This window comes from Gossypium raimondii, chromosome 10, assembly GCF_025698545.1.
Source record: "Gossypium raimondii isolate GPD5lz chromosome 10, ASM2569854v1, whole genome shotgun sequence".
In the NCBI taxonomy this organism is placed as follows: domain Eukaryota; kingdom Viridiplantae; phylum Streptophyta; class Magnoliopsida; order Malvales; family Malvaceae; genus Gossypium; species Gossypium raimondii.
Window position 1 is genome coordinate 19,500,524 of NC_068574.1, and position 144,179 is coordinate 19,644,702.

Sequence of the window (144,179 nt, forward strand, 5' to 3'; positions counted from 1 at the left end):
GATTTCCCATTAAATACTTATTAAATGATGACGCTTTACATTATCGTCATTAATGGACACCACTAACACTCTCATGATTGCTTCGTCACCTATATAGTAAAAGTTATTTTATCATTGGTGACGATATAAAGACAAAATATTATATAATTTAGTGAGATTATTAGTTGTCATTGAATATTAATTATAAAGTAACTTTATATATTATTGTTACCATATTCTCAACAATATGTGACGAAAAATAATACCTTATTGTCACCCTCAATCTTTAGTGACATACCTAACATGAAAAACGTTGTGAGGACGAATTTTGTATCGCCAAATACAGATAGTGGCATAAATGTATATTTTAAATGCCACTAATAAGTAAATTTGTTGTAGTGAAAGAAATTTTGTAAGTGCATACATTTTGTTCATGTGACATCACTCGCCCGTATTATTCGTCGGTGCGAGTGAGGGGCATTACACTTCATTTGAATGTCATTGATCCATATTTATACCTTCTCATTGATTTTGGGGCATTTGGAGCCATTGGAAGCATTGGTTTCACACTTGATACAATCTGTGAATCTATGTATCGAGACATAAGAGAGATGTCTTGTGTAAGAAAACGTGACCATTAGAGCAAGGTATCTCGAGACAACATGAATGATGTCTCGAGACATCAAGAGCATTTCTCAAGACTTAGAAGGTTTTGTCTCGAGACATTTCACCATTGAAGCAAAACTTTAGCTTTGATGTTTTATTTCTCGAGACAATCATGCCTATATCTTGAGACATGGCTAAATATCTCGAAACTTTTCAAAGAAGGTTTCAAAACTTTACTCCCTTCTCAAGCATACTATATGTCTCAAGACATTGCTAAACAAATGTAGTATTTAAGGCTTAGAAACATTTTTAAAGAATTTAGGGTACTAAAAAACTTTTTTAATTTGTGTAAGTCATTTAGAAACATAATTTTTTTTTTTGAGTTTGTAACACATTGAAAGTAATTTTAAAATAATTACAGCAAAATTTGAAATTTTGATTAAAGAATTTTAAAATTTATTTTATTATACCAAATTATTTTGGCGAGTTGAAAAACTATTCAACTTATTTGTAACATATATTATCAATTAACGCTTTTTAACAATCTTCCATTTTGGATGAAGACATAAAATACTTTACTATTTTATTGGAGAATATTCTTAAGTCATCTTCTGGTGTCACGGGCCGTTGTTCAAAGCCTGTGACCATTGCACAAATTGCATCCCATGAAGATCTATTGATTAGATAGACTCATTTAACTCATAAGAATTGGTTCGATTCAAAGAACTTATAGAGGAGCCTGACTATTTGAAGCCTAGGTGGCCTAATGAAGCAGATATGGAAATTTTGGCTACCTTGGTAAAAAAGGAAATTAATCTTAGAAGATTGAGGGGAATAAAATCTTATAAGATTTGATTTGATTGTGTAATCTTGTAAATATCTTAATTGTAGTGATGGACTTCATATCATCCGACGATGTAAATTTAGCTAGATCGTTAAATTTGGGGGAACTCAACTATAAATAGAGAGTTTTCCCTCAACTGTAAATCATCCATTGTATCCATTATTCTTTGAGAGAAAGAATATATTGAGAGCATTTACTCAAACACCTATCATGCATTGTTTTTCTGTGACTATTATGTTCTTTTGAGTGTTCTTTTGAGCATTATTTTGGCTCGAGTTGCTTCCGTTATAATTTGGTGCCTTGGAGAAATTTTGCGAGAGTCCCCACTCACTTTGCGAGAGTTAGACTAACTTAGGCGCATTTGAAACGAAAGAATCGCCTAAAATTGCACAGATTACGAAACTAAAAGTCTAGCCTCGTGACACTAGAAAATATTTGGTGATGAATTGTTGACAAAATACAATATAGCAAGCAAGGCTTTGTTTGTTGACTCTTGAATCACTATTTTAGAATCTATAGCCTTTTTAATACAATTTAATCAGATTATATAAAAAATTTCCAATTAATTTGGTACTCTTTATATATTGTATAGTAAGTAGACTTTCTGTGTTAGGATTATAAACATGGGATACTTTTTATTTGAATTTTGAATATTTATTTAAAATAGAAAATATATTTTATTAAAGTTTGAATTATTTTTGCACACATGTAATCTTTTCCATTACATCAATATCTATTAAATACATTATTCTATGTAAAGAACTATCTAAATCATATTCTTTTATTAAAATGCTAAAAGAATGATATTTTCTTATTTGAGGGAGTATCTTTTCAATATATTTAAGCATTCATTTGGATATTGATTTTTATTTTAAAGTAATTATTTTAACGATATTTATTTCCTAAAAATTTTTAGGATTGATATTCATATAAAAATAAATAAAATAATAATTAATATTTTATTTTACTTAAATCATACATAATAATTTATCTATATTGTGACCTATGAATATATATTATACTGAGAAATGAAATACAACATTAAATGAATAACTTAAATTTTATTAACAACAATTTAATTATACATTAATTTAAGGATGAGTATTTGGTACATTGGTGTATTTCACAAGCAGTTTTAAAAATCGACATGTGTTTTTTAATATTTATTTATTTTAATAATTTATTATACCCCATAGGATACTTGTCAACCCTTTAACCCTATTTGTGGAGTCTAAAACTTTAAATATAAAAATAAGAAAAATTATTTGGTACATTTCAATAAAATTTTTAAACTCCACAAGCAAAGTTAGAAATGTCATATATTCTATAGGGATATTGTAAAATATTAAAAATAAATATTTAAAAAAGTAACACGTCATTTTTAAACTTACTTGTGAAATAAAAATACATTGTTAATGTACCAAATATTCACTTAAAAATAAATGTAAACAATTCAATAATAGAAAAACAATAAGTTATATTAAAAATTTTACTTTAATAAAAACTTTAATGTTAATGGTAATAAAATAAATAAAATAATTAATAGAGATGATAATATAATAGTTGATTGACTGATATCCAAGTAAATTTCCGAAGGATTTATGTAATAAATAAACAATCAATTAACTGTGGATGGATAATTTAGGATTAACTACATAGACAATCACCTAATTATAAAAAAAAGATTCAGTTTAAGTATCAAAATAAAAAGTTTGCAATTTAAGAACTCACGTCACATAGTTCGGTATTTTGATTACTCCCATTAAAATCACATATGCCAAATAACGTGTCAGTTAAAAGAAATAGTATAATAACAAATTTAGCCCTCAACTTTTACATATTATATCAATTTACTCATAATTTTAAAAATTAAACCTCAAAATTTACAAATGTTCTCAATTTGATATTAATTCTAAAAAAATCAAAGAAATATATAAAATACATAAATATTTTCAAAAATATATAATAAATTTAAAATATATATAAAGAAAAGTATTTGATGCCAAGAAATAATAATATATACAATTTAAAAATATATAAAATAATTAAATATTTTTAAAAAATATGATAATAAATTTAAAATTTATGTTTATATTAATGTTTAAAAAATAATTATATTCATACTAAATAAAACAAAAACCCTTCCCCATCCCCTCCCCCATCCTACCACCAGCCCCCTCTCTCTCCCCTACCGGACCTCTCCCTCTCCCATTGAGCCTCCCCACCACAGGAAATGGGAATTGATTCCACATCCACGAACACCAAAATCATCAAAACACTTGTTAAATTGGTAAGCTCAATAAGATTAGCTGGTGTAAGGTTAACACAGATGGCGCAAGGATGCTAGAGTTCGGGCATGTATCATCTAGTGGTATTATTAGGGATGATACGAGACAGTGGAGGATGGGATTTACCCGAAAGATTGGTATATGCCCGATTGTAAAAGCTGACCTGTGGGGAGCTTATGATGGTCTATGACAAGCTTGGAGTATGGGTATTAGGAAGGTGATCCTCGAGAGGGACAACATAGATGCTACCCAAATGCTACAAAACTCTACGTCAGATGTCCCCTGATATTTAGTGGCTCGAGATGTTAACCAATTGATTTAGAACCAATGGGAAGTGAAGATACAACATGTCGACAGGGAAGGCAATAGGGTTGCGGATGCTTTGGCTAAACAAGCCCTGAGATGGGAGCTAGGTTTTTACAAATTCTTGCAACCAACTGATAATGTTTTGGGGTTGATTCATGATTATTTTAGAGTGATTGACTAGAACTGAATGAGTCGTTTGTAATAGTTTGTACTACCTTTATTTACCAAAAAAAAAAAAAAAGAGATGCCTTAAGCTAATGCAATGGGCTTTTTACTAACAAAAACCTTCCAGTAATTGTCAACTTAGTAGATATATCTTTTTCTCCAATTTTAATCTTTAAATGCAGCAACAACAGAGGTAGAGGGAGAGGGACGGGGACAGGGATGGGACAGTGGGGGGAGGTCCGGCAAGGGATGGGGAGAGGGACGGGGGTATTTTTTATTTAATATTAATATAACTATATTTATTTAATATAAATATAAAAATTAAATTTATTGTTATATTTTTAAAATTTTATATATTTCTTTGAATTTTTGGAATTAGGATTAAATTGAGACCGTTTGTAAATTTTGAGGGCTAATTTTTAAAATTATGACTAAATTAATATAATATATAAAAGTTGAGGGCTAAATTTGTTACTATATCGATTTTTTTTAATTGCCATGTCACCTTCTGTTTGTGATTTTAATGAGAATGATCAAAATGACCGAATTATGTAACATGGGTGAATTAATAGCAAACTTTTATTTTAGGTGTCTAAAAAATTGATTATTAGGTGTGGTTTACCCAATAATTTATCAATGTAAATATAAAACATTAGTAGAAAGATTAGTTCATATTTAATGTATAAAAACTATCAATTTAAGGTAGTTTACTTTAATAAGATCGTTAATGTTAATAGTAATAAAAATAATAAATTTTTTATTTTAATGTAACAAATTTTCTTTTTACTTTAATGAATTTAATGTTAATAGTAATATAATTAATATTTATTTTAATAAAAAAGGATTGAATAATTAGTTGTAAAATGATTAATATATCCTTCATTATTTGTAATTTTAGAGTTGATTATGTTATATTTAAAAATAATATAAAGATAAAAGATGAATTACATAATATTTTTACCAATTTAATGGATGCGTTATAATCTAAATTTAATATTATATATGTAGGTTTGTCAATTTTCACTCTAATCATCCAGTTGAGCTTTAGCTCAATTGACACTATTGTTGTAACAATAAAGAAGATGTCAATTCAAATGCGTTTACATGTATTTTTCTCCTATTTAAGGATTTGAAGGTTATAAGTAGTAGCAAGGAATTATATGAAAAAATCACTCTAAATAATTGTGAATCATACAATTTATAAATGTTATATTCTTTGGCAGACCATAAACTATATTTTATGGTTCTAAATAGAACTATTTAACTAATACAAGTTCTACGGTACACTCACATTATGGGTGAATAAAAAATTATGTAAATAATATATTTATAAAAATTGTATATTAAAATTATTGATGCATGGTACCAAAGAAGATAGAGGAGGAGAGGGGTGGTGCTAAAGGAGGCCGATTCATCCATTCTAAGATCGAGAGTCAAAAAATAAAAAACTTAGGATGAATGCTTAGTGTATTAGATTTTTTTTTTTGAGAGGAGAAGAGTCCACCTACTATGTTGCCCTTTAGGGTATTTATAGGTAAGCGAGAGTTCCTATCCAATTATGCTACTTAATGGGATTTGGGTGGCCCAATTACAGGTCTAATTGGGTCTAAATTGAAATGGAGATATAACAAAAATCGAATGAGATATTGGTTAAAATAATTTTTTATACAATGCTTAGAACACCTATAATTCCTTTATAACCCTTAAATATGATGAATAAAAGCACTTCAATGTGTTGGAACTCACATCCTCCTGTACTAGTAACAATGCTGATACCAATAAGTTATTTTATAAAAAAAATCATGATCATATTAATATTGTTATTTTGTAGAAATAAAAATATTTTAATAATTTTTTAATGGAGTTGGCCTTAATCCATCTTAATATAAGTAGAATAGTTTTAAATGAATAAATCCCGTCAAATTGACGGTTATGGTTTGTAAAGGAATCACCTTAATCGATGGATCACAATAACTACACAAATCAGTCTAAAAGAAAATTTCAGGTCCATGTTCATATTATTATTGCAGAAAATTGAAATATCTTTACTTCTTTCCACCAATCATGCTTTCGGGAGAAGTAGTGGTCTCCACCTTAAGCCTTCCATCGCCATCTCCGAGTACATTCAAATCCTCAAACAATCTGTAGGGCGGAATATAAGGTTTCTGTGCCAGCATAGGCGTCGCCCAAGAATTAGAGTGCTGCAAGGGTCCGCTTCCCTCCATAGGATTTGTTGAGGCAGCGTTGGGTTTTTGGGTTGAATGCATGTTATTCGCAGAGGAAAGGTGATTTCCGCCGGTCAAATAACCGGGTGTAGCGGCCCATTGCGGAAGGGGATACCCAGATGAGTATTGAGGTTGTAACAATGATTGGGGCTGTTGTTGGCCCAGAAACAGTGAATTTGACTGGTTTTGAGTTAGAGATTCTGCCTGAAACTGGCTTCGGAATTGAAGATGAGGCTGGGCCCAAGGAACAATATAACTATCATATGGCAGAGATCCCTTATTTTCAGGGTACGGATATCCCTCGAAAAAAGGTGCCTGAACTTGATGGTTCATATTTGCAGACGGTGAAGAATAAGGGGCATGGGATGGGGAAGCTGATGATGATGTTGACAAAGTGAGGCTTAGAAGATCAATCAAGTCTTGCTCTTTTGTGTTATTAACTTGTGCATCTAAATCTGATGGCAATGCTAATGCAATGCAAAGTTCATCAGTGGCTGAGAGAGTTGGGTCGTAGGAAGTTGTCAGTACGGTATCCTTGATTGGCAAAAGAGATTCATTTGTTCCAGCAGATGTGCTTTGAGAAGAGCTCGACTCTGCTCTCGAATGCCTGAAACTCGTATCAAAATGTTTACCACTCAACAACTGCACATATTCAACTATGACACCTATTCTATTGGATGGAATAGAGATTATAAGAATATGAAACCTTCTAGTTAGCTGTGCAAAATCTTCTTCCTCTTCTTCGTCTTCATCAATCAGGTTTCTTGTCACGATAGCAACACTTGCAGGTGGACTGATATTAGATGCCGGGCTTGAACTCTTCACTTCGTTTGATTTCTCAACCGTACTTGCTTCACTTGGCTTGGAGCTCACACTAGTAGTAACTTTCATTGTCAACGGCGAACCTGAACATATGGCATCATGTTTTGCAATTAAGCTTTGCACAACATCATTTAGCTCAAGTCCCCGTGCTAAAAGTTCCTCATCCCTGCCGCATATATCCAGGAAACATAGGCCAATTATAAACAAATAACAGACAAGATTTAAATCATAAAATATCATTCAAAACTAACCCAGTAGTTGTAAGCATATGCATCAGCTTTTTTTGGTTGGAACTACATTGGTTGACAAGATCAACTATCACTTCATCTTTCACTGCCTGCAAATACAAAACAAAAAATAATAAAAAAGGTTGATGTTTGTTTTTTTTTTTTAAATATATATTTTTGTTCTTACCGTAGGGTCTCTAGGGTTTACAGCATGCAGCATGTCAGCTAAGAGATCCATAACATCCTTTAAGGAGTCCAAGCTAGAGAAAGTAAGAAAATCAAAGGAAAATTTCAGACAAATAAACACCTATAGAATAACACTGGAACTACATAAACAAAGAACTAGTGGTTTAAATGACTTGGTCTATATATAGTGATAGTCACTTCTATAGAGATGAATTCTAGTATCCCTTTCCTCTATCAGTAGACCAGGGTTTTTGGTGTAAAAAATAAAGAAACTATATGATCAAAAATAAAGTGAAAGCAAGCATATAAACGCTTACCTTAAGCATTCAGTGTCTGTAGGTTCGTCGAACCTTCTAGAAGAATTGCTTGGCATTCCGTGACGAGGATGATGCTTAGGCGGTGGTGTAAGGATAGGGACTGCATTTGGTGAACGCTCGGGAAATGATATGCCTGAACGCTGTCATTTGTACACATAATTCTAGACAATTGTGGATATAATAAATACTATAAGGTTTATGTATGTATAACATGGTTATATAGTTTTTGGTGTTATGCTTACCCTGAGCTCCTGATATGCCCAATGGTACTGAGGATGTTCACCCTTACGACCTCCAAATGCCTCCTGCCATGAGTCCAACAACCCCAAGATTTTTTCCCTCACTGTTATATCTGCCTGCACAAACTTATTTTTCGGATTCCCATTCAGTTTAGAATTGATTATATCGTATATAATATCTTCGATATAAATATAACATTCAAATTATATTAGTTTTATACGAATAGGATTGTGACCCCTTAAACCCTAACGGGTCTCAATTATATTTTGCCTACTAATTGAATAGGTAAAATGATACGATTTTACCTTCCTTTTCACAATTTTGACCATCTCCCCCAATATATTTCTCTCATCAATATGATAATGTACATGGTCACCACAATTCTTCACCATGGTCTCCAAAAGCTGCAAAATTAATTAGTCCACAAATACACCAGGGTCAGAACTCTTTATAATAACCTTTGCTATAGCAACATTTCACTATAACATGGTCAAATTTATAGTAGAATCGATTTTTTATGTTTTATTTTAAATGTCTATAATAATAATATTTATAGTTATTAAATACATTCTTTATTAAATTATCTCTCTATAATAGCATATTGTATAAAATTTTAAGTAAAATTATATTAATTATAATTTACTAAATAAAATGATCTTGATTAAAATATTATTTCAATAAATATTTAAATTTCACATGAAAAAATCTATTAACCATATTTTATTAAAGAAAATAATCTTCCATGAGTGGAGTTAAATATATCAATTCAATAAACTGTTAAATTCCTTTTCTACTATGAATTTGGAACATCATATGCTTAAAAATTAATTACTTGAATTTAATGACTCATGATAAATCAATTAATTAATTAATTTAATTTGACAACTCATATTTTTTGAAAGGTAGATATAATTGAACTTGTTGGATTTATGAATTTCATAATTAGTCATGTGAAAGAATGTAAAATAAAATATGCATAAAACAATAATGCATAAACCTCAATTCATCTTTGAATTTTTTATTTGATTCTCACTTTATTTATTTTTAAAACATAATTCTCACTTTTTTTATTTGATTGAAATTCATTATATGAATTCTATGGTAAATTACAACAATTATCCTCTATAACAACATCTTGTTATAAGTGTATAACAACTGTCTCTTTGTAAGAGTAAAATACTTGGCAAACAAATGCAACTGTTATAGAGAGGATTGATTGTACTACACATGGAACACCCTTCCCAAAAATAAATTTTTATGTTATTTAGACTCTATTTGGTTTTGAGAAAATTTTTATTTTCATTTTTAAAAAAATAATTTTCATTTTCTAGTTTTTGAAAATTGAAAAATGTGTTTGTTATATAGAAATAAAATTGTTTTCAATAATAAAACATGTATGGTAATTATTTTTTACAATAAAACATCAGAAATAAAAAAAAGTCTATATTTATATAGATTTGAATTAGAGTACTAGATTTGATATATGAAAAATGGAGAGAATATTTTGTCTTTACATAAGTTTGAACCAAACCAATTCATTCAAAATAAAAACTCTATTTTCTAATTTTCATGTATTTTCATTTTATTTTCTAAAAATCATATTTAAAATTTTCAACCAAACACGTTTTAATTCAATGTTTTCTATTTTCCAATTAAAATGACAGAAACCAAACAAAACCTTAATTTCCATTAATTACCGTCAAAGCAAGTAATTGCACTCTAGAATTCTTGTGTTGCAACCTTCTTTTCACTGCCTTTACAATATCCTTTCTTTGCCTGCAAATCCACATCCAACCCATATTAGTAAGCTTGCAAAATTTTATATTAGTACCTTTTAAACCTTAAAAAATAATAAAGCAAATAAAAATATTACTCGAGGTAAAATGATGATAAAAGATACAACTAATGAATTCAATAAAAACATTTTTAAAAATAATAATGAAATAAACAAAACCACAAATTAAAGACTTTTGTGCCTATCGTTAACATTTTCCTCGTAATACTAGATGGTAATGATTGAGAAAATTACATATATCATCATTTCTTCAATTACCTTTATTTACATGAAATCCAAAAGAATAGAAAAATCAATCAACTTCATATGGAATAAAAAAAAACCCCATGATTCAATCCTATTAAATTCTAAAATATATAAAATTTAAGTTTCTATGTAGTACTCTCCGGATACAAATTTATACCTAATCACACAATAGTTACTCATTAACAACCTAATTAAAAGTCTTTAAAATATTGCAAATAACGAAGTTTTTAATATGTGGTTTTATGTAAATCTATGCCAAAACATTTAAAAGAAAAATCAACAAATATTAAAACATTTTACCAGTGATTAGAATTAAGAGAATCGCAAATATAAATGTTAAGAGTCCAATCAGGAGCGTTTAAAAGTTCACTCGTTGCCTTATCAACTGCCACTGTTGCTGCTGAGGATGAAACTTGTGGCATTATTAACATCTTTCCTCTTTTCTCTTTAAGAATTTTGTTTACTTCCCTAGAAAAATTCCACCAAAAGGAACAACAACCTCAAATTTTTCCCCAGAAAAAGAGCGCGCGCACACACACACCACACCTTGTACTTACCTTTTGTTTGAAAGCCTAGGAAAAAAAAAAGGCCCTAAAGGAAAATATATAAAGTGAATTTCTTTCTTCGTCTTCTTTGCTTTCTTTGTAATTAATTATCAATGAAACAATTTATTTCCTTTTTTATTAAATTTTTTATTCGTATATGGTGCACAATTTAGCAAATTAGAAAGACGAGTGCTTGAATTAATATAATGCCCGTCCTGACATGACACCAATTTTACTTTACTAAAAAAAAACTCATTTTCCCCACTTTTCTATAAATGGCTATAAATTTATTAAGAAATGAAATTATTTTTCCTCACTTTTCTATAACTTTTGGTTGAAAAGTTATCCTCGTGTTATAAATTAACACTTTATAAATGTATAGAAAAAGTCAAATATTTTGATTTTATTTTGGTTAACTTCGGATTTTAGATTAAGAATAATAAAATTTCTTTTGAATTTTACTATTACAAAAAAATCACAAGTACAATATAAGTATAAATACATATTCGAGCAATTATAATATAAAATCAAATCAGTATAAAGCATAACATACAAAGAATCGAAAAAAAAATCAGATAAAACTAGAAAAAATTTGAACAAAACCCATACATAGCAAACACACATAATAGTAAGCATGAACCTAAGTAAATTTGAAGCTACCTAAGTAAATTTGAAGCTATCTTCTCATGGTCTATACAAAATCTATTCACGAGATCAGAAGCTTTCTTGGTTTAGCCTTGTTTTCTAGACAATTCATCAAAGGATTTTACTTATGATAAAGAACTTTTTGAAATTGTGAGGGCTCTTAACCATTGAAGCTAGCGAGTATTGTTGTTGAACCTTTTTTGTTTTGTACTCTAACCATGAAGCTTTAAGATACTTTCATGTTCAATAGAAGCTTAGTCATAAACATGCTCCTTGGATTGGATTCCTACAAACCTTCCATATCATGATAAAGCATAAATTTGGAGCAACTAACGTGGTGAGTAGTGTTTTAAGTCGAAGGTATGCACTACTTAGAGCTTTACAAGCTCAATCTTTGGTTTTGAGGAGATTGTTAGCCTCTACACAAATGGTGAGAACTTCGAAGAATCTTTGGTTTTGAGGATATTATTAGCCTCTACACAAATGACGAGGACATAGAAGAAATAAAGAAAGCCTATCGAAGTGGAGCTTTAAATGGGTGTTTCATACATAATGGTTACCTCTTTATAGGCAACTTGTTTGCATGCCTAAATTCTCATCAAGGAATGCAATCTTGATAGAAGTTCAAACCAAAAAATCATTTTAATTTCTTAAAAGAGTTGGATAAAATTCTTGCAAGATCAAATTATTGGAAGATTATGCCACTACACTAAAACAGGTCTTTAGTGGCGTTTTTTTAGGCCTTTAGCGGCGCTTTTTAACGCCACTAAAGGTATTTGCGGCTCTTCCAGAAGCGCCGCAAAAAAGGCCGCTAACAAAAACGTCGCAAACGTTTGCAGCGTTTACAAACAAAAACGCCGCTAAAGACCATGTTCTTTAGCGGCGCTTAGAAAAAAATGCCTCTAAAGACCATGTTCTTTAGCGGCGCTTAGAAAAAAACGCCGCTAAAGACCATGTTCTTTAGTGGCGCTTAGAAAAAAACGCCACTATTTTTGGGATTTTTTATATTAAATTTTTATTTTTCACCCTCCAGTAGCAACAAATCAAAAGGAACGATTTAAACCAACCAAAAGCAATAAATTTATATAATATTTCAAATTAAGCGAATAAAATAATATTAATATCAATAAATAAAAGTGAATTCATAGTATTTTTGCAAAATGTTAAATGTTAAAATGATAAAATATTTATGTCATACACTATGAAGGCGGAAGTTCTGATTGAAACATCTTCATCACAACTTTGAAGTTGTTGTTGGAGTTTGTCGTACTTTTGGCTGCTTTCTGCTTCTCTAGCTGCGACACGCTTCCCTCATTGCCGCCTCTGCTTTAAGTTGTAGTGGAGTTCTTCATATTTCCTTTGAACCTCAAGCTGTGGTCGCTTGCATCTCGACCATCTGGTCTTTCAACCTCTGAACTTGACTTGAGCTGACTCCCGAAGCCATGTATTGGAGGGGCTGGATCCAAAATATTAGGTTGGGCTAACAAAAGATCCTTGAAATCGAACCCGACCATACCTTTCGGGACCCAAAACTTCATAATAATCCGGTTATCAATGTCTTCAAGATGAACAGAACTATCACTAGAAGCAATCACTTGTACTCGCCTTTTTATCCTTTAGTTTTCCTAATAAATAAATAACATAGTTAGGAGCATAATATTATATATTAAAAACATATGCAACATAACAATAGTCGCATTACAAGCAATGAATTAAACCATTAGAAAATAAACACTAAAATAACTAAAATAAGTCAAATATTATTAAGTAAGCGTACCATTATTTCACCGACTTGAGTCATGGGAGATCCATCTTTCTTCCTATGTGTAATTTCAAAAGTTGAAGGTGTCCAACTTTTGACCGGACGACGTTCCTACAATATGGTAGTATAAATATTATTTAACAGAAAGTTATACATATTCGACAATATTAAAAAAATTAAAAATACCTCCGCCTCAGCTACACATGCAAAACTTCTCGACCTGGCTGTGTGGGTGAATTTTTGTTTCTGCCTATTGCTTTTTCTAACTTGTTCACGATCCTACGTTATGAAATTTTTAGTACGTAAATAGAAAATACTATAAACCAAAATAATTACAATAGTTTGGAAGTACGTCATACCTCGCCTTTCTTCGAATGCCAAAATCTAACCGCATCTTTCCATTGGTACCTCAACATACCCGGCGGGACATTTTGCAATTTCTCATCTAGGGTTGTTTTTGTTTTATAATAATTTTTCTTCAAAGTACTTTTATTGTCTCTCCATCTTTTTCCCAATGCCTTCTTTACGTAAGCATCCGAGACCTCTAAAGCAAACCTCGCCTACAAAAAACAAAAAACACAAGTTAATAAAGTAAATATAAATGAAACTATTTCCCAAGCATTACAGATGGCATTAACATTTTGTTATCTTAATATTATCGAGGGCTTGGTTTTTGTTGCTTTCGGGCATTTGATGCCATGACTCGTAGTTGATAGGTAACATATTCGGATTTCGTGCTAAAATGCCCATGTATCCTGCTAAAAGTCGAGCTTCTGATCCAACAGGCTGACCAAAACTGTTTCGTCCAACTTTGACACGCTCGACTGGATCTAACTCGTATAACTCTCTAAGTAGCGTACGTCCTCGACCTCTGCGCGTCCCACTATTTTCAGCTACAAATGGTATATTATAATATAAGAATTTGAAAAATAAATCAACTATAACAGAAACACGCATGTAAATTAAACATAAAATTACTTTGAACTTCTGTAGGATCCTCAGCTGTAATCGGAACATTCGAAGATCCAATTGCTGTCTGCTGTTCAGTACTATTTGTCTCTGTCGAGTTAGGATCATTCCTCGTAATGCTTCCCCTTAGAATTTTTCTTCTAGGCATTTTATCTGCAATATACATAAAATAGTTGACAACTTAATAACTAATTACAACAATATCAGCACATATAAAACAGTTCAAATATATAATAAGACCAAGATTTAAATTATAATATATTACATATAAATAAACAATCGTAAAATCTTCGTAAATATCTTCATCGGTATCCTGACGAACGCATTGAAATTGTACACTAGTACTAGGGATATTGTCATTTAAGTTTTGTTCTGGAAAGGGCAAAGTTTCTGATCTGTCGTCGATGTTATATCTACTTCCACTGCCCATGTCAAACAAGTCTCTAGGGATGTTACGGAGTACAACGTACCAACCCTCATCAGTTGGATCTTTTGAGTAAAAAACTTGTTTGACTTGAGATGAGAATACATACGGCTCATCTATCAGTTGTTGTCATGTGTGAATCAATCGGTCAAAATTCACCATTGTAAAACCAAATTGATCTTGCTTAATTCCACGAGCTGTATTAACATCGGCCCAATCACCTTGAAATAAGACAACTTTCCATTTGCCGTAGTAATCCAACTCAATTATGTCAGTAAGATGTCCGAAATATTCCACATTTCCCTCGACAGGATTATTGTCCCTAGTACTAGCATAACTTGTAATTGCAGAATTGACAACTATTCCACAATTTTGCGTTCTCCTCGACCTCTCGCGATATTTTGTATGAAATCTGAATCCGTTGATGAGGAACGCACTATATCTTTTAACCACTCGATTTGGACCTTGGGAGAGCCATTTAACTTCGTCGTTTACGTTCTTCCCACTCCAAACCTATTGAGCGGAAAGTGGCGAGTAATTAAAAATGTTATGAGAAAACATTATTATTTGTAGCGGAAGCTCCAAGCGCATACCGTTTGGCTTAACCATTCATAAAAGATTCGTAAACATCTTATTGATATCTCGATGTTGTGTTCTTCGGGAGCGCAAACGAGATCTCAATATTTGTTTGTACTCACTATGTTAAAAAAATGTTCACCTTGTTAGAAGATAAATAGTTATTAGTTTGATAAATATTTATCAAATTTGTAGAACTTACTTCTGTAAAGGTTCCAATGATTCGTGGTGAAACAGAACATATCGATGTGCTTGTACCCATGATAAATGATCTAATTCTGCAATTTCAACTTTGCCGATTGGTTCTCCAAAACTTTGGAACAAATAAGTATCGGCTAAGTTATGGTCCGTGAGTCCAGCATTCCTATTTGGTCTGTTTAACCTTGTTTCAACATCTTCCAAATATCTTGAGCAGAAGGTCATACATTCCTCTGCCAAGTAGCCTTCAGCAATCGATCCTTTTGGATATAAACATTGCGCGAAGAAGACTTTAATTTGGATAGGAACCTAAACACAATATACAACATTTCTTAATTATTGAAACTAAAGGCATAGAGGTGAATGAAGGAAAATTTTAAAAATTTTAATTAACACCTTTCTATGGGATACATCCATCGATAGAAAACGGGTCCGCCAAGAATTGCTTCGTTCGGGAGATGGATTATCAAGTGAACTATAATGGTGAAGAAGGAAGGTGGGAAGATTTTCTCCATGTTGCATAAAGTCAAAGCGGCTCGATCCTGTACCTTCTGAAGCTCTTGAACATCCAAAACTTTACCACAAATGGCTTTCATTATGTTGGATAGTTCAATTATACAAGACGTCACCTTCTTGGACATACAACATCGTAGAGCCACTGATAGTAAATCTTGCATCAAGATGTAATAGCCATGTGATTTTTTGCGAATATAATCTTCGATCTTTAACACTAACACATCAAGATATATTTGATGCATACACATCTGGAACCTTTATATCCTTCAACACTGTGCAGAACACTTCTTTTTCCGTCTTCGACATTGAAAAAATAGAAGGCGACAACCGATATTTCGCATTCGGAAGTGGATTAGGATGAAGATCAGGTCGGATTCCCATTTGGAGTAAATCAAGTCGACTCTGAAGATTGTCTTTTGATTTTCCGTCGACATTCAAAATTGTACCCACAATGTTCTCGCAAACATTTTTCTCAATGTGCATAACATCAAGATTGTGTCATAAAAGGTGATGCTCCCAATAAGGCAACTCAAAAAAATAATTCTTTTTTTCCACAAGTCCGCCTCATTAGGATCGTCCTCTTCATTAGAGTCATCATCAGCTTCATCATTTGATCTTCTATTTCTTTGCGTGTTTGGCGGTTGGTTCATCTTCCCATAAATGAAATTCATATCTTCCAACATGAACAAGATTTCAAAGCCACTGGTCTGCGAAGGAGCTTCTCTAAAATCTTCAGTACCATCAAATACAGAACTCTGAAATCTAAATCTATGATTTTTCGGTAACCACCGACGATGCCCCATGTAAGAGAACTTCTTCCCATTGTACAACCATTGCAAACATGTTTGTGCAGCACAACAAGGACACGCATAACGACCCTTGGTACTTCAACCGAATAAATTGGCATAAGCGGGAAAGTCATTAACGGTCCACATCAAAGCTGCACGTAAATTAAAGTTCTCATTTCTCAGCACATCGTATGTCTTGACACCAGCCCACAATGGTTTTAACTCTTCAATAAGTGGCTGTAAATAAATGTCGATATCATTCCCGGGCCCTTTCTCTCCAGGGATAATCATAGATAAGATAAGGGAAGATTGCTTCATGCAAATCCACGGAGGCAGATTGTAAGGAACAAGCACTACTGGCCAAGTACTGTACGCAGTGCTCATGATCTTGAAAGGATTAAATCCATCAGATGCTAGCCCAAGCCTCACACTCCTAGGATCGCTTGCAAAGCCTGAAAATTTATTGTCAAATGATTTCCAAGCTAAAGAATCTGCCGGATACCTTAATAATCCATCACCGGTTCGTCCATCATGGTGCCACGTCATAGACTCCGCAATCTTCGACGACATGAAAAGCCTTTGAAGCCTCGGTATTAGCGAAAAATACCGTAAAATCTTGACTGGCTTCTTTCTTGACTGTGCATCATTTTCATCGTCGTTCCCACCTTCTGCGTTTTTACTTATCCAACGAGAGTGGCCGCATACATGACAGCACTGTTGATTTCTCCGATCACCCCAATACAACATGCAGTCATTTGGGCAACTATGGATTTTGTTGTACCCAATGCCTAAATCTTTTATCAATTTCTTCATATCTTTGCATGACTGAGGGATTTTTTGCAAAAGGAAACATTTCTCTCAAGAACTCTAACAGCATTGTCAAAGAGTTTCCGGTCCACCCTCCCAAACATTTTAATTGAAAAAGACGAACACAGAAAGACATTTTTGAAAATTTTGATCCCTCATACAGTTCGTCGTTCATGTCATTAAGTAGCGCGTAGAACTTCGCCGCTTCTTCTCGGCTCTTCATGATGTACACTACTTCCCAGTTCGGTAAAAGCATTTCTCTCAATATTACAATCATCAGAAGCCACAAAGTCCACTGGGAACGACTGGACACCATGATTGTGCATATTAAATGCATCCCGCAACATACCTTCCATGTCATCCCCTCTATCAGACTGGTGGTAAGTAGTACTGTCATAAGATACATCCATCCTTGAAGAGGAAGTACTAGGCGGGCATTCTCCATGAAAAAGCCATTGTTTATAACCCCGAACAAACCCATCAACAATTAGATGCTCGTATACAACTTCACGATAATGCCAGTTTATGTTGACACACTTCTTACACGGGCAAAGAATCATGTTCTCCTGGCTTGCATATTGAAATGCAAAATTTAGAAAAGTCGTACTCCATTTCGATAACCGTAAACACCCTTGACAAATTCATCCAAGACCGGTCCATTTCTTATTTCTTGATGTCGATTTTCACGAAATTACAATGGTAAGTTGTTCAATGGTAACTACAAATGAGTTTTTGAAATATATATCATATGATATATATTTATGTATTAAGTCAATTATGTAAGTTATGTACGTGTATAAGTTATGTAAGTTATGTATTAAGTAAGCTATTTAAGTTGTGTATTATGTAAGTTATGTAAGTTATCAAAGTAATGTATGTTATGTAAGTTGTAAGTTATTATGTATTATGTAGGTTATGTAAGTTATGTAAGTTTTGTATTATTTAAGTTGTGTAAGTTATGTATGCTATGTAAGTAATGTGTATTATGTAAGTTTATATAAGTTATTATGTAACTAATGTATTATGTAAGTTTATTTGAGAATTTTATATAAGTCATGTATTATGTAAGTTAACATGTAAGTTATGTATTATGTAAGTTTAATAAGTATATGTGTGATAGTTATATAAGTTTATTGAATATTAATAAGTTATGTAAGTTCTTGTAAATACAAAATTTGATTATGTAAGTAAATATTAATAGTTAGTCACTTTTATGTATCTTATTTATAATAAATATTGAAATTATAATATATTTTAACAAGTTATGTAAGTAATGTAATATATACTTAAATTTTAGTAAGTAATATATATTTTAGTAATGTATTTAAAATTTAAACAAATTTTAGTAAGTAATGTATTTAAGTAATATATTCAAGTAAATTTTAGTAAAAATATGTTTTAGTAAGTAATGTAAGTCATGTAAAATATACTTAAAATATATATTTAAGTAATGTAAGATATAAATTTTAAAAATTATTACTTAAGAATATATATATTATTAATAAGTTAAATTAAATTGTAAAATATATTTAAAAATATAATAAATATTGAAATTATAATATATTTTAACAAGTTATGTAAGTAATGTAATATATACTTAAATTTTAGTAAGTAATATATATTTAAGTAATGTATTTAAAATTTAAACAAATTTTAGTAAGTAATGTATTTAAGTAAATTATTTAAGTAATATATTCAAGTAATATATTAAAGTAAATTTTAGTAAAAATATGTTTTAGTAAGTAATATGTAAGTCATGTAGAATATACTTAAAATATATATTTAAGTAATGTAAGATATCAATTTTAAAAATTATTACTTAACAATATATATATTATCAATAAGTTAAATTAAATTGTAAAATATATTTAAAAATATAATAAATATTGAAATTATATATTAACTTTAAAATATATATATATTAATAAGTTATTTATATTAAACATGCAATCAAGTAATAATTTTTGAGAATTCATTATATAATGAATTTATTAAACATTCAATCAATTAACTAACCAAAATTGATAATTCATTGACATTCATTATATAATGAATTTATTAAACATTCAATCAATTAACTAACCAAAATTGAAAATTCATTGACATTCAATCAATTAATCGATCAATTTATTGAATCATCATAGATTATTAAACATTTATTAATTGAAATAAAATTGTAAATCGATAAAATTGCAAATCGATAATTATAAATATAGTATAATTATGAATATATATTCGAATAATTATGAAATTATATAAAATTATATAAAATTATTTAAAATTTACCCATAACAACTAACAACTATACATGAGAAAAATCAAGGCTATATTAACATCAGAAAACAAATTTTGCATCCTTATCAACAATGCCATTTGCAGGATACCTGAACAATTTTGAATTCATGCCTAGTGCTGAAATGATTTATGGGAATGGCATGAAAGAAATATGAAAGTAAATATTGACTTCGATATAAAACATACAACCACTTCATCTAAAATTGGAATGCATGCAAAATAAATTTAAAATAGGAGTAAATACTGCAAAAAAAAAGAGGAAAACATATGTAAATTACACTCAAATAAACAGGAAAAAAATAAAACACTTTAACTCTAAATCCATTATTGCAAAATAACAGTTAGGCACCTATAGCAATTGAATTCGGATTTCAGTTTGGTTATAACAAGTTACAACAAAATCAAACCAAATCAGAAATGATAAAAGGAAGCCTATATATATTCATTATAATCAAACAAAAGAATGGTTTTTCTTTAACAAAAAAGTTTCCCATTGAAAAGTTTTTAAAACAACTTCATTAGATATAACAAATGCCAATAACTTTTCCACGCCATAACTCTTTAAGTAGCAGACTAAAGGCATTTCACATAAAAGAAACACGTCGTACCCTAAACGCACTATCGAACTAATCAAAAGTATCGACTAATTCACTCATAAAGGACCGATTTTTGAGCATCAAGGAGTCCAATAAAAGTAACCATATCAGAACTAAGGACCCAAAGCCAGTAATTTTAAATGATGAAATTAATACCGAGAGCTTTATACCTTGGAAAGGGTATTGCCCAAAACTGAAGATGGAATCCGAAATTACTAATTGCGGCGTCTTCTCCTCGGTTTCAGCCTTGGAGCTTTTGGGGAAGTTGGAAGATTGAAAGCGTGGGTTGCTACGAGGAAGGAGTCAAAACAACAGAAATGAAGAAGCAACAGAGAGACATTAACGCATGAAGAAAAAGAACCAAGAACGAAGTACTCGAACTTACCGATGGTTGCGGCGCCGGAAACGGACGGATGGAGTGATGCAGCACAGGAGACGGCAGAGTAGCAGGTGGTCGGGTTTGGGGGGCTGTTAGGGATTAGGGGAAATTTTAGGGATTTGGGGGAGAATGAGTATTTGGGGGATAAGTGATGGAGAAATATCGGGTGTAATATTTGGTCAGACTGATGGAAAAAATACGACGCCGTTCTCATCTAAAAAAATATCCATTTGCGGCGTTTACATCAAAGTGCCACTAAATTTAACTGAAACGCGGTCGTTTCATCAACAAACAGCTGAAACATGTGGCGTTTCCCAATAAACGCCACTAATAATATAGATAAACGACATCGTATCAAACATTGAAAAACATTTTTGTAGCGTTTTAAGCAAAGCGCCACAAAATATAGGTCAAAAATTTGCGGCGTTTTAAACTAAGCGCCACTAACTATAACTCAAAACGCGGTCGCTTCATCAACACTTACCTCAAACCCGTGGCGTTTTCGATAAAACGCCACTAATAACATTTACAAAACGGCAACGTTTCAACAAATGTTTGAACAATTTTGCGGCGTTTCAAGTAAAGCGCCACTAACTATAACTCAAAACCAAGCCGTTTCCCCAACAGTTTACCCAATGTTGTGGTGTTTCCGAAAAACGCCACTAATACAATAGACAAAAACGACAACATTTCAATAAACATAATTAAAATTTTGTGGCGTTTTATGGAAAGCGCCACAAATAGCAACGTAAAACGGCGCAATTTCATTAACTCCTAATCCAACTTGGCGGCGTTTTTTAAAGCGCCGCGAATACAGATGAACAAAACGGCGCCGTTCCCCTTCCCAGTGACAGGAAACGACGCAGTTTTACTTAACGTTAAATACTCTTTCCGGCGTTTTGAGATAAACGCCTCTAACGGCTTTCATTGCAAAAAAAATTTAAAATTTCTACAAAATTTAAAAATATTTATAATTTATTTTAAATTATATATACGCTAAGAATAGAATACAAATATACTAGCACGTGAGTTGTCAAAATAGTGTCATCCAAGATTGAAGTTAAATTGATCCAAAATTAAAACCAGAGTTATAAAATGGAAAAATTAATAATAAAAAAATGAGAGAGTAATACATTTAAAAAAAATAAATTCGCGTTTTAAACCTGCTTAAATTATAATTTGTAAACCTTAAACCTCAAAAACCAAACCCCAAACCCCAAACCCTAAACCCTAAACCCCAAAACACCGAACAGTAAAAGTCAAAACCAAAAGCCCCAAACCGTAATTTTCCTAAACCATATTTTAGGGTAATTGTGTGGCCAATGTTACTGTACAAAACATATATTTGATATTCATATATTAAATTGCATGAATCTTTAGTAAAATCTAAATGTTCTTCAATTTTTAAACAGTATCCTTAAACCCTAAACACAAACTCTAACACATAAACTATTAACCCAAATTAATAAACATTAAACTGTAATCCCTAAAACTCTAAACCATGGACATTAAATCATATATTCTATAACGTAAACCCTTAAATAAAATAAAAATTTTGCAGCGCCATTAAAGTTCCCAATAGGCCTAACCTGACCCCGAATTTTTAAACCCTAAATCACTAACTCTTATCTTCTAACCCTTAAACCACTAACCCCAACCCTAACTTGTACTAACCTTAAACCTTATTTAATACATAAATTAAAAAATATTAATTAATCAAAACCCTAAATCCTAACCCGAATCCCTAACCCCTAACCCTTAAACCATATTTTATAAAAATTAAAACACACTAATTAATCTAAACCCTAAAGCCTAACCTGACACTGAATCCATAAACCTTAAATCCCTAACTCTTAATCTATAAATCCTAAATTACAACCCTTAAATTAACCAGAATCCATAATTCCATAATCTATATAAACGTTAAAATTGTAACTCTTAAACCGACCTTAAATCCTAAATTAACCGTATACCCTAAACCGCATATATATTAAACCCTAAACTATAATGATAAATAATTAAATATTTTAAAATTAATACTATCGTATCTTTTATAATTATATATGAAATTATTTAATATATAAATTACAAATCAATCAGTCATGTACCTAAAATTTTTAAAATTATTTTAAATAATACTATTTCAATTTTTCCATTTTAACAAATATTCAATTAAAATAAATTGAATTTTAATTAATATAAATAAACAAATTAAATATAAAAAACTTATAAAATGATTTTGTGGCGCTTTAAGGAAAAACGCCGCTAAAGCACTAAAAAGTTCCGAAACGATGACGTCTGGCTTAGGTTTTTTGTGGCGTTTCGGTAAAAGCGCCGCTAATACTATGCTTCAGCGGCGTTTTCCCATGTGCGCCACTAATTTCGGTATACATCATGAACTAAATGCTGTGTTTTGGTTAAGATACTTTGCGGCGCGTTCCACAAACGCCGCTAATACTTTAGCGGCGTTTTTCATCAAGCGCCACTAATTCTAATACACCTTAAGACCAAACTTTGCGTTTTGGTTAAGATATTTTGAGGCGCTTACCACCAAACGCTGCTATAACTATCCTTTACTGGCGTTTTCCTTAAACGCCACTAATTATATTATACATCAAGACCAACACGCTGCGTTTTGATTAAGATGTCTTGCGGCGTTTAACGCTCGGCACCGCTAATACTATACATTAGCGGCGTTTTCTTTATAAGCGCCACTAATTGCAATATACATCAAGACCAAACTCTGCATTTTGGTTAACATCTTTTGCGGCGCTTCCTCTAAGCGCCGCTAATACTATACATTACTGGCGTTTGTTCGTAAGCGCCACTAATGCCAAATACATCAAGACCAGAACGCTGCGTGTTGGTCTTGAGATTTTGCGGCGCTGTGTGGTAAACGCCGCTAATGATGTTCTTTAGCGGCGTTTTATAAGAATCACCGCTAATGCTAGATCTTTAGTGGTGTTTTATTCTTTGCGCCGCTAATGCTTGGTTTTTAGCGGCGTTTGTTATCAAAACGCCACAAAATATGCCACTAAAAGCCTGTTCTGGTGTAGTGTGCTATTTCATCCACCTTCAATGTCTTGTACTTATCTTCTTATCATGGTGGTCATCCAAAGGATGAGGATCAATTCTCCCTATAACTAGAGGGGAATGATAGAGCATTTGATAAGTTGTTAACAATTACAATTGAAAAGTGAAAAAGTTTTGTTGATAGCTCCAATTCAATTCCATGTTCCAACATAGATTGGAATAAGTCAGATTAACAAATAGATTATAAGAGAAGAGTAAAGTAAGGAGAGCAATCAACACACAATATTTGTTAATGTAGTTCGGATTCACCAATCCTGCTCTATGGAACATTGCTCAGTAAATGATTTTATTTAATAATTGATCCAAAACACTTATTGACTAAAGCTCAATCTACCCTTACAACAATGGTAATTGCAGTCCTAACAATGAACCCAATTATTACAATCTTTCACCCAATATCCTCACTTACAATCAAAGTTTACTCTCCAAAAAATTGCCTAAAAAAAGAGTGAAAAATTACAAATAAAAAAAATAACAACTACTCGAATGAAAGCTCTCACCAAAGCACTCAAGGTGCACCCTGACATGTGCAGCAAAGTAGCCTATTTATAGGTGAAAAATTGACATCTTCTCCAAGTAACATGAAGAGATAAATCTTTATTTTAATTTAAAGAAATTACCCATATAATCTTCATTTTGAATTTCGAACTCGAAGCCTTTATTACCAAGCAAATTCAAAAAAGCTTAACCACCAAGTGAAGACCAAGTCAAAGGATAAGAATAAGGATAAAGTTTGTTTGAAAATCCAATTCTAGCAATATTAAACTTAATCCAAGCAAAAATAAAAGGTAATTTGTTGGTAGGAAGCCAACCAAAATTATTCAAGTAAAAAATAGCAACAAACTCACTGCACTTTAACTATTCTAACTTGTCCCAAACGCAATTTGAACAAGGAATGAAACATTAGCATTCGAGACAGTTTAAGTCCCAACATAAAGAATTAGAGCTAAGTATATTTTGGATTTTAAAAGTGTAATGGGCATGAAGATCCAAATTTGGGGTGGAGGATGGAAATGCTTTTGTAGGAAAATTAAATGTTGGTAAAGAATCGAAGGTACAAAAATCCAGAATTCATACATCAACTTGAACTTAAAAACTTTGTAGTGATTCACATGTTCAAAATTTATGAATTGTATGTAGATGGAAATATCTAGAACTCTATTTTCTAATGCATCAAAGGATGTGTATTTTGGAGTTTTTTACAAAGAATTATGATTATTTTAACAAAAATTGTTCAAAGGATAAATCTAGACAAGCTAATAAATGCACTCTTTTATTCAATGCTTTGTTTATGTGCTGAGAATTTATGCAAATTTATTTCATGGGGTTCAATGTATTAGGAATTAATGTATGGAATCAATACATGTATGAGATTTAGAGTACCAGGATTGAATGTATTGGGAACTAGAGCACGTATTTAATGTTTGAAACTTCTTATGCTTAGGGATAACCCAGGTTAGTTCATATAAAGGCTAGCATTATTAATGTGAAGAATAAATGAGAATTTGAATCAAAATTTGCTTGAAGTTATTTTCTTTTATTATTATTATTTTTTTGTCTTTGGTGGATTCCAACAATAATCAAACACCTTCAATGTTTACCTTTTATGTGAGAAAAGTGGTGATGTTCTATATCTCTTAACTTTTAAATGCATATATTAGTATTAACTTTATCACTCTAAAAGAAATGAATATGAAAAATTCTCTGAGTGGTGAAAAGGCTTCCGAGTCCCGTTTGCCTGATGATTGGGATATGAAAAAAGTCTGGTTCAAAGGGGTTGAGGGTGTTGCTGGTGATGATATGATTGTGGAATCAGATTTGAGGCCGAAGGTGTTTTGAAAATAGATGTTGATTGAGGAAGGGGTTGCTGATTAGTGGGAGGAGAATAGAAGTGATGGGAGTGGTAGTGCTAATGAGATAGATCTTATGGAAGGAGATGTCAAAAAGTCGATCATAAATGGAATCCTGACTATAGAGTTTTCTAACCGAATTCAGTAGATCTTCTTTAAGGAAATGGAGACAATAGTAGTGTTGAAGCTGTTAGGGCGAAACATTGGATACGCTACCCGTCATAATTGAATTAGTAACTTGTGGAGACCGTCAAAATCATTTCATGGATATCGAGAATGGGCATTTTCTAGCAAAGTTCCTTTGTAGTGAGGATTTCAACAAGGTTATTTCACAAGGTCCACAGATTATTTATGGTCAATACCTTTAGTATTCAGCTATGGACCAAAATTTTTAATCCCAATAAACATTACACGAGTGTGATTTTTGCATGGATTACATTTCCAGGACTTTCAGGATTTATATACAAAATGAGCATTTTGGAAGCGGTTGGGGAGTTAGTAGGCAAAGTGGCAAAACTAGACCTTAATACGGATAGCAAGACCAGAGGTCATTTTGCTAGAATGGTCGTCTTTATGGACCTCGACAGGCCGCTAGTATATTAAGTTTTGGTGAATTGAGAGTTACAACTGGTGGAGTATGAAACTTTGCCTACAATTTGTTTCTCTTATGAAAAATATGACCATACGAAGGAGATGTGCTTTTTATTGGTGATGACAACAAACAGTGAGAAGGTACAAGAAAATGGGGAATCAAAGTCATCTAAATCGACTAACAGTGGAGAGGGGTTGACGTACGGCCTGTGGGTGGTGGTTGAGCGCAAATCTTGACGGGGCCAAAAAGATTTGCGAAATCATAGGGAAGGAGGTTCAAGAAAAGCAAGTTTAGGGTTAAGATTTAAAGTATTAAATGATTTTAAAAATTGGATGAAGGTGTCCAGTCTATGAAGCTGTTGCAAAATTAAAGGGACATTCTAATTCCAAATTGAGGAGTTTAGGGAAAGAATCTTCAGGATTTAAAGAAAAAGATATTGGGGGTTTGGTGTAGACCTGTCCATGGGCCGGGCTGGACCGGGTTTGGGCCGGGCCCACAAAAAATTTTCAGCCGTTTACTAGATCCGGGCCCGACCCGGCCCGAAATATGGGCCTGAGATTTTGCCCAGGCCCGGTCCGAAGAAAAAATATGGGGCCTGGCCCGGCCCGTTTTTAATTAAAATTAAAATTATTTTTTTAATAAAATTAAAACTAATTGTTATTAAAATTAATTGTTAGTAAAATTATCAAATTATTAATTGTTAATTGTATTAATTGTTGTAATAAAATCTAACATTTGATTAGTAAATTTATCAAATTATTAATTGTATTAATTGTATTAATTGTTGTAATAAAATCTAACATTTGATTAGTAAATTTATCAAATTATTAATTGTATTAATTGTTGTAACAAAATCTAACATTTGATTAGTAAAACAAACTTGATGTTTTATTATTATTATTTTGTAACACTAGTCAAGGAAATGAAAGTAAATAAACTTAAAATAAAAACTATTATATTTTAAAAATAAAAATATATATTTAATATTTTTGGGTTTGACTGGCCGGGCAAAAAAATCTTGCCTGAGGTCTGCCCATTTTTAAACGGAGTAAAATTTTGCCCAAGCCCATATTTCGGGCCTATATTTTTACCCAAACCCTCCCATATTTCGGGCGGGCCGTCGGGCCGAGCCGGGCCACCCAGCCCATGGACAGGTCTAGTTTGGTGGAGTCTAATGGGAGTTTGGGCCACAACTTTTTTGCTAAGGATTATAGTCCTGTTGGGAATGGTGGTGAAAGAAAGAAATATGTGGGCTAGTTTATGAGTGGGGGTAGGTTTGGTTTAGTTAATCTTAACGCAAGCCGATCCACTAAGGTGGTTATTGGTTCTTAGGTGGGCCTGCAAGTGGAAATGGACAACTCAACGAGGGAGGCACGAACCTGGGCTGCAGGTCGAATAATGCTTAAAATACTGTTATGCAATCTGCCGCACGAGATAATTGCCCAGGTGCACTTTAAACATCCCAAGAATCTGTCCTGATAGTTTTAGACAAAAACAAGTAGTTGGGTAATTGTTTCAAGGATACTTTCGATTTTTCTTCTTTTACAGATGGGTCTCCTATGACTACTACACATATTAATCCTACCTATGAAGAATCGAAGGAGACGATGGTGGTCTTAAATAGAACGATTCTTGATCCAAGGAGGCATTTAGTAGTCGTCTTTAAGGAAAATACTAATCCTAATGAAAATAAAGGCTCGGGTGCGGGTGGTACCTCTAGTTCTAGAAAAGGAGTTTTTAGTTCTAAGGTTTAAATTTTAGGTGATAAAAGCAGTTCGAGTCGTATTGGCAGAAGGCTCAACTGTACCATTCGTAACCATGGAGATAGATTCAAATTAGTTGGTTCTGCCCGTGTTCTTTTGTCATACTTTATGAATTCTATGGTTATGTTGATTTCCATTAAACTGGACACGGATATTGGTAATGGTCTAATGGTTTCAGAAGGAATGCAGAAACCAGAGTTTAGAAGCTTGATGTAGTAAGGTTGGTTCTTTTCCTTTTTTATTTTTTCTATGGATTTGACTGTATTTTCTTGGAATTATCAAGGATGTGCTAGTTTGAAATTTCCCTGCATTTTTCGTGAATACAATAGAGAGCATAAGCCAGGCATAGTTAGTTTTTTAGAGACAAAGGTAAGTTGATCCAAAACAGATAAGATTATTGCTAGATTGGGTTTTCAATTTTCTCATCGGGTGGAAGCTATTGGATTTTCTAGAGGCATTTGGGTAGGTTGGAAGGATTTTATTTCTATTGAGATTTTTCGAAGTCATTCTCAATTCATTTGTATTCGAGTTATTAAGGGGAGCAATTCTAAGCATGTTTATATTGTTTTTGTTTATGGAAACCCTAATAGGCAGAAGATGAGGGTGTTAAGGCAAGGTATTAAGTTTGTTATCCCGACTGGTAATACTTATTGGGTTGCTATTGGTGATTTCAATACGTTACTACCTCTTAGTGATAAGAAAGGTGATCATACTATTGGGAAGGGTCGTCCGCTTTTTAATGATTTTTAGAGGTGTCCAAGTTGCAGGATTGGGGTTTCAGAAGGCTTGCTTTCACGTGGCAACAGGGTGTACTTCTTGAAAGACTAGATAGGGCAATTGGCAATGACGCTTAGATGAGAGCTTTTCCAAATTATGTTGTGACCCATCTTTCGAGGATTAAGTCGGATCATAGGTCGTTGCTTCTTTCTCTTAAGCCGAATGTTAATAATTCGAAGGGACTCCCCTTTATATTTGTGGCAGGTTGGGTAAGGCATCCTAGCTTCTCGACTTTTGTTAAGAAAAATTGGTGTTTTCAGTGTAACATGGTTGATTCCTTAAATTATGTTACATGTAACATTAAAAACTGAAATAATTCAGTTTATGGTCGTATAGGGATCCGTAAAAGGAAGTTGATGCAGAAATTGGCAGGTATCCAAAGAGCCTTAGAAGATTCTAATTCTGCTTATTTAAGTCTGATAGAATTACAATTTAGAGAGGAATGGGAAGAGTTGCTTCACCACGAAGAGCTGTTTTGGAAGCAAAAAATGAAATGTGACTGGCTACATTTTGGGGATCGAATACTAAGTTTTTTCATTCTTTTACAATTCAGAGAATGAAGGACAACAAAATTTCAGCCTTAAAGAATGATAATAGGGACTAGCTGTATGAGGATGAAGATCTCCAAACTGAGGTAGTTAAGTTCTTCTAAAAGGTGTATGGTTTAGGGTTTAGGGTTTAGGAAAAGAACAAGTTCTTTTCCAAAGAGGTAGACGAAACTTTGACAACGTATCTTTGTAATTTGTTTGGCTTTAGCAAAGTCCATAACCTTGGTACTTACTTGGGAGTTCTACTATTCCATGAAAGGGTTACTATCAGCTCTTTGATATTTGTGGTGGAAAATGTTAAATCTCAGTTACAAAGATGGGATACGAGATAATTGTCTTTAGCTGGAAGTGCCACTTTAGCATAGTTGGTTCTTCTCTCTATTCCCAGCTATTTTATGTAGTCAATGATGATCTTGCAAGAAATATGTGATGAAATTGAAAGTATTATTAGACAGTTTATATGGGGATCGATTGGAGGCAGCAAAAAGCTGGCTGTTATTAGCTAGAACTCATTATGTCAGCCAAAAGCTTATGGAGGTCTTGGGATTTTGAATCTAAAGGATCATAACACATCTTTCCTATTGAAGTTGGGTTTTAACATTTTAACAAATTCAGAGACTTTGTGGGTCAGGGTCCTAATATTGAAGTATAGAATGGAGGATGGCCTGCCCCAAAGTATCACTCGTAGCAACTATTATTTTCTCTAGAGATCTCTATCTAAGGTATGGCTTTTACTTCGAGAAATGTCTTTTGGTTAGTTGGGGATGGTAACATCATTTGATGTTGGAGGGATAGTTGGATTCCGAAGATTTGGCCCTTAATCAATATTGTTCCAGCTAGTGCAAATTTTTATTCTGATTGTCCTCTCATAAAGATGGTTACAGAAGAAGGAATGTGAAATTTAGAGCTCTTTCAAGTTTAGGTGTTAGAAGAAATTATTGGACGTATTATTAGTATTCCACCTCCGCAACCCTTGGCGAATCTTGACAAAATTGCTTAGGTTGACACCTTTTCAGGTTGGTTCTCTGTTAAAAGTGCCTATTGTATGATTAAGAAGAGTACGTGGAATTCAAAAGAGGATGTTTGGAATCTGCCTTGAAAGTTTCAAGGTCCTCAAAGGGTTTGGGTCTTTTTTTGGTTGGCTCTCAAATAACAACTACTTACTTAGGAGGAGCAGTTAAAGCGTGGAATTGATAGTGATGCAGTATGTTTGTTTAGTGGACATGAAGTGGAGGATGTTAATTATGCTATTAGAGATTGTGGTGCAGCGAGAGATATTTAGTTTCAGATTATCCCATCCCAAAAGCAGGCCTTTTTCATTACAAGTAATTTACAGGATTGGCTTGTTTCTAATTTAAAAAATGGTTATGATTTCTTTATGGGGAATGTTGATTGGTTGTGTTTCTTTGGTATTGTTGCTTGGCATATTTGGAAGAATAGGAATATCTCTATTTTTCAGGGTGTGTCGTGGAGTGCTGAGGAAATTGTCAAAAATACGTATAGTTGGGCAAAACAATACCTTGTTGATTGTTCAGGGGGTTCGGTATGACAAGTCTCAATTGTGGCAACAATGGAAGCAGAAAAGTGGATTCGATTAAGATTAGATAGAGTTGTTAAGTTGAACATAGGATGTGCTGTCGCAGGAGGTATAGTGAGGGACTACAATGGGAATTGGATTATTGGTTTTAATCATCATTTAGGAAATTGTTCAGTTTTTTAAGCTGAGTTATGGCTAATTTTTTATGGTGTGTTGTTGATGCAATATTTTCTTTATGATAAAGTATATGTGCAGACAGGCAACATGGAAGTTATTAGAGCTATTAAAGATTCATTGTCGAAGAGTTCAAATTCTACTATAATCAGACGCAGAGTTTAGCTTTTACAAAAAAATGAAAAGTTGGTCTGTTGAATATATCCTATTAGTAATTAAGGGAAGAATTCGGCTCAGAAGAAAAAAGAGAAGCAGATCTATTCTATACCTGGTAAGTATAAATACGCAATGGGGGTTGATCCTATTTTTTATGAATGAACGCATCCCTATTTGTTTGTCATTCAAAGGACCTATTGGTAAGAATTCTCTTTCATTCATTCTGTCTTTCTTTATTTTATGACCTTATTTTATCTATGTATAAAATATGAGGCCAATATTATTAAGACCATTATTACGCTTCCAGATCAAAGTGAAATATAGTATTTAATTCTTTTTCTTTCCTTTAATGCCTATTGGTGTTCCAAAAGTTCCTTTTCGAAATCCGGGAGAGGAAGATGCAGTTTGGGTTGACTTATAGTGTGACTTGTCAAATATATTGGGTCATATGGGATTCCCCCGTTCTCTATAAGGAAGATAACAAGGAAGCTGATTGTTGATGGTCACTAAACTAACTATAATTACGACAAAGGCAAGCGCACCTATAGAACAATAGTATAGCTTTGGTGAGTAGGGAATATTGTATCCACGAGGACTAAAAGTACTAGTAATTACTGTTTTTCTATTATTTAGTCGATAAATTGAAGTGATTTTTTAAATCTAAATTTACTAATCTAAATTAACTACGAACGCAACAGAGAATGAAATGGGAAAATAATCGAAGACAACCAATGAGAAAGATAATAGCCAGGAAATAATCCACCTAAACTTCACCTATTATTCTGAATCTGAATTAAACGATTTATTCATTTGTGTCTTGATCCGTAGAAATCCCTAAATTATGTTAATATCTCTTTCGAAAGTAAGAACAACTGACTCTAGGTTGATTAATTGAAATCTCTTTCTAATAAAAACCCCTATCGTCGCATTAACTCAATCTATGAATTCCCCTATTAGATTTGACTCTAATCCGGTAGATTTATGTCGTCCTATTTCTAGGATTGCATACAACTCCACTCAATTATGTAATATCTACTCTTAAACAGTGACTTTTGCTCCACTGAAATAAGCACATTAAACTTGAATTAATATCTCAGAAATATTAAAATATGAAATAAGCATTCATAATTGAAAACAAGAATCAAGTATTTATCGCATAAATTAGAAATTAAATAATAAGATTCATCATAGGTTTCATCTTCCCTAAGTATCTAGGGATTTAGTTCATAATCCTGAATAGAAACATCTCAAAGTTAGAATAACAACAAGACATAAAGAAACTCAATAAAACTTCGAAAGAAATTAAATGAAGATCTTCGATCTTGAAGGATATCCGCTTCCGAGTTAATTACGATAGCGTTCTTCGAGTCTTTTCTTCAATATTATCTAGGTGCCCCCTTAGATCTTCTTCTAATTGGTATTTATAGACTTTAGAATGCTCACAAAGCCTAAAAATTGAGTTTTTTTCGCGTATTTTGGAAGTAGGGTGTGATATTGACATGGGCTAGCACATGAGCGTGTGGACAGCCCGTATGGCTCACACAGGCATGTGGCCAGCCCGAGTGGAAATGCCCAAGCCGTGCGGATCTTGAAAACAACTCTAGTTATCTGATTTTGGCTCGTTTCTCCTTCCTTTTCCTCCCAAATACTCTCCTAAGTATAAAAATATAAATTTAATGGATTAGGAGCATCAAATTCACTAATTTACATAATTAATTATCCAAAAATGCATCAAGAATGAGATTAAAAATATGTTACTTTTATGGTTTATCAATTGTATTGCCAAAATGGCATTTGGTAGAAGGGAAGGTTTACAAATATTTGCAGTCTCTCCTTTTGAATATTTATAGTTTTTGTAAAGTTTCTTAATTCATTCACCAATAAAAAAAAAACTTTATCACTTTAGGTTTAATTACAATAGTGTGGCACGTTATTAAAAATTCTTCCTCGATCAAATCATACTGATAGGGGCAGCGAAATAAGATCATATTCAAGTTGTTCAAACGATGAAAGAATTGAATCAAAATGGATTTAAGCCCTACCTAGGATGTAAATAACCTAAAACAAATTAAAGTACCAAGTGAGTAAAAGAGGCAGCTAGGTAGCGAATAAAAATATATTTAAGAATGGATCTAAGGAAGATAATGAATATCCAATGGAATTTTGATGATTATAAGTTGGATCTAGAATGAGAAGAGGATTTTGATCCGTTCTTAAAAGGAACAAAGCTACCAAAAATCAATCAACAAGTCAACAACGAGATCCGGTCTAAACAAAATAGAAAACAAAGGAAAATAATAGAAAAGTAGAGAATAGAGTTTGGTTTGAGAAAAGAGATGAGAAACGACTGAAATCAGGGTTTCTTGATGCAAAAGAAACATTATTGAACAAAAAGCAAAGATAAACCAAATCTTGGAAAAAGAAAACCAAAACAAAATGTTATTTAATCAAGATTAAAGCAAAACAAATCAACAAAACACATAGAAGCAATCGATTGAGAGAAAAATGGTAAATTTCATCATTTTGATGTGGTATTGATGGAAAACAAGAAAGAACCAAGCTTCTTGAAGGGATCTTGATCTGAAAACCGAACTACTAAGGCAGTTTTCAGCTCGTACCTGACCCAATGCCAACTACCTATAACACTGATTACTTTGGAAAACTATCATGTTTGGATTGGCAAATTTTGGCAACAAATATGTCTGGGTTGTGATCTTCTTGTTTGATTGAGATACTTGTCAGCCCATCCTTTGTATCCAATCAACTCATGCATGGTATCTTGAAGATTTTTTGGGATTGGATCGATGCCATTTATATCCCTATAACTAAGGAGAAAAATTGAATCAAGTCTATTGGAAAAAAGACATCCTTAGCTAATGGAAGACTTATCTTTGATATTTATGTTATATGTATCTTACTTATTTCAAGGGCTAATTGACTGTATAGAAGATGATATGTCAGCAAGTGCATACTTAAATAAAGTATGAAAACTTGTATAGGTTTTGTACATGAGCTGAGAGCATTTATTTTGTTTAGTGAGGAACTTGATTTAGGAGTGCATGTTTTTGTAATAATCAAGTGTGTGACTTGATTAAGAGTCCTAACTTTTCAAGGGGAAAACTTAGAAGGGATATGTTTAGATCTTAGGTATAAAAGTGAGAAGTCTAAACTATTTAGTGTTTGAGTTGAGTTCACTTGTTGTATTAGGAGCTAATATAGTGAATATTCTCTCTAGGCCGAAGATATAGGGAAACCAAACTGTGTAAACATATCTTGTCTTATTTAGTTTTCTACACTTTGCATTTCTTGTGCATTGAACAATTGGAACGACCATGGCACCACATTTGACACTGCTTGTTTTTGTTAACAAATACCAATTTTGACCCAACACAAACAAAAAACAAAGAATTAGAAGGAGAAGAGAAAAACTGAACAAATTTAAAAGAAAGATATAAAAACTCCAAATGGTTTGAGAAATATCGATTTCTTGATGTTTAAATTGTGTTTCTTGCAGGAAAATTCTACGATTTTGAAACTTCGAAAGGATATGGAGTATTAGAAAAAGGATTAAAATAAACAAAATCAATATTTTAAAAGATATTGAGAAGATGGATAAATTTTGAATGGATAATCTCTGACAAGCTTGACAATTGATTCTAGCCAACCTCCTAGTTCGATCACCTAGTAAATTGGAGGACGAAAAGGTTCCCATGGCTTCAAGAAAAACCAAGAATAAAACCTTTCTAAAAATCAAAAGAAAGCTATATTGCAAAGATAAAACTCAAAGAGTTGAAGAAAACACATTATTCAATGAAAGTGTGCATAACAATGGGCGACATATGTTATATATAGGGAAAAACTAGGATAAATTTTAAGTCCTAATGCAGCTAGGATTACTTGCTTAGTAGGTAGCAAGTAAAAACCCTAAGTTTAAAACATAAAAAATAACTAAGTATAAAACTAATGCCTAATAAAGCATGTTCGGCCAGCTTTAAAGTAACTACGGAATGGACAGAATTTGACATGATAAATAGTCTTATTAGGCTTAAATAAAATTGTCCATAAACGCAATTAACACTTAAAGCTTTAAAAGAAATTAACTAAGTCTTAAAAGTTACAAATCATTATAATCACTAAATTTGTGACAAACGTGAAAATAAAACAAAAGATAATATATATATATATATATATATTTCCTTATGTGTTTGTCGAAATAATTAAAAAGTTACCATACCATCCTCCATATCAACATAAAATAAGAAAGTAAAAAAAAAACTTGTAAAAATCATAAATGAGAACTTATTTAACTAAAAACATGTAATAGCTTTAAGTACTTGTATAGTATCTTCAAAAGAGTAATTGTTTATTATATTAAGCATTCTTTTATTATTAAATACTAGTATGGTTCCCATGCTTCATTTTCGGTTGATTAATTGTTTGTATTAGTAAAATTTGAATGTTAATTTATGATCTAGGTTCCTATATGCTTCATACCTTTGAAATTTAGTTTCCTTATTTTATTTTTAGGAATTTAGTTATTTTACTTTTCGAACTTAAAATTTAGATTTAGTTGTTACCACCATTAAAATTCTTTAGCTAAATTCAACGACGTGATATTTAAAATAAACAAAATTTACATTGTAGTGATGTAATAAAAATTACGTGGAAAATGCTTATGTGATTTTTTTCTTAAAAGCACGCATTCAAACTCGTCATAATACAATAATTTGTTGGTTGGAATATTGTTCTTAAAAAAATGGATACATCATTCTAATTGAAATAGTTAACAATAGTAACTATTTATGCTAATTAACGACGTTATAAAAGTAGAAAGATCAAATTATGCCAAAATTTGAAGTATATGGATTTAATCCAAGTTTTAGCATAGTATAAGAGCCAAAATTGAAATTTGACCATTGTTTTATAATGTAAAAAAAATGCCATACTCGAAAGATGTGCTTGTCTCTAAGACCCTTGGGCTTGTTTGGTTTGCTTGAAACTGGAGCGATAGCTCATATATTACGTAACTATCACATGAGTTTCAAATAAAAACGTATTTGGTAGCCTTGATAAATAGTAAGGTCATATGCATTTTTTACTTAAGTTGGGTGATAGCTTTTTAGCTTTCACCTATGTGAATGTATGTTTTAAACATCACTCATCTTTTCCTCAACTTCAATTATTTTTGTTTCAATTTTATCCTCATTCAACAACCACATATTACAAGTAAAACTATTCATGGGTCGAGTGACCCACCCGACTAAGTCGGCCCAACCCGCCATTTCTTATCCTTGAGTTGACCCGACCCAACCCGAATTCAAATTAAATGATTTTAATAATATTTTACTTAAATTTAATTATAAAATATATAAATATTAATAAAATATATTTTATTAATTTTAAACAATATTATTTTATATATTTAATATAAAATTTAAAATATATAAAATTAACAATTATATAGACAATTTATTTTATTATATTAATATTAAAATTTTACATTTTAATAGAATATTAATATATTAATATAAATCATATATTTAAATATTTTGTTATTTATATAAATATAGTTTTTAATTATTTTAGTAAATATATATTATTATTTTTACAAAGTAATAATATTAATATATTGTTTTTAAATAATAATACTTTTAATTTATTATTTTAGTATTAATATAAAATTAAATATTATAATATTTTTATTTTAATATTTTATTATATTTTATTCTAAGTTATATAAAAATAAAATGTTAAAGATAAGATAATACATTAACAAATAATACTTATGTTTTAACTCATAGCAAGCACATAGTGAGAAGAGTAATAAAAAAACAAAAAAAAAAAAAGGAATACAAATACGAGAATCAAGATTTGCAATTGAAGGTAGGATGAAAATTGAGGTTGAAGTTCAGTCGTAGCTATTTCGATTTATTTCATCAAGAATCACCACCAGTGCAACAACGAATGCGTAATCAACATTAGGGTATGCTGTTATTCCATAGTTGTCTGCGTTAATTACGAGGCTTTTCACGTTTTGTTTTCTTTGCATCTGCATTCATATTAATATGCTCACTAATACTTATCCAAATAATAACATGCTTAATAGTAATAACATACAGTTAGAAATGGCGCTGATTGAGTCTTAGTTCGATTGGCATGGACATTGTTGTCAATGTAAGAGGACGTGGATTTGAGTGCGCTGAAGCGCATTATCCTATTTATGGGTTGAGGAGAAACTATGAGTAGTTCTAGACATTATGTCAAAAAGAGCAGATATGATCAAAACATATAATGAGATTATTAAAAAAAAAGGGGTTAGAAATGGTAAAAAAATATCTCATCTTTATCCGGATTTTAGGGAAAAATTAGTTAATTATCCCTTATTGACATGTCTATAATTAGCGCTATTCAGAAAAAAAAAACTTGGTTTTTAAGTTTGGGTATATTTCAATTACTAATTTAACTATGTTTTGTAGTTGTTAATTTTTATTATAATTATTCAGATATATTATTAGAAATTATGATTGAGCTTAGAAAAAAAAATTGTGATATACAAATAGTGTTTAGTAGGAGTGTAAATGAGACATTAGTGCTTCCAAGCTATGCGAATTCGGTTCAAAAAATATTTTGAACTCGATTTGGTAATTATCGAGTCGAGCTCAAGCTATCGTTCGAGCAGAATTCGAGCTTAGTAATACTTGATTTGAATGGCTCGTGAGCCTTATCGAGTTTTTCATATTTTCATTATTATTCTTAATATATATTATTAACCCTAAGCTTAATTATTGCGTTGAGCTAAGCTTAAGCTTGAGTACAAAAATTGATAAACGAACTTAACTGAGCTTAAAATAAGATGTTTGATCGAGCTCGAATCAAATATCAAGTTCTAAAATTTGAGTCGAACTCGAACTTAAACTACTTATGTTTAATTTTATACATCAATGAATTAAATAATACATAATATCAAGAGTAAAAGTAAATAAATTCAAATATCTGTCGAAGAGTTTTTAAAATTTTCATCGGACACTTAAATAACATGGGTTGAAACATTTTCATCCACTTCCGCTGAAGATAAAAGGGTGACATAGATTAAACCCATGTCATCTGAGTTAAAAAAAAAATTAACCACCGTCCAAAGTAAGCCTTTGCAGTATTAAACTTTGTGTTAATATATTCAATTTTGTGCATAGTCTTTTGGCTCTCTGAGTAATATTGAATTTGTGCATAATATTTGGCCTAAAAGGTGGATATAATTAGTGCTTTAGTAAGAAATGATTAGGATTGGAATAGTAAATTTAGTACCTGTGCAATAATAGCGTGTCCTGCAAAAATAGTGCAGCTGCTGTCGCGCCAACCCTCTGTGATCTTGAAATCAGGCAGTGATTCACTGGTATTGGATGCCAAGAAAACATCTAAAGTCGTAGTCGTCGTAGTCTTCGTCCTCATCTTCAGATGAACCAAAGACGATTTCCTCACACTGAAAAGAAAATCACTTGATTTGTCGCTTTCCCCTCTAAAAACTCTCCATCTCCTATGAACACTCAATATCTAACCAAAGAACACCAAATTTATATTCATTGAATTTGAATTCACATATTGTCCAAGAAAATGGGAACCAAACCTTCACCTTCTGTTTGAGGGAAACGAGAGGATTTCCAGCAGCGTCAAGCAAAACGCGGCGATCAGGAAAGCTGAACAACTTGTTTTTAACCTTGAAAATAGGGTTATCATTAACGTCGGTGATATCGAAGTTATTTTCAGCAACCGTAAATACCGTGTGTTGTATTTTAAGATCCACAGGGTATGGGGCAATGTACTGTTCACCGATCACCACAATGGGGTTACTCTCCGTCGTATAGGCATTGGCCGGTGCCGTTCCTGACGCTGGCCCTGGAAGCTTTCCTCCCATCGCAGCTGCCATTGGATATCGAATATTATCTCTTATTCTTACAGGAAATTAAAACAGTGAGGAAATTCTATTGAAAATTTGGTACGGGATTAACATTTATTTATGCAAAATATGTGTACGTGCAGATTCAATGAGATTTCTGTTGCTATATTCCATGTTTTGGATCAAATTCTTACGCCAGCTACTGCAGTTTGTTCCGCATGAGAAGAAGCTTGCCGGCCATTTCATGTTTTTTCCAACGCTTTCACCTACTAAAATACAAATTTGGCTTAACCATTTTTCTCTTCAATGAATAGAGTAAAAAGGTTGACGAATAATTAACTCTCTTTTTTCCCCAAACAGACTGATAAGCTAACTTAAGATAATTATCTAACAATAAATGAAGATTGAATGGTGGTGATGCTGCTCTTCCCCTCTCTAATTTTAGTGTGTGGTGGGTATAGACCGATTGTGTGTTTTCTAATATTGATTGTATTTCTCCGAAGTTGTTTCTTTGGTGGGAGAGAATGCGTTTATTGTGTTGGAATATAAGGGCTTCGTCTTGGCCCTATAAGAAGAAATGTCTTTCTTGAAACAGTGTAGGTTATTTTGGATCCTTGCGGCGCTGTGACGTGGGCTGGTTAGGTGAATCCATTCTTTTCTTTCGGGGTATCTCGTTTAAGGGCTTTCTAAGAAGGATGGTGGTTTGCTTCTTGGGTGGGCTGTTATGTGGTCTATCCGGCCAGTGAAGGCCTTGTCAAACAATGTGCCTTTGTTAGAATCAGTTTAGAATTCTAACCAAACATTTAGAGATGACAAAACAAATCGGGAATTCGATTGTGTTAATTTGTGATAATTGTCCCCCTTTTTACTCTTTATTCATTTAAGACAATAGATATTTAAATGATGGACACCAATTCAAAGTGAATGACCAAAAATTGAAACATTATCTTGGGAATATTGATCACAAGCAGGCAGAGACCATTAAATTGGTCAAAAAATTTTAATTCTTATGAAATTTATTATGTAATTTTATTTTTATTTCAATTTTGTTTCTATTAAAGTTTGTTTTATTTTTTTATCTTATTTATTTATTTTTATTTTTGCAGAATAATTAGGTACCATTGTCGACGCATTTGGGCTTTATTGTCAACGTAGTTCATACTATTGTACTTTCACTTCTGACTCAGCAAGAATGAGGGCAGATCAGAAATTTTAGATCCTACGATTTGATCAAAAGTCACCTAGTCGTCTGATCTGTCTGAGCGAGCGCAATTCTCATTGGATGTAATTATTCCCGCCAGCTTTATTTCCCTTTAGAAAATCACGTCTTTCCATCTTCTTCTTTCACTCACTATCAACCCCTCTTCACTGTGCCGACCGTGAAACACCCAAGTAGCAATTTTTATTCACTTTCTCTTCCTTAAGTTCGTACCTTTACACCTTTAAACCATCTTCACTCCACAAAACAAGAAAAATATGGCAAGAACGAGAGGATTAGTCAAGAAAACCACCAAGCTTGTTGAAGAACACTCATCCTTTGCAACTGCAGTTCATGAGTTGAAATCCTCCATGCCAACGGAGAAAAAGGAGTCGATGATGCCGGGGTAGCGCCGAAAACTGAGGAGCGATCCGAGAATCGTGTGAAGCCTAAAGAAAAGAAGAGAAAGCGTTCTAAAGACAAAAAGCGCAAGAAGGAGGAGAAAAAGATGAGGAAGAAAAAATATCGTGCAGCCACATTGATGGCCAAGGAAAACTGAGTTAGTTTATTTTAAGTTTTAGTTGTAGTATTCATGCATTGCATGTAGCTGTAATTTTCATTTTGTTAGTGAACATTGTCGTTGCATTTTTATTGTCATCGCATTTTAATCTTAGTGCATTGGGAACAATGCGAACTTTAAGTTTGGAAGAATGCATATGGGGTTTGGAAATACACCCACATTTCAATTTTTTTAATGAAACATGCAAGGTTTATTTGTGGTTAATGCAAATGTGTTGAAAATTTTTGTTACATTCGATGCTTAATTCTTGAATCATGTGAACTATCAATAAATGAGTCGGATAAATTTGACTGAATGTTGTATCTTTAACTCTTTGATGAATGATTTAGGTTGCATTAGTAATGGATGACTAGTAGCATTCCTTAAATCTTGAATGAATCTGCCTTTTACAGCTACTCATATGTATATATAGTTATGAATAAGAGACACTCCAAAGTGGGTGTATCGTGAAATGTTCAAGAGGGAACACTCCAATGCAAGTGTTAGAAAAATGAATCTGGTCAAAGGCTGTCGTTGCACAAGTGTGTGTCGGCGCAAATACGTACTCCCTGGGGTTTTGTTGCACTCCATCGTTACTTTTTAGGAACAAGGGTACAGTAATTCAACGATATCCCTTATTCACACAAAAAAATATAAAAATATAAAAAATATATATACAATAAATGTTGTATTGGTAGATAGAATTTAAGATTTGAAGCATGATGCTGATTTTGATTAAGATGCAATCTTAGTCATTCATACTTATGCATTGTCGATGCAATTTTCTGTCATCTGAATGTGAATCATTCATTGGAATTTTAGGTGATTAAAGTTGCTAGAATGATCATTTACCTTAGTGAATTCTTGTATAGCGTTGCCAGTTTTTGTTTTACTTGAGGACAAGTAAAAACTCAAGTTTGGGGGTGTGATAGTACTAGAAAGAACATATGTTTTCTCCCTACTTATTGGTTAAATTGTTCCCTTTTAGTTATCTTAAGCACATATTTTTGTATTTTCAGTCTAGTAATTTACATTTTATGACTCAATGGATCTTAGTTTATTTACCCTCAATTTTATAATATTTTTGTACTGATGTCGCTGCATGAGTATTTCAGATTGCGACTAGAATTGTCGCCGCACCTTACAGCTATCCGGATAAAAACAAAAATGTGTGAGCTATCTAGTCTGGTACAACTAACTTGTACGTATAGAGGCAGCATGATTCTGATGAAAGAACAGCTAGTCTATTTGGGGAAAAATATATAAATATTCACATAAAAAGAAAAAAAAAGAGAGCTTTTTGGATCATCTTCTTCAAATTACCTCTAAAAGCTTTCGGCTATGGCGGCTTAAGCTCCGACTGGTGAACTGACGTGAAAAGGATGCAGACCAGCTCTTGACGAAGAGCCTTGAGTGCGACACAAGGAGGGATAGACAGATCCAAGTTAAGTTGTCTAGGAATTGTATTCTCAACTTGTTTCTTTTATTTTTCTTTTCTAAACGCTGGTGATTACTTTCTATTTCATGTTAGTATGAAAGTACATATGATTTCTAGGTTAAACTTTATTTTATTCAATCTTGATTCTATGGTTTAATCTTTGGGTTTGAATGTTTTTAGCATGGAAATGTTATTGTGGTCATTGACACTGAAAGGTGCAGTGACAGTTCAAGCTAACAAGCATGACAACGAAAGTTGCTTGAGGATTGAAGGAATTTAATCAATTTGTTCTTAATAATGTTCCATTGCCAGCATCAGAAGGCGAAGTTAATGTGCATGTTTAAGTCTTAGATTAAATATAGAAGTTAAGCTTGGTAAGATATTCATTGCAGTTTAACGCATTGACAATCACTTATCCCTTTTACCTTGTGAGCACTTAGCATTCTGTTGAATATTCATGTTAGGGATCCCAGTTTCTTACTATCATATTTTATCGTATTATTTTCAAGTTATTGCTTCGACAACTACTCTCACAGTTTATCTCATTTTATCTATTTATTGCACTGACATTTATAGACAAAAGCCAACCATCCTCGTGAGATCGATATCCGACAGACTTATATTTGTCTACTATATTTGCATTGATCGTGTACGCTTGCATATTATTGCTATGATGTTAAACAACCGATCAGTTATGAAAATCAAATTTAATTTACATAAAACATTTGTGTACGAAATTTTTTTGGTAAAAACTTGAGGTTAAGTTTGCAGCGAAAAAACCATAAAACTTATTATTTGTAAAATTGGGATTCATTTTAATTATCTTAAGATAAGTGTCTTTAACCAGTCATAAAATGTTCAAAACTTAAACAAACCCAAAAATAAACTCTGAAATGTCCACAAATAAACAATATAACAAAATTCATGAAACTAATCCCAAATGTAAAACCCGAGCTTTAGAATCGCCGTCCAATCCTAAGTCGGAGGATTACCTGAAATGAAGCAAACAAAACGTGAGCTTAAAGGCCAATGTATGAGTTGACCCAAAATCACAATGCATATGAACACCATAATCGAATCATTTCATGACAAAAATCATAACATTTCTTATCATATCGAATTTTTATGCAAATCATATCTTATCATATTATACAGATCATATCATTTTTTACCACAGCTTATCATATTACATCGCATAGTTACTTAGCATATCATGTGATGTCATATCATATCGAATCATATCATAGCATGTCCTACCCCCGTTCGCTACACATAATCTCAAACCAACCAATCACACGATAAAGGACTACGTGAGTCCGTCCATCCAATCACACCCAATTGTGGCAGTGTGCCACTCACATATTTGCAACTGAGCTGCCATACATATAATCTGCGGTCTAGCTGCCATGTTTGTAGTGTGAACTGCCATATACACTTCCTCCATCATAACATAACCCACTCACATATTTGCAACTGAGCTGCCATACATATAATCTCATGGCATTCTCACACATATATTTTGTGTTGATCATATCATAACATATAATTTAATTGTAACTTATCCTACTTGTTATACCTTAAAAGCTCATTCATACGAAATTACGTACTAAAGCTTATAGTTTTTCGGCCCCATTCAATGTCTATGGATCCAAATTTTGAGTCCCTCAAACAGCCCCTGATCAGGCCCCAAAATTGGCCCTTAAAACCTAGCCCATGTGGTCCACACGGCCTACACAGTTTAACATAGCCAAGCCACATGAGCTGCAAGAATTCACACGGTCGTGTGGTCACTAGGAAGTTTTGAGAAAACCCTTGTTTTTTGGAATTTTATCAAAATTTTATGAGTTTCTGGGTTATTTTCACACACCTGATCATAAATATGACTAACCAGGCTCTTGGAACTTCAAGAAACCTATATTCGTTCATCAATTTAAATGAATTAACCCACAATATTCAAGCAATATAACCTCCTTAAACAATATTTTCAACCCTCAAAACAAAATTCAATTACTTACTTTCTTGTAACAACACCGAAAAATCAGACCTACTCTGCTGTAAGGTTAGGATTTTCACACCTTTCACTTAATTGAACATCACAAAAATTACCAATCAAAACATCGAATACAATTATACAAATATAGACCCTCCTTGTCGAAGAACCGAATTAAAACTAATATATTAAAGAAAAATAGTAGGATAAGCAACCAACTAAATTTACACAGCAGTCGTAGTAATCCACGCAAGAAACGCACTAAACAGTTGGCAATGTTCAAGGAATAGCAAAGGAGAAAGAAACCCAAAATAATAATAATAATAATAAAAAGAAACCATTCAAAAGAAGGGTAAAGAAAATCGATAGAACAAATGAAAGAAACCAAGCAAGGGAAGATGGTAGAACGTGCAAGTGAGAGGGGGTAAACGGTTATGGATAAGAGAGAATTTAGGGATTCTTAGAATTATCATAAAAATAAAATTAAATCAAATAACAAGGTTAAATCTAATCTGAATCCCACCCACCAAATTTAATAGAGTTTAAATGAAACTTAATAACTAATAAGAGCCTAAGCAAAAATATTCCCCACTTGCGCAACAAAGGATTTGAACTCAAGACCATTGAGTAAACTAAAGCCTTGTCACTAAACCATTAGGCTCATCGTTTCCATAAATCGACGAAAAATAAAAGATAAGCTCTGGACTCAAACTTAACATTAAGCCAAAATTTAGGAGAAAAATCCAAAACCAAGGAATCAAGCATGGAACCCAAAGCACACAATCCTAAACACTTAACCATCATACCAAATCGAATTTCTGGACAATCATACACATTCAAAAATCACAAATTTGGGAAGTTACAATATGGGTTCGCATATTTATTCAAAGAGCTCGCGTACTTATTCCCATATAGTTTTGCATATAGGGTTAAAATCTAGGGTTTGAGAAACTTGGTTATTTATAAACTATTTTCCCTATTTGCAATAATATTAGGAATTATTTTAAAATTAGAGTTAATTTAATTTAAGGACTAAATTAAAAAAATAGTTTTTGACTTGGCTAGTTTGAAATTTTGGCACTTTTATGGGGAAAAAATAAGGAAATAAAATATTTTGGTTGAATACCCACAAGGGTTTTCAATCTTGGGATATAAGGGTAAGCTAAGGGTTTACCACTAAACCAGCAAACTCATTATTGTCAATCTTTTAACAAAAATAACTTTTAAGACATTATAAGTTTTCTTACCTTATGCTAAATAAAAATCTAAATTTTATTCTTATTTTTTCTAAGCCTATTTTTCAAATGTGACAAATATCCCTCCCCTAAAGAAATTTGTCCTCGAATTTTAACTTACCTTAACCAAACAAGTAAGGATATTTTTGACTAATCAAATCCTCGAGTTCCCACGTAACTTCTTTGGTTCCATGGTTTTGCCACAAAACCTTAACTAGAGGAATTTCTTTATTTCTAAGAGTTTTAACCTCTATATCTATAATACTAATTGGCTCTTCCTCAAAAGATAAGCCTGGTCGAAGCTCAATCTCTTCGATGGAGACGTTATGGGAAGGATCAGAATGATAGCGTCATAACATTGACACATGGAACACACTGCGGATTCGATCTAACTCAGGAGGTAGTTCAAGTTGATAAGCTACTATGCTGATCCACTTCTGTACTATGTAAGGACCAATGAATCGAGGACTTAATTTTCCTTTCCTATCGTACCTTAAAACCTTTTTCTATGGTGAGACTTTTAAGGAGATGTGTTCACTGACTTGGAATTAAATATCATTCCTCTTTAGGTCGACATAGGACTTTTATCAATCTGAGGCTATTTTTAATATTTCTTGAATTAGTCGAAGTTTATCTTCTATTTCTTGAACCAATTTAGGACTCATTATTTTTCTCTCTTTCAATTTTGTCCAACATAAAGGTGTACGACACTTTCTCCCGTAAAGTGCTTCGTATGGTTCCATCTTTATGCTTGTTTGATAACTATTATTGTAAGCAAACTCGACAAGTAGTAGAAATTCCTTCCAACTGCCTTGAAAGTCAATCACACAACTTCTCAACATGTCTTCTAGAATTTAAATTGTTCTTTCGGTTTGCATGTTAGTTTGTGGGTGGAACATTGTGGTAAAGTCAAGTTTCATTCCTAACGCCTAATGTAATTGATCTGTCGTAATTCGATGTAGTAGATTAAACTAGTTTTCACATTTAGGAGCTTGAAAATAAGCTTTTTAGTTAAGTTTTAATTACGTTTTCATAAGTATAGTTCAATTCAATAAAATGTTTAATTTGAGTCTTTTTCTTGACCTTAGGGGTCGAATGGGGCCTAAAGGTGAGCTAATATACTTTGTGAGTGTGTAAGAGACCATTAGAAGGCGTACTAACTCGATAATGGTTATTATGTTGCAACACAGACCATTGGATGTCGCAACATTGGGAGTAGAATAAAAGAATGCCAAGATTGCCTTCGGTGTCGCGACACAGCCAAATGATGTCACGACACACCCTTGAAGATACCCTGAAAATGAGTATATTGCCCTCAATGTCGCGACACAGGACCTGGTGTATTGCGACATCACCTCTTGACGGGAAATAATTACGAGCCAGGGGCATTTTGGTCTGCACCATCAAATGTTAAGCACGAGGATAGCTACAAACCTAGAGTTAAGGATGACAACCACTCTAAAGTCTATAAATAAGCTCATTTAACACATGTTATAAACATATTTCATATTGTATACTGTTCTCTTTAAATTTATTCTTTATTTTCTCCCATTTTTTTACATTTTAGGTTTTATTACAGTTCTTGTTATTTGCTTTTGTAGGGAGATCAGATTTGTGAAACACAATCAAACTATGTGAGGATTCGATGCTTAATTTTAAATACAAATCAAACATCTTCTAAACTTTATTCTCTTCAATTATTCTTCATATTTATTCTTTCTATCAAGTTTATATTGTTTATTTTATCCATGAGGAACTAATGCTCCTATGGGGGATTAGCAAGTGGAAGTATGATTAATTAATTGTTATGATTAATTACTTGTTTTGTAGGGGTATCTCAACAGGTCAGCTATTCATGAAGGGAAGAACCTAAACCTTAGGCCTGACAATCCTAGGAAGTCAAAGGTAGGAATTAACCCAAATTTGGTATAGCCTATCCATGAACACCTTAACCTTGAATCGGTCTGGACTGTGAGGTCGAGAGATAAGTAGTTCAAGCTGACTCATTATTCTAGTAGAAGATCGAAAGACCCTATTGGGATATCGACTGTTGATTGAATGAGAAAACCTGAAGTGACAGTTCATTATGAGTATTTAAGCGAGCTAATCACCCATGACCAGATTTGGTATATTTTACACTTTGATTTCTTGTGTTTTATTTATTTCTTTACTTTATTTTATTATTATTAGTATAGTTACCAAAATCGTTCTTTTTATTCTTTGTAATATAATCTAAATAAAGTACTAATTAGATCTATTCATGTTTAAGTTAGAATTAATTTAGTGCTCACCTCCCTTGGGTTCAATCTTCGGAGTACTCACCTACTCCGTTGTAACTATATTACAACCTGACCCGTACACTTGTGAATACCACTTTCTGTATCTTTTGTGCAGGGTTTCTATTTTAGACGTTAGTACGTCTAGAGACAACCAAGTTGTTGGCGTTGTTGCCAGGGAGGCAACGTCACTAATTTAATTCTAATTTTTGCATGTTGATAGAATAATTAGGAAATATTTAGATCATAGATAAAATTTTAGTTTATTTAGTTATTTGTTAACCTTACTAACAATTATCTACTCTTCAAGAAATCTTAGTGAACATTCTCGTCCAGGATACCCACAACAATAACTATAGAAATTAGTTTGGCATAAACTATGGATAACTTCGATTACATGTGGTTGGATGAGGAATTAGAATATGATAATGAAATCTATGAAAAATGAGTCTATAAGGAATGAGAGATCCATGAGAACCAACGATTACTAATGCTTGAACGCAAAACCAAAAACTGGATGAAGAGAAGAACTCAACTGAACACACTTGTGAGAGAGGGGAACGTTCAAACAGCCAACTAATTATAAGTATGGACGAGCATCCGGGTAGGTTAGGAGAAATAACATCACAAGAAGTTATAAAACCAGTTGAGGAAATGGTGAGCAAACAAAAGAATCCATCGAGAGTTGGGTTCACTTTTCCAACGATAATAAGTTTTATCAATGAGAACAACGTACTAAGTCAAGACATTACGAATCAATCTCTACAATTGGAAACTTGTGAAAATGAGCGAGGAAAAACATGTAATTTTGGGGGATACACTCAACGTGAATGTCTTTTGCAAGACATTAATATTTAATTAGACACCCCAAAAATTTAATGATTTAGAGATCTTCCGGATGCTGAAAAAGGTTGAACAAGTATACATTGACAGGATTTATGCTCACAAGGCTGACATCAATCGAGCAATATTATTGGAAATAATACAAATCAATCAAGCATGGAAACAAGGTTGAAGGAGCCATGAATCACTTAATTACTACAAAAATCACTTGATAGACTTATAGCCCAATATGTAGAAAAACCCAAAAACTTCTGGAATGAGAACTCAAATTATGTGGTACATAATGACACACTAAACAAGAAGTTCAAGGTAACTCCCATAATACAAATCTTGTTAGATACATTATTTGAAAACGTTATGCACAAAAAGCATGAACAACAAACCCCATATCTATTGTGGAACAAAGACTATAAAATGAGGTTAGGGTGGTTGCGTTACTATTTTATTGTAAAAGTGGCTAGTTGTTACGATTTGCAAAAAGAATTTTCAGTGATCAGTGCAAGTCAAAAGGGTAAATTTAGAGAGCGAGATAAACAAAGAAGAATAGAATCGCATGACGGGTGTTGGACCAATACTGAGAAAACAAAATACGAGAAGTGCCAAAGTACATATTAACCTCACTGACAGATGAGTCCGACAGCAAAACCTGACATTTTGATTTAACCTTAACCTATTGTACAATTTTGTATCTTTAGCTGACCAATTAATTAAAATTTTACAGGAACATCAAAAACAGGTCAAACACGAGCTAGAAGCACTCTGAAAATCAAAAATTTTGGAAAAAGAATGTCGGTGTCATAACACAACACCTCTATGTCGCAACACCGTATCTAGAACCAGAGAATCAAAGAAATAACCTCGACGTCACGACACAGCCTCCCTGTGTCGCAACACAGAAGACATACTACCCAAGTTTTCAAAATTTCAAGGTGTGTCGTGACATCGAACCCTAACGTCGCGACATTGGAATACTGATAGGGACGTCGCAACATAAAACCCTTGTGGCACGACATCGTTGCAATTTTCTACAGGGTTGACTCGACCCGTTTGTGTAACCTGATGGCATAATTATTATTTTAATTTATTATTAACCCTAAAAACCTTTAATTTTAACTTAAAAACACTTTCACTTAACTATTAAACCCCTCTCAACTACAAAAACCTGTTTAATCTTCTCCACTTTTAAAACCCTCTTTTGACTCCAAACTTTAAACTAGTCAACCATCCATTGTGATTTCTAACCCTATATTTTGGAGAAACATCATCAAGCATTTGGAGGAGAGGTAGAAAAAATTGCAGGGAGATCAAGGTTAAGTATATCTTTACTCTTTTTCCAGTTCCATTGATTTTTGATTACTTTCCTTTAATTGCTTAAAAGTTGGACATTAGAAAATACCTCCTAGAAGAAATAGAAAAGCGACGATCCAAGAAAATCTGATAGTTTTTGTCCTTGAGAAATTTGGGAACCCGAATACCGAGAAGTATTTTCTTGAGTTACAAGGAAGACCACTTATACAAAAGCAAGGGTTTGAACCCTCCCTAGTTCTTTGCAATGAGATATAGACTTTAGTTAGGTACCATAGTTGGGAGCGATTCTACGTCACTCCTAAAGAAAATGCGGTTATACCTATAGCGCAAGAATTTTAAGCCTCCTTTAGATCAGGAAATGAGGAAAACGCAAGGTAAAAGTTGGAATACTGTAACAATGAGAGGAGAGGAAGTACTAATTACCCCTAGAGAGATATGTGAGTTTTATGACGTCCCTTATTATGACAAGAACTTTCTTGATAGCACTAATTTGAATAGATTCGATAACATACAGATGGAATATGTCATCAAGTATTTAACTTAGGGTAAGGATATATGGAATTACATGTCGGATACAGATTTACCAACTAATTTCAATCAAGCAATAATGCTTTTGGTAGCAAAAATGTGAATGTACTTCATAGGCACTAGAATTGCACCCGCATTAAATGTTTCTAACATGAATACTTTTCTAGCTATCATGTTGTATGGCATTTTGCAGTGCAAGAAAATATGTGTGGGCAGGTGGATTTACCGTGAAATGAGGCGATGTGCAAATAGCCAAAAAGTCAAAATCTTCTTTCCCCACTTGGTGACGAAACTTTGTCGGAGGGCAGATGTTCCGATGAGTGAAAATGAACAGTTCATGAAGCTAACAAGAAGTATAATTGGAGATATATTGTATACACAATATGTTGAGCTTCAAAGAAAGTAAACTATGAATTTGAATCAGATGAGGAAATAGAAGATGGACGTTTCGGTTTCACTTAAAAAAAAAGAGAAATCGAAAGCTTGAATAAGGGCAAGTGGAAGCACGGATAAGTTCAACCAAACACAGACACATTATGGACCGAAAGAGGAGGAGGCAACCTCAAAGGAGGAGGGTGAACAAGACCTCCCGAGAGAAGAAGACAACTATGAGGCGACATTGGCCTATCATCCGAAGCTCAACCCGCAATGCACGTTCGATGGGTGGGTGCGCCCACCAAAGATATGGCATAAGAAAAGGGAAAGCATCGATGGAAAATAGGCATTTGTCTCATTTTAATTATTTTGATAAAGATTGAAACTGAATTTTAAATTTTTTTTTGAAAGACTATGCTAATTTTTGGATGATTTTTAATTTTTTGTTTTGTTAGGAGTAAGAGTAATAGTAGATTAGTAGTTGTTTTGTGTTTAAATTTTCTATGTAGGAACCCCATATGGAAGAAACAAGATGATTTTAAGCTTTCAGTGATTAAATGAGGAAGCACCCACCAATTGCTAATGACACTATCACAACTAATCAAGTAACTTCTTTCCTTATATTTTAGAAGGCTACATATTGAGGACAATGTGTTATATAAAGTATAGGGGGTAACAAAGAAAATTTGTTTTAAATTTTTATGTTTTTCTTTGACTTTCCTTGCCATTTGTGTTCTTGAGCATGTAGAAATACAAATGAGTGGTTAGGAGTAAGTACATAGGTTGATTGTATTCACGGTAAATTTGGCATGATAATAGGTATTTTTAATTTTTAATTTTATTAGACTATTAAGTGCTATATATTACACTGTAAATAGGTATTAAGCAATTGAATGTACCAAATGATATAAATAATACAAGGAAACGAGCATGCTAGTATGAATGATAAATTGTTGAATTTGTGATTCTTTTGTTGAATAAACTTGTGAATATTGAGATACCTAGAGATGACCTAAGGCATTGTTTGGTATCCACCTAGAGCTAGAAAAAACTAACCCTATTTATTCATCTTTAGTACCTACTTTGAGCCAGAAAACCATTCTTAATGAACCTCTATACAAAACCCAAGCTAAAAATGATAACGAAAAACAGAGAAATAGGAATGATCAGGGGGTATAATGATTATAGGTTAGCTTACAAGAGTGATCTATCGTAATTTGGTGTAACAGATTAAACTAATTTTCGCACTTTAAGAGCTTGAAGACAAGTGTTTTATTAATTTTAATTATTTTTTATTAAAGTTTCCATTTAGTTAATAAAATGTGGAAATTGAGTTTTTTATTGAACCTAGGGGCCGAATGACGCCTAAGGGTGAGTTGATGAACTGTATAAGTGTGTAGGAGACCACTAGAAGGTGTAATAGACAAATACTGGTTGCTATGTCGCAACACGGAATGCCCAATGTCGCAACATTGGAAGCAAAATGGAGAAATCACAAAACTACCTTCGAGGTCGCGACACAGACTAATGGTGTCACAACATACCCCGAAAGATATCATTGGAGGAGTAAACTGACTGCTTTGTACCAAAACAGGTCCTGGTATGTCGTGACATCAACTCTAGATGGAAGATAAACACTAAACAGGGCCTTTTTGGTATATACAATCAAACTTAAAGCGTAGGAATGTCAGCTAACTTAGGGTTAAGGACAACAACCACCTAAAATCTATAAATAGGCCCCTTTGGCACATGTTATAGGACCATTCATTGAATTTAGAATTAGTCTTTTAATTTTAGTTTAGTTCACTTTCTTTCTTAGGTTTTTAGAATTTATTTTCAATTGTTCTTTGTTTTAAAGAGATATTAGTACGTCTAGAGGTGGTCAAGGTACAAGAAGGAAAATTCAAAAAGAAAACGGGTAGAGAAAAGATGTGAAAAAGAAAGAAAAGTGACAAAGTCACAACTATAGAAAATCTCATTTAGTATTGCACAAAATCTATTGAGCTAGCCGTAATTACTGTATCATTATCAAATTTCCTATAAAGGAGAAATATGGAAGGTGAGAGAAGGAGAAATAAGGAGAAATAACTCGATATTGGTCTCTATGTTGCAATACGGCGCATTGGATGTTGCAACATAGGGAGCAGAATAGAATAATGCCAAAACTACCTTCGATGTTACAACACAGCATGAGGGTGTCACAACACACCCCGGAAGATACCCTGAAGATGAGCATACAGGCCCCGATGTCGCGACACAGGACCTGGTGTGTCATGATATCACCTTTGTATAAGAAAAAATTATGAGTCAGGGGCATTTTAGTCTACACAATCAAATGTTAAGCACGAGAACGACAACTAACCTAGGGTTAAGAATGACGGTCACTCTAAATTTTATAAATAGGCTCACTTAACACATGTTATAGACAACTTTCATATTGTATAATTTACTCTTTAGATTTAGTCTTTAGTTTTTCCTTTTTCTTAGGCTTTAGATTTTATTTCAGTTCTTATTATTTGCTATTGTGGGGAGATTAAATTTGCCAAACACAATCAAACTCTATGAAGATTCGATTCTTAATTTTAAATAGAAATCAAGCTTCTTCTAATCTTTATTATCTTGAATTATTCTTCATGTTTATTCTTTCTATCAAGTTTATATTGTTTATTAGATCCATGAGAAACTAATCCTCCTGTGGGATATTAGCGAGTAGAAGTATGATTATTTAACTTTTTTGTAAGGGTTTCTCAATGAATCAACTATTCAAGAAATGAATAACCTAAATCCTAGGCCTGACAACCCTAGGAAGTCATTAAGGTAGAAATTAACCCAAATTGGTATGACCTATCCGTGAACACATTAACCCTGAACCGGTCTTGACTGTGAGGTTGAAAGATAAGTAGCACTTGCCAACTCGTAATTCTAGTACCAGATCGGAAGATCCTGCTAGGATATTGACTAGTTGATTGAACAAGAAAACCTAAAGTGATAGTTGATTATGACTACTGAAGTGAGCTTATCACCCATGACCAGATTTGATATATTTTACTCTTTGATTTCTCGTGTTTTATTTATTTATTTACTTTCTTTTATTATTAGTATAGTTACCAAAATTGTTCTTTTTATTCTTCGTAATATAATCCAATTCAAGTACTAATTAGATCTATTCATGTTTAGGTTAGAATTAATTTAGTGATCGCCTCCCTTGGGTACAATCCTCGGAGTACTCACCTATTCCGTTGTAACGATATTAGAACCTAACATGTACACTTACGGATACTGCTTTTTATATCTTTTGTGCAGGGTTTCTACTTTAAAAGTTACTACGTTCAGAGACGATCAATAACTTCTTCCAAAACCTCAAAGTGAAATAAGGATCTCAATACGATATAAACGAAACTGGTACTACATGTAATTTAACAATCTCCACAATGTATAACTTTGCCAATTTCGCTAAGGGGTAATCTTTTCAGACTAGAATGTAATGGGCTGATTTGGTGAGTCAATCCACAAGCACCCATACTGAGTCCTTCTTAGTAGGAGTTAGAGGTATCTCACTTACGAAATCTATTGTTCTTCTTTCCCACTTCCATTGTGGAATTGTAATTGGTTGAAGTAATCTCGACGAAAATTGATATTCCACTTTTACCTGCTGACATGTCAAGCACTTTGCCACACAATCTGTCATGTCTCTTTTTAATCCTAGCAACCAATATAATTCTTTCAAGCCTTAGCATACTTTATTATTTTCGAGATGCATAGAGTATGGGCTATTATGGGCTTCTTGAAGTATCTTCTGTTTCAATTCTAGATCGTTTGGGACACAAAATCTCTTCCTGAAGTAAATAACTCTTTTTTCATTGATTGAGAAGTACTTCGTCGATCCATCTTTCACCCTTTTCATGTGCGGAAATAACTCAACATCCATAAGTTGTTTGATTTTTCTTTCTTCCTCTAAGGTTGGTTTAACTTGCAATTTGACAAGGATGCCTCAATCATTGTAAAGGCTCAATCTCGCGAACATTGCCTTTAGTTTCACTTTTGCTTTTCTACTTAGGATGTCTACTACAACATTTGTTTTTCCTTGATGGTATTCAATTGTGCAATCATAGTCTTTGAGTGCTCGATCCATTTCTTATGCCTTATATTGAGTTCTGTTTTAGTTAGGAGATATTTTAAGCTTTTGTGATCTGTATAAATCATGCACTTTTCTCCGTAAGATAATGCCTTTGGCAGATACAAAGTGGCCTAAAAAGATAACTTCCTTAAGCAAAAAATTGCTAAATTTTTTTGAAAAGTATATTTTATCGTAGACTTTGTAACACGATCCTTAAGTGTTCATCGTGTTCTACTTTAGATTTTGAGTACTCCAAAATATCATCAATAAAGACTACAAAAAATTGGTCAATGAAAGGTTGAAACACGTGGTTCATGAGGTTTATGAATGCTGCTGATGCATCCATTAATCCAAAAGGCTTGACTAAAAACTCATAGTGTCCATAACAAGTTCTAAAGGTTGTTTTGTGAACATTTTCCCCTTTCACCTTCAATTAATAATATCCCGACCTTAGATAGATTTTGGAAAACACAGAGGCACCTTGGAATTGATCAAATACATTATCTATCCTTACTAAAGGATATTTACTTTTCACAGTTAAATTGTTTAGTTGCCGATAATCAATGAAAAGTATAAGTGATCCATCTTTCTTTTTCGAGAACAACATTGGTGCACGTTACAAAGAAATATTGGGTCTAATGATTCCATGATCTATTGACTCTTGAAGTTGGATCTTTAATTCTTTTAACTCCTTTGTCGACATCTGGTAAGGAGCTATTGACACTGGTACGATTCTTGGCATCACCTCGATTTCGAACTCTACTTCGCGATTCGGTGGTAACCCTGGCAACTTTTTGGGAAAAACGTCAAGAAACTCACTAATTGTTCGAATGCCACTTACTCTGGGTTCAGCAACTTTAACATTCTTGACACAGACTAAAAATATCTCACATCCTTTGCGAATCAAACTTTTTGGGACCATGGATAAAATTACTTCTGATAAATAACACTTTCTATTTCCTACCATAACAATTTCTTTATCATCTTTGGTTTTCAAAGCTGCCCTTTTCAAGGCACAATCTAAGTTTACTTGGTGCTCTATCAATCAATCTGTCCCCAGAATTATATCGAACTCCCTAAATGGTAATTTTATGAGATCCGTGGAAAATGTTTCCTCTTGTAATTCTAACAGGCATCTTTTGTAAATTTTGTCTACCCTAACTATTTGTCCTAGTGGGCTTATTACTATCATAACATTATTTTCTTTTTCCATTTTTTTATTCCATTTTTGACCATATTCAACGTTACAAACAAATGAGTAGACCCCACATCAATTAAAGTAAAGAAAGGCACAAAATGGCTAAGGAATGTACCTATGATGACATCGACAGCATCCTTATCCTCCTGTCTTTTTGTTGTATACACTAAGGCTAGTTGCCTCGCCTCTACCTCATTTACACCTTGTGTTGATGCTCTCTGGCCTCGAATTTTGTTGTTTCGATTGGGACCATGGTTTTCTTGTCCTTAAGTTTAATTTTGGCCTTGATTTTGCAATTGAGTAGGCCTATTCCAAAGCGTACAATCTTCAATTTGGTGTTCCTTTTATCCATACTTAAAAAATACACGGATCTTTTTCCAACATTCTCCCGTGTGGTGTTTTTCAAATTAATGGCACTTTGGAGCTCGTTCGTCATTGAGCTTGGGTTGTGGCTTAGCCCTTTTTGCAGGCCTATGATTTGAATTTCTTGAACCTAATTCCGTTTTATTCAAAATTTTCTACCTCTTTTCTCATTCTGTGCGTTTGATTTACTCTAGAATTTTTTCTTTTCAACCAAATTTTTGAAATTTCTCTCCTAGAGGATTGCCACTTGTACTTTCAAGTCGTACCTTAAGCCCTCTTTGACCCTTACACTTGTATCCTCCTTCATCGCAACTAAGTGAAGAGTATAGCGACTTAATCTGAGGATTTTAGCTTCGTACTCTTAATCTACCTTAATTCGGTGTAGCAGATTAAACTAGTTTTCATACTTAAAGAGCATGAATATGACCAATTTTAGCATGTTTTAGTTATGTTTTCCATCTTAGATTTAAATTCAATAAAAATGTATTTTGAGTCATTTTATGACCTTAGGGGAAAAAATAGGCCTAAGGGTGAGCTAACGTACTAAGTGAGTCTGCAAGACATCATTCAAAGACAAAATAGCTCAAGGTTGGTCGCAGTGTTGCAAAACAAGAACTCCAATGTCGCAACATATGCAGCAGCGTACAAGAATTCCAATACTGCCTTTGGTGTTATCACACACCACTAAAGCGAAACTCGAATCAGAGTATATTGCCTTCAATGTCACGACACAAACACTAGGTGCTGTGACAACGTCACTATACAAGAAGAATTACGAGCAAGAGGTGTTTTGGTCCATAGAAAGAAAATTAACACGTAAACGTCAGCAAACCTAGGGCTAAGGACAACAGCCAACTCCATCTCTATAAATAGGTTCATTTAACACTTGTTTGAGGATAGTTTTTCATATTCTTTTAATTTCTATTCTTTTAGACTTTAGGTTTCTTTTCAGTTAATTTTTTTCAGTTAATTTCCTTTAATGTTCTTTGACAAATTTGGGTTGTAAACACAATCAAACATTTGAGGATTTCTATGCTTCATTAATTGAATACAATCAAGATTCTCTAAACTTTGTTCTTAATTTATCTGTCATGCATATTGTTATCATCAAGTTTATTATGTTTATGAATTCCATAAGGAACTAATCCTTTTGTGGGGGATTAGCAAATGAGGTGTGATTGACTAATTTCTATATAGAGTTTTCTTAGTGGATCATTTGTTTGGGAGAGGAAGCACTTAAACACTAAGCTTGACGACCCTAGGAAGTCATTTAGGTGGGAATTAACCCAAAATTGGTATGACCTTTCCGTGAACACTTTAGCCCCGAATCAGTTTAGACTTTGAGGTTGAGAGATAAGTAGTTCTTGTCGACTCATTAGTTTAGTGGAAGATCGAGAGACCCTGCTAGGGTAATGGCTAGTTGATTGAATAAAAACCTGAAATAGGAATTCATTATGACCATTGAGAAAAGCTAATCACCCATGTCTAGATTTGATTAAGTTTAGAAATTAGTTTTCCAAATTTCATTTTATTTATGCAGTTTTTATTTCTTTATTTATAAAACCTAAAAATATGTATTTTATGTTTTATCATAATATAATTTATTTACATTACTAATTAATTCTATTTACGTTTAGATTAACTTTAATTTAGTACTCGTCTCACTTGGGTACGATCCTTGGAGTACTTACCTACTTTGTTGTAAAACTATAATACAATCTGACCCGTATACTTGCAGGCACCTCAATTCCATGTCTTTAGTTGCAGTATTCACACTCTGGATGTTAGTACATCTAGAGGCGGTCAACTTCAAAACTGACATATCTCCCTGCTTTAGCTCGATGAATTCACGTCTGTGAGCTTCAACATAACATGGACCCATATAATTTTTCTGAAAAGGCTCTTGGAAATAATTCCAAGTAATTCGTTCCGCAAGCATTCCCCTAACAATGGCTTGCCACCATCTATATGCCTTGTCTCCCAACAAGGACACGACTCCTTTTAGCTTCTGCCCAAGAGTGCATTCCCGGTCCTCAAGAATTCTCTTTATCATTTTCATCCAGTACTCTGCTATATTGGGAGTTGGTCTAGCGACCCCTTTGAACAATTCGACCCCAATAGACATGATTTTTTTGACAGCCATCTTTCCATTTCCATTACCCGATCTGACGGCTCTTTGGAAAGCTTTTAGCATAGCTTGAATCATAGTATCGTCTCCCACGATTCCATCATTCTAATTTCCCATTCTCATATCTACGTTCTTATGATCTCCGCCATTGTTGGCGGTAGAATTTTTCTACAAAATCCTGGGTTGGGTTTTCTCCCTATACCATAGGCGGTTCAACAGGTACAACCATACAAGGTCTACCCCTACCAAGTCTACCTTAAGTGTGCATACTAATATTTCTACAATTTCAAGCAAATAGTAATTTTAATTCAAGGGTTCAGTTTATGCTACGTTTCTATCTAAAGTATTTTTCTACTACTTAGAAAGTTCCAGGCATCAAGTTCCTTGGACTAGTTTTTCAATAAAACTCATAAAAATATTTTATTTCTATGCATTCATAGTTCTTTAAAAGTTCAAAATCGTGTTTAAAAAACCTAGGCTCTGGTACCACTTAATGTAACACCTCCGACCCGACCAAGGAGTTTCAGCTAAGTCGAAGGTGTTACATTCGATCCCCGAAGTGAGCATGTAAAGCCATTCTTTTAGTTACGTTGATTTGTAGGGAAATCGTTCTTTTGTTTTTTTTATAAAGAATAAAACATTGATTCATTAAATCATCTTTTCATAGAAATTTAATTATGATACTATTATCGTAGCATTTTGAAAATGGTTAAGGTTTTAAAGAAAAGATATATCAAAACTTTAAGTATTTTGTAAAGCAGGGGAAAACATTTAAAATAATAGTTTTCTAAATCATATAGCATAATAATTAAGTAACATGCTTAATATAGATAAGTTAAACAATCTCAAACCTAAGATATAAAAGTAAGAATAATTATAAATTACAACCCAAAAAAAAGTATTACGAAAAAAATTTAATGTAAACTTTTAAATATGAAGAAAAACAAACTACTAATCCGAGGTTCCTCCAATGCCATTCCTAGACCTAGTTCTTTGCGTTACCTAAGAAGTAAAAAAAAGGGGGAGTGAGCTTATGACAGCTCAATGGGAGTCTCAATTATAAATCATTATATATAATTGTAAAGACAGTAAAGCATATAATTAATAGCATAGTAGTGAACTAAGCATTCTTCATGGAGCATATAATAAATCAGTGCATAATCAATTTATAAATGATGCGATTCAATTTATAGTTTGAAGTTCCTAATCATCCATACTATCCATCCTCTAACATTACTCGACACTCCAAAACACATAACAATAATTGATCATCTCGGGTTTGATTTTCGAAGACGATGGTCGTTCACTTGTCATCTGTGGCTAAGAATTTTACTACAATAATTTACCATCCCAGTTGCCCAATTTTAATGGCTTTTTAAACTATCATCTTGGTTTATCTAGTTTTGATGATATTGCTACCTACTTCATGTAGTACTGACTTTTGGTGTGGAGTTACACTGCCACTGTCTCCAACAGAACTCCTCTGTTCATCATACCCAATTTCATGTAATTATACACATATACTTAGCATGATATGCTATTTTTCATCAATTGATGCTACATTCAATATTTCATACTAGATTTTGGCATGTGATTATGCATATATTCATGTCAATTTCACATAGACATATAATTTGTGCGAGTTAAAATAGTGTCACGTATGCAGGATCTTCATGTGAATTAACAGGCCTAGTTATCTAGCAGGTACATACAGGTTTGCATGTAAGGCTCACAAATGTAGGGTTCGCAAGGTTGGGGTCCGCATAAAAGACATATAAGGTTTGCATACTTATGCCACATGTGTTCCCATAAAAGACATATAAGGTTTGCATAGATTTACAAACATGCTCACAAGAAGGTGGTTCGCATGTAACATGTAAGGGGTTTTCCTGTTAACACATATAGGGTTCGCACAATACAGCTTATGGGCTTCGCATATATTTTTTAAGGCTCGCATGCTAACACATATAAGGCTTCGCAAAGCACTACATGTAGGGTTTGCACATTTTAACTAGGGTTCATATGATTTATATACAACTCACATAGTTCCTAGGGTCTGCATGATACATATGAATCTCATAGTTTCTAGGATTTGCATGATGCATATGACTCGTGTATAACACATAGAATTGACACGCAATAACGGTGGTTCACATGTAATACTCAACAGGTGACTCGCATGTAATAATCAACAAGTGACTCGCATGTACAATAAATTAGGGTTCTTACATAATAATCTATGGGTTCACTCGTTTATTCAAAGAGTTCGTGTACTTATTCCTATATAATTTTGTATATGGGTTCGCAATAGGGGTTCGCCTATAGAGGTCCGCATACAAGGGCTCACCTATAGGGTTCCACATGCAAGGGCTCACACACAAAGGGTTCACACACAGGGGCTTGCGCTTAAAGGCTCGCATAGACAGGGGGTTCTCCTAGGGGTTCGTCTACCTTTGTTCTTTACTTTCTACTACTAAAATTATACACAAAGGTTTAAGTTTAGATCCTAGACCTGATTTGAAAACACAAAAACCTTAATTCCGAATAGGAGATATACGATACACTTGAGAGGAGAGGGTTGATTTTGAAAACCTTAAATCATTTGGTAATTGATTTGGTAATGATGGAGAAAGAGAAGAATTTGGGAATATATTTTTTGAAAATTTCTCTAGGTTAAATTCTAGGTTTTGGAAAACTTGGTTATTTATAAAAAAAATCCCTAATTGGAATAGGATTAGAAATTATTTTAAAATTGGGTTACTTTAATTTAAGGACTAAATTAAAAAATAGATTTTAATAGGGCTAGTTTAAAAATTTAGCAATTTTATGGGGCAAAAATAAGGAAATAAAATAATTTGGTTGAATGCCCACAAGGGGTTTTGAACTTGGGACCAAGGGTAAGTTAAAGGCTTACCATTGAACCATTAGGCTCATTCTTTTTAATCCTTTAACAAAAATAATTTTTAAGGCATTCTAAGTTTTATTACCTTATGCTAAATAAAAATCTAAATTGTATTCCTATTTCTTCTAGGCAATTTTTGGGATGTGACATCTAAGTCTTAAGAGTAAGTGTTCTTACTTAAACTTTGTTATTTTACAAGTAAGCTTACATGTGTTATGATATGTTTAAGTGTGTGAAATGAATATATGTGTTGGATAAATGATTGATTATGCCTTGTGAATAGTTGGTTATGCACACGCATTTGATATGAAAGTGTGTTTGACTTATTAAGCAAAGTGTTTGCACTTGAGGTGCATTATATATATGGAAGTGACAAGTAATATGAATATGATGAAAGAGTGTGCATAAACCAGAAAATTAATGTGTGAAATGGATATATTAGCCTTGTGATCCATTGAAAACATTGGATATAGTTGGCATGCCATAGGATTTGAGTACTCATTTATGTGTTTGTTATTGGGACATGTGAAGGGATAAGAGAATATAGAGCATTGCTCCACTCATGGGACATGGTTGTGTATTCGAGAGTGCTAGCTTCACACTACACTTTATGGGATCGGTATAGACTCTATGAGTCAAGTGTGCAATGATGGAGATCTATGTATCCAATGGTTACTTTTAATATGGATTTTCATCCTCACAAGTTGCCAATGTATCATTATAATATGGTGTTTGATAATGCTATAAGAAGATAAGTTGTTTAGCATGTTCGTTTTTAACTCTTGTGTTTGTAGTTTATTGTAGCATCTTGAATACTCACTGAGCTTGGTTAAGCTTACACCCTTTTGTGACTGTTTTTGTTGAGGCATAGTTTGTGTGGAGTGGTGAAATGAGCACGTTGGTGATCCAAAGGCAAAAGTACCTTAATTGTGTATTTGAAATGGTTTTTAGTTCATAAGAGATCGCAATATGGGTTTAAGTTTGAGGGAATAGATTCTACTTTTATTTTGGATTTGTTAATGGACATTTTATGGACTGTTTAAGGGCTTTTATATCTATTTGTGTGTATTTATACTACTTGAAATACATTTGAAGAATGTTGTAGTTGTGGATAGGTTGATAAACAGTCGAATGGATTAAGGCAGTTCATGATAAGGGTTCGCCATATGTTAGTTTTCCATAGGTGAGTTCATCATAAGGGTTCATCAGTGATAGGGGTTCGCCAAACACAAGTGTTTGCCAGACATAGGGGATCGCCAGTAGTAGGGGTTTGCCAGACATAAGTGTAATACCCAATTTTAGCTCTGGCTCACAAAAAAAAACCTAAAATAATAAAACAAAGTCTAAGCCCAATACAAAATTATATCATTTGGCCCGATCGGAATGACCCATTATTTAAAAAGGTTGAAGGTCCATCTACAAGCTTATGGAAGCATAATCTTCAAGGATATGCAATCTTAGATATGATATGCAATCTTAGATATGATATATGCAATCTTGGATATGATATGCAATCTTAGAAGATATGATTTTGTAATCTTAGAGATTTAATTTGTAGATACCCTTTAATCTTAGCCGTTGATGTAATTGATCTGTACCGTTGGATTTGGGGAGGCTCAACTATAAATAGAGGCCTCTCCCTTCATTGTAGAGGGAGGGGGAGAAAAATCAATAAAAAAGGGAGAACGATTGGCAGTTTTTTCAAAGGTGGCTTACTGTTTTCTTTTTTTTCGATTATTTTTACTTATTTACGATTTTAAAAAAGGAAGAAGGTGATACCACTGCGAATTTTTTTTTAGCCCTAATAAAGTGACGCGCTTCAAAAGATGGAGATATTTTCCCATTGAGCCCTATGAGTTATTCGTACCTTTTAATTGGGCCCTTCATTTTTTTTCCTTTAATTCTGTTTGGAGTTCAATTTAAATCCTTATTAATTCAATGTGTTGATTTCTTACTCCACTATTTTTTTTAAATATTTAATTTTGAATCTAATACTATTTTAATGATTAAGCTTAGTATTTTCCATTTTATTTTACGTTTTATATGTATTATGGCTATAAGTTTATTGAATTATATGTATATATATTACCCTTTTAAAAAATATATAATGTATCATTATTTTGAAATTCAATATATATTGTTATTATTTTGATTTATCACACTTTTTTATATTTTAGGTAAATTCAACATGATTTGTATATATTCTTTGATATTCCTATTTTGTAATATATTTTTGAAATTCACTTTACATATTTATATGTCTTAAAGATTTATCTGAAAATGTTTTTATACAATACTTTTTATATATACATATATAATTTGTAATAAATTATTTTTATTCTATATATTATTGATTTCATATTATTTTAGCTATTACCTTTAAATTCTCTCTTAAATAGGTTTATGTATTTTCTTTCAATTCATTTATTATTTATCATTCATTAGTGTATGTTTTATTTACGAATTAGCGCTCCATGTTGTATATTATCATTTATCGCATTCTATTCACTTAAAAGGCTATGTTCAATATCATTCAAGCATCAAAATCATTTTATTCAAAAATTTTCAAAATTGAGATAATACTCGTATTTAGGATTTTCAAGGAAATTGAGCCCTAACGTATTGGGTTTCGATTTTCTTCGTTAAATCTAACGATCGAGAGTTTCTCATTAATCAAAAAATAAAATGAAAAGCTTGTTGTCGGGAATTTAATATGTTGTATCCTAACGTATTGGATGTGACGTATTGATTTCTCGAGACAAATATTTTTTTTTACAAATGATAACAAAGGAAATATTCCAAGTTTAGGATTTTGAGAAATTGTGCCCTAACGTATTGGGCCGCGATTTCTTAAATCTTAAATAAATGGATATTCTTTTGAATTTTTATTATAAGAGTATTTTGGACTAAATCATTTTTGAGGAAATAGAATGTCGTGCCCTAACGCATTGGGTGTGACTTTCTTTCTCTGAAATGATAAGAGTCTTAATAAGTAATGTTTTTTTAAGTTTTATTAAGGATCATATTTTTAAATTTTCGACATTAAGACACTAATTAATTAACTAGGTACCAATTTTGGGCGTTACGAGGGTGCTAATCCTTTCTCGTACGTAACCGACTCCCGGATCCATTTTTCTAAAACTCGTAGACCAAAGCTTTTTTTAGGTGATCTAATCACACGTCAATAAAAGATTGTTGGCGACTCCCAATTTATGTTTTTTTTTAAAGTCGACAACCTAAATTTTTTGTTTTTAAAAAATGGTTTCGACAGCTTGGTGACTCCGCTGGGGAATTTTTAAAAAATAAGAGAGTCGAGCCACAAAGTTGATTAATTTTTGTCTTATGGTCGAGAAAATATTTTTTTTAAAAAAATTCATGAGATCCTTTTGCATTCATTATTTTCTTGCTTAATTGATCTTTGCATTATACATTACATGAGTTGAATGATTTTACCCCTTTAAGTGGGAGCGAGAAACTAGTCCTTCGTGAGGTTTTCACCTCCGTGCAGGGTAGTGGACCGCTTCCGGGATATATTCGTACCTATGTCTTCGTGAGATTTTCATCTCTGTGCATCTATAGGGAAATGTATTCCCCTGAACTGAACTCGGTCCATATGAGCCTATAATGGGTGAGGATTGAGGAATCTGCTAGTTCGGGTACCCTTGCTCTAGAAGCCAAACCTCATATAATGAATCTTAGGAACTTGCCCTAGGTAGAACTATGCCAAACCCCTAGAGGTCACCCGAGTAGGTACTTTATTCATTTGCTTTTACTTTGTACTAACTTGTTTTTTATGTTGTTTTTATTATAATTGCATTGCATTTGCATCTTAAAAAAGAGGTGTTGGTTTACGTTCAGTTGCTAAATAGAGAGCTTGTCATAAGAAAATGGGTTTCTTGATAAAGTGGATGACAATATGGTTGTCCGAATATGGTCCAAGAACACATGATAAGAGAAGGATGATAATTTAATGGAGGACTACACGACTATGGCTCTGTTGCCCAAGGATTCAAGATGGAAAAGATTATTCGAGAGCTGCTGAACCTTCTTAAAGAGAAGCCAACGAGCATTACGAGGATGAGTGAGCAACAAGTTACGGCCTGGATCGAGCAAAAAAGAGATAGAAGAGACTTTATTTTTGAAGAGTTCGTGAGGTTTATCTTAACGCTCAAATGAAGAAGAGGATCGAATATATCCGCCTATGAGGGCAAGGCCGCATAAATATCCATTTTATGTAAAGAGATTTGTTTTCTAGTAAAGTTTTCTAAATGGAATTGAATCAGAATCAACATCTCTTTATGCGTTCATTGCATGCATTCGCATTGCATGACATCATAAACATTAAAGTCCACTAAAAGAGCCTAATCGATTAAAATCATTCCTCAGTTAATCTGGAAACCAACCAACTTGCCAAACACTGCTACGGTACTCTATCAAAGACTAAAGACATGGACCAAAGGCTAGAACAATTCCAAAAAGAAATGCAGGATTAGCTTCAACAACAAATGAATGAGCAGCTTGAGAAGATTCAACAAAAAATGATAGATAAAATAATGGAATCCCAAAATAATATGATGGCAAAGCTAACCCAACTGTTGACTGGAGGAGGTGATAAGAGAAAGGGTCCCATGGCTGATGTCGAAGAGGGTAATGAGGATGAACCACTCTATCCTACAGGCTGCACTCCTCCACATGTGCGAGCTCAAGCTGAATATCCGCACAAACCTACTGTCACAATTAAGCCTCAGCAGTCCCAGGCTGGTGCTTCAAACTTTCAAGCTGGATTGGGCTCTAACCCCGGAAACAACCCTACTAACTCCACCATTCCTGACTTCGATGAAGTGGCTGAAAAGGAAAGATTAAAGGAGGGGTTACCAAAGCAGTTAGAGGAAAGGTGTAAATGGCTCGAGGAGAAATTCAAGGCGATGGAAATCACTGAAAGCTATCGCGGGATTGACGCTAAAGTGCTGAGCTTAATTCCAGATTTGGTACTCCCTCACAAGTTTAAGATACCAGAATTCGAGAAGTACAATGGCACAACTTGCCCAGAAGCTCATATCACCATGTTCTGCAGGTGAATGGCTGGATATGTTAGCAATGACTAGCTATTGATACATTATTTCCAAGATAGCCTCATAGGGGCAGCATCTAAATGGTACAATCAACTGAGCCGTAGCATGATTGGTTCATGGAGGGATTTAGCACAAGCATTCATGAAACAGTACAGTCATGTAATGTACATGGTACTGATGAATCACCCTTCAGAATATGGAAAAGAAGCCGAACGAGAGCTTTAGGCAGTATGCACAGAGGTGGAGGGAGGTCGCCGTCCAAGTTTAGCCACCGCTCTTGGAAAGAGAAATGACAATGCTCTTTATAAATACATTGAAAGCCCTGTTCATCATACATATGTTAGGAAGTGCTACAAAAAGCTTTTCTGACATAGTCATGAATGGTGAAATGATTGAAAGCGCCATAAGGAGCCGAAAGATTGATGCTGGAGGAAATAATAGAAGGCAAGCCTCAAAGGAAAATGAGGTGAACAGCGTAAATCCGTACAGCAAGCTGATTACGGTGAATCAGCTAAGAAAGGTGGTCGCTAGTCAACAAGGTTCATTGAGACAAGAACTTGGAGTGAAACAAGGAAACAAGGTACTGAGAAGCTCCAGTTCACACCAATACCGATGTCGTATAAGGAGCTGTATCAAAGGTTGTTCAATGCACATGTTGTTGCCCCTTCCTACTTAAAACCTCCACAACCTCCGTATCCCAAGTGGTATGATGCGAACGCACAATGTGAGTACCATGCGAGAATTACGGGGCACTCAATAGAGAATTGCATTACCTTCAAAAAGCTAATTAAAAAATTTATCAACATGGGTATTGTCAAGTTGGATGACTCATCTAATGCAGAAAATCCGCTACCCAATCATGATTGATAATGGGGTGAATGCAATATATGAAGAGGTGTTAGGAAGTGTTCACATCAATGTCATATACAAAGACATAATTGAAAAGGGACCTTGTTATATGTCCGCCCCTATAAATTTGGGAGTGTTCTAAGTAATTGGATTGCGGAAGAAATCTCTATAGTCTTTAGAGCTTATTCAGAGTAATGTTCAGAACATTCTTGTTGTTTTTAGCCTAAAAATGATAGGAATTCCTTTTTGAAATAGGCTCATGTCTGAACATCATTATTCTAATAAAATACATCTATGCATTTATTTTTGAGCTAATATTTTTTCATTCTTTTCGAAATAATTATTCTTTCATTCTTTTGGATTTTCTTCAACATCATTATTTCATTCATAATTATATTGTGCAAATAATTATTCATAAACACATTCTTTTGTATATTCTTTTATATTTATTATGGGTCCCTAGATATCAATGACATGAGTGACGCTGCTACAGACTTAGAATCTCCTTTTGAGCGAGATATGTGTTTAGAGGGATCTCATAACTTTGAAGATTACATAGATTGTAGCCTATTTCTGAACTTGTTAAGGATGGTAGAACAAGTCGAGAAACAGATCTTACCCTACAAAAAATCATTGGGATACATGACTTCTCCTTATGTGGGGCATGAAGGTCATTTGGTCGATCTCGCCAAAAGAGTCTAACGGTCATTGATTCATCTTTGTGATCGTCAATTACTTTACTAAATGAGTGGAAGCTGCTTCATATGCCAATGTCACAAAGTCGACAGTTAGCAAATTCTTGAAGAATCATATGGAACGCCAAAAGGATCATATCTGACAATGTACTAAATTTGAACAACAGCACAATATCAAAATTTTGCAGTCTGTTCACGATTAATGCCATATCGCCCAAAAAGATGGCACAAAAAAACTCTATCGGGGCAATACCTTTCTCTTGGGCCCATCACGGTTTTGCCTATTGAAGAGAAAATTCTTTCTGAGTTTTTGAATCTAATTCCGATTGAAAAGGAATGTTCAAAGTTGTCCATCATGGTCAAATGCGCCAAAAGTAAATGATTTGCATTCACAAAAAAAGTTCGTCCTAGAGAATTCTTTGAGAGGGACCTGGTATTGAAGAAGATCCTTCCCATACAAAAAGAACTTCATCCCAAGCGAGGAAGGACCTTATGTGGAAGGCCTTATTTGGAAAAGCGTCGAAAGGGATAACAAGGACATGCCTAATCCTATGAGTTCAGATTCAATCAAAAATATTTCAAAAAAAAAGAAGAAAGAAAATGGAGAGGCCAAGGTGAAAACCAACAAAGGGCGCCTTGAGACCAAAGGGGATTTGAGTTGAAAACCCGAAAAGGGCGGCTCAAATATTGATCAGAATGGGACATGAGGTGATCAGAGCAGTTCAAATTTTGATCAGATTGGGGCATATGATGATCTTATATCAACAGGAAAGGGTAGACAACATCTTGGGACATCGACAGAGTACTGTAGATCTCCTAAACACATGTCAAACTCAGAAAGTTTGTATAGAGAAGTTCAAGCTGCGATATCTGGGGCATCCAATTTTTATATTGAATTTGCTATTCTTGGAATACTTCATTCTTTTCCAAGATACACATTCCCAATCAATTTCTTTGTTATCCTTATTTACTATTTTTTGATAATCTATTCCTTTCGAGCTATGCTCAGAACCAATTGTATTCTTATCCATTGTTATACCCTTTTTGCAAGCATGTTGCATTGGAATAATGATTAATGGACTAATAAAACTTTCACAAGGGAAGTTTGGCATATTACTCTAGAAGTTTCTAAATAATACAGGAACCTGAAACAGGACTATTGTTTAGAATGCACCATGTTTAAAGGTTGGAAATCTGAAAAGGAAGAGTCTAAATTAGGACTTTCTCTTTGGATTTTGTTGTTAAAAAAAACATTCATTGAACAAAATGACAAAGCTTAAATAAACAAGTAAGCAATGATCACCAGACAGTAGGAAGAGGTTTTCTCGGAGAAGAAAGCCTTCATTTATGCATGAGCCTTTGGTACGATACCCTGGGAATGGTGTAAGGGACCAGAGAGATTTAGATCTTGTATCCTTGAATTGTGATAGGAGAGGATCAAGAAAAATCCATATATTCCTACCTTTTGCGTTATAGTGGGAGAATGGTGGTACAAATTTTACGCCCTAATGGATTGAACTTTGAGGTTTACAGTGGGGGGCAACCTGACTAAATGTTTCTTCAGAAAAGCCAGCCAAGCAAGAAGGTGTTGGAGCACATCAGTGTTAAAGCCTTAATAAACTTCGAGCAACGACAACCTAAGTGGGATCATTCTCGGAAAAAAAATTAAAATTATGCATTCGTGCAAACACCATTCACATATGTCTAGTTAGGAGCATTTGATTCATTTTATGCCATCCTAATCATTAGGCATAATTAGGTTCATTATACAGGTCATGTTCCCAGAGAGCAGATCTATGAAGATAGCAGATTATGTCTTCCTATATTGGTAGCGAAGTGGATCGAAGATGCAGATCTTATCTTCCCATACTGGTGGTGAAGTAGATCGAAGAAAGCAGATATTGTCTTCATGTATTGGCGTGAAGTAGATCGAAGATAGTAGGTCCTGTATTCCTATATTGGTAGGAAGTGGATCGAAGATGCAGATCTTGTCTTCCCATACTGGTGGTGAAATAGATCGAAGAAATCAGATATTGTCTTCATGTATTGGCGTGAAGTAGATCGAAGATAGTAGGTCCTGTCTTCCTATATTGGTAGGAAGTGGATCGAAGATGCAGATCTTGTCTTCCCATATTGGTGGCGATCGAAGAAAGCAAATCTTGTCTTCATATATTGGCGTGAAGTAGATCGAAGATGGTAGATCCTATCTTCCTATATTGGTAGCGAAGTGGATCGAAGATGCAGATCTTGTCTTCCCATACTGGTGGCGAAGTAGATCGAATAAAGTAGATCTTGTCTTCATGTATTGGCGTGAAGTAGATCGAAGACACCAGCCTTGCCTTCCTGGGTTGCAACGGAGCAGGCTAAAAATAGCAGATCTTGCCTTCCTGCACTGATAGCGAAGCAGATCGAAGACACCAGCCTTGCCTCCCTGAGTCGCAGCGGAGTAGGCTAAAAATAACAGATCTTGCCTTCCTGCACCGACAGCGAAGCAGATCGAAGACACCAGCCTTACCTCCTTGGGTTGCAGCGGAGCAGGCTAAAAATAGCAGATCTTGCCTTCCTACACCGACAGCAAAGCAGATCGAAGACACCAGCCTTGCCTCCCTGGGTTGCAGCGGAGCAGGTTAAAAAATAGCGGATCTTGCCTTCCTGCACTTACAGCGAAGCAGATCGAAAACACCAGCCTTGCCTCTCTAGGTTGTAGCGGAGCAGGTTAAAAATAGCAGATCTTGCCTTCATGCACCGTCAGCGAAGCAGATCGATGACCCCAGCCCTATCTCCCTGGTCAGCAGTGGAATAGGTTGAGGATTGAGAATTCTATCTCCCTGGGCCGCAGTGGAATAGATTGAAGATTGTAGGTCCTATCTCCCTAGTCAGCAGTGGAATAGGTTGAAGATTGTGAATACTATCTCCCTGAGCAACAGTGGAGTAGGTTGAAAATAGCAGATCTTGCCTTCCTGTACTGGAAGTGAAGCTGATCGAAGACATCAGTTTTATCGCCTTGACGTAGCAATGGAAAAGATTGAAGCCACAACGGCGAATCTTATCTCCTTGGCGTTAAGGCTTGGATTAGCTAAAGTGGAGCGGATTGAAGCTGTAGGCAACGAATCCTATCTCTTTGGCATTATAGTGGAGCAGATTAAAGCCGCAACGGCAAATCTTACTCCCCTGGCGGTGTAATGGAACAGATTGAAGCTACGACGGTGAATCTTGTTTCCTCAACATTGCAATTTAAAAGATTGAAGCCGCAACAGCAAATCTTACTTCCCTGGCATTGTAGCGGAGCAGATTGAAGCCACGACGGCAAATCTAGTTTCCACGACATTGCAGATGGAAAATCTTATCTCCCTGAAGTTGCAATGGAGTAGATTAAAGCCTATAATCCTATCTCCCTGAAGTTGCAGTGGAGCGGATTAAAATCACAAATTTTATCTCTCTGAAGTTGCAGAGAGCAGATCGCATATAGCCTTATCTCCTTGAAGTTGTAGAGGAGCAGACTGAGAAAGCAAATATTATCCCCCTGAAGTTACAGGGGGCAGATTAAAGATGGCAAATCCTGTCTCCATAAAGTTGCAATGGAGCGGATTAAAGTGATAGATTTTATCTCTCTGAAATTACAAAAGAGCAGATCGCGTCAAATTCATCTTTAAGTGACAGCAGATCAAGTTGAAGCTATAAGTCTTATCTCCCTGAAGTTGCAGTGGAGTAGATTGAAGCGCTAATCCCTATACCTCTGAAGATGAAGTAGAAAGAATGAGGCTACTTGAAGAAGAAGAGTACCAAGGTCCAGCACGACCGGGTAAAATTGGGCATTTTAAAAGTCTTTGCTCCGTTCCTGTTACACGACAACGAGCAAAGAGGGGCAGCTGTAATACCTAATTTTAGACTGGGCTCGCAAAAAAATAATAAACCCAAAATAATAAAACAAAGTCTAAGTCCATACAAAATTATATCATTTGGCCCGATCGGAATGACCCATTATTTAAAAAGGTTGAAGGTCCATCTACAAGCTTATGGAAACATAATCTTCAAGGATATGCAATCTTAGATATGATATGCAATCTTAGATATGATATATGCAATCTTGGATATGATATGCAATCTTAGAAGATATGATTTTTTAATCTTAGAGATTTAATTTGTAGATACCCTTTAATCTTAGCCGTTGATGTAATTGATCTGTACCGTTGGATTTGGGGAGGCTCAACTATAAATAGAGGCCTCTCCCTTCATTGTAGAGGGAGGGGGAGAAAAATCAATAAAAAAGGGAGAACGATTGGCAGTTTTTTCAAAGGTGGCTTACTGTTTTCTTTTTTTTCGATTATTTTTACTTATTTACGATTTTAAAAAAGGAAGAAGGTGATACCACTGCGAATTTTATTTATTTTTTTAGCCCTAATAAAGTGACGTGCTTCAAAGGATGGAGATATTTTCCCATTCGAGCCCTATGAGTTATTCGCGCTTTTTAATTGGACCCTTCATTTTTTTTCCTTTAATTCTGCTTGGAGTTCAATTTAAATCCTTATTAATTCAATGTGCTTGATTTCTTACTCCACTATTTTTTTTTAAAAAAATATTTAATTTTGAATCTAATACTATTTTAATGATTAAGCTTAGTATTTTCCATTTTATTTTACGTTTTATATGTATTATGGCTATAAGTTTATTGAATTATATGTATATATATTACCCTTTTTAAAAAAATTATAATGTATCATTATTTTGAAAGTCAATATATATTGCTATTATTTCGATTTATCTCGCTTTTTTATATTTTAGGTAAATTCAACATGATTTGTATATATTCTTTGATATTCCTATTTTGTAATATATTTTTGAAATTCACTTTACATATTTATATGTCTTAAAGATTTATCTGAAAATGTTTTTATACAATACTTTTTATATATACATATATAATTTGTAATAAATTATTTTTATTCTATATATTATTGATTTCATATTATTTTAGTCATTACCTTTAAATTCTCTCTTAAATAGGTTTATGTATTTTCTTTCGAATCTATTTATTATTTATTATCCATTAGTGTATGTTTTATTTACGAATTAGCGCTCCATGTTGTATATTATCATTTATCGCATTCTATTCACTTAAAAGGCTATGTTCAATATCATTCAAGCATCAAAATCATTTTATTCAAAAATTTTCAAAATTGAGATAATACTCGTATTTAGGATTTTCAAGGAAATTGAGCCCTAACGTATTGGGTTCCGATTTTCTTCGTTAAATCTAACGATCGAGAGTTTCTCATTAATCAAAAAATAAAATAAAAAGCTTGTTGTCGGGAATTTAATATGTTGTATCCTAACGTATTGGATGTGACGTATTGATTTCTCGAGAGAAATATTTTTTTTTTAAAATGATAACAAAGTAAATATTCCAAGTTTAGGATTTTGAGAAATTGTGCCCTAACGTATTGGGCCGCGATTTCTTAAATCTTAAATAAATGGATATTCTTTTGAATTTTTATTATAAGAGTATTTTGGACTAAATCATTTTTGAGGAAATAGAATGTCGTGCCCTAACGCATTGGGTGTGACTTTCTTTCTCTGAAATGATAAGAGTCTTAATAAGTAATGTTTTTTTAAGTTTTATTAAGGATCATATTTTTAAATTTTTGACATTAAGACACTAATTAATTAACTAGGTACCAATTTTGGGCGTTACGAGGGTGCTAATCCTTCCTCGTACGTAACCGACTCCCGGATCCATTTTTCTAAAACTCGTAGACCAAAGCTTTTTTTTAGGTGATCCAATCACACCTCAATAAAAGATTGGTGGCGACTCCCAATTTATGTTTTTTTTAGCCAAACATAAGAGTTCGCCAGTCATAGGAGTTTGCCAGTAATAGTGTTCGCCAGGCATCAGAGTTTGCCAGTAATAGTGTTCGTCAGACATTGGAGTTTGCTAGACTTAGAGTTCACAAGCTAGGGGTTCATTGAAGCTATGTGTTTGTTTCTTTTTTTCTAGTATAAGCTGATTTTTGTTGTTGTGATTAGAAAACGCATGTTTTAGATTTTTCATGTCTTGAATTCATCCCTTGAATTTCAATATGGTAGTTTCAATTCCTTAAAATGGTTTTTCTTGATATTTTAGGGAAAAATTTATGTTTTAGTCCTTAAAGTTTGTTTTAGAATTAAGTGAGTTTAAATATCATTTTGAACTAAAATTTTCACAAATGGTTTAAAATAAAGTGCCCAGGACACTGGTTGCTCCAAATTTATGATTTATATATTTAACGTTTATGATGTGTAATATGTTGATTTTACCCCTAGACCTTTTTTGTTGTATTATGATGAATAAAGCCCGATTTAGGTTTGTTTGTTTGTTTAAAATTACTTTTTTAAGCACGTTTTTAATTGGTGTGATGGTCGGGTTACGGTGTGTTGGTGTTTTTAACAGAGAGTCACTTCTGTGGCTAATGTGATGTTCAAAATTCGAGTCAGACCGTCCCAGTTGGGTTTGGGGCGCTACTAGATAGCTCTTTAGAAATTGAAACCAAACCTGAAGAAAATACACAAGAATACATTATGGTTTGCACTGAAATATCCATCCAAAGATATTTGATAAAGATAAATCTCATTATAAATAACGAATTTAAATTGGAAACAATAGCCCTTTTTGACACAAGAGCAAATCAAAACTATATTAGAGAAGAGATAATTTCAATAAAATATTATGACAAAATATCGAATCTCTTAAAGCGCAAATGGTAAAAAAAACTAAAAGTTACTTACAAAATTTCTAATGTTAAAATTTGTATTAGGAATTTTGTAATAAATGTATCAAACATCAAACATGTTTGTTAATGGTAAAAGATATTACCTAATACAGACATATTAGGAACCCCATCCATATATTTACTCAAACTCTATATGGTAACAAATTATTCAATCTCCACCAAAGTTTTAAACACTAAGGTAGAATTCCCTTTTATGAAAAAACTCAAAATAAGAAATCTCAACCTATTAAAATCTTTGTCCATCCATAATAGGCAAATCAACAATTTGATTAATCATAAACAAAAAATTTATTTTCTAAAAGATGAAATATGTTTTAAAAATTAACTAAACAATTAGTAGAATGAAAAGTCCAAAAAAACCCAATTAAAGAAGAAATAGATTCAACATTATATTCTTACATTCTTAATGCCTTTTGGAATAGGAAAAAACATAAAGTAACACTACCATATAAAAGCGATTTTGATGAAAGAAAATTTTAGACAAAAGTAAGTCCAATACAAATGAACAAAGAAATAGAAGAATTTTGTAAAAAAGAAATACAAGATTTTCTCAATAAAAACTTAATTAGATAGAGAAACTCTCCTTGGATTTGTTTAGCATTTTACGTGATGAAAAATGCAGAACTCAAAAGAGGAACCCCAAGATTAGTCATTAATTACAAACCTCTCAATCAAGCTTTAGAATGGATTAGATACCCAATCCCAAATAAAAATACTGATTGCAAAAACTATTCAATGTCAATTTTTTTAAAAAATTTGACTTGAAATCGTGATTTTGGGAAAATCAAATAAAAGAAGTTGAAAGATACAAATCGACATTTGTTGTACCATTTGAGCAATACGAATGGAACGTAATACCTTTTGGACTAAAAATACTCCATCTAAATTCATAAAAATTATGAATGATATTTTTAATCCATATTCCCAATTTACAATAGTATACATTGAAGATGTACTAATATTTTTTGATAATTTAGAAAAACACTTCAAACACTTATCCATTTTTGTCAAAGTTATAAAAAATAATGGTTTAGTAGTATCTAAATCCAAGATTAGTTTGTTTCAAACTAGAGTAAGGTTTTTAGGTCATTATGTTACCCAAGGGATCATTACTCCAACAGAAAGATCTATAAAATTTTCCAGCAAATTTCCAAATCAAATCCTTGATAAAGTCCAACTACAAAGGCTCTTAAGTAGCCTCAATTATGTCATAGATTTTTATCCCAATTTTAGAAAATTATGTAAGCCCTTGTATAAAAAGCTCAATAAGAATCCACAACCTTACAAATGTTCACACTTAGCTGATCCAATCGCCCCCAAAATAGTAGAAACAAATGCTTCTAAGATAGGGTATGGTGGGATTTTAAAACAGGTCAAAGGAGGAAAAGAACAAACAATCCATTTTACATCTTGACACTGGAATCAACTCACCAAAATTATAGTACAATTAAAAAAGAAATTTTATCAATTGTTTTATGTATTACAAAATTTCAAAGTGATTTATTAAATCAAAATTTTTTTTACAAATTGATTGCAAATCAACAAAAAAGTTTTACAAAAGATGATCAAAATATTATCTCAAAACAAATTTTTACAATATGACAAGCAATTTTAAGTATATTTGCTTTTGAAATTAAATATATCAAAAGAGAAACTAATTTTTTGCTTGATTTTCTCACAAAAGAATTCCTTCAAATATAACCCAAAACTCGAAGACAAAGGAAAAGAAAAAGTAGAAGAATCTTCCTAAAAAAAATTCCTCAAAACCCATCATATCATAGTATGGAATTTGCCTACAAGAAGAAAATGAGGGATCATCATCCTCATCAAGAATCTCTTATAATGCATCCCTCCAAGATGCACAAGATCCAAATGAAATTAGTTCGCAAATAAAAAAAATGGATTGAGTCTCTCTCTCAATTCCGAGAAGTGGCATTAGCTATAGCCCAATCCAAAGAGGAAACTCCTCTCTAACAAATTGTTGTTGAAGCAATCAAGATTTTAAAAAATAGAGAGATAGTTTTACACAAACCAAAATCTCTCAAAAATATTTCAAAAGAAACATCTCTTCAAGAGATTTTTCCAAAATAAGTACCATCTTCACAGACTGTTGCACAAAAATCCTTACAATATTTTACAAAAAATGATTTGAAATTTTTTTCGCAATCCGTTTCTTTTCAAAATTGTGTATTTCTTAGATTTTCTTTCCTGGAATTATGCTTATGAACAAGATCAATACATGAGAATCTTATTGTTAGTTCGAAATTTCAGAAAGAAATTGTGAGACAAATTCAATGATGAAAAAAAATGATTCCAAGTATTTGTATGATCTTTTCAACAAAAACCCAAGGTTATGCAAATTCGTTGCCCCAAATCAAACTACTACAAAGTTCTTTCAAGCCAAATCGACTACCAACACAATGTTGGCTTAGGCCAAAGAATAATTGTTTTGCAACCTTTAGAAAATTCCCAGCAAAGCAAAGACAAAGATGAACAAGGGTGATTCATTACAAAACAAAGACAAAGATGGACATGAGTGAACAAGAGTGATTCCCTGCAAAAGATGGAGAACAATAGTAAAGATTCTCTGCAAAGAAAAGACGGAGATTAGTAATAAAGATTCTCTGCAAAAAAAAAAGACATAGATCAACAGTAAAGGTTCTATGCAAAGAAAAGACGGAAAACAATAGTAAAGATTTTCTGTAAAAGTTTTGTAATCAGAAAATATATTCTCTGCGATTGTAATTATAGTCTAGAAAATAGTAATTGTATAATCCTTGTAATAATGTAAGGGATCAGATTCCCCAAAGAAAGACGTTGTAAAGAGGTAAGAATCCTCCATAAAAAGCTTTAAGTTTTATAATGAAAGGCACAACTTTGAATACGATTCAATACACCACCCAAAATACGACTCAAAATCCTTTGAGACAAATTTTTCCAAAATTTTCTAACTTTCAAAAATTTAAGTTTTTGTTTTTCAAAAATTTAAATTCAAAATAAATCAAATTTAAATTTAAAAATTTCGAGGTTTTTTTTTCAAAAATTTAAATTTATAACAAATCAATTTTAAGTTTTCAAAAAATTAATTTTAAATTATTATTTTCATACACTTCCATCCGATCCTCGGATCCTCGGGACTGGTCTACATATATATATTTAATATTTATTTTATATATTTTAATTTTGACATAATAATTTATTTAGCCCTACAACTTTATAAAAAATATATTTTTAACTCTCTATTTAATTTTCGTCATTTTTAGCTTTTAAACATGGGTAATTTATCAAATTTCCACCAAAGCCATAATTGATTGAAGAGAAAGAAAGGGAATATTTTGGGTTTCTCTAGTGAAATAAGATCAAAAAGTATAGGCAAAAGACTGTAGTGACTTTGGTGATGAATATGAGAAGCTTTTTATCTGGGTTTGTTTGAAATTTAAATGTTATACTTGATTTAATGACGAAGAAAAAAAAGATTTGGGTTTCTTGAAAAAAAATTCTTTTTTGCATTTGTTTTACTAGTTTATCATTGTAAGATGATATGAGATTGAAGGATTTTTCACCTAAATAATATTTTTAAAAAAATATTGAAATGGTATGTTTCAAAAATTATGTACCAAAATGGTACATTCAATGGGGTGGAGGGTGGTGCATAGGCGGCACCACCCTGGTATTCTGATAAAATTTGCATGAAAACAAAAATAAAAAATAAAAAAATGGTGGAGGCAGCTTAATAGGCGACACACTGGGTCAAATACAGGTCGTATACGGTAAAAATCAGACCCAAAACCCGACCCGCTGTCAAAGATGAGACAGCACATTGGGTCACGCCTAGGGAAGAGGCGACACCCAGTGGTCACGGAATCGGCACAGGCGGCACCTAGGTCACGCCTCTGGCAGAGGCGACACCGCCGGTGTCAGGCGGTGTGTGGGATGGGACGGGTCATGCAGGCAGTGTGTTTGATATGTGTGTTTGGGGACCTTATAATGGTCCTCAATGCTTATTTTTGGCCGAAAGAGAGAATATTTGAAAAAAGAAAAGAAGAGAAGAAGAAGGAGAGGGCGGGTAGGGAAGGGAAGGGAAAAAGGAAGAAAAAAATAGAAGGAGAATAGAGAGAAGGAAGGAGAAAGAGAAGGAAAAAAAATAAATAGAAAAGGAAATGAGAGTTTGTTGTTTAGGGAAGATTAGGTGTTTAAGAAAATGTAATTTTTTTTGTTATAATTAATGGATTAATGTTAATTTAATTTGTTTTTGTTGTTATTATTGTTGATTTAATTTGGATTTAATTTTTAATTTTATTTTTGTAATGTATTATTTGGTTAAAAGAGCCATTAAGGTATGTTTGTATTTATTTTATATTTTCATTCATTCATAATTTATTTTAATGTTTATTGAAGTAAAAAAGCCTATCTATGTTATGTACAAAGAATGTTTTATTTTTATGTAATTTATTTGTTATGTGTGTTTTAGGTTGATTAGATTTATTTTATGTAATTTATTTGGCATGTTATTTTGATTATTTTAATATTTTTTATTTTTTATGTAGGTAAAAGATGAGACCATTGATATGGAATTTAGAATTTGGAATTTATGAGATAAATTAGGAATTAGTTTATATGTTCTAATTTTTAAGATTTTATAATTGAGAATAAGAGTTTATGTTTTTAAATTTTATTTTATGTTTTTATAAATATTATAAATAAAATTTCTTTTGAAGTTCTATGCAAAAAAATTATATTTTTGACAATAATTAAGTTGGCATGTTATTATATATATTATATTTTAAACCAATATATTTTACTTATTGTCATTTTAAAATAATAATAAAAATATTTGTATTTATTATGTATCGCTTATGTTATGTTTTGTTATATTTTTTATTGGCATGTTATTTTATTATTTTAATATTTTTTATGTAGGTAAAAGATTAAACAATTGAGATGGAATTTGTGAGTGGAACCATTGAGTTGGAGTTTAAGTTGGAATTTATAAGATATATTTATTTTGTTAATGTAGTATAGCAAAAATATGATGTGGACAAAACTATTTGATATTTTTTTGTAATTAAAAGCAATATATAAAATTTAGGTATTTTGATAAATATTTAAAATCCATCAAACTTTGAAATTAATAACGAAACTTGTTTTAAAATTGTAGGTATTGCAATGGGTTCATTAATTAAGAACGATAGTCACATATCAAACACAGTTAATAATATGGTAATATATTATTATTTGTTAATCACTGGTTCCCTTGAAAAAAGATCTACGTAATTTACAAAAATAAATTATGCTATTATAACTATTTTTTGTAATTTAATACTGTCAGGGCCCATACCGCGCATTAAGGGGTCGGGTGAATGGTTTAGGATATTTCTTGAATGAACGACTGATGCCATACTTGGAGTTAGCTGGATTTGAGTTAGCAGCATTGATCCGGATGTTTGATTTGCGGTACGATTTAATATCTGCATTGGTCGAGCGTTGGCGCCCAGAGACTCACACTTTTCATTTGCCCTGTGGGGAGTGCACTGTCACTCTGGAGGATGTTGCATTGCAACTTGGGCTCCCAATCAACGGGAGTGTCGTAACGGGTGTAAGTACGATAGCTGAGCCGGCTGCCCTTTGTTATAGCCTACTAAAAGTTTCGCCCGACGATGCTGAGTCCAAATTTACGAGTTTGAGATTTTCATGGCTGAAAGCCAATTTTGAACATTTATCAATTAATGCCATGGCGGGGAGGTGATGTCATGACTCGGCGTACATTATGCATATTATAGGGGGTGTATTGATGCCCGATGCGAACAACAACAGGGTTCATTTGATGTATTTACCCATATTAGTTGATTTGCAGATGTTCGCTCATATAGTTGGGGTTCCGTAGTTCTGGCTATGTTGTACCGTGAGCTTTGTCGGACGACAAAGCCTAATGCCAGGTCCCATCTACTTGCACAAACGGGTTGTAGTGGGGAAATGCGCGTACACATGGATCAAACGTCCAGAACATCCAATGGAAAATTCTTTTTCTCGGTTGTAGTTGGTCATCCAGACCGTAATAAGGTCTTGTCTGTAACTCAATGATAGTCCCCGATACGTACTCCCGCATAACGGCTATCCATCCCTGTAGCTCATTATACGACGCATCGAAATCCCCGTACAATTGCTCTATTGTCATCTGTTTAGCTATCCACGTCTTTCGATATGATACTCGATACTAGAATCGTTCCTGCATTTCGGCAGTCAGTACCGAAACTTTAATGGCCGGCATGTCCTTCACCATTGGCATGATACACGTACATATATTTTTGGAATCAAGTTTTCGATAATCTTCTGTCATACGTGTTGGTATGCATGTGTGAGGCCCAACAAATTTTCGTATCTCACACATCTACGAATTTTGAATAAATACAGCTTGTACCCACCAATTGCAACCTTTTGTCGACTTCCAACACCTCCAAATATATAATATCGGTTTAGACACTGCGACTTTGTAGTCCACTAATATATTCATGCTATACCGCTTAATAGCAAATACACACTCTTCCTTACTTTCGAATCTGTGACCTACGAACAACTCTTCAGGATCAGAATTTACGGCTAACCAGTGAGCAGGTAGTATTTCAGGGTACTCCGGGAACTCAGCTACGTGCGTCGCGTCGGGGTCTATAAGCGACATGTGTGGTCCAGGATTATTGTGTATCACAATACGTCGAATCTGGTTCCCAACTAAAGACACGTTAATGTTTCCATTGTCATTCACATCTTCGTCGTCAATATCATCGGGGACCTCGTCCACATCGGGATCACTATCACTATCGACCTCTTGATCACAAGGATCACTACTATTGTATCCATCATCACCAACCACATCAATATCGGGTGCAACATTAAGATCGATATCAATCTCGCATATAGTCAATTCACTATCAACGTACGATATTGGAGCCACTATACACAGTTCTTGAGCTCCATGTTTTTCACCATATGCAGTGAGATTTTCAGTTGGCTCTACACCAGCTAACTCAACAAATAAGTGAATCGGTGCATTTTGGTCACTTCGATTACAACAATAAAGAGTGATTATTGTCTCTACATCTTCATCGTCTACAAGTTCCATTCAATTAATTTGATGGGATCTATCGAAATTGGAAACTTGTAGAAAATTTTCGAGATCCTTCTCCCACAACGTCTAACGATTTTTGCGCTAATCTTTTCATTCATATCATCGAACGAGACATTTCGATTAAATCTTATTGCTATTTGTTGCCAAAATTCAAATATATATCCAACGGTAGTTGTCAAGATGATTCCATCGAAATAAACGCATATGAAAAACTGATTATCCATCTTCAATACTCAACCTATTAAAAAATAATCAAAAATTCTCAAAACAATTTCGAACAACATAAAAATACTTGCATAAAAAATTTAATGAATAAAAGAGACCATTTCTAACAATATCAAATTTATTGTCATTTCTAACAATATATATGACAAAAATATTTTTAGTATTTATCTATTTTTTTCTGTTGTTAACACTAACTAACAATTACTTTATAATAGTTTCTAACATAAAACTTTCAAATATATTAAAAATTTTAAAACAAACATTCACAATAAACATGCCATTAATCTAAACACAAAACTTACTAACAAATCACAATGAACAAAATAATTTTAAAACAAAACATAAAACTAACACTAAACAAACTATATAATACTAACAAAATAATTTTTTCTTATCATAATCTATTATATTTGAAAATAACAATAAAAATAATAATACATTTTCTTTCTTTTCTTTTCTTTTCTTTCTTCTCTTCCCCCTCTCTTGTTCTACTATTTTTTTTTAAACCGATGCTTTAAAATAAGTCGGATGGGGGAGTGTGGGGAGGGGGGAAATACTAGGTGTGTCGCCTATTATATAGGCACCACCATTGCTGCCTATCAGATAGGGGTCACTGGTGCCGCCTATCAGATAGGCACCATACCTCCATAACCCTTTCGTATTTTTATACCCCATATATGTCGGAATGGAAAAGCGGTGCCGCCTATCACTTTGGCACCACTACTAAAATATTATTATTTTTAACTAAATTCTGTCATAATCTAGGGTGGTGTCGCCTATGCACCATCCTCCACCTCTTTGAATGTACCATTTTGGTACATAATTTTTAGAACATGTCATTTACGTTTTTTTTAAATATTATATAAGTAAAAAATCTAAGATTGAATTTTAGAATTAAAAAAATATATTTTGATTTTGATGTAAACATAACTGATGATGATGATGGAGATGATAAAAGAAGTTGGGTTTGTTGCTTGGCTGGGTTTTCATTAGTTGTAAGTTTGATTTCTACCTTTGTCAATGTTAATTATTCATGCTATTAATCGCAAATCTTTTAAGGTAAAATATCAATTAATCACAAATTTTAAATTTAAGGAAAATGAAGCAATTAAACATAATATTTAAAATTTTGTTTCCAAGAGAACTGATTAATTTAATTTTGTAGTTTAAAATTTTAATTTATAATTTTTTATGATTTTAAATATTTTATTATTTAAATTATTGAAGATATATTATGACATCATCATTGTCATGTATTGAAGTCTAAAAATGCTGTGAGTCTTGAATTTAACATTATTATAATAAAATAAAAAAACTTTTGGCTGAATAAAAATTTAGATATTTTTTAGGTGACAAATTTAAATGATAAATAAAAACTTATAAAGAATAATTTTAATGGAGAAAAGTAGACTTGTTCATGAGTCGGGTGACTCGGCTCGGCCTGAAGGCCTGCTCGAAATGTGAGAGGATTTGAGTAAAAATATAGATCCGAAAAATGGGCTTGGACAAAAAAAATATGGCCCATTTAAAAAACGGGTCATGCCTCAGATAAGTTATTTTTGGTCTTGGCCCGGCCCAAATTCACTAAATGACAAAAAAATATCTACTATCTTTTTATTTTTAATGCTATTTTCTTGTTGTTTTCTCTTTATTTTGCTACTATTTTACTATTATGTTGCTATTATTTTATTGTTATAGTTTGAATATTGTATAAAACTTATTTTATTGTTAATTTTGTTATTATTTTAGACTAGAGGTGATCATGGGTTGAGCTACCCGGCCCAGCCCAATGGCCTGTCCGAAAAATAGGAGGGTTCGGGTAAAATATAGGCCCGAAATATGGGTTTGAAAAAAAACGAGGCCTGTTTAGAAAACGGGCCGGGCCTCGAGTAAAATTTTTTGGCCCCGTCCCGGCCTGAATTATATATTAAATATATATATATATTTTATTTTTAATCAAATATACTTTTTAAAATTTAATATGCTATTTTCTTTTTAAAATATACTATTTTGGTGTTGTAAAATTTAATATGGGCCGGGCCGAGCCGGGCAGAGGCTTATCAATTTTCTTTTGGGCCAAGTTTGGACAAATTTTTAGGTCCATATTCCGGGCTAGGTCGGGCCCGAGCCTAGAAAACGGGCCTAAAATTTTGTCTTGGCCACCTCTATTTTAGACGCATTTGTTAATTTTGTTATTATTTTAGAGACATTTGTTTGTTAAGTTGTACATATTTAGTGTTATTTAAGTATATATATTTTTTAAAATTTTGTTTTTAATTTATTAAAAATATTTATTTTAATACTTTTAATATTTTTAATATATTATATATATTTAAAAACTATATAAAAATAATTTCGAATTAGACTTAGGTAAAATTTTAAGCTCTTTTTTTGAACCTGAACCTAATAAGCCGGCTTGAATTTTTAATTAGGTCCCACCCGAATTCAACTTGACTAATAATTACACCTCTAGAGATAAGTACAATGAGATGACCTTCGTGGCTACCTGTCTATCTCTCGAAAGCAAGTGGTGGAGAAAATTCTGTTAAAGAAATGGGAAGAAAAATTAATGAAGACAGACAGTAACATTAATTGCAAGACGTGTACTAGCATTGAATTGCGAAATTACTAAAAATAAAATAAAAAGTGAGGTTTATAATGAAAATCGTGGCTTGTATTTAAGCTTAAAATTAGGGGAGTAAAATTTGATTTAATTTAAAAAAATTAAAAAAATTTTGAATTTCGAGTTAAACGAATCGAGTTATTCGAGTTAATCGAGTTATTCGAATCAACTCGAATTTTTGTTTTCAAATTTCGAGTTCGAATCGAGTTGAGTTTTCGAATTCGAATAATTCGAATATCAAACTATAATATTTTACATTTTTACCCCAAACTCCCTAACATTTTTACTTTTCCCTCAAAACTTTTACTCCTTCCCACTTTCCCTTTAAAACTTTTACTTCCCTCCCCTTCCAACCCCCCAATCTATCCAAAATTCATTTCCCACCAAAATTTTACTCTCCCATTTACTTTTTCTCAAAATTTTACTCCCAAAAACCATCAAAACCTTTTATTTTCCCCTAAAATTTTTACTTCCTCCCACTTTTCCCCTAAAACTTTTATTCCCTTCCCATCCCACCTCCCGTCTACCCCAAACCCTCCCCCCTCTAATTTTTTTTAATATTTTCCATCCAAAATTTTACTCCCCTATTTACTTTTCCTCAAACTTCTATTCCCAAAAACTTTTTATTTTCCCCCAAAACTTTTACTTCTCACCCTTTACTCTCAAATAAAAAATCAAAATTATCCAAAAAAAATCACTAAACATAAATAGTAATAATTTTATTTATATCTATTATTTATATTATTAAATTAAATTTCACATTTTATATTATTTATATTATTGAATTATTTAGTCATATTGAATATTTATATTAAAATTGAATTATTAATTATGCCATAAAATATTCGTGTTAAAATTTTATATTGGTATCAATTTCACATTTTATTTTTAAAATAACTTTTATTAAAAATCATATTTTTACATTTAATATATTTTTAATTCCAAAATACATAGTGACTAGAATCTGAAGATAATTGAAACAACTAAGCAAGCAAAGAAGCTAACCAATATATAAAAAATTAATAAATAAATTATGAGGTGATGAAAGTTAATAAAAAATTTGATTAAGGTGAACAAATTTTATTACGATAGGTGACAATGGTTACAATGACCTAAAATTATTTTTTAAAATTTAACTCGAACAAATATATTCGATTCGATTCGATTCGATTCGAATTCCATCTCACTCGATTCGATTCGAGAAAACTTCAAATAAAGTTAGGATGATAAAATGAGATTCGAAAACTCGATTAACTCGAAAATTTTTTATTCGATTTGATTCGATTCGATCGAATGCTCACCCCTACTTAAAATATGTTTCGATTTAAAAATTTTGATAAAAATTTAAATTTTAAATTAAGTAATTTGAATTATTTGAACTAATCAAGTTATTCATATAAATTCAAATAAAAATTAATTTTTTATTTAACTCGAATGTAAATTACACAATTGAGTTATTCAAAATCTAAATAATAAGAGATAAAACTATTTTATTTTAATAAATATTTATATTTTCTAAAGTTAAAAGTCAAAATCATTAATTAAAAGACAAAACTACGTTATTTTGATAAATATTTATTCATTAAGTTAAAAGGAAAAACTATTATATTGTTTATATAGTTAAATAATATTATATTTCGTCTACTAGTTAAATAATCGGCTCATGTAAACGCAACATTGAATATAAATAATAGGATTCGTTAACTCGGCTCGACTTCATTCAAAATTTTTTTACCAGATTCAATTTAATTCTAAAAAAATTTAAATTAAATTCGGTTACTAAAATAAGATTCATTAACTTAATTAATTTAAAAAATTTTGACTCGATTTCACTCGATCAAATGAGGCTAATATTTTTCTGCTAAATGCATTGTGCAAATGTCTAGAAGTCGGACCACAGAAACGGATTTGTCGTTTTATTGCTGTCAGTTCCTTTAATATATCGTTTTTGTATTCATTAGGAGGGTTACGTTTCAAAACTATGTTTGGAGACAGAAAAGTAAAAGGAAGACTTGTGATTTATATGGTTTATTCCATTTAGTTTAGTAAGATTTTTAATTTTAATGCTTTACTTGATACATTTCGGATTAAGTAATTTGTTTTCGTATTTAATTATTAGGTTTTTGTTATAAATACTTTTATATTATATTTGTAAGATTTTTTTTGAACTTATTAATACAACTACAATACAATTATAAATATAGGTTCGAGATAAATAGTTTTTTTGTGCAATTCCAAATGTGAAGTAAGTATTCGTATTTTATTGGTGAAATTAACTATTTGAAATTTAACAGACCCATTGTTTTCTTCTTTTTTTCTCTTGAAAAATAATTGAGTTGAATGAATTTTTTACCATAAAACCAAAAAATTTCCCCCCTTTTTTTGAATGTGAATTTTACTGAACAGTGATAATAATACCAGTCATTTTGATATGCACGATGATTTTAAGTTCGCTATGAACTTTATCATTTTTTTTCAAATAAAATTAATCAATTCGGGTTTCGATTTGATTCGTATAGGGATACAAAAGAGTGAGAGATTTCTACAAAAGAGAAAATTTGAGAGTTCAAATAAGAGGATTTTGTTGATTCATTTGTCGATCTAATTGATATGTATGTCATTAAATTAGTATCGTGTATCAGAATAAAATGCAAGACAATCCTTGTGACCATCTATTTGTTTTCATATACCCGGCACGATACATACATAATATAGGGGAAAATGTACCATTTAAATGTACCATTAACGAATTTTCAGACGCGGATACATACGGATCCTTATCATACTGAAACGACTGCCGTTATTAATATTAAACCAATATTGATTCATACAAGCTAAATCTTCTAATCGATAATTGGGCCAAAGAAAGAACTTTAATTTAATTAGTTTCTTTTTATCACTATCAAGATGTTTGTTTTTAGTCAAAACTTGACCACAGTTTTTTACATTATTTAAAAATACTGCATTTCTATGCATATCATTTTTATCCCTTGAATTGAAAGAAATTCGAATTCGCAATTCTCGCCGATGGTTAGGGGATAAAATATTTTCACGAACAAACAAATCATAATGATTTTTGTCTTTATTTTCAGTCATTTTTTGATGTCTTGCAATAAATTCATAAAAATGATTTTTATCAATATAGTTTTTTCTTGGTATCTTTGATTAATTTGGTGTTTATTTTATTAACCAACAAAATACTTATAGTTTGATATAGAATAAATTGTCCATCATTTTTACCGCGATTTAACTGGATCGATAATCAATATTCCTTTTTCATTAAATCTCTAAGAGTTAAATCCTTTTGAATCATCAAAATATCCGATTCATTTCTCCCGTTGAATAGAGGATATAACAATTTCGTTTGGATTTATCGGTCTAAGGGAGGCAATATGCTTTGATATTATTGATTATTCTTTGATTTAAAGAATCATCCCATCTCAATTGAAAACATAAATACCTTTTTAAGAAGAAATCAAGCTCGCTTCCATGTTGCTCTTGTATTGCTTTTTCTTTCTCGTTTTTTTGTCGATTTATCATAATCTTCTTCAACATCTTTTCTTGGTTTGAGAGAACGGATTTAAAATTTCCTTATTTTTGTGCATCTAATACAAGACCCCCTTCACCTATGGGTTCTTTTTCTTCTTGATTTCGATTCTCTAATCCAATAATTTGTTTTTCGTTTGGTGCTATAAGGGAGTCCCTTTTTTATTTTCAATAGTATTTTTATTAATGTTCCTATTTCCATTAAAATTGAAAAGAAGTAATTTTATTGGTATGATCCATGTTTTAACCTTATATGCATTATATAGCAACACAAATTCTGGGAAGAATCAAAGTTCTAGATTCGGTATAGGATGACTTAGTATTTCTTCATTCAGTCCCATCTAATCAAAATGGCTTCCTTTTTTATTGGATGAGTTGCTTTCTTGATCTTGATAAATTGTAAAATAAAAAAGGTTCATTTTATCAATTATTTGATAATTCTTAACCACAGTCTTAATATTTTTGTTACTCTTGGTACTGGTATCGACCCAGGACTCAATATCGACCTTATTTCTAAGACAAAAATGAAGAATTCTCCAATTCAAAAACTTTCTGTGTGAAAATTTCCCCATAGCATCTAGGATATCGCCTTCTCCTAGATAATTATGGATAGGGATATCCCACAGTGTATCAAAATTTTTTTGTTTATCCATGTTGTAATGATAAGAACTCTCTTTCCTCTTATTTACTTGGAATGGTGATCCATAAGCATACATGTCCCTCTTATCTTGATAATTAATAGATTTATATGATAAAAAATCACATCCATAGTGTTTTTTAAAATTAGATTTTTTATATTTTTGTTCTTGATTCAGTTTATATTTTTGAATCAGTAATGAGTTCGCTTGAAAATCATTTTTTTCGTAATGAATTAATCTTTCTTTTTCATCTGAATCCTATTTTGTTAAATCTTTATTTTGAGCCAGATAGTGTTGATTGACTCTATTTCGCCATTTTCCTAGTACTAATTTTAGCCATCTATTTTGAACTAAATCGTATTGATAATGACTCCTTAACCAATTTTTCCATTCATTCATTCCAGAATGCCAAACGATTTTCTATCTTAACCCATAATGATGTCTTAATCTGGAATGAGATACTCCCTGATCTTCAAAATAATCTTTTGTTTCATTTTAAGAAAAAAGAGTTTCATGATATTGAAGGATAGGTTTGAATTTATAAAACTAATAACTTGGGTTTGTGATAATTTATAAAATGCATATGCTTGTGAATGGGAGGATAAGTCACAAAAGCTTTTTCATTTTATTTCTAATACTAATATTAGAAAGTGAAGAAAGTGAGGTTTTATAGTTGAAATAAAATGAGTTGTATTTTTAGCTGTTTTATTAATTCTTTCTTGATTTGCTTCATTATTATGAATGAAGTTCTCAATCATTTTTTGTTGATTCAAGAAAAGTTGGGTATTGGTTCTTGGAATATTAATGATATATAGAAGAATATCCATGTATATCTTTTCAATGAAAAATTTTATAAAAACTAGAATTTCAGATTAAACAAATATTTCTTCTTTTTACTATTTGTCAAAATTTTTTCTTGATTCTAATATTTTATCCTAATAACTTATTTTGTAATAACTTATTTTGTTAGGACTACTATTTATTTCTTGAGTTAGAACTTCGTTTTTCTTGTCTTTTATAATTAGAATTTTTTGTATTTGATTTTTGATTGTGTTTGTTCTCTTAGTCAGATCTCTTTTTTTTTTTTGTTAATGAATAATTTGCCCACGCTATAGATTGAATTTAAAGGAGATGATTTGGGAATCATCTTATTACTGATTATCGAATCCTTTTTAGTTTCGCCTAATTCATATGGTTTTCTCAACCCAAAAAATGGAATTGGGTTTATTTTTTAAAGTTCTTTTATTATTCCCTTTAGAAATAGAATGCTTTGAGTGATCCATTTTTTTTTTTTGTTTCTTTTGAAGATTTTTGAAACAATTTAGTTTTTTCTTTTAAAATTGTTAAAGCTATAAAACATTTAGTTTTCCATTTTTTTATTTTTTTAGTTCTTTAAAAATAGGCTCAAAAAACGCACGCCGTTTTCGAGAAGATCCGAAAGGTAGTTCCGTTTCCATTCCCCAAACTGTTAAAAAGTAAAAATCATTCTTTTGACCTTTCTTTTTTTTTCATTGGATCTTTATGAGAGGGTTGTAGTTTAAATCTGTGCCAAGGTTTCAGGCAAAAAGGAAATAGGATCTTTATATGAATACCATCTATTAACCAGTTTTTTAGAAATTTTGTTTTGGATAATTGAACACCATTATAAGTGCATTTAACATGCATTTCTCGATTCCAATCCATTAAATCCTCAAACCACTCAGGAAATTAAAATAATAACATACGGGCAATGTTTTTAACTATTATCAGTGAAGGTAATATAATATATTTGCTAAGAATTGATTGAGTTATTAACATGGAGCCCCTTATTACTTGAGCAAGGAAAAGACTATCCCAAGCTTCTGCTATTTCTATCCTCATTTTCTCTTCTCTTTTGTATTTTTCTCTTTTGGCCTCGTCTTTTTTCTCGATCTTTTTTTCTGTATAATCAGAAATTTTTGATTATTTGTTTTTACATATCCAATTTTGAGATATTTGTTTCAGCGGTCTAGAAATATCAAAATAAAAAAAGAGTGGTTTGTCTACTCTGTCCAAAAAAAGGGGGAATGTACATTTGCTTGAAACAGCTCCCAAGTAATTGTTTTACGCCTTTGGGCACGCATGGAACCTTTTATTATGTCGCGCCGAAAATCCGATTGTTACGAATAGCGTATCAAAGCCACTTCGTTTGTTTGATCAGGATCATTAGCATCATTGGTATTAGTATAAGTATCGGCGTTTGCCTGGTTATTAGTAAAACTCACGACGCGCTTGGATTTTCTTGAACGAATTTCATGCTCTGCTATTACATTTTCCTCGTTTTCTCCCTCCTGTTGTTCTAAATCGTCGATTAATTTGTATGACCATCGAGGAACTTTTTTACTTATTTAATTTATTCCAATAGATTTTTTTCTAATTGTTTGATTGTTGGGATTAGTTATAACTATATTGAATAAAAATTTCAAAATTTTGACTCGATCCTCATAATCTATATTTTCCTGTTCATCTTCTGTCAATGTCAATAAAGAGAGTTCTTTTTCTGTTGCTAATGATTTTATATTGAGTGTATCTAATGTCTGTTCAAGTTCGTGATAATCAGTAGTAAGAAGTAGAGCATGAATCTTATTTATCTAAAATGGATCCATGATTTTTTTATAAGTTTGATTTATGCTTAAAGGAGAACCCCATTTTTTGATTCTTTCGCGGTAAGGTCCATGCAAGAAAGGATCATATAGTTTAGGCAAGTATTCTCTTTTAGTTTCATTATTAGAGAATCGAGTCCTTTTTTCAAGTATGCCCAGATCTAAAGATTCGACTCTTTTTATAAACTCCTTACTAAAGTTTCTTTTTTACAATTCACTAGAAAATAATTTTTCTAGTGTGAAAAAATATATATATATTTTTTTGCATCATTTCCCCAAAAGTTGCAAAACTGGGTGGATATGTAAAAGATATTTTTTCTTTTCCATCACTTTGACATGTATAAAAAAAATATTGTGACATTTCATTTTTTATAGCATTTTCAACCCGGTCATTTTTTATATATCGCAAAGGTCGATTCCATCGTTTAGAATAAAAAAGAAGCGTCACAAGATGTTTTTCAATCCATAATAAATATTTATCTTCTTTCTTTTTAATATTTCTAACTTCGAACTTTCTTGATTCCCATCCAGATAAAAAGTTTCATAAATCGGTCTATTTTTATAGTATATATCTTTAAAAAGAAAGTGGAGTTTGCCCTTTATTTTTTTCTTTCCAGTCACTCGTAGCTTTTCTGTTTCGTCGATTTTGCTTGGATCCACCTATTCCTCCAAAAAAAAGGGAAGAAAAATTATCTTCTTCAGTCTACTGTTTCTGATTAGCCCCTCCTCCTTTGGAAATAGTTTCTATTTCGATGTTTCTTTCTTCCTCACTTTCCCCCACTTCTTCCGTTTCAGAAATTCCTTTTAGTTTCTTAGTTAGAATGGGTGACAATATTCTGCCTAAATAGTAAACACAGGTAATAAATAACAAAATACTAAAGATTCGAGACATAGAATTTCTAAATTCTGATACAAGATACTTATTAGATCGAATAAGTACATTAGACTTAATTAAATTATCTTGGTGTATCCAGACTAATACCAACCCAACCCATTTCATCAATAAATGACCAATTAACCAACCAACAAAACTACTTGTTACAAATAACATATTGTTGTTTCATAGAAACATATAGATGTCGACTAATCTAGCTAACATTGAACTTGGTAAAATGAAATGGTTGATTAATTAAATAATGAGATTATTCAGGAATACGCATTGAATGCTAAGACTACGCATTGAATTTCTGGTAGGACGTCTATGATAAAAAAAAGTCTTTGTGATTGTTCCAGAAGAAATGAAACAAAAGATACGGTAGAGCTAGGACAGTTATTGTATGAGGTTTACCCAATGCTAAATGCAGAGGTACATAGTAGATTGATATGAACATTATGAGTTGGCTTGCAATAAACCCAGTTGTTGCTGATACTCTCTTCTTAGTTCTTTCTTCTCCTTCTTCCATAACCCGAGCTCGTAGAAGGAAGATTAAGAGGGACCTATGGATAGTGTGGTCAAAAATCCATAATAGAGTCCGACTATAACGATCGAATTGATTATCGTCATGTACAATGATATTAGATTCCCTAGTATAAAAGATTTTAAAATCATCATTAACCTCCCTTTCTTTTCTATTTCTGGATTATTATATGATGATTTTTGAACTTTCTATATACATATATAGAACTAGAAAAAGATAGACTAGAACCAACATCTTTTATTTCATGTCAATGACAATATAAAAATGGAATTGGGATCTGGATGGAATATAATGAAGTAGAGCCACTTTGAGGTTCCCTATGAAATGAGGCATGGAACGGAGCCACTACGAAGAAGTTTCGGGGGTTATGAAGGAAACTTCGATTTCATATTGGTCATGGGTTGAGAACAGGAATTAAACTCTATGAGATCTAATCTCTCGTTGTTCCTCAGTAGCTCAGCGGTAGAGTAGTCGACTGTTAACTAACTGGTCGTAGGTTCGAATCCTACTTGAGGAGATTTGATTCATTCCAAATTAAAGAATTCAAAATGTCAAAATGAAAGGGTTCGCTTTGACCGTTAAGAGCAGGTAACCCGTTCCCTGTGTCTTTGTTTCTATTGCATTCTATCTCATCATATCACATTCAGTTCTGCGATATTTGAGAATCGCCGTCAATGCCTCAGTGTAGGTGTCCGGGATAATCCTTTGTTCCATAGTCCTGGGGCTATTTACAACCAGCCAATTAAGAATTCTCAAATGTACTAGTACTAGCAAATGCCTTAAAGATGCAGTCATCGATTCTCCCAAGAGGCCACAATTACCGCGAGCAAACACATTAATTTAATGACGAGGAACGCATTTTTTCTACTGTAAAATAGAATCAAACCAATATAAATTATAAGTAGATAAAAAATCAAAATATAATCAGATAAAATCCACGTATGATAATTGTGCATGATAAAATTGATTATCCACACATGATAATTACATATGTCACAACTCAATCTTGGATACTTGAAAACTTAGGCTTTAACTTTTACCAATAATACTATGACATTTATAACGTATTTTTATTCGATTTATATTTTGTAAGATTTATTATTGTAATTGAAATATGCATTCCTAATACATTTTGTGATATATTTTGAGTAATTTGTTTAAATTTTAGAGAAAATATTGTGAGTTTTTAATTTTGTATAATTTATTTACTTGTTAAATTTTTTATGACTTTACCTTTATATTGTATTTATATCATGTATTAATTATTCCTATATCTATATCATATTTCAATTTATCTCTATTTTATATAATTTGTTATAAGAATATAATTAAGACATTAAAACCAAATTTCTCACATTAGATGAATTAATCAATCAATTCCAACAATTTTATAATTCTAGTTGGTCTCACACAATTCAAAATATTGGTCATAAATTTAATTAAAAAGTACATGTTTATATAAAATAGTTATTTAATATTTATGTGTATATATTAATAAGGTATTGGTATTATTAACAAATGTTGAAATTTCAAGTCTTTGAGTACTCGAGTTGAGAGTCATCATGCATAATTACCATGCATGTGTCTCTCGTCCAATCATTGTTGTTACTATATCTAATTTTAATCCAATTAATTGGTTTTACTTAATTCGTTTATACTTTATATTAATTTTAGTTTTATTTTATAATTAGTTAAACATACCTTTGTAATTGTACTATAATTGTATTATATTTATACTTATAACTTTTTATGAAATATAGAAGGTTTTTTAATAAAAAAAGAAATTAAATGAAATTTAGATCCAATCCGGAATAAACTAAATCATGCCAATAATTATCATCTATAAATATGGATTTGTAAATTAAACCTAATTTTACCTGAAGACTGTACCACCGACCGGGCAATAAGTATTTTACAAATAATTAAAATTTACATTAGGTTATTTAATATTTTTATTCATAAAATTATTTAGAAAATAAAGATTTAGTTGAGTTATAAATTTAATATTTTAATATTACAAAAAGAAACATAATATTATATATAACAGTAAAAGTAACATAAGTAATTTAAGATTTGTATTAAATATTGCAATAGTTTTTATGTTTCTCATTATGAGAATTAAGCAAAAGTATTGGCAAAATTATACTATACTAAAAAATGATATATAGTTAAAATTGTTATAAATTTATCAATTGAGTTTTAATTCAATTAGTATTGGTATTGGTACTGTTTTCAGTGTAAGAAGACGTGAGTTCAAGTGTGTTGAAGCACATTATCCTTCAAATTAATGTTTGAAGATGGACTATAAATAATTTTGGATATTATTTCAAAAAGGTGTTATCAAATTTATAAATTTTACAAAAATAAAATTGATAATTTTGTACCAAATTTAAAAGTTCACCTGTTCTTTTTATTGTAATAAATACGAAAGGTATTGAATTTAGGGATGGAGACCAGCTGGCACTTGACAATGTGATTTTGGTCTAATTCATTAAAAATTTGGATCTATAAATTAAGCGCAAAGGCTTCACCAGGGACTGCTCAAGTCTCCCTTTGCGCCCTTTACACCCTTGTTCTTCTAACACGATTTCAAGGTATGAATATTCCAATCTTTCTCTTTCATCATTCCATTTTTTTAATTAGAAAAATCACTATTTTCTCTCCTTCATCTTTCAAACATTCAGTAGAAGTAGAAGTTTATACATGTTCTTATCTCATTTTCATTGATATCAAAACCTGCCTTTTCATCCATTCATTTGAAGATGCGACTAACAATGGAGTTTGTTATCTAATTTATAGATGGAGATTACTATAAAGGAGTCTGCTATTGTTCGTCCAGCTGAAGACACTCCCAAACGAAGTCTATGGAACTCCAATTTAGATATAGTGATGATAAGATACCACATCCCTACTGTATACTATTACAAGCCAAATGGTTCTTCTGATTTCTTTGATACTGGAAGGCTTAAAGAAGCTTTGAGCAAGATTCTTGTCCCATTTTACCCTGTTGCTGGAAGGTTGGGGTATGATGAAAATGGAAGACTTGAGATAATATGCAACGGTGAAGGAGTTTTATTCGTTGAAGCTGAAACTACTTCAGTCATGGAACATTTGATTGGTGATTTTACCGAGAACCATCAAGTTTTACGTTTAGTCCCTAAAGTCGACTATTCTGAAGGAATATCTTCCTATCCACTTATTTTATTGCAGGTAATCCACAAACATTTCACCGAAAAAAGGATATAAAATATAAAGGATTATATAATAATAGTTTATTTATTGTGTGTGTATTTTACCAGGTAACTAAGTTCAAATGCGGTGGAGTTTGTCTTGGAGTAGGGATTCAACATACTTTAGGAGACGGCGCAGCGGCTCTTCATTTCATCAATAGTTGGGCTGACACTTCACGGGGCTTGACGCCTGCCATTGCACCATTCATTGATCGAACTCTTCTTCGTGCTCGGGACCCACCAACGCCTAAGCTCCACCATGTTGAATATGACCCTTCACCGGCATTGAAGTCTGCATTAAAATCTCAATCAGATGATCATAAGCCATCCATTGTCTCCACCTTTAAGCTCACAGCTGATCAATTGAACACCCTGAAAGCCAAAGCTAATGTTGCAAATGCAAACGGTGGTATAAAATATAGCAGCTTCAACATCTTGGCTGCACATATATGGCGTTGTGTAAGTAAAGCAAGGGGTCTCCCAGCTGATCAAGATACCAAGCTGTATTTTCCAGTTGACGGTCGATATAGATTGGATCCTCCGCTCCCACCAGGCTACTTCGGCAATGTAATCTTTACGACTGCATTAATTGCTCAAGCTGGTAATCTCGAAACCGAATCGTTTACTGACACCATAAAGAGGATCCATGAAAGATTAAATCAGATAAATGATGAATATTTAAGATCAGCTATTGATTACATTGAAAAAGTGCCTGATTTAAACACCTTGGTTAGAGGACCGCATACTTTTCGATGCCCAAACCTTGTTGTTGTTCCATGGAACTGGTTGCCTATATATGAGGCAGATTTCGGATGGGGTCGTCCCATATATATGGGGCCAGGGAATGTCGTCCAAGAAGGCAAAATTTACGTACTACCAAGTCCAACTAACGATGGGAGTTTGACACTGGCAGCTCGTTTAGAGATCCCTCACATGAAAGTTTTTGAAAAACTTATTTATGAGTTTTAATAGTTATGTTACCGGTGTGTCGCGCAATTTTATTTTATTTTTTTGTGTGGTTAACGGATTATAATGGAAGTTATTGCAGTAGTTGATCTAGAGGATGGATCATTTAATGATTGCGTTAGGAAGTTTGGTGATTTCCTTTTTCTTTGAATGTTGGAAGCTAGATTAAGTTGCATTTCTTAATGGAAATTACTTTTTTGGGTAAATAATGGAAATGAGTTTTTAATGCATTTGCTATGGAAAGTTGAAATGATAACAATTTCTTACAAATGTTAATCATCTTTTGGGGAGGATGTATGACTAAGCCGTGTTAATTTAAGAATTAAGAGTACTACAAGGTTACAAGGTTATTGCGTATGCTCCCCTTTTGTAAATTGAAAAATCATATTGATTATATATATTTCAAGTTAATTGATTTATATTGTTACATTCACTTTAGGAAATAGAGCAAATTTAATACAATAATTGATTTGCCGTCAAATGTTGTACTTAATTCGGGTCAATTCTGCATTTAAAGATCTTGTTTCTATGCAATTTAGTAATTTATATTATGTTTTCAGTATTTAAGCCTTAGGATTAAATATTAGTAAAATAAGTATTTTTTAACACATTTTATAAGTGCTGTGACCCAATAGGCTGACACAGACCTTAGGTATTGCTAATATGTTTAATTAAGTGTGTAGGATGAAGATTTATGGGCCTAATTGACATGGAAACAAAGGACGAGTGATGCACAAGCTTCCCAGTATGTCAAAGCACAAAACGAACGTCACAAGGTAGAAATTGTGTGTCGTGTAGCGCCATAGGCATGGTGTGGCACGACACAGGTCATCGACTTCCTACCCAAGTATGTCGGGGTTATTTTTGTAACAGCCTAATTTTTAGTGGTGTCGGAAACAGTGATTTGAGATCACTAAATCCGACCAGTGAGTTTTAAAATTTAATAAATAAATACGTATGAGTGAAGTGTGATTATAGAAGAATTTTAGATTAGTGAATTTTGTGATTTAAAAAGAAATTAATAAGTAAATTAGGTCTAAAACGAGGTATTAAAACCTCAAACACATAAACCGAGCCATAAATATTTTTATAAATATTTATTGAGTGTCATTGAGCTGGTATTAAAATTTCGTTAGAAAATTCTAACGTTTGGATGGTCAATTAATTAAAAAGGACTAAATTGAGAATAGTGCAAAAATTTTTAAATTATGATTAAATAGCTTAAGTGACTAATAAGGAGGGATTTAAAAGACAATTAGGCCCAAATTGTATGGGCTGGACGGTTTGGGAAAGAAAATCAGCAATAAAATAAGGAGAAACAAGGGCAAAATTGGAAATTTCACAAATTAAACATAAAACAAAGACAAAATTGAAAATCTAGAGCTTTCTTCATAATTCATCAGCAAAAATGCCATAGCAGGTCTGAAACAAGCTGGTTTCTCATATTTTTATACCATGTGAGTTCAATTCTTGCATTTTCTTTGAAATTCTTATGTTTTGTGACTTTTACAACTAGGTCCAACTATTGAATTCATTAGTTTTGATTCCATGGATGATTTTTCAAGTTACCATGAAGAAGTGCTAGAAGTTTATGATGAATTATCATAGATTTTAAGCTTTAATTTCATTATATTATGATTTTATTAAGTGATTTTAGTAGAAAATGATTTTTAGGACCTAATTGTGAAAAAGCTAGGAATTGGGGTTTTGTACTGAAATTATGAATATAAAAGGCTGTGTAATAGCCTAAAATGATTAGATAAAGTGTTATTTGAGGAAGAATTAGTTCAATTAAAGTGTTAATTGAGTAGGGACTAAATTGTAAAAATTATAAATTTTGGGGTAAAAGTGTAATTTCAAAAATTGAAGGGCATAAATTGAGAAGTGAATTAGTATTGAATTAGATGCTAATGAATGAACAATTTTATATTATAGATCGAGAATCCGAAGATAAACGCGGAAAAGAGAAAATATCAAACTAGTCCTTAAACTTTTACAACTCCTACAAATTGGCCCATGTAAGTTCATACGGCTGAACTTTTATGATTAATTGTTAATGTGGGAATGATTTAATGTATTAATTCGTGTATTGTTAAATTATGATTATTGTAAAAATGTGAAAATCAAATTGTAAGTTCAAATTAAGGGATACATAGGATTGAGTACGTACGTTCAGTAACCAGTGATGAATTGACGAATAAGTCCATGGTGGATCCATGGAAAAGTGTGGAACGTAGGTATGGTAATTCAGTAAAGAAAACCATACTGAGTTGTGGAACGTAGGTATGGTATTTCAGTGAAGAAAACCATACTGAGTTGTGAAACGTAGGTATGGTATTTCAGTAACGAAAACCATACAGAGTTGTGAAAAGTAGGTATGGTATTTTAGTGAAGAAAACCATACTGAGTTATAGCATTGTAAAGGATTCAAACGTATCGTGGCACCGGGCAAACGATGTACTCAAATTCGTAAGATGATCATTAATTTGACAAGTGTTTGTAAGTGCAATTGAAGCTAAATGTTGGAATATAAGTTGATATTTGATATTAAGCTCGATTGAGTAAATTCATTATTTGAAATTGTGGTTGGCAGGAAATGTTGTATTATACTTGTTTATTATAATTGTTAGTGAAATTTTGGTGAGATTTTATTATGAGCTTATGAACTTACTAAGCTTTCTGTAAGCTTACTTGTGTGTGTTTATTGTTTCTTGTAGATTGATGTATATATATATATATGTTCAGAGGATCGAATGTACATCAAGGATCACACTATCCAGATTTACTCCGGTAGATTTTGTTAAACATCTTTTTTATTTATATGGCATGTATAGGGGTTGAAGTAATAAAGTAATAGTATGAATGATTAAATATGCAAAGTAAATTTGAATGTGATGGTTGTGGTAGATATGGAAATATACATGTTTTAGCTTGAAATGGTTGATTGTGTTTAAGTTCGGTAGTGCCTCGTACCCTGTTCCGGCGTCGAACATGGGTAAGGGGTGTTACAATTTTCGTCCACACAATCTACCTTATACGAAGACCTAGGACGTGTCGAAGACCTAATTTATATTATTAAAGTATTTCAATTTATTTTCTTTTGCATTTGGTTTAATTATTTATTCCAATCAATCAATTTGCTACTTTCTTCCTCATTCGATATCAAATCAATGATTATTCAAATTTCTTTCTCTTTTGAACCAACGTGTTTTTCATATGATTTATTTAATTGGAATTAAAATTATGAATAGCATAAATGACTAAATCCCTTAGGGAAGATTAACGAGTGAATGGGGATGTGATTAATGAAGGATTTAGGGTTTCTTGAGAGGGGTTAGTTGGTATGAATTGTGTTCTTAAACCATTAGGATTGACAAACCTAAGAAGTTATCATAGGTTAGACGAGGTCGGGAGATAAGTCGAACCGAGTAAATCATAAGTTATCTTGGTTGAGAAAGTTAGGTCGGGAGATAAGCGATTAAAAACCAATTGATTAGTTAATTAGAGGCCGGGAAGTAATATTTGGTTAATTGGTAGCTAAGCCACTCTAAAAACCTAATCACAATATAGTTGCAAACCTTAAAGCGAGTTAATCTTCTGGATTGGTTTATTGATTTTTATCGTTTGTTTATTTTTCTTATTTATTTATTTTTTCTATTTAATTTTTCTCCTTAATCTATTTTATGGTTTATCGTAATATAGGAATTAATTACTACTATTTAAACTTGTTATTGTAAAAAGGTTTTTGAAATTTATTTCACCCTTCATTGGGTACGATTCTCGGAATACTTTCAAGTATTTCATTGTACAAACTATATTACAATTTGACTCGTGCACTTGCGGACATCTTCGTTATCAATTTTTATACTTTTGGTGTTATATTTTTACTATAAACGACTCGTTTATAGGCGGTTAAGTTGTTGACATCGTTGTCGGGGAGATTTTGACAATAAATTTTGAAAATATTTTTTATAATTAATAATATAAGTAGGAATGTTAGGACCTATAGTTACAATTTTAATTTTTGTTTATTTTTATTTTCTTTTCAAGTCATTTATGACCGAAGCTCTAGCACTCCAATCGAACCATACCCAGATCTGGAGCAACTTATTAGGTGCAATCGTCAAGCAATGAAAAATGATCCATTGTGGTAATTAGTTTACTTGGGAAAACCCATTATTCGAAGATCTATGAGAGCAACAAGGTAATAACCGAGAAGAAGTCCCAATGGTTTAGCGAACGTTGTGCAAGTATGCCCTACCTACATTAGATGTGGTGCGAGGAAGCATGGAATGGCTGACGATTAGCACCAATAATTTCGAGATAAAAATGGTCACGATTCAAATTATCCAAAACATGCTACAGTTCAAGGGCAACATGGTTGAAGACCTGAATCAGCACTTGAAGCGATTTCTTCAACTATATGACACTTTCAAGTATAACAGGGTATCCGGTGAAGTTGTGCGTCTTCGATTATTCTTGTTCTCCTTATGTGACAATGCGGCGGATTGGTTGGACTCACTAGAATCGAGTTCCATTACAACATGGAACGATCTAGTGGAGAAATTTTTCTATAAAATTTTCCCAATTAGTCGAACCATTCAGTTGAGGAGAAATCGCCAACTTTAAACAATAGGAAGATGAGTCCTTATACGAGGCGTAGGAGCGTTTCAAGACTATGCTAAGGAAGTGCCCGCACCATAGACTGCAAGCATGACTCCAGATCCAAATATTCTACAACAGTGTTGATGGGCACATTAGATCTAACTTAGACAATATCTGGTGTATCTCTCATGTTCCATACGTACAAACGAGCTCATAAAATCATAGAAGACATGTAACACCCTATACTTGGCTTGGTCGCCAAGCTCGAATATCAAGATGCCACACCACCTAATGCGAGTCTTAGGGCACAATTTCAAACCCATGAATGTGATGGGCTCACACTACCTCAAGGCCTAGCAACAGCGTCAAAGGCTAAGCAAATCAAATCAAGATTCGATCAACGACAAGATTTGAGGACGAATATTTTTTAAGAAAGGGAGAATGATACATGTATAGATGGGGTGAAATTTATTAAATTCCAATCACCAAAGTCGCCAATTTTCAAGCTTGGGTAATCAACAAAATTGCGACGATTTTTTGGATGGGATCCTAGCATTTCTGGGCTGAGATGTCTCATGGTGTTTGAAGATCTATCTCTTAGCTTCGAAACGCATTTTGAATCACTCGATTTTGAGTTCGAGAGCTCTAATTATGACCATTTTAGTGAAGATTACGTAAGCAAAATTTCTGAACGGGATTATGACGGGAACTAGGAATTTTGGGCTTTTAATTCGAGTTTAAATCATATTGGGTTTCGGTTTTAGGCTTAATTTTTATATATGAGCCCAATATTGTATTTATCAGCTCTTATTATTTTTTATTATTTTATTCTGATTTTTTGATAATTATTAAGTATTTTAAGTTATTTAGGAGTTTTATGTTAACAAGAAAGTTTAGTTTAAAACTACTTCTTATTTAGATTAAATTAGAGTTCTAGTATACTTAAGAGTTTTGTTTTGATTTATTTAGTTAACCTATATATAGGCCTTTGTATTGTACACAATTCATAAAATTCATTATTATTCAACTTCTCTTTGAGTTTATAAATTCTATTGAGTTTCTTCTAGAAGAGTTTTCACAATCTTTTCAGATTGTGAGAATTATTTTCAAACTTTTTCTTGTCAAGTTTTCTTTCTTGGAGGAGAAATTAGAGCCGCTTGAAAGGGGTTGTGGATTTTTCGTATTTTCAAGACTTCTTAGGACTTCTACATATCACGTTCTATCTTTCCATCTATCTTGGTGCATTAGCAATAGTAGTAAAACAAGTCTCATGACTCATGAGTGTTGAATTTGATTTAAATAATAAGAATTATATTAATGGAAGAAGAGCCTCTCAATATTATTTGTATTTCTTAATTATACGCATATTATTTGAATGATGAAGTAGTTGTCAAATTTTGAAAAATCAGAGAATAGGTTGATTTTCGGTGTTTTGTGATAATAAATAAATTGATTTGTTTTATAAAATAGAACAAGAATTGAGATGTCTTCTCCTTTTAGATATTTTATCTAATGTTGCCCAATTTTATTGGTTATCTTTTCAATTGCATTTGTAACTTTTTTAAATATTTTATTGACATCAACTTTGAAAACGTTTATATATTTTCAACTGATATTTATAAAATAAATAAAACTTTGATAAATTATTAATCCCATGTGTATAAAATTAAATTGAAAAAAAATTGGCTATCAAATGCATCTCTGGTTTAATATAATAATATGTGGTGGTTGGTGGTTTCTGTAATTGCCCAACATTCGCCAGGCCCAAACACCAATAACAAACCAGTATAAAAATAGAATATATAACATCAGCCCATTTTTGAATGTCCATTTACAAACAACGGCCTAATAGCCCAAACTAACCAAAAACCTAATGGCCCAATGGCCCAGCACCTAAAGGCAGTTAACAGAAACCCTAGCAACAAGCAAACCCCCTGCGATGCAGCAGCCCCAACTCCTCCGCGTATGCTGCGCCACGTCCACCATCTCCGTATGCCAGCTGGCCTCCGTACCTACAAAGAAGACGAAGACAACACAGCAAAACAACAACAATAGGCCAGCATAAGAAAAAACAAAGAAAATAATAGAAAAAAAGAAAAAAAGGGATAAACGATTTTTGTAATATTCGGCAATATAAAAGCCGATTGATTCACTTTTGTAAAGTTTACACAGACGAAAAAGCAATACAAAGATAAAAAAATTCAAAAAGAAAAGAAAACAGATCATTTCAGGTGGTGTTTCGACTTCGTTTGATTCTGATTATTTTCTTTTCTTTCGTTTTCTTTGTTTTGTTTTCATTTTAGATGCGAAAAATACAAAAGAAAAAGGGAGGACTCTTACCTTTGTAAACGCAACGCTGGAGCTCTGTTTACTCCGTCCAAATCGGAGTTAGATAGGGTTTAGGTTTGATGCGACGGCAGGGAGGAGGAGAGTTTAGTTTTTCTGCTGATGAGTAAAAGAGAAAATGAAAGTTCTTAAATTTTAGGGTTTCAGTTAGTTCTTGTGGGGTGTTTAAACGGCACCGTATTTGCTCAGATTATGCGAGACCCGATGACCCGACTCGAACAGGATTAGATCCGCGCGTTCTGGGTTCGCAAGGGTTATTTGCGCATTTGATCCCTTGGTCTTATCCCATCATTTCAATTTCATTTTCGTTATTCTTAAATCTTCCCCGTGTATTTTGAATTTGTTTGAATCCTATCCAGATCCAAACGCTGCGTCTTAAGGGCGAGGATTATTTCCCTTTTTGGTCCCTTGTATTACGCGCGTGTTACTATTTGACCTGGTGGACCTTGTTTAATTTTGTTTCTTTTCCTTTAAATTTAGTTTTGACTTCGATTTAGTCCTTTTGCATTTTTTAGTTTACTATTAATTATTATTACTCTTATTATTATAGATTACTATATTTGTTCATGTTTTCATTTATCTTTATATGTACTGTTATTTTAAGTAATTATCATATATTAGTATTTAATCCCAATGTATTATTTTCCTTTTTTAAATGTATTATTATTAGTATTATAAATTTATTGTGTATTATTATATTAAGTATTTATATTATTATATATTAATATTTAATTTCATCATGTATCATTTATATATTTTCCATGTTAATCTAATATAATATATATTTTTGTGTGATCTTATTTATAATACCTCTTTTTAAAACCCATTTATATACCCTTGTGTTTTAAAGATTTATAATATTTTGTGTGCAATACTATTATACATATATTTAGATACAATTTATATTAAACTATTTTTGTTATACATATATGTACATATAATTTATGTTTTAAAACCTTGTTTTATTATATTTTATTTATTTCAGCCTTTATATGCATTATCATATGTATATTATCCTTTATATTAAATCTTTCATTTCACATATCTTATATTTTTTAAATCAATGTGTATTATTTTTCTTCCTCGTTATTTTATATTTAGTGTAACTTTTTAGATTGATAATTCTTTTAATTTTTGATTGTTGTGCGATGTGAGACGATTGTTATTACGCGTATTCCATTGCATGTTTATATTATTTGATGATTTATCGTCCACTAGCATGTATCGTAATTTACGAATTATCATTTTGAATTACGCACTACCATTCAATCACCTTACATTTGTTTAGAAAAACATCAAAATCGTTTTGCATAAATCTTCAAAATACTCGGTATCCAAGATTCTCAAAAGGTTTGTGCCCTAACTTACTGGGCTTCAATTCTCCTTGTTGAATTTAGATAACCGAATATCCCTTCTTCAATTTAAACGTAGAAATTCCAAAATCAAAGCTTATCTTAGGAATTCGATACATCATGTCCTAACGCATTGGACATGAAATGTTGTTTTCTTGAGACGAGAATTTTTCTAAATAAAAATAAAGGCAATATTCGATATTTAGGAATTTTGTGGAATCAAACCCTAACTTACTGGGTTTTGATTTTTTCATTTGACCCAAATAATCGGATATCCTTCTCAAAATGCATAGGTTTTAAAAGTCAAGAGATAAACTTAATTTTGAGGATTTAAAATGTTGCACTCTAACTTACTGAGTGTGACAATTCATTTCTTTGAAATAAGTGAGTCTCATCATCCAATTCGTTTTATTCAAATTTTCTCTTCAAAGGATCGTATTTTGAAATCATTTCAAATTCGGTACCAATTTTGGGCGTTACGAGGGTGCCAACCCTTCCTCGTGTGTAACCGACTCCCAAACTTGTTTTCTCAAATCTCGTAGACCAAAATCGTTTTTAAGGTGAGCCGATCACACCCCAATAAAGGATCGGTGGCGACTCTGATTTTTATTTTTTAGTCGACAACTAAATTTTTGTTTTTCAAAAAAAGTGATTTCGACAGTTTCCATTGTTTCTTTATTTTTAAATAATAAAGAAACAAAAATTGTTGTATGGAGTGCTGCTCTATCTTCACATGACAACAAAATTTAGCATCAAACCAGATCAGATCACCCTAGTAATTGCCCTATCACATCTCTCATCCCGTCTCTTTCTTTTTAAAAATATATCTTGAAATCAATTTATCAATGTTATATTCTTGTTTTTATTTTATCTCTGCTCTATCTTCATGGTTAAATATTCCATTTAATGTTTCTTTAGCCCTTTGCCCAGTGGGTCAAACAATTAATAAATTAAACCTATATTTACCTATTTGGCTCTCTAATTTTATAAAAAAATTATTTTAGTTTTCTATTCAAATTATTTTATCATTTTAACTCTTAAACTTGTATTTTTATTAAGCCATATCAAAATGATTGTAAAAGATAAACATTTTTAACTTGGTTGATGTGGCGTGGATGACAAGTCAACGTTTAATTAATTTTAAAATTTTAAAATATTTAAAAGATATAAGATATATTTTTAAAAATAAAAAATCATTAAAGTTATTTAAAAAAGTATTAAAATATTTTTATATTTTTTTATTTTAAAAAGTAATTAAATGATGACATGTCATCCATGTGGCAATCCACATGCATCACTACAGCAAAACAGGTTATTAGCGGCATTTTTTGGCCTATCAAAGCACCGCAAAAAATGCCGCTTAGATAGCCCCACTAAAATTTGCAGCGTTTTTGAAAATGATCTTTAGCGGCATCTTTTTTAAAAACGTCACAAGAAAGTCGAACATGTTGTGGCGTTTGTAGCTGGAAGCGCCACAAAAGATCATGTTCTATAGCGACGTTTGTGGGAAAGTGCCACTAACATTAACAGATTTTACCAACCCATTTTATTTCATATAGAACCTGAATTTTCAACATATTTTCTTGTAACTTCAAATCCAAAAACAAACTTCAAATCTTAATGATACTATCACGAAAGAAATATGTATATGATCTAAATTAATAACTGAAATAACAAAATATATTAAGAATGCATATAATTATTAAAAAAAAAAGAAACACACCCATTTAACGATTTCATTAATTTAAGTTCCTTATCCCCAAAAGAAAGAATAAAACAAATCCAAAGGAAATTTAACCATAAATTCTTACATTGGACACATCTATATGCAAAGGGATCAAGGACAAAAGTATAACAGAAGTATAACAAATGACAGTTGTTTAATATTTTAACTACCTTTCTATATTGTAAATCAGGGTTTCCAATTACAGGCGAGTAAAATCAAAGGCAAACAAAGATATCAGGTCTTCCAATTTCATCTTGAGGCTTTGCTTGGTTCCCCATACCTGACAAGAAGCTACCTCTCCATGTTTATTGCGTCGACAACTGAAAATGCTTGTGGAAGCGCTGCTGATTCTAATATCCATTAGCAAAGTTCTAGTCACTCTTAATGTTTCTGTAGATCCTCCTTACAAATAAATTAGAACCAAGATAACCAACAGCTCCTATACATTGAAAAGGAAATCGTCAAAAACCCACATGAAGCTGAAACAAATGATGCCATAAAACTCTACTTCTATCTGTCTCAAACAAACAACGCTAAATAGCTGTAGAGATTAAGGGTATACTCCATATTCCATTGAAAATTTCATTAGAGAAAATTTGATTTGGAAAGAAAACATAAAATAGGATGGATATATAATATATTTCAAAACTCGCCACAAAGGATTCCCAAACCAAGACAAAACATTAAAGTATATCCGAAATAGAAACTGGTCTGGAAGAAGCCTGACATCTTGGTTTTCACATAGTAGTAGTATACATAGTACAAATATACATACATAGTACAAATACACATACACTGCTGTCGAGGCAGCAAAGAAAAATGATGTCCACTTCCAGTGATAGTTTTCACCGTTTAACAAGAAATATGTCCACACATTTGTCACACAGACAGTTACAATGACGAGAATCGGGAACACCAGCAACATAAATCCATAGACATAATAAACCTGCAAAAGTCAAAGGCTTGTTGAATCATAAATTACTAGAATACGAACACAATTTCCAAGTATACATGAACCTAGCTTTAAAGAGGAAGCAAAACTCCTATATGCTATTAAACTACATAAATCTAAATAATTTATTACTCCCACCAAGAAATTATAAACATAACAAGGCAAATCCAATTAGATCCAAATAATTTACGATCTTGTCAAGATTCGAAACAAGAGTCAGACGAGCAGAGGACTATCGAGCAGCAATAGACGGAGCAGCGTCGACGAAGGAGACGAAGATCGATGGCAAATGCACTGTCGATGGTGATGCAACAAACAGATAATTGGACAGACGACCAGCAACAGACGGATGGGGGGAAAACTAAGTTAGGGATTTGGGGAAAAACTAAGTTAGGGATTTGGAGGAATAAGGGTTGGGGGTCAGGTATCAAAACGCATTGTTTCAATAAAAATTAAAAAATATTCGCGGCATTTATAGGCAAAACGCCACTATTGCTTTACCTTTAGCGGAGTTTATGAGAAAAACGCCGCTATCATTTTTAAACTTTTGTGGCGTTTATGCAAAAACGCGTTATTGCTTTACCTTTTGCGGCATTTATGGGAAATGCCTCTATTTCTTTAGCTTTTGTGGTGTTTATGGGAAAAACGTCGCTAACACTGCTCCCATTCGGTATACCTTTACAACGCATAGCATAAAACGCCGCTAAATATGTACTATTTGCGGCACTATTTCCACAAACGCCACTATAGAACAAATTATTGTGGCGTTTTTAGTTAGTACCACTAATGATATATATATTTTTGGCATTTTTCAATACAAACGTCGTTAAAAGTTTAACCTTTGCGGCATTTTCGATCCAAACACCATTAAAAACACCGTTAAAAGCTTAATTTGCTTAGTGCATGTCACGTCAACAAAATTAGCAAAGGATAAATTTTCTATTTATTTTGGGATGATTTGATAAAAATACAAATTCAATAACAAAGAAACAAAAATTTAAATGAATGCAGACTTTTTTGGTATATTAGTCGATAAAAGGAAACATACGTAATCAATAAACTAGTCGCATAATCTCTTCCTTTTCTTATTACTTTATTGTTTCTCTACAAATATGGACGGATGAATGCAGAAGTGGATCATAAAGTTTGTCAAAGTCGCGGATTTGACTTAGGGCTCTAGACATTCGGAAAGAAACTTAGATTTTTGGCACAACCTGAAACGCAATCAAATCGAAGTTAGATAAAACAATTAAAATAAATAACTAAGATAATTAAAATAGAATAACGAATCTACGATTAGAACAATAAGGAAGAAATTAAAGAAGATAGATGGAAAGATGGTGTGTAGAAGTATTGAGAAGCCTTGGAAACACGAAGAATCCACAACCCCTTTCAAACGGCTCTAATTTCCCCTCCAAGAAAGAAAACTTGGCAAGAAAAAGTTTGAAGATGATTCCCATAATCTGAAAAGATTGTTAAAACTCTTCTAGAAGAAACTCATGAGAATTTATGAACTCAAAAGAGAAGTTGAATAATAATGAATTGTATGAATTGTGTACAATGCAAAGGTCTATATATAGGCTAGCTAAATAAATCTAAATAAAACTCTTAAGTATACTAGAACTCTAATTTAATCTAAACTAGAAGTTGTTTTAAACTAAACTTTCTTGTTAACATAAAACTCCTAAATAACTTAAAATACTTCATAATTATCAAAACTTTGGAATAAAATAATAAGAAAATAATAAGAGCTGATAAATACAATATTGGGCTCATATATAAAAATTAAGCCTAAAACCCAAACCCAATATGATTTAAACTCGAATTAAAATCCCGAAATTCGTAATTCTTATCCTAATCCCGTTCAAAAATTTTGCTCGCGCAGTCTTCACTAAAACGGTCATAACTTAAGCTCCCAAACTCAAAATCGAGTGATTCAAAATGCGTTTCGAAGATAAGAGATAGATATTCAAACTCCATGAAGACATTCAACCCAGAAATGCTAGGATCACATCCAAAAAGTCGTCACAAGTTTGCTGATTTCCCAAGCTTGAAAATTGACAGCTTTGGTGATTGGAATTTAATAAATTTCACCCCATCCATGCATGTATCATTCTCCCTTTCCTCAAAAAGTTTCATCCTTGAAACTTGTCTTTGATCGAATCTTGATTTGATTTGCTTAGCCTTTGACATTGTTGTTTGGCCTTGAGGTAGTGTGAGTCTATCACATTCATGGGTTTGAAATTGTGGCTTAAGGCTTGCATCATTCCCCCTTCCTCAAGAAGATTCGTCCTCGAATTTGTAGCTGCATAGAAATAAAAGGAATTAGAATAAATAACAATAAAATGAATAAAATACTTACCAAAGCTTTCTTATGAGCCAAAAATATCTCCATGATCAAAGATATGATTTTGATCTCCCAAATTAGTATGGATCAAGTGTCTCTCCTTCAAAAACAAACCATCAACACTAAACAAAGAAATATCCAGCACATGAGAGTTCAAGTAAAAAATAACTTGGAATTTTCTTTGAATATGCATAGTCATCCATAAGAATTTCCTACGATGTGTCAAGAATTTCACATAATTATAAAAATCAAGAAGTTTAATAATTTTATGTAAAAATTCTTCGTTAAAGGTCAAGATAGAACTTTTTGTTGCAAGATAAAATCTATAAAATGCTTTCAAAAACATATTTAATGCAACAAAATTACTATTTTAACCTTTACAAAGGTAGATAAACCCATAAAATTAGTTGAACTTTCAGACTAAGGTTTAATGAAATTTGACCAACGAGAAAACATGTTATAAGGAAATATTTTATAAACAAAATCAGTAGCATACTTATCAAAAACATTCAAGGTATGCCTTCTTAAATTAATTTCTATTGTTTCATTACATTTGTTACCTTGTAGCACTTGTGGAGAATTATCAATGTTCAACTTACCTGTTTCCCACAAGTAAAATCATCTATCAATTGTAGAGTAATATAATTAAAAGTCTGTCAAAGGATTCTTGAAGTCCTGTAATAAAGAAAAACCACTAAACAAATTTGAGTTGAGGTTTGTTAAAACATAATCACTCCTCACTTTTGCATGTGTATTTTCTTGCTTTTTATTTTCTTTTTCCACTTGAGAACTCTCCAATTTTAACTCATATGGATTTTCACTCACCAAATTTGGACCATCAAGTAGACATTTAGCACTCAAGGTATCTTTTCTCTCTGTCTTTTCACATGATTCTTCCTCACTTCCCATATCCCTCTCACAAGTATTATGAATATTCAATCCAATACAATATATCTCAGTAGAAGAACATGACGTTTCTATTTCATCTAACTCTATATATTCAAGGAAAAAAATTTCATTATCATTTTTTTCGGTTCACAAAGTTCGCCATCTTCTTTGATCAAAAAAATTCTCAGGTTGGCACAATCATGGCTATAGTGTCCACGCCCTTTACACGTAAAACATTCAATTTCACGAGCTCTTTGTTGTTTTGGTGAAAAATTAGTAGAAGTGAGCTGTTTGAAAGATGTAGAAGAATGTTTTGTAGGAGCCCCACTTTTCCACTCAAAAGGTTTAGTCTTAGCATGTTCTGGTAGCAACCTATTAATAGCATAAGAAGGTTTCAAATTCTTGAAAGTAGAATTAGAAATTGTACCTCGATAATAGTGTGATGCGCCAAATGGACGAGATTGATGTTGCTAAAATTGTTGCTCAATCTCAATTGCCTTGTGTACAATCTTCTCAAGATCAATACAGGTTTGAAGATTAAGAGCATTGGCAATTGAAACGTTCAAGCCATCTACAAATCGCACGATGGTAGTTTATTCATCCTCTCGTATATTTACTCTTTGCATAAGCATCTCCATCTATAACAACTTGTTTTTCAGTGGTGTCAAAAACAGTGGTTACGGGACCACAAGTCTAACGAGTAAGTTCGTAAATGTTATTATTTAATATTTATGAGTCAATTATGGTGTTAAAATAAGTTTAAGTGGTAAGACCCTAAAGTAAAATGATTTTAGAAAATAAGGTATCGGGACCTCGTTTCTATAAACCGAGCTGTAGATATTTTAATAAATATTTACAGAGTATTATTGAGGTTGTATTAAAGTTTCGTTAACAAATTTTAATGTTTAGATAGTTAATTAATTAAAAGGACTAAATTGTAAATAATGTAAAATTTGATCACTATTAGATTTGAATGATCAAATGACTTAATGGATATAAGTGGAAGGATTAATATGGTAAGTTACCATTCTTGGGATTGTGGGACGGTTTGAGCTTTAATTTCTTTTAATTTTAAATGTTTTATATGTTATTTTTATTGTTAAAATAAAAGTAATAGTGTTTATAATATGAATAAAGGCCATCTTCCTAAATTAGTTTCTTTTTCTTCAAATGAAAGCCACGGTTGGGAGCTTGAAGCTTCGATCATGCTATAGTTAATGCATGTAAGTCCGTTTTGATCCTGTTTCTCGTAATTTTTATGTTTTTGATATCGTTGTAACTAGGTCCAGCTAGTTCCTGCCTTCATTTTTGAAACTATTAAAGATTTTAATTGTTGCCATTGATGAATATTTGTGATTTTAGATGTTAAATGATGAATTTGAGGTATTATTTGTTATTTATAAGTATTTTGTTAAGTGATTTTTAATGAATTTAATGATTAGGGATTAAATTGTGAAAATAGTAAAATTCAAGGTAAATATTGTGAAATGATGATAAAAATATGCTGATTATGAACCATATGAAAATTGGCTAGCATGAATTTTTAACTAAAATGATAAATTTATAAGTTTGGGTTTAGGGACTAAATTGCATAAAAGGTAAAATATTGGGATAAATTTGTAAAATATTTATGGAAGGGCTTAATTGTATTAGACATATTATTTAAGTGCTAGAATTGTATTAATTGAATAAAGAATTATTATTTAGATCCAAAAACAAATCAAACGGATCTAAATAGAGTAAAAGCTAATGTGACGGATTAGTTGTCGGCCACGTTTTACAACTGTAATTACGAGGTAAGTTCGTAGGTATATAACATAATATGAATGTATACATAATTTTACTACTGATTTATGAATGTATATATATGATGTGTAATATGTGAGTTGGAAATCAAAATATTATAACTGAATATAAGGCGAGAAAGGATTTATTTGAAAACTATTAAATATTTATGAAATATGATATATGTGATTTTGGAATGATTATGAATTGTTATAGCATGTGTATTGAGAAATATGAAAGTGCCTCTGATTCATGAAAGTTATAATTTTGTTAAAATGCCCATTTGGACATAGTAAACGATTAGGATACGATTGGCATGCTAATAGGGTTAGTATGCGCGCTTGTACGAGATTTACACTTCAGTGCCTCTATTTGCACTTCGGTGCCCCTGTATACACTTCGGTGTCCCTGTTTGTACATTTGTGCCCCTTTCTGCACTTCAGTGCTCTTGTTATGCATCTATGATGCCTCTGGTGTGGTGTAGTTACCCGAATATCTGAGTCAAGTTACTAGTTCATTGGGCTAAATGTGAATAGAATTTACCAAATTATTTAAATGTTAAAGGCTAATGTATAGTCAAAATATTAATAAATTTTGAATGTTAAATGTTCAATGAATTACTTGATCATATGTGAGTATCATTATATTGATGATTATTTGGTTAAAGATAGATGTTTATACACGTGTGTATGAGTTTGGATTGAATTATTATTGTACAGGAAGCATACGATGAGCCATTTTAGTACTAATCCTATAAGTGCTTCGTAAATGAATAACAAGTATAATTAATCTATTTATTTAGCTTTCACATTGTTTAGAAAAAAATAAGTGATTCGGGATGATATGTTTATATGAATGTTTGAAACGAAAGAAGAATTACAAAATGATTATATGTTAAATGTGTAAGTGTTATGGTAAGAAGAAACATTTAAGTGAAATGGTTATATGAAATTCTTATAAGGAAAAATATATATACATGTATATGTAAGGCTACACCAATTATCCATGAGAGGTGTAGTGAATAGAAAACGAAAGTTAGCTTATATTATAATAAAAATTTTGTTTAGTTGTTTATTCTAATATGTCAGCAGTTAAGTTACCTTATACGAACTTACTAAACATTATTGCTTACGTTAGTTGTTTTCTTTTCTTGTAGATCATCAGAAGGTTCGATTTGGTTGGAAGCTCGTCAGAGACCTATCACACTATCCAGTAGTTAATTCAGTAGTTTTTGAGCATTTTTGGCTAAGGTTTATAATGACATGTATAGGGTGGTTCATAATGATGTTTATGAATGGTTGGTGGACTTAAATAAGTCCTTATGGTCACTTTTATGTGATTGTACATAAGGTTCCTTTTATGGTATGTTTGAATGGTTTAAATTGTTCATTGATGGAATGCTTTAGTATCTATTTGGTTTAGGTTGGTTGACATGAAAAGTAACATTATTGGTATGTTTTGGCAGGTATGAAACTAGATTATGATGTTAGAAATATGGTAAGCTTGGCTTGATTGGAATGTTATGTTTTGGTGTATATATTGAGGTGCCTTGTATGAAATATTGGTTGATTGAATTTAGAACTTGAAATGGCACATTAATGTGTGTTTTGTAAGTGTTTAGGCTTATACAAAGTGTGTATATATTGATGGAAAGGTCTTGTATGAAATGGTTTGATTTTAGGTACATTTTGAGTCCACATGGTGTGAGACACAATTGAGTCAGCCTGGCCACACGGCCATGTATCGTCTGAGGGTTACTTTACATGCAAGTCTATGAGTTATATGGCCTAACACACGGCCTGGCACACGAGCGTGTGGGGAAATTTCGAATGTTACACGGCCTAAGACACGGGCGTGTGTCCCAGCCGTATGAGGCACACGGCCGTGTGACCCCTGTAGTTAGAATTTTACAATTTTTTCTTAAACTTTCTAAAGATTTTAAATTTCTCGAATTGTTTCTATGGTGTTTCTAGGGCCTCGAGGGCTCGATTTAGGGACGACATGTATGAGAATGGTTTTTTTATATTATGAATGTTTAAATGTTCTATTTGTATGGTAATGTTTCATAACCCTAATCTGGCGACGGATACGAGTTAAGGGTGTTACATTTAATGGTATCAGAGTTATTGTTTAGTCGATTCTCGGACTGAATGTAGCATATATGGAGTCTAGAAATCATGCTATTATATAACCTGTGATAGTGTGATATCTCTTGACTCAAAATGTGTAACACCCTAAACACAAACTAGAAGTTATGGCCGAATCCAGGAATGCTACCAAAACAGTAAGCTCAGACTCTCTCTGCGGAGCAATCAGAATCCTTAGACTATCCCTCAAACTGTCCTCAAAACAGATGCATTTCTCATACTCAGATGCCACCATGCCTCGAGCGTAGCGGCTCAATCTCAGAAACTCGGCCTTATAATCAGCCATAGACTTATTACCTTGCGTGAGGTTTATGAACTCATGCCTATGAGCATCAACATAACTCGCACCCACATATTTTCCCTGGAAGACAGTCTTAAAGTAGTCCAAGTTTAGAAGATTCGATTGAGTACCCTTCTCAACCGACAACCACTACTGATATGTCTTATCGCGAAGTAAAGAAACATTACATTTCAATTTCTGTTCAGGAGTGTAGTCGATGTCGTTCGTAATCCTCTCAGTGGCCTCCAACCAATACTCGGCCACAGTAGGGGCTACTCCAGTGACAACCCTAAACAACTCAACTCCATTGGACCAGAGTCATTCAGTTATCGACCCAAGGCCCCCAGATCTAGAATGGGGTCCAACGACCCTTTCCAAAACTCTCAACATGGCTTGGGACAGTGCGTCATCCAAGCCGAGCAGCTTTGAGATCCAGTCTCAGTAGCAGGTGAAATCAGTGTCTCACTCGTGTCTAAATTTGGGATACTGTCTAGAGAGGAAGACTCAACTCGAACTCCCCTACGGCGCCCGTCGTGCCCACAAATACCACGACCGCGAGTTCTACGAGCACTCATCGTAATTTGAAATTTATTTACATTATAAAATATTTATGCACTAGTTCCAGTGTTTATTATCAGATATTTTATGCTTAAATTATCAGAAGTTCAAAAGTATGTCAGAGGTTTTAGTCTCTAACTAACTCAATATAGTTTCAGAAAGTACTAACTACAGTTTTTTCTAAATTCAGAGATACTTACAGGATCGGCGCCGGAGACTCGGTATACCACATACTCAAAATAATCTAAATTATTTTCAAACCAGTTTTTTGTTCAAAGCACAATTTTGGAACCTAAAATTCACAGCCCGAGTTTTACAACTTGACTCTGATACCACTAAACGTAACACCCCAAACACAGCCTAGACGTTATGGCCGAATTCGGGAGTGTTACGAAGAAGGGTTTCGAAATCGATAATTCTTCGATAAACCATGTTTAGTTATTTGATAAAATGTCCAAATATTATAAAACATATTCATTATTGAAACTATTATAAGTTGTTCCTTAAAATTAACCGTTTATTTCGCAGCGGAAGTTTGGAAATCATTTTAAACAAAAACCAAGCTCGTGTTCTCAAAAACCCATTTGTTGTGTAAAGTACTTTTGTTAATATTGCAAAAAAATAGCTAAACAAAATCCAAATCCAAAAGTTAAAACCAAATAGTCCAAAGAGTCCCAAAAATTACAAACTCTCAAGAAAAATCAGACTTTAAAATTAAACCATTAATTACTAAATAAAAACACTTCTTGGTCGAGTGGTCACCGCTGAGCCTCCATCGTACTGACCCGCCTAATTCTATGGATTACCTGAACATAACAGAAAAGTAGATGTGAGTTTTCCTAAACTCAGTGTGTAACCCAACAGAAATAGCCATGCAACATACACAATGTTTCTTATACAGTCAGATACAGATTTGGACCTAAGTCCATAACAGATATAGATATCAGAATCAGATAAACATAATAGATATAAGGAATCCTACCCCGATCCTCTACACACCATCTCGACCATCTCATCACACCATGTGGGGTTAAAAACAACCACCATCCCTACACACCATATAGTGTCGATGCGGCACATAACAGATAATATGCAGTCAAGCTGCCAGAATATAGGCAAAGAGTCGCCATACAGATCACTTCCTCCACATATACAATTCCAACCCCAATCATAGATACAGAGTATAGATGCAGAGATATCATATTAAACATGTTTAACATGCTTGTATACAGATAGATGCATACTTAAACAGTACAGTCAGACATACATATCAGTATCCTACTCAGATCAGTCTACCAGAATATCAAATCAAATGAAATAAGGTTTGGTTAGTCCTTACCAACCCTACGGTAGTCCCACAGTTGATCGGAATAATCTGTGTGACCCTAGGGAAACATTCAAAATTCTGGGCCCACATGCCCGTGTGGGCCCATACAAGCGTGTGGCCCACATGCCCACATTGACCTTGCCCGTGTGGTATGCCTGTGTGGGCCTACACGCCCCATTTGGCCTAGTCTGTGTGGCCCATACAGCCACACTCACACTATTACACGACCGTGTCTCGCACACGGCCAACACACGATCGGCCACACACTCGTGTGGCGTCGATAGACTCCATTTTCAACTTTTGTCGAAACTCAATTTTTCGTGTTAGGAGTACACACCTGGTACAGTTTTGACGTGAAAACACTCCTGAAACCACCAGAACCCGATTCCCTAAACGATACCGACTACGATTTCACAAGAGAAAAACTCCGTACCTCACGATTCGCTGCTGCCAAAACCACGATTTTAGTACTTAATGAAAAAGACAATAACATCAAAAAGAGAGAAACTACTTAAAAGAATTCACCCCCAACCATGAATTACCAACCCGCACGAAAAACTAGAAACTCGAAACCCCAAAATTGAAAAGGGAAAAAAATAAAGCAGAAATTCAGAAGAGTAGAAAGAAAAATTATTGGCAGAGAAGGAAAAAGAAATCAACAGAAACAGAGGAGAACAAAATTTACGTCAGAAAAGTTTTTGGGAAGAAAGAGAGAAAATTAAATAAATTCCAACTCCCCACTCATTCAGACTTTCAGTCTCATCCAAACTCTCTCAGACAACCGAGACAAAAATTAACACTCCCGCTCACGCAGGGATTCCAACACAGGACCTCCATCATACTAACTCCTTACCACTCGAACCAGCAGGCTCATTCTGATATGAGTTTACAAACAATTTTATATAAGCCCACCCTACAGTGAAGAGGCTTGGACAAAAAATAACAAAATTTGCCAAAAGGGAGACTTGAACCTAAGACCTCATACACACACCTAAAACACTTAACCACTGAAACAGATACACAATTATGTCAGATTTCACAAAAACATACTTAAATTATTCAGGGTGTTACAAAATGAATTATGTTTTCATATAAAAAAAGATGTCTTCCAATCAAGCTAATGCCGATGATGTTGAAAGTAATATTCAAGTATCAGAATAAAATGTTGCTATTGATTAGCAGAATATATAAAGGTTAGAGTAGAGAATCATAGTGTTTATGTTAATAATGAATGTTATATTATGTATATTTATGAGAATTAAATTTTGTGGCATTACGATCTCCACCCCCTCGTTCTTACAATTTTATATCACGACACTAGTGAGAAGCTGAACAGTTCAGAGATTGAATAAGTAATAATGTGGTTAGAGCCGAGAGTTGGTTAGCAAGTAAAGAGAGTTCTAGACAAGATATTAGATTTTTTTGAAGATTATTTAAGATACGCAACTTCGCTGTTAAAGAAGAAATTATTTACTGGTAATAGATTTTATTAGGTATGGTATCTAAAGAACGGGTTAATCGAGATTTCTTCTGAATTGTTACTTTAGTGGAATAGAATATTGTGAGATCATCGATGATTTTAGTGGACAGTGGAGTAATGTTCGAAATGTATATAGATCTGTATGTAGTCGTTATGGTCGACTATCTTACAATCATCTCATCTGGATATTCTATGTATTCTTTTATCTTTTTGGCATATACAAATGTTTTATTTTCAGATGTGGTTCTTATCATGTGGGAATGGTCTCTACTCATAATGTTAGGTATAAGTATTGCTAATTTGCCCAATTAATGATTAACATTACTCTATTATTGGGATTCTATTCAACTATATTTTGATAGGGGACTCGATGACAAAAATCATGTATTGTTATTTTTCTACTTATACTGGTTGTTGCTTTGCTTTATGTGCATGGAATTTATGTTGCTTAAGTTACAGCTGGTTCCAGTACGTCTGAATGATATCCTCCTTCTAGGTTTTCTTGGGAAAAAATCATGTGTTCTTATGATGTCTGAATGTCTAGCTATGCTAATATGCGATAAACAAACTTAGAATGGACATGAATCGAGCATTGAGACCACTTAGCAAAGTTTCCCACAAATATTACGTAGGTATCGTTACCGCCCCTATGGTATCAATATTTTATTTAAGTGGTATCGATACCACCTGAAAAATCGATACCAAACTAGCATTCTGTTTCTCACCAAATTTTAAAGTGTCAAAAACTATCGGCACCTTTCGCAATGTATCGATAAACTTATCCCGAGTATCGATACTCGGGCAAAGGTATCGATACCAAATCTTTATTTTGACTCCCTGCACATTTCAAAACATAGAGATATCATTTTTAGAAACCTGAATATCGATACCTCTACCTCTAAACATAGAAACACAACATACAAGTATATATATACATCCCAAGTAAGATCCTAATCATAATGCATCAACTACTAAGGCAAATAACCATCCAAACAACTTAATCAATAGTTCAAAATACCAAAAACGTATCCGAGTAAGTATCATCATGTCATTATCAATATTCATAACCCTCAACAAACATACAAACTCATAAACCTCTAAAAAGAAAACAAAAGCAAAATCGACAAATAGTCTAAACACGTCTACCACATTAACCTATCACATTGCCTTTATTCCCCAAACACAAATAAACATATAACATCTACTAACAAAAGCTAAATAATCAGTTTAGATCACTCCCTTGAAGGCCACACAGCTCACACCAGCACTACTTATCTGCAATGGTTAAAAAAGAGTGAGTGAACTTAACAAGCTCAACGAATGCTCAGAATAACCACTACGTAAACAAGTCATTATGCATCAACAAAGCAGACATGCAATATAATCATCGTATCTTCTAATCCTATGTCATATTTTACGCATTTAATCATCTTTCATGAATATTTACATATTAATCACATGAATACTTAAGCATATATCAATAACGTTTAATCATATTCAATCACATTTTATGATAATTTGACTCTTGATATTATGAAACATAAAGTGGACTCTATCGCCACATATCGGATATGCAAATCTCTATCACACTAATAATGACTCAAAGAGTCGAACATGTACCATAAGTGAAGCATATAGCTAACACTCTCTAACACACCACACATACATCTCCCGATGAATGGAGCTTAGCTCACATTCCCTTATCTCTCTGAAATTGTCCTTGGGCCTCAACGCCGCATATATATCACAAAACAAAGCGAGTACTCACAATCCTATGACATGCCAACTATATCCAATAGTCTCATAAGGTCACAAGGCCAAACTATCCACATTATTATCACATATTTATTTACCGATTTTTCGCACATATTCACTGCATATTCACATTGGTAGCACAATATAATATCTGTCATATGGCATGAAAACATATCCATATTTTTAGTGTCACATGGCATGAATAACATACCCTTTTATTCACTTTCACAATAGTCATCATATGCTTATAGCATATATCATGGCAACTCATATATGTTCATGATTTCACAAATTCACAAATTCACAAGCAAACATATTTCACATTTAATCATAAGCATGAGAACACTTACACTCAGAATTCAGAGTAGGGGTTTAGGCTACTTCTAAACTCCTAACTACACAACGAGTTATCTACAAGTAGCAATCCCAAAACACTCACCAGAAATATGCTTTCACCGAAAAGCCAAAAGCTTAGATAAGCTTTTCTTTGCATTTGTCTCTACTCGTTGAAGGTTCTATAGACTCTAACACTTCAACAAGACAAACCAAAAAAACACACAATCAAAAATCAGTCATTGAATCACCTTAAATAATAAAAAAATAATAGCCTAAGCTACATTCAGTATTAACTGAAACCTTCGACATGTAAAACTTTAAATTCAAATATATCAGCCTATACTTAATCTTTTCGCACAAAACAAATTTGTTCATCTGCATAATCAACTACGACTAATTCTCAACCTTTAAACTACACAAAACTACAAGTTTTAAGGTATCAACAGTTTTCGACAAGTTTTGGCCATAATAATGAAAATTCATTAAAACATGATGAACTCTTAACGAAACTTCAAAGTAACTTTAGAAACCTTCTAATTATGTTAAAATAAGTTGAAAAATAGTTTAAAACTAAGTTTTAATCCCAAACCCAAAATCCACCATTAATGACCAAAATTTTGGCATTTATCTAAAACATGCATTTTAATGGCTAAAAATTCGATTTAAAAGTCTAGATAAAATTCAAAACTAATAGGAAGATGATTAGTTACCTTGAATGCAAGGAAAAAAACTTTGGTAAAATTCCAGAAAATCTACTCTTGAAGAATATGATGAAATCTATGGAGTTTTTTTTAGTGTTTTCTTGGTTTCAACGGAGATTTATAGTTCAACGGATATTGGAATCAAGAGGGATTAGGAATTGGAGTTCAAAAGTAATTGGGAGAGAATAGGAGAGCAATGGACAGCACAAGTATGATGAATGAAGAAACTAACATGAAAATAAAACTATAAATGAGGTTTTTTAGGTTGAATTTTAAAAGTTGGTCTAATTGCCTCTTAAAAACTCACAATTTTTACTTTTTTACAAATTAGTCCAATTTTCAAAATTGAAGGTCTTTAAAACTCATTTTCAGAAATTGATTTAATTTTCGAAAACCATAGTAAAAAAAACATTACCGGTAAATCATGTCGTAAAATTCCAAACACTCTAAGGCTAAAATCCCTAAAATACCCTTAAAACTTTTAGACCCAATTTTAGGGTGTGACAAGACATGGCCATGAATTCGTACATGTAACGACCCTATATTCAAGGGTGTCAAAAAAATTTACGAAGCTAGTTTTATAGTTAATTAGGTTCCGATAAGCGAATTTGCTTGAATTATAAGTTGATTAAGTGTAAGGATCAAATTGCATAAGTGTTAGAAGTGGATTTATAAAATTAAAATTTATTAAATGACTAATGTAGTAAATATACATTTACTTAATGTACTAGACGACATATGTTATATATATTTTATAATATTAAGAAATTTTTTAATAACCAAATGAATATATATGTGTATTATATAATAATGATAATAGTTATAATGATAATAATTATAATAATAGTACAGTAAGTGGAAACATGCAAAATTAAGAAAGAAAAAGAAAAGAAAGGGAGAAAGGAAGAACCACGCACGACCTAGGGTTCCAAAATTTTCCAAGTTCAATTGGTTAGTCAATTTAGTCCATTTTTTGTAATTTTTATGTTTTTTGAAACCTAGTGTTAAGTACTACCCGGCCCATGTTGAAATTTTAGCATTGATTAAGATTTTAAATGTTCTTAATGTTGAATAGTTTTAATTTTAAGGATTAAATTGATAGATTTTTAAGCTAGAAATGGAAAAGGATTAAATTGTAGAATAAATTATAAATTTTGAGTAATAGGGACTAAATTGTGAAATATTCAAAATTTAGGGGTTTAATTGAAAATAGAGAGCCAAATTTAGCTTAAAGTGAAATTAGTATAAAAATATAGGATTAAATGTGAAGAATAAAAATTAGTCTCGGTTTAAGGACTAAATTGGAATTTAGGAAAATATTGAGTAAAAATTGAAATATTCAATGTGAAATTGAATTGTGTTGTATTGATATATTTTAATTATTTTAACTCTGTAGCTAACGTCGTACCGGTATCCTCGACTAAAAAGGGGAAGGATAAAATCAAAGTCGAATAGCTCGAAATCTACGGTTCGTATTTCTATAAATCTGAACCTAGTTGTTAATTATTGTAATTCGATTTAATGCATGTTGTAAGTGATTGAGGTGAGTATTTGGCATTTTGATAGTTGATTTAAATGGATTGAATTGGTCTATACATTATAAATGTATTGATTAATTGAATTGAAATGAATATATATGCAAATATGAGAATTGAATATTGGTTGTTTTTGAAATGTGAAATTAAACCATATTAACTGTATCAAGCTGAGTCGGATATAGATGGCATGCCATAGGATAGGAGGAGTTCAGGGATTTCTTCAGCTTTGAGTTGATGAGGCGCTGGGTGCCAATTTGCTTCGGTTTAATCGATGAGACACTAGGCGTCAATTTATATAGCGCTAGGCGCAGTTATTACTTCAGATTTATCCGATGAGGCACTGGGTGCCAAACTGATGTGTTGGTTGGATCTGTGTATCTGTTCGAGTCTGAGTCGTGTTAATAGGGGTAATTTAATAATAAAGTTCTATAATCGATATTGAATGATATTGTATGTGAATAAGAAATGAGATAGTGAATTGAAACATGAAAAATGAGATATGTTGTGATTAAATGAAATACATGAGTTATGTACTCATGAATGGAATATTGAATGGATAATGCCAATGTATAAACAAATGTGGTTTGATATGTGAAAAGTTATTTATATAACAAGTGGTGTGAATCGAGACATTTATTAAACAAATTAAATATGATAGCATGTGTAAATTGAATATAGTATGAAATGATTTGCTACTATGTATGAATTCAAAATGTTAGTATATGGTAGTTGCAATCTTAGACAATTATATGTGTTTATAACTTAATTGTGCATTTTTTATTCTCTTGTCTTTAAATGTTCGGATTATAGAAATATCACTGAGTTTTACTCAGCATACGATTTTGTTTTCCGTGCGTAGGTTAGGTACTTTTCTTTTGATCGCCGACTCAGCATCCAACAACGATCCCTATCTCAAATGTGGAGATGTTTATCTTTTGTAATGTCATATACCTAGGATGTGTTTGAGTATAATGTTGTTTAATATGTATATAAACACATGTTGTGTTTGAAGCCATAATTTGGGCATGTTGTTTTGAACCTAAGATTTTTAGGTGTATGTGAATTTACTAATGATGTTTAGGTGGTTATGAACTAGGCTAAATGGAGTGATTTTGGTATGTTTGGAACTTTGATTTGAATGATGTATTGATGATATGTTTTGATGATATAAATGTGGTACTAATGAGGGTACATTAGTTAGGCACCTAGGATGATTGTTTTAGCATGTTTTAAGTGTGTTTAATCATGTTTTGAATAGGTTAAATGAATGGTTTCTGAGTTTCTTAATGCCCAAGCAAGTAGGAAATGGCAAACTTGTGGTTTAAGGTACAATTTAGGTCCACACAGCCAGACACACAGGTGTATGACTTGGCCATGTAAGACACACGGCTAGCACACGGGCGTGCGAGACCCTTTCGAGAGTTACACAGCCTGACACACGGGCATATGGCTTGGCCGTGTGACCCAAGTCAGAGAGTTACACAGACACGAACACGGGCTGGGGACACGGCCGTGTGTCCCTACTTTGAGTGCCCACACGGCCTAAGATACGGGAGTGTCTCTTGACCTTGTCACCCCTGTAGTTAATTTTTTCTAACTTTTTCCTAAATTTTTTAAATGTTCCTGAATTAGTCCCAAATCGTTTCTAAAGTGATTTTTAGGCCTTGAAGGCTTGAATGAGGGATGTTATGCATGTCCATGATGAATTATATTATGATTATTGAAATGTTTTGAAATGAATTATTTAGATTATGTTTATTCGGTAATGCTTTGAAACCCTATTTTGGCGACAAATATGGGTTAGGGGTGTTACAATACATGTGACCTAATTAGAGGTTTATGTATAAATCCAAGCCACCAACGGTAAAATCTGTGAAGGAAGAGAACTACGATAATTGCTTCCAACGAATTCTTGAAAAGCTTAGGCATTTGACGACACCGGTCAAGTTGACAAGAGTGGAGCCATATTCCAGTTTGAAGTATTTACAATTAGAAATCCCTATTCAAATACATGCAATTCTAGTTAGAGGGATCATCCAAACCTCAAGTGGAGAGGTAACCAAGAAGGCGCAAATCAAGCTCAAACTCAACAAAATCCTCATTAACAACTTCCACCATTGCAACAAAGAGTCAGGGGTAATGACCATGTTGCATGTGGTCAAACATTCAATCAACTAGAGAGGGAGATGCAAACAATAAAGACTGACATTCGACAAGTCCAAGCTATATGTGGATGACTCGAATCCCGAATGGAAAACCTCTGCGACCAAATAAGCCAGCTAATATCGATGTTTCAAAAGCAAAATGGTCAAAGTCTCTCAAGTAATACGGAGAACAACCCTTGGAGAGATGAGAAAGAGCGCGTAAAAGTGATCGTATTGTGATTGGGCAAAGCATTGAAGCAGCTAAACAAGCCCATCCATGAAGAGGAGGCAGTTATCGAAAAATTTAACAATCCTCGGAAGAGGAAAAAGCCAAGCAACGTAAGCCAATTAAGGAGGTAGTTGAACTGCTGTCTGGTCCAATGATTTCAAACTCGAGCATAGCGAAGGTACCATTCCCAATGAGATTAGAGGACAAGCAAAAGAGGGACAATGTAGATTTTATAAATTTTCTTAATTCATTTAAGTCTTTCAATGTCACTTTGCCGCTCTTAGAATTAATCGATAAAATCCATAACTATGCCAAGTACTTAAAAAATCATAAAAAGGCATAAGAAATGAAAAAGGCACATTGACATTGATACCTCGTGTAGCGTGCTAACCACAAGAAAGGTACCCTCGAAATTAAAAGATCCGAGGAGCTTTACAATTCTAATAGAGATAGGAGATCGAAATTTTAGCAAAAACCTTTACGATTTAGGGGCTAACATAAATTTAATGCCATTATTGATCTACAAGAAACTCAAATTTGGGGATCTTAAAAATACCTCGATAACGCTATAGCTAGTCGATAGATCCTTAGGACACCCAAAAGGTGTGCTGGAGGATGTATTAGTTAAGGTAAAAAAATTTATAATTCCCATCGATTTTGTAGCCCTTGACTTTGAGGAAGATTAAAAAATTCTCATTCTGTTGGGTAGACCATTTTTGGCCACTTTTAAATCGATGATTGACCTCGAACGAAATGAATTAATTATAAAAATTGAAGACGAGATAGAAGTGTTCAAATGTGGCAACGATTCCCAAAGTGAGGGATTAGTTAGGGAAGAGTGTTTTGTCTTATTCAATTTAACCACTAATGACCTCAATCGAAGGTATTTTTCGAGCCATGTAAGTGTAGGTACCCATAGTGCAAGAGAAGGAGATAAATAGCAAGACTTCGATGGAAAAATAAGTGATTGGGATAACTGAGACGAGTGAGACCAACAACTAAAATCAATGGTAAAGTTCAAGAAATTGTCGGACAAGTTCAGTAACATAACATAAATTTTAACCATCAAACTTAATCAATTTGTAAATATTGTATATTACTTTGTTGTTGACTTGTTAGAATAGGAATTAGATTTGTATTTTATGCTAGAATTAGAATGACCAGGTTTCTGATGACAACGGAGGAGCTAGACGTTAGTAGGGTGCATGTACGACTAATATAGGACCTTCTACAAGTCCTGAAGAGGCCAAATCGAAGCCATATCGTCACACAAAATTCCCATGGTCTTGCATTGGAAGATATGTTAAGAGGATATATTATTGAATTCTGAGGCATTTGGGAAGAACATTTATCCTTAGCTGAATTTGCCTATAATAATAGATACCAATCAAGCATCCAATTGACACCTTATGAGGCCTTGTATGGTCGCAAATGTTGAACACCTTTGTGTTGGATTGAACTGAGAGAAAAAAAGTTTTAGGTCCCGAGTTGGTATAAGAATCTGAGGGGAAAATCAAACTGATTCAGGATAGACTGAAAGTAGCTTTCGATAAACAAAAGTTGTATGCAGATTTAATTAGAAAGGTCATTGAATACAGTGTCGGCTATCAAGTCTTCCTGAAAGTGTCCCAATGACGAAATGTGTTAAGGTTCAGTCTAAAGGGTAAGTTAAGTCTGAGATTTATAGGACCCTACTGAATCTTTAGGAGAATTAGTCTAGTTGCATATCAGTTAAAGTTACCTTTAGAATTTGATCGAATTCACGAAATTTTCCATGTCTCCATGTTGATACGTTACCACTCCGACCCTTCTCACATTATTCCGATAAAAAAGATTGAGGTACGACCAGGTTTGTCCTTTGAAGAGGAACTTCTGTAAATTTTGGAACATGATGTAAAGGTTTTGAGAGGGAAACGAATCTCTCTTATTAAGGTTCGGTGGCAGAACCATGGAATCGAAGAGGCTACGTGGGAACCAAAAGTGCAATTCTTCAATATTATCGTCATCTATTCGAACCAGGTAAATTTCGAGGATAAAATTTCTTTAAGGGGGAGAACTGTAACACCCCAAAATATATAGGGTTAGAAGTAATAATTAACCCAAAAATGAGCCTTAATCTTGAAAGTTAAGAGCTTAGTATACTCCCTAGAGGTCCTAGGTTCAAGCCTTATCTTTCTCCTTTCTTTTCATTTTACTTTTAGCAACCTGTGGTAAAAACCATACTAGAATATGTATTAAATTGTGCAAAAACATGTTAAGTGTGGGTAGCAGCCCAATTGGTTAGGCCTTTGTATCTCCTCCCTTACTTCCAACATTTACGTCATTCCAAACTCTTTCCCCAATTTCATTCTTCTTTTTATTTTCGGTAAAAAGGGGAAATTTCCATCAAGCCCTTCAAAATTAAACTGCAGAGAAGGGTTACACGATTGTGTGGCCAAGTCGTGTAATAAACTATGGCAATGTGACAAATGCAAAAATTAAACGACAAGGAAGACACGATCGTGTGGAAGGTTCCTGGCCATTTGAGATTCGAACTAGCCTAGGGTTTCAGAGGTACATGGCCATGTGAGAGGTCGTGTGGTCCACACGCCAATGGGGGTGACCGTATGGCCCTATCTTAGACATGGTTTGCCCCGATTCACTTGTAAAAGAACACACACCTTTCATTGAAAGCCCGAACGATGTCCCTCATGATCAAATCTGATCCAGTGCACCTAAAATGAGTCCGTCAAACGATATTTATACACAAGCTAACGTTTGGTTTCAAGATTTGACTAGACTAACAAAAGATTTGGCAAGAACAGTAAAAGAAGATTAATCGAACTTAAGATTAGCATCGAATTGAATTATTATGAAAAATCAAGATTTAAACATCAAGAACGAGATGTACTTATTGATTATTTGGTAAGAAAAAGGATGCTATTAATGGCAAATCTAAATCTGGTAGAAAACGATTGAACGGGGATGATTTGATTTGGGGAAGCAAAATAATCAATAACATTTAGGATGAAAATATGGTGTAAAGAAAATGGAAAGAAAATAAAAAAGAGAATAAATAGAAAGATGGAGAGTAAATTCTATTAGGAGTTGAAAAGGGGCAATATGAAAATCTAATTAGGAAAAGAAGAGAAAAAGATGCTAGAATTCTAATTCTATTAGGATTTTGAGAAGAAGAAAGTTGTGAATTCTAATTAGGAAAGAATTGGTTAAATTCCTAGGGTTTGTAAACCCTAGGGGTGTCACCTGTAATTTTTCCAAGATTTGCTGAAATTGAATTTAAAATGAAAGGGGAGGTGGAGGAGGCTTGTACTCAAGTTCACAAGGGGAAACTAATGCTTTAAAAATTGGGTTATTACTCATTTCTTGTTAGTTTTTATCCATGAAAATATATATTTTATTTTGGCTTTAATCTAAGGTTGCTAAAAATAAAAGGGAAAGAAATAGGAGGAATGGGGTTCAAACCTAGTACTTTTAGGAGAACTAATGCCTTAACCATTGAGTCCGTTGCTCAGTCCTTATTTATTTTTTACGCTTAATCATATAAATATGTTTTGGGGTGTTTTTGGCGAAATTATGAAATAAAAAGGGTAAGAGGGGGCTCAAACTTGGGTCTAAAAGGGCTCTAGCGTTTTAACCATTGAGCCTATAACTCATTTCTTGCCTAATTTAGACACTTAATTGTACATATTACTTTTTTTTTAGACTTGCCGAATTTCCCAAAATAAAAAAAGAGAGAAAGGATTCAAACCTGAGATCATAAGGGAGGAAAGCTAACTCTTAACCATAAGGCTTGAAATATATTTCTTTCTTAATTTTATTTCTTAACTGTATATATTTTTTTGGGCTCAACTTACATATTCTTTATTGGCTTACACATTTATTCAAATTTTTATTAACTTATTTAACTTATAGTTCTTAGCACATTCCACTTTAGTTTATATAACAATTAATACTCATAGTCAAGTTTCATTATTAATATTTTAATTCATTTCACCCTTAGTAAATTCTAATAAAATGACTTAGATACACGAAAATCATCAAGCCTAATAATCATTTCTTATTTAACATATTACATAAGTAACATTAGTAATTCAACAATTAAATCATCTACAATATAAAACAGTTTAATAAGGGCAATAATTGAAAGAAAATACTAGAACCGATAAGTAAAACTCATTTAATTTTTAAAGTAAAGTTCAAGGACTAAATCATAATTTTAGTAAAATATTTTAGTAAAACCCTTTTGTAAAATTGAGAGTGAAAATATGGAATTATCTATATAATATTTAATCATGCAAATTTTCAAGTCATTTCATAGCTTTTAAGGACTCCAATTGCATTGTATAAAAATTAGAACTCAATTGCAAAGATAATGTCACATTGACACCTATACATACTATTTCGTGTTTTCATGTCAATTTTCCTATTCTAACATATCTTATTTCATACATAGATCATACAAATCATGCTCAGTTACACTAAAACATACATTAACACAGTTTAACACTCTAATCAGTTAGCTATACTAGCATGTAAACCTAAAGTCACAATCCCATATTACTCAGCATGTCAAATTTGCATCTTATACATTTCTAAGTGCATTATACGTTTATACCTTACCATTTGATCATTTTAAGCTTTTCTCAATGTTTAGCAAGTCATTCAAGCATCTATAACAATAATTCGCTAAGCATATGCATATCATCCATCACACAACCAAAACTTTAACTATCATGCACATTCAAGCTTAAATCCAATCAATCAATCAACCACAGACCCAATTCTTCCAACCCCATTTTTGGTATGTGACACTTTTACCCTTTGAAATTTTTACAAGATAGGAATCTTTATGTGTTTAATTAGACTTAATAAATTTGTCCTAAATATTTAATATGAATGAAAAAATATATTTAAAAAAAAAGTCTACTAATAAAGTAAAAAAAATAAAAAAATACATTTAAAATTTTTAATTTTTTAAAAATTTATCTCACAATTCAAATTTCCAATTTCCTAACTATACCTTGTTAATTTAATATTTATGTATGATGTTGGATTATTTAATTTGAGTATGATGTGATATGAATATTTGTGTCTAGTTTGATTGAAATGTTTAAAAGTTCGAATAATTAATTGATTAGAAAGTTCTGAAAATTTTCATAAATCATCAAACTTATTCTAAAAATATTTTCTAGAAAATTAAAGAAAAGGTTGCAAATGATTGACCCAAATATTAATTGGTTAGCTGGTTTTTTTCTGCTACTTTCTATTATTGAGTTAGTGGAGTCCTATTTGGAGGTGATCATGGGCCGGGTCGGGTCCAGAAAAAATTTCGGCCCGCATCCTAGAACCGGGCCCGGCCCAGCCCGAAATATGGGCCTGAAATTTTATCTATGCCCGGCTCGAGAAAAAATTCCTAAGCCCGAACCCAGCCCCGCCCAGCCCATTTTTTTAATAAACACCAAAAATTTATTTTAAAAATAAAAAATATTTTAAAAATATTTTAAAATTAAAAAAATTTAAAAAATAAATATTTATTATATATTCGGGCCGGGCCCGGGCCAAAAAAGTGGTGCCCGAAGCCCAGCCCGTTTTCTAAACGGGCCTCATTTTTTGCCCAAACCCATATTTCGGGCCTATATTTTTACCCGAACCCTCCCATATTTCTGGCGGGCCGTCGGGCCGGGCCGGGCCGCCCGACCCATGAGCACCTCTAATCCTATTGCTATCTATTTGCTTGTTATTGCATAAATGATTTAGGGTGAGTTTGGATGGGCGGTGTGTTTATCTGCGGTTAGTGTAAAAATAGCGGTGGCAGTGATATTAGATATTGTAGCAATACTGTAGCGTGAGACAAAAAATAAGCTAAATTCACCGCACCCAATCGCCCATCTAAACCCACCCTTAATGTTTACGGTTTTTGTTGTGGTATGAGCGTCTATTGTGAGTTGAAGTTTCAAACGATAGATTTTTTATATTAATTTTATTATATGTTTTTATTATATTTATTTTTTTACATAATACATAATATTAGGGGCTTTTACCAAAATAGTCCAAAAAAATGTTATATTTACAAAAATAACTCATATTTATAAACAATCACCAAAATAACCTGAAATGAACAGTGAAATGAGGTTGTGGACTGTCAATGGCCGGAATCACCTCGTATTTTGCACCCATGATTGCCTGATAATTGTGTCAGACTTAAGAAAAATAATTTTTTTGGTTTTGGCCTGTCAATGGCCGGAACCAGTGTATCTTTTTTAAAAATTGTATAATACTGATATACAAAATTTTGGGTGCTGGCCACCACCAAAAAAGATTGTACTTTTTTCGTATACTGGTACCTTCTATTGACACGAAAAAGTAAAAAAAACAAAATTTTCCCAAAAAAGGTGGTGCCGGCCATTGGCAGGCCACCACCAAAATTTTTTTACTTTTTTCGTATACTGATACCTTCCATTGACACGAAAAAAGTAAAAAAAAAATTCTCCAAAAAAGGTGGTGCTGGCCATTGGCAGGCCACCACCAAAAGAATTTTTTTTTTTACTTTTTTCGTATACTGATACCTGCTATTGACACGAAAAAATAAAAAAAAATTCCCCAAAAAAGGTGGTGCCGACCATCGGCAGGCCACCACCAAAAAATTTTCTTTTTACTTTTTTCGTATACTCATACCTGATATTGACACGAAAAAAGTAAAAAAAAATTCCCCAAAAAAAAGGTGGTGCCGGCCATTGGCAGGCCACCATCAAATTTTTTTTTTTACTTTTTTCTTACACTGATACCTGCTATTGACACGAAAAAAGTAAAAAAAAATTTCCCCAAAAAAAGTGGTGCCGGCTATTGGCAGGCCACCATCAATTTTTTTTTACTTTTTTCGTATACTGATACCAGCTATTGACACGAAAAAAGTAAAAAAAAAATCCCCAAAAAATGTGGTGTCGGCCATTGGCAGGCCACCACAATTTTTTTTTTTACTTTTTTCGTAAACTGATACCTGCTATTGACACGAAAAAAGTAAAAAAAAATTTCCCCCAAAAAAGGTGGTGTCGGCCATTGGCAGGCCACCACCAAATTTTTTTTTTACTTTTTTTGTACTCTGATGCCGGCCATTGACAGAAAAAAACTCGAAATTTTTTTCCTGTACAGGGGTGCCGACCATTGACAAGCTAGCAGCTAAATTTTTTTTTATTTTCTTCTTTTTTGTATATCAGTATTATACAATTTAAAAAAAATACACTGGTTCCAGCCATTAACAGGCCAAAACTAAAAAAATTATTATTTTTAAGTCTGACACAATTATCAAGAAATTATGGGTGCAAAATACGAGGTGATTTCGGCCATTGACAGGCCACAACCTCATTTCACTGTTCATTTCAGGTTATTTTGGTGATTATTTTTAAATCTGTGTTATTTTTATAAATATAATATTTTTTGGACTATTTTAATAAAATAGTCATAATATTATTATAATTCAATATACTCAAATTTACATATTTTTATATTGTCAATAATTTAAATATTTTTGTGATGGTTGGTGGCAGCATGATGTCATGAATGGATGTGACTTGAAATACATGTATGTGGTGGAGGTAAGGTGTGGATTGATAGGAGTAATTTCTGTCAGGTATTTGAGTTTATGCGCACAGATATCTAGGATAGCCTATGGCATTTGTGGTGGATATGGGATGGAGTGCCATAAATATCAAGGTCTCAATGAGCTGGACAGTGAGTCCGTGATGAAAATTTTGTTGCCTAAAGCTGGTCTCAATGAGCTGGACAGTGAATCTGTGATGGAAATTTTGTTGCCTAAAGCTGGTCTCAGTGGCCCAGAACTTCAGGAATACGAGCTGCCCATGACTGAATCACAACATCTCGGTCTTTTTTACGTAATTCATCTAAAATAATTAATTATTTTAAAAAATAACTTAAGTTAAAATTTTTTTACGAATATGACCTGTTTTGTACAGTATTTGTTGGTATCATCCGATACAACGACAGTGCTATCTTCAATAATGAATTAATTATCTGCTTTTTAAAAATAATAATTTTTGTGCTGTCATTGTGTTAGGTAGTATCAATCTTTATTTTTTAAAATACTCAGTAAAAATATGAGTATTTAAGGAGGAAAAATAGAAAAAAACATTTTATAATAAATTTTTTAGTGTCGTCAATATATCAGGCAATACCAGTAAATATTTTTAAAAAATAAATATTTTGTCATCGGTATGTCAAGCAACATCCGTTAAAATTTTTCAAAAAAAAATTAGGTGGTGTCGCCTATCAGTCGGCACTGATGATATTTTAAAAAAAATAATTGTAGAAAGAGTAGTTCAAAACATTGGTCATTGTTTTAGAAGATTTGAAGTCAATTATTGAGAGATTTGGATCTTAGAAGTTAACGAGAAGGAGGAAATATCTTCTTTGGTGTCGAAATTGAAACAAAAGGCCATCGTAAACGGCGACATCGATGGCTATTGAGTATGGCGGTTTAGGTTTTCAATTGAGAAAAAAAGGCAAAAAGAAATATAAAAAAAAGGACAACTGAGTAGAACGGCTAGAGTTTTCAATTGAGAAGAAAAAGGAAAATTTGAATGGGAAAGAAAAATAGAGTATATGGAAAATAGAGTATATATATCTAACTTTTATATATATTATTCTCTTTCCTTTTTCATATTTAACTTTCTCTCTCCCATCCCTCTATCTTTCTCCCATATCTCTTTCTTTCCCACTCTCATTTCATCTAAGATTATTTTTTTGAAATAATATTTCATCCATGATACTGACAAGCCAAGAAGACAATAACAACCTCTGAAGTAAGTATCGGTCATGGGCTTCCCCATTTATTATTATTTTTTCAATTTTCTTTCCTTTTTCTATTTCAACTGTTTATTTTTTGTTTATTTTTTCTGTTTCACTTGTTTATTTTTAAATTTTCATGGTGCCGCTTGACATATTGACGACACAAATTTTTTTTAAATTTACTGATCAGTGCCGTCTAACAAATCGATGAAACCCATTAAAAATGGTTTTTCCGTACCTGAATACTTGTATTTTTAACAGGTATTTTGAAAAATACAAATTGGTGCTGTCTGATACGGTAGCGACACCCAAAAAAATTATTAAAAAACTGATAATTGAGTCATCATTGGGGACGGTATCGTCAATGTGTCAAACAACACCAATGAACATTGTAGAAAACCGGTCGTTTTCATGTATAAATTTTAATTTGAGCTATTTTCATAAATAATTAATTATTTTGAGTTAAGTTAATAAAAAAAAAACCGAACAGAAAGACTCGGAGCTTGCTACTGTTTAACTATTTAATATGATTTGATTAGTTTTTAGTAGCCCTCATTATTTTTTTTTAAAAGCTAGATTTTAGATACAAAAATTATAGATTTTAGTTTTAGATATAAAATATTACCTATAATTTTAGATTTATCATTAAATTATGAGGATATTTTTATTTAGTTAAAGTTTATTATTAATTCTGTATTTGATAAAATTTGACATGTAGTTTATTTACTTAAAACATTAAAATAAATAATTTTTTCATTTTTTAATTTAAAATATTTATACAATCATTAAAATTGATAGTGTTTTTCATCAAACTTGAGATGTTATTAAATTAGTCTTATATAATATAACGTATAATTGATAGAAAATAAAATATTAAATTAATAAATTTGACAAAAAAATACGAATAGTATTAATTGTTAGATTATAATTTAAAATTTTTTTCTGTTGTTTTTGAAAAAAAGGAGAACCAAATTCCTTACCAAAAATTCAAGCAATAACAACTCTAGGAAAAGTCACTCTTCCCAGAATTTGCTAATAGCAGATTTACAAGGCCAGTAGGAGCATAAAAAATTCAAAAACCATCTTCTATACAGGTGTTAAACTTAGATAATCAATCAACCACATTATTATTCTATCGTGGAATATACTGAAGAGTGAAGGAACAATCTCTATTGAGCTGACTTCTTATTTCACATACCAGAAAAAAAATGAGGTTGTTCATCATTAACACCTCAGCGAATCATCTCAATAGAATTTAAAGAATACGATTCTATATTTTGATCTTTCGAATACCCTTAATCCGCTAAATCAATGCCATATAGAATACGCCTCAATTCTGCTAAATCAATGTTGTAATTCCTAATACTAATAGAACCCTTGCACTCACAGTTTATATCTTGAAACCAACTTCCATCAGTGTTTGATTTGCACCACCCATTAGCTAGCTTATCCCAACAGAGAAAAAGCTCCTCCTTCAATCGAACAGAACTAGAAACATGAGACCCATGGCCATATTCTTTAAGAGCTCTGCAAATAGCATCAATTTTATAGTTGATAGGTGGAGAAACACTGCCAAAACAGACATTATTCCCCCATTTCCAAATTATCCAACAGAGAAAACAAATGGCCAATGCCATTCCCCAATTAGCTTTGAATTATTATGCTCTATAGGATTCAAATGCGACCATTGTTTAACAAAAGCAGTAAAGGAAATACAAAGATTAGCAATAAATTTTTATTCTTTTTTACCTCGTAACTATGAAAAATTACAATATAATCACTCTTATTATTAAGTTGTGTAGAGGTTTCTATGGTAGAGAGAGAAAGCGTTGCAAATAAGTGAACAAGATACACCGGAAGAAAGCGGAGAGGAAGACTGGAACAAATCTGATAAAACTAAGTGTAGCGATAGGTGATGGTCACTAGAGTGGAGAAAGGGAAATATGATTGACAATTAAACTCAATAAAGAAACAAATTGAGAGAATTTTACAGAGAGCTTTGAGAATCTCAAATGCCAAAAGTCTCTCCACTAGTTGTAAATGTCTCCGGTTTATAGTGTCTCAAGAATGAAAATTACAAATCTAACAATTAATGAGAGTAATGAAATTAATTTTCAATTATAATAACATTAATGGTTAAGAGGAGATGATGAAGAGTTTTGTTGGTAAAGGTGATAGTGAATAGTGAAGAACTCACTATGTTTCTAAAAGAAGAGAGAAGAACTCAATATTATAGAAAAGATTAAGAGGAAGTCTCTTAACTACCTCCATATACGATCTACCAAGCCAAGCTTTTCGAAACATCCCAAGAGTGAAGATAACTCGAGAACCCTACCATATTTAAAGGTTACTTCCACTTCAACTTCTACTTTGGTGAAGTAGTACCATGTAAAACATCTTTCGCGGAACATTTTTGAAATGCAAGATGATGGTGGTTATTGAATAATAATATTTTGGCTTGTTCCAAATGCAAGTTGCTCTCAATATACAATACAATTTGGAAGAGCTTATTTTGAATAATGACTCTTTTGGAAGAATACAATTTTTCAATATAAAAGCTATTCCAAACAACGGTTGTTCTAAATATAACTATTCTTGAAACATCTTTATTCTAAACAAGAGTTGTTTCAAACTTTTGTTATTCTCAATACATTAGATGGCAACGATTTTAAATTGAAGTCATGTTCTAATACGCTTATTTCAGATGTAATTATTCTCAAACAACGATTGTTATGAAAAATAATTATTTTTGAATAATTATTGTTCTTGTAGAAGAGATAATAAATGAAACAATGTTGCTACTTGTTTCGAGCTTGGTAACACAATTTTCTAAAATGGTAATCAAAACTAAGTATTTATGTTTTACCCCTAGCATGAGAGTTCTTAATCAAAAAATGTTCCCAAGGAAGAAAAATTGTAGTAAAATAAAATGATAAAAAAATTATACATTTATAACTAAAAAATTCATGTTGTATAAATTGTAACATGCCAATTTTATCCGGAGAAAAAAACAAACAAAATAGATAAACAAGTCCATCTTACAAGCCTAATAGCAAAGTCCATTTACAAAACCCTAACTCAAACCTAGTGTTGCACAAGCAAGCCCACAACCTAAAATTTTTTCAAAAAATCAAAAAACCCTAGATCCCCTATGCGCCGCTGCTCCTGGTCATGTCAGCGAATGCGTCGCCCAAGAACTGCCTCCCCTGCCATCATTTTACCAAAATGGCAAGGGTGCGACTCCCTATTGCCGTTGACCACCATCCCAACCTACAAGAAGAAAGAGACAGAAACAACATAAACAGCAAAAAAAAAATACAAAAATGAACATTATGCAATAGATTTGGCTATAAAAGCCATAATAACCACATGTATTATTTTACACAGAGAGAAATCGAAACATAATACGAAAAAAATAAACAGATTAAAAAAGGTAAAGAAATACAAAAAAAATAGAAAGTTTAAAGTTCTTACCGATCTCGTTGTGTTGCCGCCGTGGGTGGGGAAAGTCATCGTCCCTGAGGAAAGACGACCTCTTTTCGACGTGAAAGGCCCTTGATTTCCTTTGGATTTGCCTGGTCTTCATCGGAGGAGAGGGCGTGAGGGGTACGAGTTCAAAAAGGGCGGGCCGAAAGTCATTTCTTTTTGGATTTTTTTTAAATAGAAGGCACTGCCTTCAGATCTAAGTTTTGGGAACCAAAGAGGCTAAAAAGGTAAAAAAAATTACAACTCCGGCCACCGGAGGCGACGATCTCCGTCGCCAATAACTGGTGGCCACAGAGGAGCGCCGACGGCTTTGTGGCCGAACATGGAAAATTTTTGAGAGAAAAAAAAGGCTCAAAGTTTTCTTTTTTTTTTTTAAAAAAAAAAACTGAATCGGAAATGAAATTTTTATAAAAAATTTTGACTTATACAGGCGTTACTAAAGGGCATCGTTTTGGCCAGGTTTTAGAGGTCCTAAAACGGTGTCGTTTCAGGCTTGACCCGTTGACCCGATCCGAATCCCCTAGGATCTGCATGTTTTTATGGAAATGAGCTATTTATGGCCTTGGGCCTTTCGCATTTAAGTTTTTTTAATCTAGTCCTAATTTCACTATTTTTTTTCTTTTTAGTAATTATGCCATTTAATTTAGATTCGCTTTCAGTTTGGTCTTCAGACTGCTGACCCTTTGGGGAATGACACGTGTATTGTTTTGGATTAATTGTCCTCGAAGTCCCTAAACTTTTATATCACATTTTAATTTAGTCCTTCATATCCTGTTTTTTTAAATTTAGCCATTAGATTTTGTTAGACTTTCAATTTAGTCCTTTATTTCCCCTTTCTTTATTTATTTTGCGATTTATAATTTAAATTTCGCTTAAATTTTAATTTAATCCCTCATTTTGTTAATTTTGCCTCTTTATTTACTAGATCATTTATTTTATCACTTAAAATTTATGTTATTTACATTTCCTTTTATTTTATTTTACCCTTTTTATTATTGTTATCATTATTTTGTTTATTCATATTATTATTGTACAAGCCCAATTTTGACCCGGAGACCAAAACCCAAAACCACAACCCAAATTACAAACAATCCCAGCAACCTACCCAAACCCAATTACAGGCCCATCAACCTACCCAAACCCAACTAAGCCCAATAGCCCAAAATCATCAAAAAAAAAAAGAAACCCTAACCCTAGCCTCGATAGCCTGCTGTCAAGACCTACCCGCCGCCGCTTTGTCACCGCTCATCCACTGCTCCCGCTTCACTGTAGCCACCAACTCCACCAACTCCCTGCAAAAATGGCAGCAAACGTAATAAAAAAACTTGTAAATCAAGCTATAAAAGCCACAATTTCAATGTAAAAAAAGGGGGGATTGATTTTTTTAATACAAAAAAAGATTCAAGCATAAAATCAGTAAAAAAGCAGATTGAAGAAGAAAAGCAAGAAACGTGCAAAGGTATTTTTTTTCTTTGTTTTCTTTATTTTTCCCTTTTTTGAAACCGTTATATAAATATGTTTTGAAAACTATTTATATATAAATATATTTTAAAAGTGCAAAAAAAATTATTACCTTTGATTTCACTGAAAAAAAGGTGACTTTCGGCCTTCCGGCCGCCGTGTAAGGCGGCGCCGGCGACGACCGAGTGGACTCTCACCGGATCCTCAGCCCTTCAGAGAAAATAAAAGGGATGGGGGAATCTTTTTTTCTGAACTATGCTAAAATGATTTTTGTGATAAAAATTTTGCGTTAAATAGGTCCCCAAAACGACGCCGTTTTGAGCACCTTTCAGGCACCAAAACGACGCCGTTTTGCGTAAGACCCGAGATTCGACCCGCTCCGGAAGGAAGATCCGCGTGTTTTTGAACGGAAGGGCTAATTCGCTTTCAGCCCTTCCACTTTTTAATGGTTTTACAATCAAGTATTTTTAGTATTTTAATTTTACCCCAGAAATATATCGCATTTTGAATTTGATCCCCATCGAAGCTGTCCGTTTTGGAGGCCTGGATAAATTTCATTTTTGGTCCCCCTGCTTTCGCGCGCGTCACAATTTAATCTTTTTCTTTGTTTTCATTTTCGATTTCGCCTCTAAAATTTTGTTTATTTTCAATTTAGTCTTTTTCTATTGTTATTTTATTATTATTTAACCTGATTAGGTTATTATTATTATTATTATTATTATTATTATTCTTTATATATATTTTCGTTTTATTTTATTATTGTATTTTTACTTTTTTTTAAGTACATAGTTATTATTTAATGATATTTTAGTATTTAAAATTGTTTTCATTTTTCATCTCATTTATTTATTTATTTGTTTTCTTTATTGTTATTATTGTTTTACTTAATATTTATTCATTCATTTATTTATGTGTCAATTATTATTATAAAAATGTTTTAGTTCTATTTGTTTATTTACTTGTTTTTTTATATAATTGATTTGTCCTTTTATTTATATATCTTATTTTTGTTGTTGTTACCCGTATTATTTATGCTCACATTGTCGTATTTATTATCGTTTTGTTATACACATTAATACTGTGTTTTATTTCTACTATTTCGAGTTAGATTAATTTATCTCGACGCATAAATTTCGACTTTTGAATAAGTAAAATCTCGTGTTTAGATTCGAGAAGGTCGTACCCTAACTTACGAGGTTTCGATTTTCACAATAAATCTAAATATACGAATCTTTTCAAACTCAAGTTTTAAACGATCTCGGGAATTAAGAAAAGATCGTGTCTTAACTTACTGGACATGATCCCTTTTTTAAATCCGAGATAGCTAAATATCTTTTAAATAAGTAAATTTTTGGCATTCAATCGCGCATCGGGAATTCAAGACATTGTGTCCTAACTTACTGTATATAATTCTTTCTCGATTAATGTGAAAGACGCCTTTTTCCCGAAAACTTTCAACATTTCAATAAATGATCGTATTTTAAGTCTCTTTAAAGTTTTCAATCTACGACATTAAGACATTAATTAATCAATTAGGTGCCAATTTTGGGCGTTACGAGGGTGGTAATCCTTCCTCGTACGTAACAGACTCCCGAACCTATTTTTCTGAATTTTGTGGACCAACATCGTTGTTTTAATAAAATCAAATCGTTTATTAAAAACAACCACTTTTCGAGGTGATTCGATCACACCTCATCAAAAAAGATTGGTGGCGACTCCCATTTTTGTTTTTATTTTTAAAATCCAAGTCGACCCCGTTTTATCAAAAAAATGGTGTCAACAATTATGATAATAATTATGATGTGATTATTGCTGTTGTTGTTATAAATCGATATTCTTATTACTATTATAGTTGCGTTATTATCGTTATTTATCAACATGGTATTTATTAGGGGTGAGCAAAACTCGATTCGACTTGAAAAAATCGAAAAAAAATTCGAATTTTGAGTTAAACGAATCGAATTATTCGAGTTAATCGAGTTATTCGAATCAACTCGAATTTTTTTTTCGAATTTCGAGTTCGAATCGAGTTGAGTTTTCGAATTCGAATAACTCGAATAATTCGAATAATTCGAATAATTCGAATATCAAACTATAATATTTGACAGTTTTACCCTAAACTCCCAAACCTTTTACTTTTCCTCAAAACTTTTACTCCTTCCCACTTTCCCCCAAAACTTTTACTCCTCCTCCCAACCCCCAATCTACCCAAAATCCATTTCCTACCAAAATTTTACTCTCCCATTTACTTTTCTCAAAATTTTACTCCTAAAACCCTCAAAACCTTTTATTTTCTCTCAAAATTTTACTCCTTCCCACTTTTCCCTAAAACTTTTATTCCTTTCCATCCCACCTCCCATCTACCCCAAACCTTCCCCCTCCAATTTTTTTTTTAATATTTTCCCTCCAAAATTTTACTCTCCCTATTTACTTTCCTCAAACTTTTATTCTCCAAAACTTTTATTTTCCCCTAAACTTTTACTTCTCACCCTTTACTTTAAAATAAAAATCAAAATTATCCAAAAAATCACTAAACATAAATAGTAATAATTTTATTTATATTTACTATTTATATTATTAAATTAAATTTCACATTTTATATTATTTATATTATTGAATTGTTTAGTCATATTGAATATTTATATTAAAATTGAATTATTAATTATGCCATAAAATATTCGTGTTAAAATTTTATATTGCTATCAATTTCACATTTTATTTTTAAAATAAATTTTATTAAAAAATCATATTTTATATTTAATATATTTTTAATTCCAAAATACATAGTGACAAGAATCAAGATAATTGAAACAACTAAGCAAGTAAAGAAGCTAACCAAGATATAAAAATTAATAAATAAATTATGAGGTGATGAAAGTTAATAAAAATTTGATTAAGGTAGACAAATTTTATTACGATGGGTGACAACGGTTACAAGGACCCAAAATTATTTTTTAAAATTTAACTCGAACAAATATATTCGATTCGATTCGGTTCGAATTCCATCTCACTCGACTCGATTCGAGAAAACTTCAAATAAAGTTAGGATGATAAAATGAGATTCGAAAACTCGATTAACTCGAAAATTTTTGATTCGATTCGATTCGATTCGATCGAATGCTCACCCCTAGTATTTATTTTATTATTATCCTAATATCATCCTTTCATTTTTTACCCACATGGCTGTTTTATTTTATTTTCCTATCACCATTCCATGTGTCATATTACAACATATTTATCTGTTTTTTTTAATAAACTAAATGCATATCATTTTAAAAGTTACGTTCGTTTTACATAAAGCCTAGGAAATAATTAAAATCAAGGTAATGTTCATTATTTTTGGAATTTGGAGAGTCTTGCTCCTAACTTACGGAGAATGAACACTTTCTAAAACCGAAGTAATTGAATATCCTATTTAAAAATAAAAAAACGAGATTTAAGTAATGATCAGATGGTGATTATTTTTGTTTTCGAGGGTTCAAAGCATCGTGTCCTAACTTACGGGGCATGACATTTTCTTCTCGATTAGCTTGAAATAAGGCATTTTCATAAAATTTAATTTAGTTAAACGATATTTTAATTAAAAAACATCATGGAAAGAGAGATCGTATTTTAATTTCTCTTCGAATTTTCAACTTCCGACATCAAAGCATCAAGTAATCAACTAGGTACCAATTTTGGGTGTTATAAGGGTGCTAATTCTTTCTTATACGTAACTGACTCCCGAACCCATTTTCTGGATTTGTAAGACCAAATGTTACCGTTTTAGTAAATCTAACGAGTCTTGAGGTGATCCAATCACACCTAAATAAAAAATATTGGTACCAACTCAAATCACACCTAAATATAGTGTATTTTCCATTTTGTTGCCTTTGCATGAATTTTATTTTTCATGAGAAAAAAATTCATGAATAAATGAAGTGCATGTTGTAATAGAATGATAATATTTTATCTTTTAAATTAATTTAATTTAATTGTTATATATATATATATATATTTAAATTGATTTATTTACACTTAAAAAAATTGATTTATTTAACCCGTGAGATATCAAATCTCTATTTATTTTGATTTATTTAACCGGCGAGATCTAGATGCACATTTTTTTTTGTTTTATATCTTAATTATTCTAAATCCACCATTTACTCCTTTTTTTTATATCTCAGTTAGAATTTAAAATTATAATCCATCCTTTACTATTTTTAAATTAATAGAAGATAATTTACCAAATTTACAATACATTTTTCTTTATATGTAACTTTTGTTTAATTCGTAAAAGATAATACACAAGATAAATTTGAAAAAAATATATTTTTTAAAAAAATATGCAAGATAAATGAAAATATAAATTTTATCTTCACAAATATTCAAATTTAATAATAGAATTATATCAATATAAATAATGATGTTTTCCAAAATTTTCAAAAGATCCGAGTTCTACTATTTGAAGTAAATTTGGAACATATATACAATATCATTTATACATACTACTATTATTATTAATTTTATTTTTAATTTTTATTTCCATACAGTAAGTTTTAGTGATGGAAAGATCTAGTGGTTCAAAATGTTATTT

General features: G+C 32.4%; 5 protein-coding genes, 2 long non-coding RNA genes, 1 other non-coding gene and 1 pseudogene across 8 annotated transcripts; 1 reads left to right on the forward strand and 8 right to left on the reverse strand.

Moving 5' to 3' along the window:
* Positions 1-6,198: 6,198 nt before the first annotated feature.
* LOC105775080 (TOM1-like protein 6) lies at positions 6,199-10,677 on the reverse strand. Its single transcript, XM_052621597.1, has 9 exons — positions 10,547-10,677; positions 9,903-9,981; positions 8,511-8,609; positions 8,208-8,321; positions 7,974-8,105; positions 7,650-7,745; positions 7,487-7,572; positions 7,120-7,401; positions 6,199-7,020 (listed from the first exon to the last, which is right to left on the reverse strand). The coding sequence occupies exons 1-9, from the start codon at positions 10,675-10,677 to the stop codon at positions 6,234-6,236; spliced, it is 1,806 nt and encodes a 601-aa protein (XP_052477557.1). The 3' UTR covers positions 6,199-6,233.
* A 26,448-nt stretch (positions 10,678-37,125) lies between these two features.
* LOC105775894 (protein LURP-one-related 10) lies at positions 37,126-39,471 on the reverse strand. Its single transcript, XM_012598386.2, has 4 exons — positions 39,322-39,471; positions 38,864-39,150; positions 38,539-38,784; positions 37,126-37,285 (listed from the first exon to the last, which is right to left on the reverse strand). The coding sequence occupies exons 1-4, from the start codon at positions 39,371-39,373 to the stop codon at positions 37,145-37,147; spliced, it is 726 nt and encodes a 241-aa protein (XP_012453840.1). The 5' UTR covers positions 39,374-39,471; the 3' UTR covers positions 37,126-37,144.
* An 18,771-nt stretch (positions 39,472-58,242) lies between these two features.
* On the reverse strand, positions 58,243-58,761 carry LOC105775323 (uncharacterized). The gene has a single exon (XM_012597844.1). It carries the CDS (start codon positions 58,759-58,761, stop codon positions 58,243-58,245), a length of 519 nt encoding a protein of 172 aa, XP_012453298.1.
* Positions 58,762-92,447: 33,686 nt separating this feature from the next.
* Positions 92,448-93,293, reverse strand: LOC128033899 (uncharacterized mitochondrial protein AtMg00370-like; annotated as a pseudogene).
* A 2,320-nt stretch (positions 93,294-95,613) lies between these two features.
* Positions 95,614-97,588, forward strand: LOC105776825 (shikimate O-hydroxycinnamoyltransferase). Its single transcript, XM_012599748.2, has 3 exons — positions 95,614-95,756; positions 95,962-96,372; positions 96,462-97,588. Exons 2-3 carry the CDS (start codon positions 95,962-95,964, stop codon positions 97,359-97,361), a joined length of 1,311 nt encoding a protein of 436 aa, XP_012455202.1. The 5' UTR covers positions 95,614-95,756; the 3' UTR covers positions 97,362-97,588.
* A 4,369-nt stretch (positions 97,589-101,957) lies between these two features.
* On the reverse strand, positions 101,958-102,065 carry LOC128034274 (small nucleolar RNA R71). Its single transcript, XR_008190404.1, has one exon. It is a non-coding gene; the product is annotated as a small nucleolar RNA R71 (small nucleolar RNA).
* A 1,580-nt stretch (positions 102,066-103,645) lies between these two features.
* On the reverse strand, positions 103,646-104,554 carry LOC105776826 (uncharacterized). Its single transcript, XR_001128102.2, has 2 exons — positions 104,304-104,554; positions 103,646-103,975 (listed from the first exon to the last, which is right to left on the reverse strand). It is a non-coding gene; the product is annotated as an uncharacterized LOC105776826 (long non-coding RNA).
* A 2,983-nt stretch (positions 104,555-107,537) lies between these two features.
* Positions 107,538-108,777, reverse strand: LOC105776828 (uncharacterized). Its single transcript, XR_008190139.1, has 2 exons — positions 108,182-108,777; positions 107,538-107,826 (listed from the first exon to the last, which is right to left on the reverse strand). It is a non-coding gene; the product is annotated as an uncharacterized LOC105776828 (long non-coding RNA).
* Positions 108,778-135,804: 27,027 nt separating this feature from the next.
* LOC128033775 (uncharacterized) lies at positions 135,805-137,151 on the reverse strand. Its single transcript, XM_052621872.1, has 2 exons — positions 136,922-137,151; positions 135,805-136,183 (listed from the first exon to the last, which is right to left on the reverse strand). Exons 1-2 carry the CDS (start codon positions 137,065-137,067, stop codon positions 135,952-135,954), a joined length of 378 nt encoding a protein of 125 aa, XP_052477832.1. The 5' UTR covers positions 137,068-137,151; the 3' UTR covers positions 135,805-135,951.
* Between the last annotated feature and the right edge of the window lie 7,028 nt (positions 137,152-144,179).

Coding starts and splice junctions, on each gene's coding strand:
- LOC105775080 (XM_052621597.1), bottom strand. CDS start 10,677: ATGTTAATAATGCCACAAGTTTCATCCTCAGCAGCAACAGTGGCAGTT. Junction 7,573..7,649: donor TAAACCCTAGAGACCCTACG/GTAAGAACAAAA, acceptor TTGTATTTGCAG/GCAGTGAAAGATGAAGTGAT. Junction 7,402..7,486: donor CATATGCTTACAACTACTGG/GTTAGTTTTGAA, acceptor TATATGCGGCAG/GGATGAGGAACTTTTAGCAC.
- LOC105775894 (XM_012598386.2), bottom strand. CDS start 39,373: ATGAAATGGCCGGCAAGCTTCTTCTCATGCGGAACAAACTGCAGTAGC. Junction 38,785..38,863: donor TCGTTTCCCTCAAACAGAAG/GTGAAGGTTTGG, acceptor TTCTTTGGTTAG/ATATTGAGTGTTCATAGGAG. Junction 37,286..38,538: donor GACACGCTATTATTGCACAG/GTACTAAATTTA, acceptor ATATGAATGCAG/ATGCAAAGAAAACAAAACGT.
- LOC105775323 (XM_012597844.1), bottom strand. CDS start 58,761: ATGATTCAAGCTATGCTAAAAGCTTTCCAAAGAGCCGTCAGATCGGGT.
- LOC105776825 (XM_012599748.2), top strand. CDS start 95,962: ATGGAGATTACTATAAAGGAGTCTGCTATTGTTCGTCCAGCTGAAGAC. Junction 96,373..96,461: donor ATCCACTTATTTTATTGCAG/GTAATCCACAAA, acceptor GTATTTTACCAG/GTAACTAAGTTCAAATGCGG.
- LOC128033775 (XM_052621872.1), bottom strand. CDS start 137,067: ATGTTCCGCGAAAGATGTTTTACATGGTACTACTTCACCAAAGTAGAA. Junction 136,184..136,921: donor TTGGTAGATCGTATATGGAG/GTAGTTAAGAGA, acceptor TGCTATTTGCAG/AGCTCTTAAAGAATATGGCC.